The sequence below is a fragment of the Halichoerus grypus genome, chromosome 3 (genome assembly GCF_964656455.1).
Source record: "Halichoerus grypus chromosome 3, mHalGry1.hap1.1, whole genome shotgun sequence".
NCBI classification, from domain to species: Eukaryota; Metazoa; Chordata; class Mammalia; order Carnivora; family Phocidae; genus Halichoerus; species Halichoerus grypus.
The window spans coordinates 141,702,379-141,831,832 of NC_135714.1; the positions used below are offsets into that span (position 1 = coordinate 141,702,379).

The 129,454-nt window shown below is 42.1% G+C and overlaps 4 protein-coding genes and 2 pseudogenes across 8 annotated transcripts; 2 read left to right on the forward strand and 4 right to left on the reverse strand.

Moving 5' to 3' along the window:
* Positions 1 to 9,961: 9,961 nt before the first annotated feature.
* On the reverse strand, positions 9,962 to 17,789 carry LOC118548268 (glutathione S-transferase kappa 1 pseudogene; annotated as a pseudogene).
* Positions 17,790 to 19,748: 1,959 nt separating this feature from the next.
* Positions 19,749 to 21,161, reverse strand: TRIM60 (tripartite motif containing 60). Its single transcript, XM_036112107.2, has one exon. The coding sequence runs from the start codon at positions 21,159 to 21,161 to the stop codon at positions 19,749 to 19,751; it is 1,413 nt and encodes a 470-aa protein (XP_035968000.1).
* A 6,899-nt stretch (positions 21,162 to 28,060) lies between these two features.
* LOC144381306 (putative tripartite motif-containing protein 61) lies at positions 28,061 to 33,121 on the forward strand. The gene is made up of 4 exons (XM_078068247.1): positions 28,061 to 28,155; positions 29,646 to 29,787; positions 30,029 to 30,122; positions 32,910 to 33,121. Exons 1-4 carry the CDS (start codon positions 28,061 to 28,063, stop codon positions 33,119 to 33,121), a joined length of 543 nt encoding a protein of 180 aa, XP_077924373.1.
* A 20,429-nt stretch (positions 33,122 to 53,550) lies between these two features.
* LOC118548296 (tripartite motif-containing protein 75-like) lies at positions 53,551 to 54,960 on the forward strand. Its single transcript, XM_036112124.2, has one exon. It carries the CDS (start codon positions 53,551 to 53,553, stop codon positions 54,958 to 54,960), a length of 1,410 nt encoding a protein of 469 aa, XP_035968017.2.
* Positions 54,961 to 63,849: 8,889 nt separating this feature from the next.
* TMEM192 (transmembrane protein 192) lies at positions 63,850 to 104,633 on the reverse strand. 5 transcript variants are annotated; one of them, XM_078069413.1, is made up of 7 exons: positions 104,483 to 104,605; positions 97,444 to 97,590; positions 89,847 to 90,111; positions 85,133 to 85,267; positions 77,886 to 77,988; positions 77,474 to 77,553; positions 63,855 to 65,466 (listed from the first exon to the last, which is right to left on the reverse strand). In XM_078069413.1, exons 1-7 carry the CDS (start codon positions 104,507 to 104,509, stop codon positions 65,339 to 65,341), a joined length of 885 nt encoding a protein of 294 aa, XP_077925539.1. In that variant the 5' UTR covers positions 104,510 to 104,605; the 3' UTR covers positions 63,855 to 65,338. The 5 variants fall into 5 exon arrangements, with proteins under 5 accessions (XP_077925538.1, XP_077925539.1, XP_035968025.1 ...); XM_036112132.2 differs by lacking the exon at positions 63,855 to 65,466 and adding an exon at positions 70,990 to 75,882 and having other exon boundaries at positions 104,483 to 104,633; XM_078069412.1 differs by lacking the exon at positions 97,444 to 97,590 and having other exon boundaries at positions 63,850 to 65,466; positions 104,483 to 104,633.
* LOC144381435 (U4 spliceosomal RNA) lies at positions 89,588 to 89,695 on the reverse strand (annotated as a pseudogene).
* Positions 104,634 to 129,454: the final 24,821 nt, after the last annotated feature.

Genomic DNA, 129,454 nt, shown 5'->3' on the forward strand with positions numbered 1-129,454 from the left:
CAGAAAATGGGCTTTTGGTACCATAGCTTGATTTGTTTCACGTCATTCTTTTCAAGTAAATTTCCCCAACACCTCTCAATCCCCAAAGTCTTGTTGGCTTCGCTTAAATTCATCCTTGGAATTATGCTTTCAGTCTACTCTGAGAATCACCTTAAAAATCAGTTTGTTGCAGCCATTATGGAAAACAGTATGGACGTTCCTCAAAAAACTAAAACCCAAACTACTGTATGACCTAGCAACCCCACTTCTGGGTATTTATTTTTAAAAATTTAAATCAGGATCTCAGGAAGATGGTAGCATTCCTATGTTCATTGCAGCATCATTTGTAGTAACACCCAAGATGTAGAAATAACCATCAATGGATAGATGGGTAAGGAAAATGTGTGTACACACAGTGGAAATTATTGAGCCTTAAAGAAGAAGAAAAAAAAGAAGGAAATTCTGCCATCCTTGACAACAGGATGAACCATGAGGATGTCAAGCTAAGTGAAATAAGCCAGTTGCAAAAAAACAAGTATTACATGATCCCATATATAAGAAGTATCTAAAATAGACAAACTCATAAGAGCAGGGAGTAGAATGGTGGTTTCCAGGGGCTGGGAGGAGGGAGAAATGTGGAGTTGTTCCTCAATGAGTATAAAGCTTCAGCTATGCAAAGTGAGTAAGTTCTAGAGATCTGCCGTACGACGTTATGTCTACCTTACCAAAACGGTATTGTGCACCCAACAATTGGTTAAGAGGGTAGATCTCATGTTAAGTGTTCTTAGTACATTAAAGTAAAACCGTCATTTTTTCTGATATCAAATTTTTTGACTTCTGGCTTTTTACAAAATTAAACTTACTCTCGGCATACAGTCCAGCAAGCATACTCTTTGGTATTTTACCCAAAGGAGTTGAAAACTGACGTCCACACAAAAACCTGTACACACATGTTTACAGCAGCTTTATTCACAATTGCTAATGTTTGGAAGTAACCAAGATGTCCTTCAGTAGGTGCATGGGTAAATAAATTGTGATACATCTGGAGAATGGAATATTACTCAGTGCTAAGAAGAAGTGAGCTACCGAGCTATGAAAAGACACAGAGGAATCTTAAATGCATATTACTGAGTGAAGGCAGTCATTTCTGAGAAGGTTACATACTGTATGATTCCAAGTATGGGACATTCTGGAAAAGGGTACCAATAGACTGTGTATTACATATATATAGTACACCAATACTGTATATAATTAAGACCAGTGAGGTGCCTGGGTGGCTCAGTCAGTTGAGCATCTGACTCTTGATTTCATCTCAGGTCATGATCTCAGGGTTGTGAGATCGAGCCCTGCATAGGCTTCCATGCCCAGCAAGGAGTCTGCTCAAGATTCTTTCCCTCTCCCTCTCCCTCTCCCTCTGCCCCTCCTTCTGCTCTCTCTCTCTGAAGAAAATAAATAAATATTTTTAAAAACCTAAAATTAAAAAAAAAATAATACGTGAAGACCCGTAAGTAAAAATCAGGGACCAATATAAAATAAATTTAAATTAATTTTTATGCAGTATACAGTTGGCCCTTGAACAACATGGGTTTGAACTCGTGGGTCCACTTATACATGGATTTTTTTTTTTTTTTGAAGTATAGTTGACACATTAGTTTCAGGTTACAGCATAACGATTCGACAAGCCTACACATTATGCTATGCTTATGTATGTGAATTTTTTTTCAACAAATACAATAAGGCACTCTAAATGTATTTTCTCTTCCTTATGATTTTCTTAACATTTTCTCTAGCTTACTTTATTGTAAGAATATGGTATATAATACATGTAACCTACAAAATCTACATTAATCAATCTACTCTTTATATTGTCGGTAAGGCTTCTCATCAACAGTAGTCTACTGGTAAGTTTTAGGGGAGGCAAAGTTATATGTGGATTTTTTTTTATTCTTTCTTTAAGATTTTATTTATTTATTTGACAGAGAGAGACACAGCAAGAGAGGGAACACAAGCAGGGGGAGTGGGAGAGGGAGAAGCAGGCTTCCCGCCGAGCAGGGATGCGGGGCTCGATCCCAGGACCCTGGGATCATGACCTGAGCCGAAGGCAGACGCTTAACGATTGAGCCACCCAGATGCCCCTACATGTGGATTTTCAACTGCTCACGGGTCAGTGCCCCTATCCATATCTTTTTCAAGGGTCAACTGTATACAGATAAAAAGTACATATCAGTAAATTAAGCAGACACACACACACAAAGCAGTACTTAACATTTTACAAGAATACATCCATACTTCAAGAAAAATGAAACGCATCAAGTGGGTGCTCAGTGAGGGTGTGGAGAATAGAAGTTAGGACAGAGGAAGAGGAGAGAATTTAAACAACAACAACAACAACAAAAAAAAACCAAGAGGGGCACCTGGGTGGCTCAGTCGGTTAAACGCCTACCTTCCACTTAGGTCATGATCCCGGAGTCCCGGAATGGAGCCCCACATCACATGGGGCTCCCTGCTCAGTGGGGAGTCTGCTCCTCCCTCTGCCACTCACTCCTCTCTCTCAAATAAATAAACAAAATCTAAAAAACAAAAAACCAACAAGAGTGTGGCCTTGTGCAAAATGATGATAATGTAGTCTGAACTAAAGAGTAAGATTAAATTAGCTGCCTCCAGTTTCCCAATCAAGTTACCATTTTTAAGTGCATTATGTGTACCTCTTTCATTTTAAACACTGCTGTGGTATATGATGAGCCATAATTTAAACAGTCTGTTATTTTTTTTTTTTTATGATTTTATTTTTAAGTAATCTCTATGCCCAACATGGGACTCAAACTCATAACCTGGAGATCAAGAGATCATCACACTCCACTGACAGAGCCAGCCAGTTGCCTCTAAATAGTCTTTTTTTTTTTTTTTTTAAGATTTTACTTATTTATTTGACAGAGAGAGACACAGCGAAAGAGGGAACACAAGCAGGGGGAGTGGGAGGGGGAAGCAGGCTCCCCGCAGAGCAGGGAGCCCGATGCAGGACTCAATTCCAGGACCCTGGGATCATGACCTGAGCCGAAGGCAGACGCTTAACGACTGAGCCACCCAGGCGCCCCTAAATAGTCTGTTATTAATGGCAGCTTATGCAACCCTCTCTGTAGTATTTCTATAAATCTTAGAAATTGAATTACTGAGTCAAATGTCCTGAGAATTTCTATTGAGAAATATTGACAATTGCTGTATTAAGTCCGTCATGTTGCATGTACCCACAGTAAACTTTTAACTGCATGTACATTTTACTTCCATTTTTAAAAAGTGTAAAGAAGAAAGTCTGAACCCATAGCATTTCTACTGACAGTTTATGATTTTTCTCACAATTCTTGCCAACTGGATTTTTAGGATCTTTTTCGATTTTTGTTAATCTGATGGGAGAAATGTGCATTTGAATTAGTTGTTTTCCCTGATTGCCACTAAGTGTCAGTATCTGTCCACTCATTAATTTGTATTTCTTTGGGCATTGTCTGGAGAGCCCTCTTTTTATATCTTTAACTTCTCTCCCTAAGTATCATCCCTTCTTAGCACTATTTAAGACACCTTTGTGCTGATGGCTCAAAAATTTTCTGCAGCTTGTCCCGTTTCTGTACCATCAGTCTTCTGTATGCAACATCTAATGGAAGCATCCACTCGGATTTCTAATGCATCTCCAGATGCACAGGTCCAAAACAGAAATTCCTTCACGTGCTACAGCATGGATGAATCTCGAGGATGTCATGCTAAAGCAAAGGAAGTCAGTTACAGAAGAACAAATATTTTATGATTCCACTCATATGAAATATACAGTCAAAATTACAGAATCGTAGAAACAGAAAGTAGAAAGGTGGTTACCAAGGGCTAAGGGGAGGAAGGATGGGGAATTAGTGTTTATTGGATGTAGAGTTTCAATGTTGCAAAATGAAAAAACACTAGAGACCCATTGCACAACTATGTGAATATATTTACTACAACTGAACTGTACATTTTAAAATGTTTACAATGGTAAATTTAATGTTATGTGTTTTTTACCATAATAAAAATAAATTTAAAAAATTTAAAAATTTAAATATAGCTTAAAGTTGTTTCTTAAATACAAAAGTTATGTATTCTTTGAAAAAATCTAACAGAATTACAGTATTAAAAAGTGTTAATTATTTAATTAATTAATTAAATTGCCGATTTAGTTGCCAATACAATAAAAAATCCCAATATGAAAAATCCCAATCCTATACGAAAGAATATAAAAGGTGCTGTGGGAACGCAGAGGAGGGATTCTGTGACTTGGCAACTGTTAATGGCTTCTTGTTGAAGAAGCCATTAACAGTTGCCAACTCTCCTCTCAGGAGTTGCCCATCCTCATGAAGAAGAGACAGAACCTTCATTCTGTGGCTCATCTCTCTCCCATCTGCACTGTAGCTCCTTGCTGGTGGGAAATGTTCCGTTATCCTTGTGTTCCTGATGGCTGGTCAGAGTCCACGCATAGCGAGCACTCAACAAGTTTGTTGAACGAGTGAATGAGCTGTCGGTGAATAGGATGTCAGGTAGATGTTGTTCATATTAATGACAACATACTGACAGATATCCAGTCTGAAGGGGTAGGTTGTCATAGGGCAGTAGCTGGAAAAACGTGGTGCGGATGAGATTACCAAAGATATTACAAAATGCCAGAGTCACCCAGGAGGACTTATTTAATCTCTATGCCCAAGCCTTTCAGAGCAAAATCCTGATTCGGTCCACCTAGCGAGGTCTGCTCCTACAGCGCCTTTGGCACTATCCGGGCATCAGCCCCTCCCCCACCTTCCCAACACCTCTCCAAAGCCCCCACCTCCAAAAGGAGCAGGGGAAGGAGAGATGTTGCTCCCAGGAGCTCATCGGCTAGGTGTGAGGATAGAATGAGTTTGTGAATCCAGAAAACAGGCAAGGACTCACTCCGCAAACACCTTCTTTAAAGGGCAGAAGGAATTAAGAACTGCCTGAGAAGGATTAAAACTGCCTGGGAAAGAACAAGCGAAGGCAAGCCCTGCATCTGCCTGCTTGAGAAAGAGAAGATGAAGTCTCTTCAAAGTTCTCAATGGACCCAGAAATCAGACCGCTGATTAAATTAGGGGGGTTTCACTGGAGAAGTAGTAGGAAGTGGGAACATGGGACAGTGAGTCAAATCTTCCCCACCCTCCATGCCCGGCCCACGCCCCTGTGCAGAAGATGCAGAGAGGAAGATGGGAAACGTCATCAGGGGCCTGTCATTTCTCTGACACTGATTGCATCTGGAATCTGTCCAACAGGACAAGGAAAGGAAACTCCCTAGAGGATTATGAGGATAAAACGAAACAGATCCAGAGCTCAGCGGTAAACAGAGAGGTTGTGATGTGTGGTGTTCTGAGGATCGGCAAGATGCGACTGATTCACAGGAAAAGGAGATGCTGTCAGTGCTGTGTTGATTGTGGGGGAGGCACCACGCGGGCCTTGGAGATGTAACATCCCTCCGAGCAGGAAGCGGGTTGTGAGGCTCATTCCCAGGACCCTAAGATCATGACCCAAGTGGAAGGCAGATGCTTAACTGACTGAGCCACCCAGGCACCCCTAGACAATATTTTAAGTATATAAAAAAGTAGAGAACATAGTACAATAAACCCTGTGTATCTACCTATAAAATTATGTCCCAAATCCATCTGTCCCTCAATATTATGAAGGAAACCCCAGACCACATATTAGTTTCTGTATAAATCCTGCATTGTGGGGCACCTGGGTGGCTCAGTCGGTTAAGCGTCTGCCTTTGGCTCAGGTCATGATCCTGGGGTCCTGGGATCAAGCCCCACATTGGGCTCCCTGCTCAGTGGGGAGCCTGCTCCTCCCTCTGCCCCTCCCCTGCTTGAGCATGTGCTCTCTCTCTGTCAAATAAATAAATAAAATCTTTTAAAAAATAAATAAATCCTGCATTGTGATGTCTAATGGGCAGAGCCTCTTTTTACTAGCAAGGTCATAATGTCATTAATAATTAAGAGTTTTTTAAATAAGGAGATTTCCACTATCCCACCTGACTTATCAGTATTTTTGTTTGTTTCTTTTAGAGTATATGTATTTGCACCAGGAAAATAAATTAGGTAAATCTTTGTCACTGATATACATGCCTGTCATTATTTTTATATAGATACATTTTATCCCTTGCTATTTTATGTTGAAGAAATCGGGTTAGTTGTTCTGTCAAGTATCCCACAGTCTGAGATTCTCTCCATGGTCATCAAATTCCATCACTTCTTGAAGCTGTGTCTCTCTCCTGACGAAGAGGACTGAGAAGCCAAGATTAATTTGAGTCAAGGTGATCCAGAGCTAGGGGATCAGTGGTTGCTTCCTCCTGGCAGCTTCTTCTAGAGCTGAAGGAAGGGAAGCAGAAACAGGCTTGTGGGGTTCTGGCTTCCTGGGACCCTAGAAGACTTCAGGTTTTCTTCAGGAAAGTGAACACTGAGGAGACATCAGTTTCTCACCTTTCCTAGTTCCACTTGGATCACACTTACTAAAGGGAGTCTCCTCACCCAGAAACCCTGAGTACACAATGCACTTTGCAACCTCCCCGGCTGAGCTCCAAGCCGAGGCCCACTGCCCCGTCTGCCTGGATTCCCTGAGAGACCCAGTGACCACGGACTGTGGGCACAGCTTCTGTGGCTCCTGCATCCACCAGTGCCGGGAAGACCCACAGGACATCCTCCCCTGTCCCGGCGGCCTCCACCACCGTCCCGACAGGAACCTCAAGAGGGACATGCAGTTAGATCACATGACTGATCTTGTCGAGCGGCTTCCCGCCAGGAGGAGCAAGGAGGAGCCTGCAGGAGGAGGAAGCCCTGTGTGAGCGGCACAGTCAGGCTCTGGCCCTGGTCCGTGAGAAGGACCTGGAGCTGCTGTGTCCGCAGTGCAAGGTGTCCTGCGGCCACCGGGGCCACCCCCTGACGCCCGTGGAGCAAGCTGCAGCCGGCCACGGGAAGCAGCTCCAAAGCTACACCGAGCCCCTGCAGAAGCGGTTGAAGACGCTGAAATGAGGTGGGAAATCCAAGTTTCATAACACCCCTCACTGGTCTCTTCTTCCTGTTTTCTGGAGTCATTTAGGGACCTACTCTGGTGGCCTGCCTCCTCCTCTCATACAGCCTCATTATGTGAGGAATAAACCTTTTCACACTTATCTGGGTTGTGTGTGGGGAGGGGGCATTAACAGCATTGACATTTGAAAGAAAAATTTTTTAGGTAAGCTCTATGCCCAGCATGGGGCTCAAACTCACGACCCCGAAATCAAGAGATCAAGAGTCACATGCTCTACCAACTGAGCCAGCCAGGCGTCCCCTGAACCAAATTTTGGATGGGGGTCCAGCATAGCTATGCAAGCGGGTCCCAACAGTTGGTGTTGGGAGCAGGATCATGGAGACACGGAGCGCCATGACCAGCAACGTCTCCTCTGCCTTTGGCTGTAACCACTGGCTCTGCTGTTGGAGGCAGGCACGAACTTTCTTCTGTGCTGCATTTTCTGGGTTTTATTGAGGCCCACTTCTAGATTTAACTGTCCTGTGTCAGATGTTTTCATAATCATTGGCGTTTAGGGATAAAAGTAAGGATTGAGCTCTTCTGTAATGCGGCTCTGGGCCATGTGTCTCAGTCTCGACCCATCTGCAGGTCTTAGAATGAATTGCGTGTCTAGATTCTGGCATCAGCTGTGACCCGTGTAGTTTCAGGGGAAAGTCTCTAAGTGACTGATTGGTTGAATGTCTCACTAGCTATTGGCTCCTGTTCCGTAGCGCACTCCGGGTAAAGACGCTCCCTCCGTGCTATCCCGGATGCTGAGCGGTCACAGGTGTGGGGCCGGGGCGGTCACTATGTAAATAACCATCGTTATATGAAGATTTGAATTACTGAGCTCCATGCTCCCAAAGCAGATGGCTCACTAAGACTCTATAAAACGTTTTTGCTGCTTCTGCCACTGCTGCCTTTGTCTTAGTCAAAACAAAGATCCTAATCTTCAAGGTTACAAGGCAAAACACCCGAGGCACCCGCTGTGGCATAGGGAGGCACACTAGCCTTAATTAAACCCACGGTCCTTTTTTTTTTTAAGATTTTTATTTATTTATTTGAGATAAAGAGCAAGAAAGAGAGAGAGCAAGAGAGAGCGAGCGCAAGCTGGGGGGGGAGGGGTGGGCAGAGAGAGAGAGGGAGAAGCAGACTCCCTGCTGAGCAGAGAGCCCCGTGCAGGGCTCGATGTGTGGGGCTCGATCCCAGGACCCTGGGATCATGACCTGAGCCGAAGGCAGACGCTTAACGACGGAGCCACCCAGGCGCCCCTAAGCCCAGGGTCCTTAAACTCTAGAAGCCAAGCATAGCCATGGGGGACTTAAATTTTGATCATACAAATTTGAGGTTTTCTGAATGAGAAACTTATAAATATGAGCAGGGAAGAGAGGACTATCTCATGAAGTATATCCAATGTCCTCAAATGTCCAGTGTCCTCAAATCGAAAAAAAAAGAATAAAGGAGGCGGGGGGGGGGGGGGAATGGAGGGATATAGGGAGGAAAGAAGGAAAAAAGGAAGGACAAGAGGAAGGGAGGGAGGGAGGGAAAGAGGGAAGGAGAAAGAGATGGAAAGAGGGAAGGAAGGCAGGAAGGAAGAAAAAAGTGAGCTGAATTCATTGGAAGGGAAGAAAAACTGGAACAGAGGTCTGTAATTTGACCCACTTAGAAATTCAAAATTTACTAAAAGAATTCATACAACAAAAAAAGATTAAAGGGCGCTGATTGGCTTTTGGCCTCTACCACCTGGATGTAGTTTTAAGTTAGGCATCTGCCAAAATGTACCTTTTATAAAATTTTCATGAGCTTAATCAGTGCTGAGCTTCAAATTAGTCATACCCAAGGATCCCAATAATTTAATCAAGATGCCCCTTAAATCTTAGTAATGTTACTGAACATAAAATAGAGGTCGAAAGAGCTATGCCTCATCTTAACCATCAGAACTGCTATCCTGCCTAAATTCCCATGAGTGTAACATACATTGCCCTAAAATATCCTGAAAAGGCACGGTTCCTCTAAATTGATGTGTAATAAATTAAAATTAAATTAAGTCCTTGCCCCTTACAAATCAGCCCACCTTTGATGGGGCCCCTCTAAGAAAAGTCTCTAATATTTCTCTAAATTGGAATACATTAAACATTCCTATTAGTACCACCAGAGGCATCTTTACTATAGAGGTTTCGGCAACTTCCTCTCATGCTTCTTGGAGTTCTGGACCATGAAGGTGACCAGAGATTGGCCCTGAGCTCCTGACGCAAGACCTGCTTAGCTTTATGCCATTGCCATTAGCCACGTGCAGGGATCTCCCTGGAAACAGAGGCTCCTATAGTCCCTCAGTCTATAACCCTCCATACCCAACTGCTCAGTATGCCTTGGATTATCGGCTCAGCACCCCCACCAGGCTGGCATGGCTCCCAAGGCCTGCTTGCTACCGGATGGAGCCCAACTTGGAATCTCTGGCATGTCCTTCGGGGGGGGGGGGGCCTTCCCTCTTCTCAATCCTTAGCCATATGCTGTGGTGCTGAAGGAGGTCCCTGAATTCCTAGAACCCCTGGGTAGTTGGGAAGCTTCTTGGAATCACCTGAGTGAATAGCAGTGGGAGTTCCTATAGTGTATGGACCACTGTCATACATGATGAACTCAGTGGAGCTTTGATGCTTTTCATTTCTTTACCAGGACGGTCCTGATAAATGACAGGACCCAAGGGTCAGTATAATTTATGGAACTTCAGGCAGTCTCTTAGCACTGGGGGCCCTGACCAACAATCAGCCCAAAACACACATTTTTACAGACTCTAGGGACATTTCCTAAAGTTTTCCCCTTTAGGTAAGGAACTCTTACCTCACAGATACACAAAATATTAGTCATGGGTACACACATCTCTGCATATACTAAGGGCAGAATACAAGACTCACTGGAATACTCCTCATCCCCCGGAGTTCCAGACATTCCTAATCGTGTCTGAGGACTCATTCCACGTCTCCGAATACACAATGCTGGGCTCCTCGATATGGCATTTGATGGAACATTCACCTCCCAATGGGACAAAAAATGCCTGCCCCAAACAGAACATAATGGCTTATTTAAACAAGCTCAAATTCATTGAAATGAAATATGATACATCAAACCAACACATAAACATCAGGGGTGAACAATAAGAGAGAGTCTGATTCCATTTTATAAGTGTTTGCTGACAGCTTTTCACCCTCACTCCTCCCTCTTTCCCCTTGGCCCCACAACTCGGCACTCTGATATGAAAGCCCAGCTGCTCCCCCTTTTGGTGCAGGCCGGATGTTCAAACCATGCAAATCCATTCCTGGTCAGGGAACCCCACCCTGGCCCCACACCCCTACCACAATAAAAACTCCAAGCCATGGGCGCCTGGCTGGCTCAGTCGGTTAATCATCTGCCTTCGGCTCAGGTCAAGATTCTGGGTCCTAGGATGGAGCCCCGCATTGGGCTTCTTGCTCAGCGGGGAGCCTGCTTCTCCCTCTGCTTGCAGCTCCCCTTGCCTGTGTGCGTGCTCTCTCTCTCTCTCTATCTGATAAATTAAATAAATAAAATCTTTTTTAAAAAACAACTCCAAGCCAATCCCTTCTTCTTGCTCTCTGAAGCCCTGCTCTCCTACAGATGCCCCACTGTGTAAATTTTAAGTCTCTTCTTACATCTTAGTGCATGTCTGGCATCATCCGTCTCAAAATCAGAAAAAACTTCAAATGGAGGTCAATTATTCCCATGTGCAGTGGTCAAAACAATACTTGGAATATTGTATAATCACAATTCTTGGGATGTTCTGATCCCAGAAAGCATAGTGGATTTGTGTTTTCCAACTACTGAGAAATAGTTTTTGGACCCTTTTATTCCCCATAATTACCTATAATATTGTATTTATTATTTCCATTTCTCATGGGAAAGGTACAGTAATTTAGTATAATTTCTTTGCAATTCTAAAAGAAAAATCTTTACAAACCAAGAAAGGGGGGCGCCTGGGTGGCTCAGTCGTTAAGCGGCTGCCTTCGGCTCAGGTCATGATCCCAGCGTCCTGGGATCGAGCCCCGCATCGGGCTCCCTGCTCGGCGGAGAGCCTGCTTCTCCCTCTACCACTCCCCCTGCTTGTGTTCCCTCTCTCGCTGTCTCTCTCTCCATCAAATAAATAAATAAATAAAATCTAAAAAAAAAAAAAAAACCAAGAAAGGAATATACTACTGGTTCTCCACAAAAACTGATATTAATCAAATATATCTCAGGTTTTACACTGAAGAAGCAATGACTGCTAAAAGCAATAGATGAGGGGCGCCTGTGGTGGCTCAGTCGGTTAAGTAGCAGACTCTGGATTTCGGCTCAGGTCATGATCTCAGGGTCCTGGGATCGAGCCTCCATCTGGCTCCGTGCTCAGTGGGGAGTCTGCTTGAGAATTCTCTCTCTCCCTCTCCGTCAGCCCTTCCCCGTGCTCTTTCTCTCTCTAAAATAAATCAATAATATTTTTTTAAGAAAAGCAATAGACGAAATGGATCTATAATGTGGATATGAAAAAAACCCTCTAGACACAGCTAAGTGTAAAAAGCAAAGTGCAGAACACTGCATATAGCATGCTCATATTGTATAATTAACCAAAGCAACATAAAAAGGTATCTAGGCTTGTATATGTATATGAATAGGATTTTTCTGGGAGGTACAGTAAACACTCAGAAATGGTCATGCTGGAGAGGAATGAGGAGGCCTGGTAACCTGAGGGGTGAGAGCAACTTGCTTTTCAGTGTGTCCTAAGTTAACAAATTAACAAGTGAATTTTTTTTTTTTACAAAATCTATTTATAGTATTCTAATTCTTTTACATTTTCACAACAAATTAATCTAGTTAATGTTCCCTGGAAAATTGCTACAATCCAGGTGTTTGTTTTGCTCATTAAGGAAAACCTTTGTTTGAACAAAGAGCATTTTCTTTTTTTTTCTTAAAGATTTTATTTATTTGAGAGAGTGAGAGAGAGCATGAGAGAGAGTGAGCGCAAGTGGGGGAGGGGGTGTGGTGGAAGAGGCAGAGGGAGAGGGAGAAGCAGGCTCCCCACTGAGAGGGAGCCTGACTCTGGGCAAGATCCCAGGACCCAAGCCTCCAGGAAAGGTCTCCTTCCATGATGGATACCTGCTCTCCAGGTTTCTTTTTACTCACATCATAGATCTGTCTTATCTCTGTGGAGGCAGGACCTGGGGCTATTAGAATAACATGCAACCAGGATAAAAGGGTAAAAAGCCCAGCAATATAGTCTTCACAAGAGACCTGCTGGAAAAGCCCAAATACACAACCAGCAAGCAATTTCTGGGAGGCTGGGTGAAGGTGACCCTCAGCAAGTCCCAGGGCAGGCACCAGTAACGCCAAACCATCCCTCTGCCAGGAAAACCTTTATTTTATTCCTTGATTGGACACAGCCATCCACATGGAGGAAATCCTCAGTCCACATTGTCTTTGTTCTCTGGACTGTGAGTTCTCTGATGGTGGGGACGCCAAAAGGGATCTTTGCATCTAGGCTTCTAACTCAGTGCCTCCCATCTAGTGAGAGCTCATAAAAAGTCTGCTTGATGAATAATTAAGATGCCTACCTGGGATTTATGAGATCTGGAAGACCGGGGTTAGAAATGCAGATCTGTTGGGCACCTGGGTGGCTCAGTCGTTAAGCGTCTGCCTTAGGCTCAGGTCATGATCCCAGGGTCCTGGGATCGAGTCCTGCATCGGGCTCCTTAGTCAGTGAGAGCCTACTTCTCTCTCTGCCCCTCCCCGTGCTTGTGTTCCCTTTCTCACTGTTTCTCTCTCTGTCAAATAAATAAAATCTTGGGGAAAAAAAAAAAGAAAAAGAAATGCAGATCTGTTTTCAGCCTCTGTGTGAATGAATTTACCAGGAGCAATGGGCAGAACATATCAGAGTTCTCAGTCCAACCCAACCAAACTCAAGGTATTACAATTAAGCCCCTAGGGAAGCCGCGATCTGCTCCCACCTCTATGCTGTTCCTTTCAATATCAGTTCAGTGCAACAGAGGGTGTAACTGTTTGGTGGACTTTCTTCTGCCTGGGAACCCTGGGGGATGAAGAACCAAAGATACCAGTGGAGAAGAGAGCCATCGGAAGAAACCCGGGAATCAAGCCCAGTTGAGGGGCAAAGGAAGCCTAATCTGTTAAACAGATGAGAAGGTACAGTTGAGACTAGTCAGCAAGATTCAGATCCTGAGCGATCAAGAAACCTAAAAGCTGGAGGCGCCTGGGTGGCTCAGTCGGTTAAGCGTCTGCCTTGGGCTCAGGTCATGATCCCAGGGTCCTGGGATCAAGTTGTGCATCGGGTTCCTTGCTCAGCAGGGAGCCTGCTTCTCCATCTCCTCCCTGCTTGTGCTCTCTCACTCTCTCTCTCAAATAAATAAATAGAATCTTTTTTAAAAAAAATAAATAAAGAGCGCCTGGGTGGCTCAGTCATTAAGTGTCTACCTTCAGCTCAGGTCATGATCCCAGGATCCTGGGATCAAGCCCCACATCAGGCTCCCTGCTCCGCGGGAAGCCTGCTTCTCCCTCTCCCACTCCCCCTGCTTGTGTTCCCTCTCTTGCTGTGTCTCTCTCTGTCAAATAAATAAAATCTTGAAAAAGAAAAAAACAAGACTATTCTTACTGGATCTGAATACAGATAAAACATGCACATCATGAACACACATGACCAAAAATGACCAAACATCCACGTCTCCTGGCGAATATGAGTGACCGCTGATACTTCACCCATTACAGCTTCAGTCCCACATGATTTAAGGCTCCAATCATAGAATTACTCCTCTTCCTCACAACATCCTATCAGAGCAATGTCCTGTCCCCTTAAATCTTGCAAATCACCTAACACAACCCAAATCCTAAAATAAATCTTAACACCACCTCACTGAAGTTCTCCATGGGTTTCATGGTGTGAGTTTTTCCTCACCGAGGGTGATAAACCCAACCACTCAAATGCAAGTGTGTTCCAGGTCACTTTGGATCGAGTGTGTTGACGGGGATAGAGGAGAGGTAGACCTTGTGGGAAGAGAGGGCAGAGGCAGGCTTCCCTCATGCTAGTGGGACTGCGGGAGGTGGGCATGTGGTTAAAAAAAAGCTTCTGATGTGTCCAGAATCACTGCTCTCGAGCCATAGTTCCAGCTCTGATCTCTGTGCTGAGTTGCAGAGCTGGGACCAGGCGGAGGAAAAGGAGGGACTCACCTTAGGTGAAAAATTTAAGGGGGTGACAAAAAACTCAGTAACGAAGACAAACACTATTTTAAGGCAATATTTTTATTTTATTTAGCTTATTCCCCCTCTACTCCATGTATTTGCTATCAACTAAAAGGTAGCTGCCAAGGTTTGTTGAATTCAGATCCAAATTTTGCAAGAACAATTCATAGGTGATGCAATGTTGTCCAAAAAACATCAAATGAGTGTACACACAATGTCTAGTTGTTCTGCTTTAGTGATGCTATGATTGGTCAGTGGGTTAGGGTGGTGACAGCCTGACAGCTCAATTAGAGAGGCTGGAACCAGCTCAGTAAGGTGATGCTGAAAACGTCTTAACCACTGAAAGGAAACGAAGGTATCATCTGCAAAAACGTAATTGTCTTTTAGAAAACTCAAGAATCCAGGTAAAATCTTGAGGGTATTTTTATTTCTATGCTTTTATCTTTTAAAAGATCATTTATTTAAGAGAGATTGATTAAGAGAACTAGTGAAAGGAGGGGAAGAGGGAGAAGCAGACGTGGGACTTGCTTCCAGGATCCTGGGATCATGACCTGAGCCGAAGACAGACCGACTGAGCCACCCAGGCACCAGAGTTTAGCAACATTAGTGTAAAATATATGTGTGTAGTGTCTATCAATGTGTGAGCAACAAACAAAAAAATTTACAATGTTTAAAAAGTGAAACTTTTTTTTTTAAAGATTTTATTTATTTATTTGACACAGAGAGAGAGCAAGCGAGCACAGGCAGGGGGAGGGGCAGGCAGAGGGAGAGAGAGAAGCAGGCTCCCCAAGGAGCAGGGAGCCCGATGTGGGGCTCAATCCCAGGACTCCAGAATCATGACCTGAGCCGAAGGCAGTCGCTTAACCAACTGAGCCACCCAGGCGCCTCTAAAAAGTGAAACTTTTACCTCTGTTTATTGCAGCATTATTTACAGTAGCCAATAGGGAAGCAACCCAATTGTCCATCAATAAAGATGTGATATATATATTACACACATACAAGTGGAACATTACTCTGCTATTAAAAAAAAAAAAAAAAAAAAAGAGTATGAGATCTTGCCATTTGCAACAACATGGATGGACCTAGAGGGTATTATGCCAAGTGAAATAAGTCAGAGAAAGAAAAATACCATATTTCACTTTTATGTGGAATCTAAAAAACAAAAACGGAAAAATGAAAAAAAAAAAGCAGAAACAGACTCATACAGAGAATTGATGGTTGCCAGAGGGGAAGGGGTTAGGGGGATGGGCAAAATGGGTGAAGGGGAGTGGGAGATACAGGCTTCCAGTTATGCAATGAGTAAGGCACAAAAGGTACAGCACAGAGAATATAGTCAATGGTATTGGAATAGTGCTGTATGGTGACAGATGATAGCCACACTTGGGATGAGCACAGCGTAACATATAGACTTATCCAATCACTATGCTGTATACTTGAAACTAATGTAACATTGTGTATCAACATTGCCTATTCATCGTGTATTCATCAGCAACATTGTGTATTAAAAAAAGTGAAAATTTTACAATTGCATCAAAAATATTAAATAGCTAGGAATTAATTTAAAATGAATATGTATTGGGAAGAAATCAAGTATTTAGGGGAAGGTATTAAGGAATACCTTTATAAATGCAAAAAGACACCATAGGCATGCATGGGAACACTCAATATAGCAAACGTGCCAATTAAAATTATGGCTTCAGTGTAATCCCAATAAAATCCCCAAAGACATTATTTTAATGGCATTAAGATAAGCTGAAGAACAAAACGCCAAGAAGAATCAAGGCACTTCTGGAGAAGAGGAACAAAATTAAGACATATTTTACAAGGCATCAACATGGTAATTATTAAATAATTATGTCTTAGTAATTATGAAAGTGTTGTACTGGTCCAGGGATAGGCCAATAAAGGAACAGGGAAGAGAATGCAGACACAGAATCACAAACACATGGAAACTGGCTGTGTGATAAAGCTATGCAGATCAATGAGAAATGAATTTTTCAATAAATGGTCCTGGGACAACTGGCTATCCAGATGGACACTGGACTCCATTTACTGGTACACACAAAAATCAGTTCATTTAATTTAAATATCAAAGCCAACACAGGAGACTCTTTAAGAACCACTTCTGTGTGTGGGAATGACTCGTAAGGCTCCAAGTCTCATAAAACAAATAATATAAAGGAAAAGAAAGACAGGGATCTTAAAATTGCAATACTATACACACAAGTTTTTTTAAAGAAGAAAATAAATCATTTGTATATAACATGAAAAAATTGGCAGACTATTCACAAACTGTCAACCATGGGCAACAAAACATATATAAAGGAGCAATATTTTTGTTATGTTGCTAAGTATACAATCTTTTAGTAGAAAGAATATATTATTGAAATGTTAGACATCAGAAAAGTTTGATAAAATGTTGGGAATATTTTAAAGACTGGAGATTAAAGTATGATCAAAAGCAACTAAAAATGGTCGGCAAGTCAATATAATATGAAAAGCACCATAAAAAAGGTTAAAAGCAATTTCAACAATGAAAATATTAGCAACATAGGTTCACGGCCGTATATATGATGTATACATACATTATGTGGGTGCATTCGTGTTGATGTATATTTATACATGTAGTATGTACATATAGGTGAGTGTACAGATTACGAATGTACGATAGTAGACAAACAGAATATTGACATAAATATGAAAGATATCAATAAAGGGAATAATTAAGAAAACAAATAGAAAATAAACTTGAAGCTATTCATACATGTAATTTATTTGTTTCCTTCCTTCCTTGATGGCAGCAGGTTTATTCGGGGCTCTTGAAACGCACTTGTGAGCCATGGGAATTAAGAGCAGCCATGAGACTAGAGGCAGATGATGCATCACGCAGCACCCCCACCCCGTCACCCCCCCACACCCCCCCGGGACAGAGGGGAATCTTTATCAGACAGAGAAACCAGAGTCCTAGTGTCCCACAGTGGAGGAAGGTAAGCGAATAGCGTCTGCTTTTTAATTCTAATCGTTTTGCTCCCCCTGGCCATCCTTCAAGTCTGGCAGTCGTGGCTGGAGGCACGGGGCCCACCCACTTCTCTCCCAGCAGGTGTGCCAGCAACCGCACCTGGTCAGAGCCCAATAGCACATGGTTTGGCCGTCCAGATGGGCCATGGGGATGGGCAGCCCAAAGGCCCCAGGTTTGCAGGCGGCCTTGGAGGTCTCCTTGAGCTCGTTCTTCACCTTTAGTGTTGAGATCTTTTCTAGAAGTCCCTGGGCTCATTCTGTACACATGCTAGCGTTCTCTCAGCAGCCAGGATGCTCTGGGGCTCTGAGATGTCTTCATCCCGTGACCAGATGCTCATCCATAGCTCCCTGGACACTTTCTGCAGCATCTCTGGGCGCTCCAGGTAGACGGTGGTGAGGAATCGCAGGGCCAATAAACATCCTTTTTCAAGGATCACAGAGAAGAAATCTTCGGGGAACTGGATGGGAACCTGGACATGCTGTCCCAAAAGCCTAACGTCATTTCTCAGGTATTAGGCTTTGCAGGGAGGCAGAGCTGGCCGCCTATATCCTTCTCTGTAACATCTGCTCCTGCCATTCTTTGCAACATTCCACCACTGCTATTCCCTCATCCAAAGTTCTGCTCTGGTTCCATGTTCTCTAACACGCCTGCCCTGACCACCCAAGTTCAGGCAGCTAACTCTCCCCCACCGCCCACAGTACTGTCATGCCCTGGACATTATCTTTCCCTGTACCCATAGTGCTTTATTAGCTTCTAAGTTGCTATGTCAATTATTTATGCTTATTATTTGATTATCTTTTTTCTCCATTCTAGGAAGTATGTTGCTAAGGACAGGAATCTTAGTTTTTCTCACCTAGCACAGTGTCAGATTGAAGCTATCCATGATAGTTAATTTTATGTGTCACTTTGCTGGGCCTCAGTGCCAGATATGTCGCCAAACATTATTCTGGATGTTCCTCTGAGGGAGTTTTTGGGTAAGATTAACATTTAAATTGGTGGACTTTAAGCAGATTGCCCTCTAATGGGAGAGCCTCATTCAATCTATTGAAAGCGTGACTAGAACAGAAGTCTGACCTATCACGAGCCAAGAGGGAGTTCTACCAGGAGATGACCTTCAGACTTGAACTGCAGCATGCAATCTTCCCTGGATTTCTAGGTTGCTGGTTTTAAAACCTGCCATGCCAGTCTTCATAGATTTACCAGTCTTCACTACTGTTTGAGCTAACTGCTTAAGATAATCTTTCTCTAAAAATATACATCTTATTGGTTGTTTCTCTGAAGAATCCTGACAGATTATCTCACCAACCAGCAAAATAAATGGACAAAGCTCAGAACACTAGAAATAAAAAAGATCTTTAAAACATCCTAAGAGGGGCGCCTGGGTGGCTCAGTCGTTAAGCGTCAGCCTTCGGCTCAGGTCATGATCCTAGTGTCCTGGGATTGAGCCCCACATCGGGCTCCCTGCTCCGCGGGAAGCCTGCTTCTCCCTCTCCCACTCCCCCTGCTTGTGTTCCCTCTCTTGCTGTGTCTCTCTCTGTCAGATAAATAAATAAAATATTTAAAAAAAAAAAAATCCTAAGAAAATGGTACCCAAGTATCAAGAATCAGACTAGTATCAGACTTCCCAGAAACAATAGTATGTTTTGAAAATTAGGTAATATGACTTCCAATGTAGCCATGCATATTTGGCTTAACTGTCACCTCAGTATAGGTAGAACAAAATCATTTTGAAACATGCAAAATCCCCCCAATTTTAAAATATTTGGGGTAGGATGACACTCCAAATGAGAAGATAAAACAAGCAGAAGACATGGGATTAAACCAACAAGGAATTCAAGAACAGAGGACAATTCCCAGGACAGTGGGGACAGAGACAGCTATATACATACAGGGTAGCTTGTTCAGACTGGAACATGGGATCCAGAACCATGTTCACCAGGAAAAAAACTGTTAGATTATCTGTGATCTGTATAAATGTGTGTAGGGAAAGGGCCTTTAAAAGGCCAAAATCCTCAGTTATCTATAGTAATCTGTCAACTGTGTCAACTGGTAATAGACACATACAGTAAAGAGGAAATACGATATTAAGAATTATGGAAGTAAACAGAAACCACTAAAGGTAGATATATGGAAGGATGCCTGTTAAGACAACTTACTCAACTGTAAAGGAATGACTATAATTAAAAGACAACTTATAGGCAATTTCAACAGGAAATATTTTGTTGGATTTGTTAGGTAATATAATTCTCAAATACTTTAAGAAATTCAAAGCATCTGGGCATTGATACCCAAAACATCTATAAAATTGGCGTTACTACCATGTTTTTATAGTTGCTGAAAATGGAGGAGGAAAATCTATTCTGGTTTTCAGCAGTAAACCTTAAGAGTCCAGAATTACTGAGACTAAATTTACTGGCTAGGTTACCCCGAGACACTGAAACGATATTGTTTCCCAGGTACTTCATCATTCATCATCTGCTACTGAAGAGATTTTAAGAGGTTCAGAATCTACTCCAATATAGAAATAGGGACAAACGGCTTCTATAAAGGAATCATTAAAATTATAGAGAAGAGATCTATCATTCATATTGTAAAAGGAAACCTCACCCAACTCACAGTCCAGAAAAATGCCAATCTTACTGGGTCTTACTACAGGCAGAAGCTGGGTTCTCTTATGACCCAGAACAACATAAATGCTTTCAATACATCGCCCAATTGCCCAGAATCCACTGTCAGCTACCGGCCGATTCCGCCAATTCCCAGGAAAACAGTCTCGACACACCCCCAAGGTCCATTTAGGCTTGTTTCCCACTTCTACCTCCCAGTAATGCCGGCCAGAACTAAACCTCCTAGAACCCAGGACAGCAGGGCAGAGATAAAATCTCCTTGGGTTATAACAAAGGTGGGTTTTTTTGTTTCCATATCGCACACTTTTTCTATCCTCAGAGACAATAAGCTGAGGGTGTGCTGTTTCAAGGTCTAGAAGCACATCTGCTCGAAAGGACTTGATAATTCTGTCCAAGCCGGAATACTGTGGAGGAAGGCCAAATCCGTATTTCTTTAATTGGAATACAAAGAGCTCAGGATGTATTAGGTTTTGATACCTGTGGTAGATACCCTTAGCACAGGTCAGTAATTCCAGTTCTGACTGCACACACTTGCACTCTACCTCCTTCAGCAGATGTTTCAATGTGGAAAAGTGACCTGACAATGTTCTTCGGTTCTCATTTAGTTTTGTTAAAATGTCCCTCTCTTCATCTTCCATCTGCCTAAGAAGAGCCTCTTGCTGATTCTGTAGAAACAGTCTAATTTGCTCAAATTCGGAAATGATTTCTTCTCTCCTATCCTCTACCTTCTTTTTCAGGTCCGCTATTTTGCTGGCTTGAAGAGTTATCACTTTTTCAACTCGTTCCACATTGTCCTTCAAGGGCTCAATGCTATATTCTAGAATTTTCCTATGAAAAGAGGCAGCTTTCTTAATGGGGCAAATGTAGTGTTTCTGGTGTTGAACGGAGAAACTGCACTGGGTACATAAAACCTCTAGGTCCTTCCCACAAAAAAGGGTCAGAAACTGATTGTGCTTCTCACACATGGAATACTCCTCCTGCCTTTTCCTCTTGCTCCTTCTGACCTGCAGTCGTTTAGCAATTTCAGTCAAATTACTGAGCTGGCGGTTGCTCCTGAAGCTTTTGTTATGAAAGCAGAAACGGCAGACAGGACAGGGGAAGGTATCATCTAGATCCTTCCACATCATGCTGATGCAGGAGCGACAGAAGTTGTGCCCACAGTTTATAGTCACTGGGTCTTTCAAGTAATCCAGACAGACGGGGCAGCTAGACTCCTCTTGGAGATGCACCAGGCCTGTCACAAACTCCATTGAGCCGACAACAAAAGCGGTTAAGAATGCTCCCCCTGGCAAGGCCTGCCTTAAGCTCAAGACCCAGTGAGGAGGTATCCTCCCCCAGACCTCACAGCCTTAGGCTTCACTGGCCCAGCATGCTGACTGGCAGCCACTGAAGTCTTATTTCATGTCCTGCCCCTTAGCTTGAGGGCGAGAAGGATTCACTGTTTGCAGCTCTCATAGAGGAGCCCGCCTCAATTTTAAGATTAATGACTTTCTTCTTCGACAAAGTAGCCACAGGTCCAAGTAAGCAATCACTCCTGTGGATGAGAAAAGTTTTTAATTTTCAGAATCTCCCAGACTTACTATCATAATATAATAATTAATTTAGGCAAGAATCATCAATAACTGTAAAAACTATTCAGTGAAGTTTCCTGGGTAATAATATATTCACAAAATATCACTCTAACAATTATATTTTATTTATAGAGAGGAAAAATAAGTGCCTTTACAATGTAGAAATCTGAAGAATTCCTCCTGACTAATGAAAGGACGAACCGATGGCCTGCAATGAGGAAAACATCACTTACAGAGTATTTCTGCCCAAAAAAAAAAAAGAAAAAAAGAAATTTACCTAAATTTACTCACAAGGAAACAATCACTAAAATCTAAACCACAGGAACATTCAACAAGTCAATGGTCTTCAACTCTATGCCATGACACTGAAGAAAAAAAAAAAAAAAATGGGAAAACTTCTACATTAAGAGACTAAAACAACTAAGGGAAATTTGTGATCTTAGATTTCTAGAGTCTAGATAGGCAAATAAATTGCTCTAAAGTGGATAACACAGGGGCACCAAGGTGGCTCAGTTGGTTAAGCATCTGCCTTCGGCTCAGGTCATGATCTCAGGGTCCTGGGATCGAGCCCCACATCAGGCTCCCTGCTCAGTGAGGAGTCTGCTTCTCCCTCTCCCTCTGCCCCTCCCCCTGCTTGTGCTTGTGTGCTCTGTCAAATAAAATCTTCTAAAAAAAATAAAAAATAAAGTGGATAATATAGAATGGCAAAAATTTGAATATGCACTATTTATTAGATGATAGTAACATCAAAATTAAACTTCCCAGATTTGATAATTGCATCATAGCTACAGAAAATATCCTACTCTTAGGAAATATATGCTGAAGTATTTACAGAGGAAGGGGTCGTGATCTTTGAATGTTACTCTGAAATATTACTTAAAAAAAAAAAACTATACAAAAACCCCCAAAACAACTATACATACTTGTCTGACCAATATTAAATTCCTGGTTTTGATATAGTATCATTAAGAAACATGGGAATCTGGGGGCGCCTGGGTGGCTCAGATGGTTGAGCGTCTGCCTTCGGCTCAGGTCATGATCTCAGGGTCCTGGGATCGAGTCCCGCATCGGGCTCCCTGCTCCTTGGGAGCCTGCTTCTCCCTCTGCCTCTCTCTCTCATGAATAAATAAATAAAATCTTTAAAAAAAAAAAAGAAACATGGGAATCTGGATGACAGATACATGAGAACTCTCTGTACCATCTTTCCAAATTCCTGTGAATCTATTATTATTCCAAAGTATTAAAGTTTTAGAAAAATCACCTTCAGGCTCATCTAAATGTTTAAATCAAAGGGAAGTGCTGTAGTTCATTTTTTAGAGCACTGGGATCACAATTATTTATGTCCCTTGCTCTTTTTACTCATTGACTTCACTGTGTATTATTTGGGCAGGCTGGCACCTTTTAAGATATAGGACCTAGTACAGCAGCTTAACCTCGCCCAAGCTGCGTTCAGCTCTCAAGAGGATTATGGTGCCACCCTTCTTGCTCCCTTGCATCCATTGCCATTCAAGTAATAAAAACTTTCTTCAAATACACAACTCATAACATCTTTCTAGAGCTTAAAATCCTCCGGTTTCTTTTTTTTTTTAAGATTTTATTTACTTATTTGAGAGTGAGTGAGCAAGCATGAATGAGGGGAGGGGCAGAGGGAGAGGGAGAAGCAGACTCCCCGCTGAGCAGGGAGCCCCATACGGGACTTGATCCCAGGACCCTGGGATCATGACCTGAGCTGAAGGCAGACGCTTAACCGACTGAGCCACCCAGGCGTCCAGCCAAAAATTCTTTTAAAAAAGAAGTACAACGGGGACCTGGGTGGCTCAGTCGTTAAGCATCTGCCTTCGGCTCAGGTCGTGATCTCAGGGTCCTGGGATCGAGCCCCACATCGGGCTCCCTGCTCCACGGGAGCCTGCTTCTCCCTCTCCCACTCCCCCTGCTTATGTTCCCTCTCTCACTGTGTCTCTCTCTGTCAAAGAAATAAATAAAATCTTTTAAAAAAAAAAAAATAAATAAATATAAATAAATAAGAAGTACAGGGGTGCCTGGGTGGCTCAGTCTTTAAGCGTCTGCCTTCGGTTCAGGTCATGACCCCAGGGTCCTGGGATCAAGTCCCGTATGGGGCTCCCTGCTCAGCGGGGAGTCTGCTTCTCCCTCTGCCTGCCCTTCCACTTGCTTGTACTCTAACAAATAAATAAATAAAATCTTCAAAAATAAATTAATAAATAAAATAATTTTTGGCAGAAGGCGGTTGGAGGGGGAATCCTGTGTTTCTAAGGAGACTTACAGAGTATGAGGAGACCCAGTCGTGCACAAGCCTGTACCCCGAAATCAGGAGCCCAGAAGATGTTCAGGAAGCCCCTGCTCAGCTAAGCTCATGACGAAAGACCCTGTTTAGCCCTTTCTCCGGCCCTCCCTGCTTACCTGGAGTACGCCGCTCAGTAGTAGCTCAAGCGAGAGACCGTGCACTGAGTTCAGAGACAGGTTTCAGGTTAGCGACCCCAACACGCCCCTCAGTGCGTGAGTTGCTGTGTCAGAGGCGCACATTTGTTCCGTGCTGTGATTGGCTGTTTCACCGGAAGTGGGCGGGTGTGGGACCTGCACATGCTCAATGACCCTGTTTGGAGGGGGAGAGTGGGAAGAGAGCCTGAGGCTAGCAGGAGGTTGTAAGGCTCAGTGACTAAGGTCATTTAGTCCCAGTGTAATTTGGGTTATTAATATTTTTATTCCTGTGAGAAACTTGAGAGCCAAAGTAAGGTCAAACCATACTGCAGGCTGGTTTTTTAAATCTTCAACACCTCATCCTCCTTGCAGACAGTGAAGGAGTGGGTTCTGCACCATAACCATTTCACCTAGTGTGGGATTACAGGTTGTTGAAGGTGAGGGGGTAGTTAGCCTTGAAAGAACAATCCTCTTTGGATCAGTTTGCATCTCAGTGAGTGCTTGGGTGGGTCTGTCCCACCCTATAGATTATGCCCCAGCAACTCAGGCTCGCCCAGGTCTCTCCTTGAAGTGTCTTTTCCGGTGAGTCAGTTGGATAACTTGAGGATAAAATCTTGAAGGCTGAAGAATCAATAATTAAGATGCCTCTTAACTCTTATAACTTGTACCTGTGGGACTGAAAGAGGCTAATATTTGCAGAAGAAATAATAAAATTAATATATCACCTTTTAATTGAAATCGTAGGGCTGGATTCTCAGGAGAATAACCTACTGTTACGTGGTCATCATTCAGATGACCCAAATATATTTCTCATATATATTTGGTCTTTGCCCATGGTTTCTGGCTCACAGCCCCCAAAACCCTTGTAACTTCGTGGGTGATAAGAGGAATGGGAGCATCTTTTGTTGTAATATTTAGTTTCCTGTCCTCAGTTCCTTCAGTGTGTAAAGGTGAAATGGATGTTTTGTTATTCATAACAAGCCCCTTTCAACCACAGCTGTAAATGAGGTGACTTTTAGAAATTCCCTAAAGATCTTGGGGACATGGTTGCCAGGAGAAATGACCAAGAATGGAAGGTTGGAACTTTTAATCCCACCCTGATTTCTACAGAGGGGAGAGAGACTGGAGGGTGAATCAGTCACTGATGACCAATGATTTAATCAGCCATGCTTAAGTAATGAAGCCTCCATTAAAACCCAAAAGAGGGGGCACCTGGGTGGCTCAGTCAGTTAAGTGTCTGCCTTTGTCTCAGGTCATGATCCCAGGGTCCTGGGATCGAGCCCTGCGTCAGGCTCCCTGCTCAGGGAGGAGCCTGCTTCTCCCTCTCTCTCTCCGGCTCCCCCGCTTATGCTTTCTCACTTGTGTTGTCTCTCGAGCGTGCACTGTCTCTGTCTTTCTCTCTCAAATAAATAAATAAAAATCTTAAAAAACAAAACAAAGAAACAAAAAAGGAGGGGGGTTTGGAGAGCTTCCATGTTGGTGAGCCAGAGAGTTCCTTTGTACCACCATGCAGGGCCCCAGACTCCACAAGGACAGAAGCTCCTTTGGAATCTTGCCCTATGTTTTGTTTCATTTGGCTGTTGATTCGTATCTCTCAGTATCCTTTAAATATAATCCATTGAGTAAATGGAAGGTATTTTTAGCTAACAAATTGAAGAAAACATAATGGGGAAATAATAATGGAGAGGAGAGGACAGCCTACAGTCTTCCAAAAAACATTCCTTACATTTATATTTCCCATTTAGACATTTACCCAAGTTTGCAACACATTTTAAAATAGAATGAACTATATGTGAGGACATGGACAATCTCCTGGATAAAATATTCAAAGAAAAATTTACATAATACGCAGGATGCTCCCATTTCTTAAATACATACACACACTTGTACAATACATACTCTTATATGCGTAGGTTATTTGGAAGGTATGCACAAGAAGCTGCTCCAAGTAATGTCTAGATTCTAGGGAACTGACTAGAGCACACAAAATCACTATGTAAACCTTTTCACTCATGAATTGTTTTCATGACATTCAGAAGATCATTTAAAAAAAAATTTTAAGGGCGCCTGGGTGGCTCAGTCGTTAAGCGTCTGCCTTCAGCTCAGGTCATGATCCCAGGGTCCTGGGATCGAGCCCCGCATCAGGCTCCCTGCTCAGCGGGAAGCCTGCTTCTCCCTCTCCCACTCCCCCTGCTTGTGTTCCCTCTCTCGCTGTGTCTCTCTCTGTCAAATAAATAAATAAAATCTTTAAAAAAAAAAAAAATTTAAGATTTATTTATATGAGAGAGAGAGAAAGGGCATGAGGGAGAGAGAGAATCTGAAGCAGACTCCCCAATGAGCACAGAGCTGCTGTGGGGCTCAATGTCACAATCCTGAGATCACGACATGACCCGAAATCAACAGTGGGATGATCAACCAACTGTGCCACCCAGGCACCCCCCACCCCACCATTTTATTTTTAAAGAAGTTTCAAAGTGATATTTTTGGGTGCAGGCATTTGTGTTCCTAATTAAAGAAAATCTTTTCACTCTGTTATGTGCTCTCTTCAGGAGGTCTATAATGCTTGTTTGTTTTTTTTCCCCTCACTCTTTGTGTTGCTAGTAGGCATGCTGGTCATTGCCTAGACCAATTAATAAATTTGGGGTTGCAAAATGGTATTGGTCTTCTACCTTATTTTATTTTTATTTTAAGATTTATTTACTGGGGCACCTGGGTGGCTCAGTCAGTTAAGCGTCTGACTTGATTCTGGCTCAGGTCATGACTTCTGGGTCCTGGGATCGAGCCCCGCATCAGGCTCTCTGCTCAGCAGGTAATCTGCTTCTCCCTCTCCCTCTACCCCTCCCCCTGCTCATGCTCTCAGTCTCACGCTCTCTATATCTCAAACAAATAAATAAAATATTTTTTAAAAGATTTATTTATTTGAGAGAGAGAGACAGAGCACAAGCAGGGGAGGGGCAGAGGGGGAGACGGAGAGAGAGAATCTAAGCAGACTCTGCACTGAGTAGAGCCTGACTTGGGGTTGGATCCCATGACCCTGAGATCACAACCCGAGCCTAAACCAAGAGTCAGATGCTCAACCGAGTCGGGCCACCCAGGCGTCCCCCTTCTATATTATTTTAAATATTAGTGGAATATATCTTTGGTAGTAACTTTTCTTATTATTTGACCAACATGAAGTGCTGTTCATGTCAAAAAGGAAGAATAAATGCTTTACTGGGCACCCTTTTAAAGGGGAATATCGGGGTGCCTCGGTGGCTCAGTCGGTTAAGCATCTGCCTTTGGCTTGGGTCATAATCCCAGGGTCCTGGGATCGAGCCCTGCATCGGGCTCCCTGCCTGCGTCTCCCTCTCCCTCTGCCGCTCCCCCTGCTTGTGCTCTTCTTGCTCACTCTCTCTCTATCAAATAAATAAATAAAATATTTTTTAAAACAAAATAAAAAGGGACTATCTTGGGCTGGGGCACCTGGGTGGCGCAGTCAGTTAAGCAATCGACTCTTGGTTTCAGCTCAGGTCTCCATCTCAGGGTTGTGAAATCAAGCCAAGCAGGGCTCGGCACTCAGCCCAGAGTCTGTTTAAATTTCTCTCTTCCTCTCCCTCTCCTCCCCTCCCCCCCGCATTCTCTTTCTCTCTCTCTCTCTCTCTCTCTCTCTCTCTCTCTCTCAAATAAATAAATCTTTTTTAAAAGTGGGAGGGGGGATATCTTGTCCCTAGGAACAATATAGTGCTGGTAGTTTGGGTTCTTTCCTGACCAAGAAAACTCCCTAAAGACCTTCAATTCATTTGGGCCAGTGAATATAGAAAGATCAGTAATTATGTGGAGATCTGTGGCTCTTCTTGGAAGATTCCTCTGGAAATAAAGGAAAAGAGAACCAAACTTCAGGGACTATAGCTTCCTATGTACTGATTTCTAAAAGGAGGAAGACTGAGGAAATGAGCTTCTCATTTTGCCTTAGCTCCTGGAGAACCAGCAACCCCCCTGCCGCCCCGCTTTTGGAAATGTTTTCCAGTGTTATTGAGAAAAAATTGACGTACATCACTGTGTAAGTTTAAGGCATATGGCATGATGGATGGTTTGATTCACATATATTGTGAAATCAGTCCTTTCTTAAGATAGAAACCTCAGAAAGAAATCCTTCTAGCACAATGGCTTATAAAGCCAATATGGCCCAGCTCCAAGCTGAGACCCACTGCCCCATCTGCCTGGATTACCCGAGAGACCCAATGACCCTCTGCTGCAGGTACAATTTCTATGGCTCCTGCTTTTCCCAGTGCTGGAAAGATCTAGAAGACATTTTCCCCTGTTCCAGCTGCCTCCACCACTGCCCTGACAGGGACTTAAAGAGGAACACCCAGTTTTGTCTCATGAATGATATTGTAAGCAACTTCCCACCACGAGGAACAGGGGAAATGACAGGAAGAGAAACTGTAAGCAGAAAGTTAGGGTCCCTGGACAAAGAAAGAGGAGACATAGCTTTTGTGACATAAGAAAAGACCTTTAAGGCCCCCAGCCATTTTATTATCTACACCTGAATGGCTCTAGCATCCTTCTCGCAGAACTTCCTAGGATGGGTTGGAATTACAAAGAAATGCAAAAACCTCAGTAGTTAAGGATTTGAAGGGAACAAAGAAAATGCAAAAACGAATAGTCTCTACCAGGCCAGGAAATAGCCTAACCATATCGGACAAATAGAGCCATGGTAAAATTTCCAGGGCAGTTTCAAAAGTAAAGATTTACCTAACACACTTTCTTGAGTCATTTTTGCAAGCTTTAAACCCCTTTGAACACTCAAATACCAGACTAAGTGGAGCAGAGACTTGATGACGCTGACCCTTGCTGGCCCTTGTGACTTCGATCCACGAGGACCTGGCCTCTGTGAATTTAGGCTGACTTTTGCCCCAATTCTATACTGAACTCTCCTTGGCCAAGCCCCTTCATGAATACGCATGCACCCCTAGCTTAAAACTTCCCTAATCTTGTTGTTGGGGGAGACACTGCTTTGGGAAACGTCCCTGGTGTTCTCTTTTACTTGTTGCAAGGAAAACCTGTTCTTTTCCTATTCTTTGGCTTGTTTGTGTCTTTGGGCTCAACACTCACCAAGAGGTAAACCCAGTTTCCAATAACAAAACCCCTGTGTGAGAAGCACAGATTTTGGCCCTGTTCTGTGAGAAGGGTCAGGAGCTATTGTGTCCCCAAGGGCAGGGTCTCCTCTGACCTCTAGGATCACCCCCGGAGGCCCATTGAGCAAGCTGCAGCTGGTCAGGAGAGGCCGTTCAGAGGCTACATTAAGCCTCCAAAGAAGCAGGTGGAAAATGCTGAGAGGGGGTTCGAAATCCAAGTCTCAAAATCACTTGAATTAAGGTGGAAGGTGGAAAAGCAGAGGGGGGAATTGCACTCTGAATGTGGAGAACTTCAGCATTTACTGGGAGAGGAACAGGATATCCTTTTATAAAATTTATTTTTGATGGAAAAGAAGGATGTTGAACAAAAACTACTTGAAAACAAAGGCCATATTTCAGATCATATTTCTATCCTAAAAAAAAAAAAAAATGCTATGTGAAATAGCAAAGAAGTGTGTCCAGGCAGACTTGGATTTACTGATAAGTATTGAATATATGCATAACTGACATAAAAACCTAAAAAGCCCCAGGAGTCTTTTTATATCAATTAAAGAAAGAGATTTTTGTCCTGCAAAAAATTATCAGCACATTAAGATGGATTTAACTCTAGATCCGAAAACTGCCCACCCCAAACTTATTCCATCCGAAGACAAAACAAGTATAAAATATGGAAAGATACAAACTTGCCCTACAATCGCAAGACATTTAAAACTTTTTACCCCACTGTCCTGAATTTGAAGGGATTGATGCAGGTAAGCAGATAGAAAGAGGCACTGGTGGATTTTCCATAGGCTTGTGCAGACTCTTGCCCCAGAAATGCTTTTACCCCACCAACCAAAGGGTTACTGCTGGCAAGCTCAGCATTCAAGTGGGTCATGGAGTGCAGTCCAAAGCGTATGAACTGGCATTTTCTGAATTATGAGTTGGGAAAGATTTCATTTTATAGTATGAGTAATAGATCTTATAATTACATCTTCACTGGTACTTTCACAGAAACACTTTGGCCTTACTTCTATGTTGGACCTACCTCAAACTCTCTTACTACCTGTAAAATCACAGATGAGTAGTGAATTCCTTGGAACCCTGGGTATTGTTATATTTTCTTTCTATAATATGAAATGTCCTTAAGATAATGTATAATCTCTGTTAAGTTTCTGTAGGTTTTTTTTTTACACACAAAAATTAGTAGCATTTTTATTTTTATTTTTTAAATTAACATATACTGTATTATTTGTTTCAGGGCTACAGGTCTGTGATTCATCAGTCTTACACAATTCACAGCGCTCACCATGGCACATACCCTCCCCAGTGTCTATCACCCAGCCACCCCATCCCTCCCACCCCCCACCACTCCAGCAACCCTCAGTTTGTCTCCTGAGATTAAGAGTCTCTTATGGTTTGTCTTCTGTGTTTGTTTGTTTGTTTGTTTTAAGATTTTATTTATTTATTTGCCAGAGAGAGAGCGAGAGCACAAGCAGGGGGAGTGGCAGGCAGAGGGAGAAGCAGGGTCCCGGCTGAGCAAGTGGACTGATGTGGGGCTTGATCCCAGGAGCCTGGGATCATGACCTGAGCCAAAGGCAGATGCTTAACCCACTGAGCCACACAGATGTCCTGCAGTTTTGCACTTCCAAAAGTAAAGACTTCAAATTGAGCATGTTCTATTTACCATTCCTGTTTTATCGACACCAATAAATGTGTTTTATGATTTTACCTAATACTGTATATCTACATGCATCCTGTAAATTCACCAGTTTCATAAGTGTCTTGAAAGTCCATGTTTGACAATGAAAGAGATCTATTTAGACAGAAGTCTTCAGCTTTCTGTGTTGTTGCAGAAATGGGAATCAGGAGGAACTGAATATTTGGAAGCGTTTGGACCATTATTTAAAAACTCACCTTTTATAGAAGACTTCCAGAAAGAGATGAGGAAGGTGTAGTTCACGGAGTGGAAATTGAATCAGTAGTATGGTAGTGCTGGCTGGGATCCTCCAAAAAGGGCTGACAAAATTCTCTTTTCCCAATTAAGCAAGACAGAACTGGGTAGCTAAGCTTAATAACTAGGACATTTAGGACACCCAGAGTTGGGTGACTAATCTTCCCAACCAACTCATAGGTGTCAGGCTTACACCGTAGCAAAATTTATAAAATTCAACTAAAAGAAAAATTACAATGCTGTTTTTCTTCTGAAATGTACTCTTTTTTAAAATGGCATATTTTGGGGGCGCCTGGGTGGCTCAGTCAGTTAAGCAACTGCCTTCGGCTCAGGTCATGATCCCGGGGTCCTGGGATCCAGCCCCGCGTGGGGCTCCCTGCTCAGCGGGGAGTCTACTTCTCCCTCTCCCTATGCCCCTCCCCCACTCCTGTTCTCTCTCTTTCTCTCTCTAAAATAAGTATTTTTTTAAAAATAAATTCTTTTAAAAAATAAAAATAAATGGCATACATTTTAGTATTTAGTCTGCTTGTCTCATATTTCATACATGTGTATCCAGTGATTAACTCACAAAATGGCCAGACTGTATTGCATACATTGTATTACACCTGCAACATTTTAATCACGTCTTAAATTATGGAATTAGATGTGTGTATTGTTTTGCTATTCATTAACTCTGTTATTTTAGGTAAGCATAGGGCAAAAAGGTTATGAGAATTCATTTTATTTTTTTTGAGAACTCATTTTATTAAAATGTAGTTAATTTGTCTAGTAGTCATTATATTAATCATGTTTTTGAGGGTTTTTTTTAAGTTGTTTTTTTTTTTTTTTTTGACAGAGACACAGCGAGAGAGGGAACACAAGCAGGGGGAGTGGGAAAGGGAGAAGCAGGCTTCCTGTGAGCAGTGAGCCCGATGTGGAGCTCGATCCCAAGACCCCGGGACCATGACCTGAGCCAAAGGCAGATGTGTAACAACTGAGCCACCCAGGTGCCCCCAGCTTTTGAGATGTAATTGACTTACAGTCTGTATAAGTTCAAGGTCAGCATAATGACTTGACTTACGTATATTGCGAACTGATTACCACAGTAAGTTTACTTAATATAAATTGATGGGGTTTTGGAATATAGGTGAGGTTCAGTGGGGTGAGGTCCAGAGTCAATGACAAAGAAGGAATTCTTGAGACATCTTGGGAGCAGAATGGTGGCTTATGAAAGCACAGGGACAGGACCCATGGGCAGAAAGAGCTGCTGCCCCGGGGTTCTGAGGAGTGGCTGATTATATACTATGGGGTTGGGGGAGGTAAGGAAAAGGGAGCTTTCAAAAGGATTTTCATATGTTAAAGAAGACTTGCAGGATACCGGAGGCCTTGCCATTGTCAAGTTAAAGATGTTTTTCCCTCTAGCAAGGCATTAACATGAAGATAGTTGGGAGCTTCCTGGAGGAACATTACACTCTGCCCGCTGCAAGTACCTGTCAATGAGCTGCAGGTTATAAGGACTTTTAATTTTATCTACATTTCCTTCTGGAAGCTAGGTTATTGATAGAAATGCTTTGTTCTTGCAGAGTGCCTGAAGAATATCACATATATCCCATCTGGCGGGGTGGGGGAGGGGGGATGTCAGCTTCTTCTTTGTCCTCAGCTTGCCTTTTTTTTTTTTTTTTAAGATTTTGTTTAGGGCGCCTGGGTGGCTCAGTTGGTTAAGCGACTGCCTTCGGCTCAGGTCATGATCCTGGAGTCCCAGGATCGAGTCCCTCCCTCATCCAGCTCCCTGCTCAGCAGGGAGTCTGCTTCTCCCTCTGACCCTCCCCGCTCTCATGTGCGCTCTCTCTCTTTCATTCTTGCTCTCTCAAATAAATAAATAAATAAAATCTTTAAAAAAAAAAAAAAGAGGGACATGCAGTTAGGTCACATGACTGATCTTGTCGAGCGGCTTCCCGCCAGGAGGAGCAAGGAGGAGCCTGCGGGAGGAGGAAGCCCTGTGTGAGCGGCACAGTCAGGCTCTGGCCCTGGTCCGTGAGAAGGACCTGGAGCTGCTGTGTCCGCAGTGCAAGGTGTCCTGCGGCCACCGGGGCCACCCCCTGACGCCCGTGGAGCAAGCTGCAGCCGGCCACGGGAAGCAGCTCCAAAGCTACACCAAGCCCCTGCAGAAGTAGGTTGAAGACGCTGAAAAGGGGTTAAAAATGCAAGTCTCAAATTTATTTGAGTTGAGACGGAGGGTGGAAAATCAAAAACATAAACTGCACTCTGATTTTGAACAATTTAAGCGATTCTTGGGAAAGGAGCAGGGTGCAGTCCATATCAGGTTACTAATTGAAGAGAATCATGTTCAAGAAAAAATAATTGAAAGCAAAAACCAGATGTCAGACCACTACTCCACACTAAGGAGTCTGCTTAGTGAAATAACTAAGAAGTGTTTGCAGACAGACCTAGATTTGCTGACACGTATTGAAAGTGTCCACAACACGTATTAACACCTACAACCCCCAGCAGCCTTTTCATAAATTAAAGAAGGAGGTATGCAGTCTCCCCCCACAGTGTTTTGGCCTGCAGAAAACGATCAGCACATTTCAGGTAGATTTGACCCTAGATCCCGAAACTGCTCACCACACTCTTCTTATCTCAGGAGACAGGAAAACTGCAACATTTCAAATGATGAAACCAAGTCGTGCTCGTAATCCCCGAACATTTACTTTTTTTTTTTTTTTTTTTTTTAAGATTTTATTTATTTATTTGACAGAGAGCTAGAGACAGAGCACAGATAGGCAGAGTGGCAGGCAGAGGGAGAAGCAGGCTCTCTGCTGAGCAGGGAGCCAGACGTGGGGCTCGATCCCAGGACCCCAGGATCATGACCTGAGCTGAAGGCAGCCGCTTAACCGACTGAGCCACCCAGGCGCCCCCGAACATTTCCTTCTTACCCAGCTGTCCTGAGTCGTGAGGGATTTGACGCTGCAGGCACTTCTAGCAGGTAGAGGTAAGAGGCGCAGGGAAACGGTCCTCAGGTGTGTGTGAAGAATCCTTCCCCAGAAATGCTCTTCCATCCCCATCCCCAAACAATGGCTGCTGGCAAATTCAGTTCTGGACAAGTACATTTGGCACAGAGGATTCAGGAAACCTCAGACAGACTGGCATTTTTCTGGACTATGAGTTTGGAGAAGTTTCATTTTACAATTTGAGTAATAGATCACATTTATATACATTCAGTGAATTTTTTACAGAAAAACTTATGCCTTATTTCTCTATTGGACCTTCTTCAGAATCACTCTCAATAAGTATAGTCAAAGATGAATCCTGAACCACCTTGTAAACCATCCTATGTGGTCCATTTTCTTCCTATGTTAATAGAAAATGCTTGTAATAAAGAGTCTGAGCTCATTTTTGATGTTTGAAGCTGATGTCTTTTTTTAAAAAGATTTATTTTAGAGAGAAAGTGAGTGGGGCGTGGGGCAGAGAGAATCTCCAAGCAGACTCCCCGCTGAGCTCAGAGCCCAACTCGAGGCTTGATTCCATGACCCTGAGACCGTGACCTCATCCAAAACCAAGAGTCCAATGCTCAACCGACTGAACCACCCAGGTGCCCCTGAAACTGATGTCTTTTAACCCTCACCCTTCTGGTTCACCCTCTGCCCCACACCTGGGTAAGCTGTTAGGACAGACTAGGTGTTCCTTCATTGGACTTGGTGGTGTGGTTCTAACCAAGCAAGGCCCCACTGCAGAGGAACTCTTCCTGTGCCCCCCGCCTCTCCGCCGGGCCTCCCCTAAACCACCAAAAGACCCCTAGCTAATCGTCTTTCTCCCTTCTCTCAGGCCATTTTTGGATTGGCAGCCATCCTGCTGTCCACATAAAACCTCTCAGTAAGTGAGTAATAAACCATCTGATACTCTCTTGCTGTGATTGTGGTGTGGGAGCCAGGGCAAGCCACCCCAAAATATACCAAATGGCATATTGATTATTTCAAATTAAAGCTACTTAAAACACAGCCTATGCAAGAAGGATACTCAGACCTTCCTGTTCCCCTGAAAGCAGGAGATGAATCTCCTGTGTGAAAGATACCCTTTTTGTACCAGGAGATTAGGAGACATCATTATCACCAGAGATGGGAAATTTAGAACCGAGAGAGCTGTATAAAGTAACCCTTGTTACTTTTCACTAATTTTACTACAGTAGCCCAAATTCTGTTTAGAATTCCTTACGAACTGAAACTCCCAAGTATAAGTTTTCTTTGACCTGTCAACTCCTCACACATTTATTGTCTCTTTGTGTAAAATGTATAAAAAGAGCCTGCTTTGGTCATGTCTTTGGGTTTTAATTTTAATATCGGTCTTCCGTGCACACGTCATAAAACTTTGGGGTTTTTCTCCTGTTAATCTGTCTAAAGTCAGTTTAATTCTCCAGCTGGAAGACCCTGAGGGTAGAGAGGAATTTTTCCTTCCCTTTAGCGGCATCAGCAGTCTCAATACCAAAGCCAAATTTTGAGGGATGGGGTGGGGTTCTGCTTATGTGCAGTGACTGTTAACGGTATTTAGAATATTATATAACCCCAGGTTAATTCTTGGGAGACTCTGAACCCAGGAAGCATGGTGTATTTGCTATAGTTTTCCAACTACCATAAGACATCCCTTGTTTTCTAAAATTATAATATATTTGTGATTCCTCATTTTTCCTGGGAAAGGTATGGGAATGTATTACAATTGTTTTTGCGTTTCTAATATTTACAAATAAAAGTATTACACTACTGGTTCTTCAAAAAAAAAAAAAAAACAACCACAAATATATCCCATTTATCTTTACATTGAGGAGGCAGTGAATGTTTTAAAATGATAGAAGAAATTGACCTACATTTGGAAATATCAAAAATATCTCTAGATGTGCTTAAGTGTAAAAAAAGCAAAGGGCATAGCACGTTTGTATTGTAACATAAATGAAGAAACAAAAAATTCCTATGCTTATATATTTGTATATTAATATTACATTCCCCGAAAGATCCAGAAAAAACTTAAGAATCATAATGCTTAGCATCCTGATGACCTGGTCCGAGAAAGCAATTTGCTCTGTCTTATTCCTTGAATGGACAGTCATCCACATTGGGGAAGTCCATAAACCATATAGTTTCTGTTTCTCCATTCTCTGGACTGTCAGTTCTCTGACGGTGGGGACTCCAGAGGGGATCTTTGCATTCCGGTGAGAGCTCGTAAAAAGTCTCATGGATGAGTTATTAAATGAGATGCTAGCTGGGATTTAAGAGACCAGGGTTAGAAATGCACATCTGATAGTTTTCAGCCTCTGTGTGAATAAAGTCACCGAGAGCAATGGGTAGAACGTGTCAGAGTTTCCCGTCTATCCCAACTGAGAGGTTTTGCTGTTAAGCACCTTGGGAAACCTGGATCTGCTTCCATCTCCGTGTGGCTCCCAAGAATATCCGTGCAGCGTGACAGAGGGTGTAACTGTCTGTTGGAGCCCGTTCCGTCTGGGACCTGGGGATAAAGAACCAAATGTGTCAACTGAGAAGACAGTCAGGGAAAGAAACCTGGGAATCACCCACTTCTGAACCTGTTAGACTGAGAAGGTGCATTTGGAGACCAGTCAGCAAGATCAAGTTCTTGAGAGATCAAAAAAACTAAAGTTCAGATAGAAACTATTTCAATGTTGGACACCAGATTACTGATAACATTTAGAAATGCTTTCAGAGCAGTAGAAGAGGTAATGACAAATGGTTTCTTATTGAGAAAAGAGACCAAAAAAAAAAAAAAGGACTCTTTAAGTCTCTTGGTCCAGAAAATATATATGGGAATAATAATTTTTTTGAAGACAGTGTCATGAGTAATATATTCAGGTTTCTGCACTTCAAGATAAAACCATTGCATCTAGTTTCTCTACCATATCATAGATGAAAGAATTTACCACTCAAATTAGTAATAGCTAATATGTCATTTGTTCTTTGCATGTGCCAGGCAATGTTTTAAGTACCTGGCTCATATTAAATCACTTAATTGTCACTGCATTAATATTATAGCCATCTTACACCCAGCCCTGAACTCAGTCATCTTGTAAGTGGTAGATCCAACCCCAACAATCTGGTTAAAGAGCTTAGGTCTTTTTCCACCAAGTTATGTAGTTTCTTGATTTTTATTCCCCTTAAGAGTGAACCAGAAATAGTGTCTGTGCTTGTGTGAGGGTGTGCATGTGTGGATATATTTATCCTGTTTTGGAAAACAACAGGAATAGATTCACATATAAAGCATTGGTTTATTTTTCTGGTTAAGGGATAAACAAAGCAAGACACTTTGAAAATTGAGTAGTGTCAGAATATTTAAAAGGGCCATGTGCCTTTCTCTCTTCCTTTGTCAAAATCTTTTTGGGATTTCATCTACTCTAATGGCTTTACTTTGTATCGAGATTTCTACTCACTACCTCTAGCTAAGACCTGTCCCATAAATGTCAGGATTTCCAACTGCATACTGAACTTCTCTGCTTGGATTTCTTAATGAAATCCAATGTAATAGCCCAATGTGACCAATATTTAACTTCAATTTCTCCCTAAACCTACTCTTCTGTAGTGGTTCCCTACCTCAGGATGGCAGCTCAGATCACCCAAATGTCCAAATCATGAAACTGGAGCCTCCTTGCATTCTTTCACTCTCCATAGGCAATCAATTACCAGTTTGAATGTATCCACTTTGTAATCCATTGATGGCAGTCCAGCTCAGGGCTACAGCATCTTTCATCTGCACGACTACAGTCGCCTCCATCTGGCCTTCCAACATCCAAGTTTCATCACACCCTTAGGGAAAATGCCAGCAGAAATGCTAAGGAGGCCAATCCCTTAGGTTTGGAATAGGAATCCTCTGATCTTTGCTTGCGTCCTCTGCCACCCATCCTCCACAACATTCACACAGGCAGCAATCTAGAGTTCTTTCTGAGGCATTCGTATTCACCATTGGAGACACACATATGGCTTTTCTTAGTCCATTTTCCTTTGGGGCATCTTTGGTATCCTACTTCCTTTTCCAGTGCTTACATTTTCTTCAGACTGGAATCCAGGGAACTCAATAATTAAAAGCTTCACAAAGCTCTTTTCTTCTTCTTCTTCTTCATTTTTAAAACATTTTTATTTTTATTTTTTTTTTTTTTTAAGTAATCTTTATACCCAGCGTGGGGCTTGAACTCACAGCACCGAGATCAAGAGTCACATGTTCCACCGACTGAGCCAGCTAGGCGCCCCCACAAAACTCTTCTTTCTCTAGGCGGTATCCTCACTGTTAATGTACCCAGATATCTGATGGTCCGCCAATGGCTGTGTGTGTATGATAATATGTTCTACGTGTGCTTGAACTGCTTCAAACACTCTGACATTCACTTCCTTCATTCTAACAATGAAAAAGAATACCCCCTATCTAAAATGAGATCTAAACAAAAAGGGAGAGATTTATGGCCAGACCAACTGTCTTCAGTTGGCTTCAGGTCAGCTGGGAAATTAAATGTGTGAAGTGATTTGGGTGCTGGAGAGAAAAGGCATGGCAAGAACAGTGGTGTGTTGAGCAACCCCTGTGTGCCAAGGTCATTGTCACACAACAAGTAAGTGTTCTAACAGTGAATCAGGAGTTCATTTTCTCTTATTTGTTTACATTGTTTATGAGGGATTCATAAAATGGCATACAAATATTATAAAATAATTTAAAATCCAGTCATCGAAACTGTCTCCAGGGATTCTGGTGGATTTTTTAATGTTATCACTTAAAAATCAGAAATTAGGGGCGCCTGGGTGGCTCAGTTCTTAAGCATCTGCCTTCGGCTCAGGTCATGATCCCAGGGTCCTGGGATAGAGCCCCACGTCAGGCTCCCTGCTTGGCGGGAGGCCTGTTTCTCCCTCTCCCACTCCCCCTGCTTGTGTTCCCTCTTTCACTGTGTCTCTCTTTGTCAAATAAATAAAAAATAAAATCTTAAAAAAAAGATATGCCTGCAGTGTTAGATCCAAACCCAAGAAAAATATTGTATTAAAAAAAAAATCAGAAATTGACCTCTAATATAAAAGAATGTTAATAATGCTTAACATAGGGGTGCCCGGGTGGCTCAGTTGGTTAAGCGACTGCCTTCGGCTCAGGTCATGATCCTGGAGTCCCGGGATTGAGTCCCGCATCAGGCTCCCTGCTTAGCAGGGAGTCTGCTTCTCTCTCTGACCCTCATCCCTCTCATTCTCTCTCTCTCAAAAATAAATAAAATTAAAAAAAAAAATGCTTAACATATAAAGATGTTCTGATGATTAAGTAGAAATTTTAAAAACTCTTAGACTACAGAATTATTTCTTTCTTACCAACTTTTTTTTCTCTTTCTCAAAGATGCATTTGTGTATATTTATCAATGTCAAATTTAGGTAGGTATATCGGTAATTGGGCACCAGTTCTGATGAAGGTCAATTTTGCCTATCTACAGAAAATGTCCTCAGCAGGGAGTCTGCTTGTCCCTCTCCCTCTGCAACTCCCCCTGCTTGGGTTCTCTTGCTTAATCTCTCTCACTCTCTCTCTTAAATAAATACAATCTTAAAAAAAAAGAAAGAAAGAAAGGACATGGCAACATGTTTCACAACAGGTAAAAACTGGAAATAACCCTAATGTTGTGTTTAGATGCCATAAATAAATTGTGGTATATTCACATAATGAAACATTCATCAGTAATGATAAGACAATACTTTTCTTTTTTTTCAAGATTTTATTTATTTATTTGAGAGAGAGATAGTGAGAAAGAGCATGAGCGGCAGGCGGGTGGGGGTCTCCCGGTGGGGGGGAGCGGGGAGAGGGAGAAGCAGGCTCCCCGCTGAGCAGGGAACCCAAAGCAGGGCTTGATCCCAGGATCCTGGCATCATGGCCTGAGCCAAAGGCAGATGCTTAACTGACTGAGCCACCCACGCGCCCCAAGACAATACTTTTTTCTTTTTTTTTTTTTAAGATTTACTTATTTATTTGAGAGACAGAGAGAGAGAGCACACACTCAGGAGCAAGCAGGAGGAGGGGCAAAAGGGCAGAGGGAGAAAGAGAATCTTGAGCAGACTCTCCGCTCAGTGGGGAGCCCAACACAGGGCTTGATCTCACGACCCTTAGATCATGACCTGAGCTGAAATCAAGAGCTATACCCTTAACTGAGCCACCCAGATACTCCAAGACAATAATACCCTTTATGCAGCAACTTGGATGAATCTCACAGATGTAAGGTATGAAATAAAGCCAGGCATAAAATAATACAGACTGTATACAGGAAAAACTACTTCATGGTATTAGATATCAGCAGAATGCTTGTATTTGGTGAGGTGGGACAGACCAGTGATTGGAAGGAACGTGAGAAACCTTCCAGGGGTGCTGGTAATAATCTATATCTTAATCTCGGTGGTGGCTGTAGGATTACACGCTTATGCAAGTATGTGAGTTGAATAAAATTAAAAATAATAATAAAATCATAAACTACAAAAATAATAGAAGAATATTTTCAATTTGTTGGCAAATATTTCACATTTTTTCAGTTTTATTTCTCTTTTAGGAATTGTTGATTCATGGTTGTTAGTCCTCCACCTCTTTTTTGAGAAAGGGCTCAATTTGTATGCACCCTTTAGAACTGGAAAATATTAACATTTTTGTCATGTTTGTGGGAAATATGATTCCTTAGATTTTTCTTTTTCTTGTGAGTTTGTTGTAGGGGGTTTAACTTCTGAGATAAGACTTTTTTTTTTTAATTTTTTTATTTTCTTTTTTTTTTAGTTAACTTTACACTCAACATGGGGCTCAAACTTACAACCCTGAGATCAAGAGATGCATACTCTAGAGACTGAGCCAGCCAAGCGCCCTCCCTGAGATAAGACTTTTGATCATTTCCTTTGTGATTTTTTTTTTTCTCTTCAGAGATGATCAGGAAATGACATTTTAAGCCACCTCTAGGCCCTTAAGCCTCTGCCCACAGTCAAGTCCTCTCCCTCTCTGCTATCATATCTACCCTTTTCTTTCTTTTTTTTTTTTTTTAAGATTTTATTTATTTATTTGACAGAGAGAGAGAGAGCACAAGTAGGCAGAGCGGCAGGGAGAGGGAGAAGCAGGCTTCTCGCTGAGCAGGGAGCCCGACGCGGGGCTGGATCCCAGGACCCTGGGATCATGACCTGAGCCGAAGGCAGACGCTTAATGACTGAGCCCCCCAGGCGCCCCTCATATCCACTCTTTTCAATGAGAGAATGGCCAAATGTGATCTCCATCTTATCACAGTCTTCAGCTCTAGGTCTCTGAGATTCTCCTGAAGTGCAATTTCCCTCATGAGTGGCAGAGCTCCAGATGGGGAATGGCTTCTTTGCTGGACTGGAAGGGGTCTTTGGAAGAGAAGCCAGTCATTGGATAGTAACGTGTTTCTGCACAAAGCAGATAGAATGGAAACAGCAAATAAAGTGTTGGAGTGAGTACATGGGTATAGCTTTTAGAACTGGTTTCTTCTTGTTAAGATAGATAACTTGCTTCTCCCATAGAGTTGTTGTAATTTGAAACCCCCAACCTCCATCCACATCCCCCATAGTTAGGCTTCAGGGCTAGCCTTCCCTCTGCATTTCGGTGCCCTCAATCCAGCAATTGTGGCTCATTGGATTTCTCCTAAGCAGTGACAATAAACAGAGAAACAGTATTTGTCCTTTATGTCTAACCTTTATTTCTAGTAAAGATACACATGAAGATAAACCTTCTATTTTTCTACTAGGCTTACTATAAACAACAGGCCCTATCTATGACTGCTGTGATCATTGCTAGTCTCTAAGAAGCAACCACTTACCACTCTTCTGGTCTTTTTCTTTCCTTCCTTCCTTCCTTTTGTTCTCTTCCCTTCCTTTTTCCTTCCTTTCTTCCTTCCTTCCTTCCTTCCTTCCTTCCTTCCTGTTTAGAATCCAAATATACTAATAGTGTTACCTATGCATTGAGTTTGATGCATTATCTTGAAAAAATGAGTATTTAGGGCAATCCCATATAAGTCTCTGACCCTCCTGTATTAGTTATTTCCTTAAAAAATTATTTTTCTATCTTTATATTATTTTTGTATTTTGTATTAGTTTGCTAGGGCTGACATAACAAAAACCACAGCATGGGTGGCTTAAAAACAAATTTATTTTCTCACTTCTCTCAAGACTAAAATTCCAAGATCAAGGTATACAACAGATTTGGTTTCTCCTGAGAACTCTCTCCTTGTTTATAGATGAGAACTCTCATCATGTCCACATTTGGCCTTTTCTTCTATGTGTTCAGTCATCCCTAGTGTCTCCTCCTCTTATAAGGACACAAGTCATACCTGATTAAGGTTGCATTTTTATCACCCCATTTTACCTGAATTACCTCTTTCAAGGCCCTCTTTCTAATACACAGTCACATTCTAAGGTACTGGCGGTTAGAGCTTCAGTATATGCATTGGGGAGGAACACATAATTCAGTCCATAACATATTTGAAGACTGTTCAAATCTGAACTATGTAAGATATACTGATTACTTTTCTGTTCTGTGCGCATAGTATTTTCCCATAGTTAATCACTGTCTTGTGTATTTTCTTTTTTCTCCACTTCCTTGTGTTTATTTTATTCCTAAACTATATCCAAAATTGTCTAAACACCCCCTTAATTCATTCAAATACACCTGTCCTTCCAGCACTTGGATCTTGCAGGAGCCCCTTGGGGAGACTTTGACCTGCTCTGACCCAGAGAAGTTGCTCTGTGGGCTGCTGCCCAGATGTCATCCTGAGGATTCCTTTGGTGTCTTCCTTGAAGTGCTTTCCCTTTCCCAGCTTCCCAGGTGCTTTTCCTTCGGAGGTCAGTCCTCTGTCCTGGTGGATTATATTTTTCAGCAGCTTCCAGAGGAAGAAAGCGTGGGTGGGAAAGAAATGTTTGGAGTTCTTACATGAATGAAAGTCTTTAGTCTATCCCTATGTTTAATGAAAACTTTGTCAAGATTAATTTAGAAGAATAAGAGCAATTTTTACAGTAGAAAATCCTCTGGCAGGTATCACCTTAGCCAAAATGACCCCAGTTTTTGTTTCCTATAATGATGGTAATCAACAGCATGTGCTTTTTTTTTTTTTTAAAGATTTTATTTATTTATTTGACAGAGAGAGACACAGCTAGAGAGGGAACACAAGCAGGGGGGGTGGGAGAGGGAGAAGCAGGCCCCCCGCCGAGCAGGGAGCCCGATGCGGGGCTCGATCCCAGCACCCCGAGATCATGACCTGAGCCGAAGGCAGCCGCTTAACGACTGAGCCACCCAGGCGCCCCAGCATGTGCCTTTTGATATGATACACCAAATATTTAGCATCGCTTCTCTGCTAATCCTGCTAACAGGCAGACCTGAATGCAATCATGAGAGAACATCAGATAAACCTATCTGAAGGACAATCTACAAAATAGCTACCCTGTACTCTTCAAAGATATCAATGTTATGAAAAAGAGAGCCTCAAAACTCTTCCAGATCAAAAGAGACATGAAATACACTACTCCTTTTGGCTTTCTCCAGCATTATATTTAAGTTCCTTCAGTATTCCTACACTGATGTCTTATATGTATATAAATATACAAAGAAACACTCTTTAGTTTGTTTTTATATCAACAGGAGCAAGTTTGTGCAGCATTCTGCACGTTGTTTTTTTCACTAGAATGTATCTGGAGTTTTTTTTTCATATCCATCTATGTAGATCCATTTCATCTATTTTTTAAAGCTTTTATAGCCTCTTCCATGAAAAGCCTGAATGAGATGTATATTTATGGTAGGTTCTTTTTTTTTTTTTTAAGTCTGAGTAATTATTTTAGAATTGCAAAAGAATTTGTATTGATTTTCATACCTTCCTTATAAAATAGGCATAGCAAATACCACAAAACGGGTAATTTTCTAGAAATGGAGTGACAAGACTGTCTTTCGGCAGTTGAAAAAAAAATAACAAAAGCACGGTGGGGCACACCTAATGAGATGTGAACTGATGAAAGAAGGGATTGTTCCTTTCATTTCAAGGTTAACCATACCCCCTGACAACCCCTACCACCTAATCCATTCAGTGACCCCCACCTAGGTGAAGCTGCTACGGTGCAGAACTCTCCACTCCCTCACCTTTTGGGAGAAGAAGAAGTGGTGGTGAAGCTTTTAAAAAACCAGTCTCCAGGGAGTGTAGCTTAGTTTGACCCTCAGCTTGCTCAGAGGAGCACAAATACTGAGAATCTGAAAAGGCTGCCATTGGACCTTAGATACCCAACCTAAGCCAACAACACCCTGATAGCTGAGGCCGGGCCCATCCTCAATATCTCTTCCCGCTCTCTCCCTCCACGCAGGGTCATTGAGCATGCGCAGGTCGACTACCAGCCCCTTCCAGGGGAACAGCCAATCACCACGCAGAACACATCGGCGCCGGCGCCGCAGCCACGGGAGCCGGCCCCTCGGGGATGTGTCGGCGTCTCTGGCTTGCCCTGCCGCTGGTTCGCGCGTCCGGCGTGGTCTGCGTCCTGGGCGCCTGGCGGGCTCCGGGTAAGCCAAAAGGGCAGGAGAAGGGGCCATGCGGGGCCTTCCGTGAGGTTTGGCTGAGCAGGGGCTTCCTGAGTGTCTCCCCTTGTCCACGCTTGAGTCTCCTCAGGCCCTGCGAAAGCCTTTTTAAGAAATACTGATTCCTGGGCACCCCCCTCAGACCCATTAATGGAGGTGTTAGGACTGCGTTAACTGGACTTAAAGAGATTCTGTCTCTGGCCTGTTGGAGAAGTGGCGAGGAGATCTCGATGGCGTTATTGCTGGGGGTGTTAGGGGCAGATCTACCCCCTACAGTGCCAGCATCCTCCTGGCAGATTTACTCATCCTCTGGACCTCACAAGGGTTTTGCGGGTAGGGAATTACCATTCACGTTTTACGGATGTGAAATTTCGCTCAGATACGTTAGGTATCAACTAAGGTCACAGAAAGTCGAATCTTGGCTCTTGGTACCTACCACAGGATTATTTTTTAGCTTAATATTTATTCAGCCTACACTATGACATAGCCATAAGAATAAGAATAGGTAATACAATTTAGAGGGAAAACAAGGGAGAATTCAGATCATGAACCATATACTCCAGTGTCGTGTCATTAACCAAACGTTGATAAAAATAAATTAAAATCTCAGCTAAGCTGTGTGGTAAGAAAGATATGTGGAAACAAAAAATGGGAGTTAGCAGAGATGTTGGTGTCCTCTATCCTTATCCTAAAAGCTATTCCAATGCTTGAAATTGAACACTAATAGTATCATATTTGAGTTCGAAAAGCATAGAATTAGGGAGTTGATAGAGGGGATGGAATAAAGCGGGTAGTTATAGTAGTAGGCTCATGTTTGTAGCTTCAAATAAGAAAATGAAAACTTGTTTTCAGCCTCAGTCTGGAAGGTGAGTTAGGGAAGACAATTATGTGGGTGGGGAGGACCCATTAGGAACTTGGATTTGTGTGGGAACAGTCACGCACCTCTTTATTTTAAATGAAATACTCTTTTAAAAGCAATGTAATTGGGGGCGCCTGGGTGGCTCAGTTGGTTAAAAGCTTCCAACTCTTGGTTTTGGCTCAGGTCGTGATCTCATAGGTCGTGGGATCTGGGATCAAGCCCAGAGTCGTGGCCAGCCCCATGGTCAGCGGGCAGGTTGCTTGAAGATTCTCTCCCTCTGGCCCTCCCCCTACACACAAGCACTCTGTCTCTCAAATAACAAACAACTAAGATATTCTTCAGTAGGTGAGTGGATAAATAAACTGTGACACATCCAGAAAATGGAATATTATGCAGTGTCAAAAGGAAATAAATTACAAAGCTGTCACAGGATTTCTTCTCTGTGCCTGAGGTTCTTGGTCACATGGCTTCGAAGAATGAAGAGGTAGACCAGACGAAGAGTGGTGGGCAGCAAAGCAAAGTTTATTGAGCCATAGTAAAGTTTATTGATAGTACAAAGCTCCCAAAGAGGGAGGGGACTAGAAAGAGTTGCCAACTGGCGATTAGATCTAGGGGTTTTTATAGGCTTGGTGGGCTGTTTTTTTTTTTAAAGATTTTATTTATTTATTTGATAGAGAGAGACAGCCAGAGAGGGAACACAAGCAGGGGGAGTGGAAGAGGGAGAAGCAGGCTTCCCGCTGAGCAGGGAGCCCGACGCGGGGCTCGATCCCAGATCCCTGGGATCGTGACCTGAGCCGAAGGCAGACGCCCAACGACTGAGCCACCCAGGCGCCCCTTGGTGGGCTGTTTTAATCTGATTAACCACCCATGCGCCTGTCACCCAATCAGGTTTTTGTCATCTATCACGTGGGAAAGGGTGGCGGGCTCCTTCCAGGGTGGTGTAAAATCCTTTTAAGGGTGGTTTCCTATTAGGGTGGGGGCCCCTTGTCCCTGCCTGCCTTTCTTCCAACTATCCTTCATTAAGGACATGCAGAGACATGGAGGAACCTTAAATGCACAGCACTAAGTGAATGAAGCCAATCTGAAAAGGCTACATACTGTATCATTCCAACTATATCACACTCTGGAAAAGGCAAAACTGTGGAGACAGTAACAATTGCCAGGGGTTGGCATGAGGGTGGGAAGAAGAGAGCACAGAGGATTTTTCGGGCAGTGAAAATGCTCTGTATGCTATTATGCTGGATGGATACATATCATTATACATTTGTCCAAATACATAGAATGAACAACGTCAAGAGTGAACTCTAATGTAAACTATGGACCTTGGGTGATTATGGTAGGTCAACATAGGTTTATTAGTAATAACAAATGTACCGCAGGGGTGGGGGATGTTGATAATAGGGGAGGCTGTGTACATGTGGGGGCAGTGGGTATATGGGAAATCTCTGTACCTTCCTCAATTTGCTGTGAACCTAAAGCTGCTCTAAAATGTAAAGTCTAACTATAAAAACAAACAACAAAACAGAACAAAAGAAGTTTGGAAGAGAAATGTAATCATTGTATTCACAGGCCCTTGGCTTAGTTACTGGCTCACCATAGACCCTCAGTAAATCTTTGCCCAGAAGTAAATCCTGGCTCCCCTTTATCATCTGGTGCCTTGGGAAAGCTCCTCCACCGCCCCAAGCCTCAGCCTGCTCCTCAGGAAACACCCACATGGAGGTGGGGATGGGCAGTTTGGACGGTCCTTCCTCAGCTGTGAACCGCATGCACTAGGAACAGGCATCCGCAGGATAACTGGTCTCCCCGCCCTTCCCAGATCTGCGTTTCTCAGGACCCCGTTCCTCCCCCCTCCTCCCCTGCCCCAGTCTTCTCCCTCTTAGTCAATGGCAGCTCCTGTCTCTTCAGAGCTAGTGCAAAAACCCAGTGGCATCTCTGCTTTGTCTCCTTCTTTAATTCCCCACAGCCATTTTGTCAGCACATCCTGTGGTCTGTCTGCTGCACTCTGTCTTTGGATTCTGATCCACCCTCTCGGGGACACCGGGGGACCCCTTCTCTGGCTTGCCTGGTCTGGCCCGACCTCCCTGGCCTAACAGACTCCGAACATCAGACCTTCACCTGGCCTCCTGCCCCACCAAAGCCACGTCCCCCTTGCCTGGTCCTCTTACCAGTGCTGCACACCTACTAGCATTCTTGGCCTTCCAGCCAGCCGGTGTCCCTTTCTGCATCAGAACTCCCTTATGTCGCTCGCTTTGCCTGGAAGTGACTGTTCTGTCTCCTTAGCCCAGATCGCCGCTTCAGGGACTGGACTTCACTTGACCTTAGTCACTTCCCCAGGGGGGCCCTCGGTGGCCCCTGCGTGCTAGCGGGGGTGAGCCTGTCACCCACTGGCTAGCCTCCTGTTCTGGCATCTAACATTCAGCACGTCTAGTGAAATGGCTCAGGTCGTGCCTATCCTCGGACTCGATTACAAACTCCCTCGTGGACTAGAATCTCAGGGAAGGCAGAGACTGAGTTGACCCGAGTCGATTTGACCAGAGCCTTAGCATAGTATCTTGTACAGTCATTTTTGGGCAAAGGAACCTGTGAAATGATGCCACAAGAAAGAACCCCAGGTACTCAAGAAAACAATGACCTTTTGGAAGATCTTCCCACACTATGGCCACATATCTCTCTGGTCTCCATTCTCTCTTTCTTCCCCACACCCTGGGCACCTGAAATCACTGGACTTGGGCTGACCGGGGTTGTAGAAAAAGCAACTGTTTGGATTCAAATAGACGTTACAGGGATTGGAGTCCATTCTTACTCCTTACTTCAGGCTGTGTAAGCTGGTTGGGGTGAATAGTTTAACCTTCCTGACTGACAAGGATTCAGGGACACTGAGTAAATCTCTCATCTCCTTCCTGCCTTGTCAGGAAGCCGAAGGAAGAATGTAGAAAGATCTATTTATAAAATGCATCTATATATCAATACAAATAAAATACAACAAAATATTCTAAAACAATCCTTGGGTTGGGGAGGATTTTGACCCTTGAGCTTTTTTGGACAGGCACTCAAAAGAGGGGCTGGGTCAATCCTAGTATAGGGCCATAAGCTGTTAGAAGTCAAGTTAAAGTTTGGTCAAGCCTCTGAGTGCAGTTATTGGAATGGGAGTGTCCATGTAAATAGTTTCTGTAGTTCTCACCATACAGAAAAAAATGTCTTAAATATATATTTCAGAATATGATTATTTCTGGATAATAGAATTACTTCATTTTGTGTGTCTGTCTATGTTTAGGTATTTTTAAACTATGATGTTATTGTAGCAATAATATTAATATTACAAATAATTTCTTTTTATTTATGAAGCTCCTTACATCCTTATTTTTCCCATTTTTTAAATTTTATTTAAGATTTTTATTTATTTATTTGAGGGAGAGAGAGAGAGAGAGGGAGCACACAAGCAGGGGGAATGGCCAAGGGAGAAGCAGGCTCCCTGCTCAGACGTGGGGCTCAATCCCAGGACCCCGGGATCATGACCTGAGCCAAAGGCAGATGCTTAATTGACTGAGCCACCCAGGCACCCCTTTTCCCCATTATTTATTTATTTTTATTTATTTATTTTAAAAAATTTATTTATTTATTTGACAGAGAGAGAGAGCGCACAAGCAGGGGGAGCGGCAGGCAGAAGGAGAAGCAGACTCCCCACAGAGCAGGGAGCCTGATGCAGGACTCGACGATCCCGGGACCCCCGAGATCACGACCTGAGCCGAAGGCAGATGCTCAACCTACTGAGCCACCCAGGCACCCTATTTATTTGTTTTTTTAAGATTTTATTTATTTATTTGACAGAGAGAGACACAGCGAGAGCAGGAACACAAGCAGGGGGGAGTGGGAGAGGGAGAAGCAGGCTTCCCGCCGAGCAGGGAGCCTGATGCAGGACTCGATTCTAGGACCCTGGGGTCATGACCTGAGCCGAAGGCAGACGCTTAATGACTGAGCCACCCAGGTGCCCCCCATTATTTTTTAATTATAATAAATTTTATTTTTTTTAAAGATTTTATTTATTTATTTGAGAGAGAATAAGAGCGAGAGAGAGAGCACATGAAAGGGGGGAGGGTCAGAGGGAGAAGCAGACTCCCTGCTGATCAGGCATCCTGATGCGGGACTCGATCCTGGGACTCCAGAATCATGACCTGAGCTGAAGGCAGTCGCTTAACCAACTGAGCCACCCAGGCACCCCTAATTATAAGATATTTTAAATATATACATAAGTAAAGAGAATAGGATAATAAACCCCCATAAATCACTCATTCTCAATAGTCATCCACATGTGGCCAATCTTGTTTTATCTGCCGACTCTGGTCCTGCCTCTCCCTTCTTCACTTAGATAATTTTTAAATAATACATCATTTGAAGACATGATATCACTTCATCTGGGATCAAGCCCCACGTGGGGCTCCCAGATCAGCGGGGAGTCTGCTTCTCCCTCTGTTCCCCCCCCCCCACCGTGTTCTCTCTAGCGGGCTCTCTCTCAAATACATAAATAAAAAAATCTTTTAAAAAATAAAATAAAAATGAATGAATGGGGAGCCTGGGTGGTTCAGCCAGTTAAGCCTCGGAATCTTGGGCTCAGGTCATGATCTCAGGGCCCTGGGACGGAGCCCTATGGGGCTCTGGCCTCAGCAGGAGCAGGGAGTCTACATGAGTAGAGATTCTCTCTCCCTCTGCCCCTCCCCCCTTCTAAATACATAATAAATAAATACATACATACGTACATAAAATAAAGTGAAACTGACCTACGTGGTTATTATGAGGAAGACTCTAAAGTTCTTAGGCCAAAGACACTTAAGTGCTTATTATAATTACAGGAACCTCCCCCAGCCCCCCATCCACCCATCCCTTCCATCCTTCCTTTGTCCATGCCCCTCCCACTTATGGGAGGAACCGTGGTTGAGGGGTGGAGTCCTCTCAGCTGCTCCTTTCCACATATATTCGGATTTCCCCCCAGTCCCAGTGTGTGGCTTCCTGCGCAGAAGAAGGAACGTTAGTGGCGGCTCCAGGTAAGCCCGGAGATGGGAGAATGTGGGTGCAGGAGGCTGGAGCGGGAAGATCCGTGGCCCCCTGAGTTAAGTACTCAGTGCCTGCGAGAGAGCGCACCTGGAGAGAGCGCGCCTCGTCAGGAATGACAGACTTGGGTTTGGCTTATTTCAAAACACAACCCTTGTGTTATGGTTCCCCGTCTCTCAAACAACCTTGTACAGAATCACCCGAAATGGGACACCTGGGTGGCTCAGTCGTTAAGCGTCTGCCTTCGGCTCAGGTCATGATCCGGGGGTCCTGGGATCGAGCCCCGCATCGGGCTCCTTGATCGCCGGGGAGCCTGCTTCTCCCTCTACTGCCTGCCGCTCTCCCTGCTTGTGCTCTCTCTCTCTGACAAATAAAATCTTAAAAAAAAGAATCACCTGAAATGTTTGCGGAACGCACAGTAGCCAGGTCCCACCCTGTCCTAAAGGGGAATTAATATCTGTGTGTGACAAAGCCCGGAGAGGGGTGTGACGTTCAAAGTAAAATCTCCATACAGGACGTCTCGGTGAGAAGTGGTTTGTGGTGGGGAGAGTGGAGAGCCAAGAGCCATGGACCCCCGTACCCCTGATTCTCAACCCCTGCATGGCCTTGGTTTTTCTTAATTTAACCAGTCTGCTTTCTTACGGAGGGCAGACTAAGTCTCAAGAGAGGTTAGGTAGTTTACCCAAAGCCACAGAGCTTGTAAAGGGAGCACCAGGAATCTAATTCAACAAGTATTTAATGAGTTCCTGAGCTGGATGCTTAAGGGTCATTTAGGAGAAATAAGGATACAATCTTACTCTCTTGGTGGTTAGTGTGGAAGACAGCTTGACCTCAAGGAAAACCACAACACTGATTAAGGTTTCCAAAGGGGAGGTGTCTGATACTGAACCTTGAACTAGGATATTGAGGACAGACGGGATGTGTGAGATCTGAGGGAAGAAGAGGAACTAAGGAAGGAGACTAATGCATGGGCCAGACCTTTGCTGGACCTCAGGTCAGCAGTATGCCAATGTCGTGGGGCCAGAGGTTGGTCAACTTGGAGAAAGTGAAGGAAGAACTGGGACTGGAGCTACTTGGGGAGGGGGAGGGTGGCAGGTAAAGGGTCTGACCATGAGGGGTCTTGTGGACCCTGTGAAGGATTTGGGGAAACTGAGCATTTTCTAAATCCTGCACTTGGTGTAAGCAGGAATGGCAGGCACCTGGTCACATGGTCATCCTGAAGAGCCTACAATTCTGAAACTCAAACAGCTGTAAAACAAGTTTTTGATAAATTTGGTGCAAAATGTATTTGGCAGAACTTCACCTGGCATGAAGCTTTTTATAACCTATAAAGGATAGTTTTAATTATCTTACTTGGTTTGGGTTTGCCATCCCAAAATAGGCTCTTTCACAGCATAATGATTATTTCAAGCTAATTACTTTTGAAAGGCAGCAAATGCCGGGGAATCTTTGAAAATAGAATAGATGTTGCCCTTTTGTGAGGGAAATTTACATTCATCAGAGAAATATCCATTTGTAGGGGTTTCTTGCTCCGTATCAGGAAGAGGGGCAGGACTAAATCTTGAAACCCTTATCCAAAGAGTGCAGGGACTCAAATCGGCCTAACAACCTTGCCCTTGTTTACTGTTTTGCCTGATAACCTCCTCAAACTGCCCCCCCCACCCCCAGCATCTTTTGTCTAGCTGGGGGTTGTATTTAAGGTGGTGGCTTGGGCCATTTTGGGGAGTTACTCAGTTTTCCTAACTCCGTTGTGTACAGGATGTATACATACTAGAAAACTTACATTTTCCTGTGTTAGTGTGTCTTTTGATTAGAGCGGAGTCTCGGCCAAGAACCTAGGAGGATAGAGGGAAAATTAATATTTCCTCCCCTATACCTTAGGACCAAGGATGAAAAAAGCAAACCAAATTGGTATATGTGAATTCTGAGCCATCAGAAAAACTATTTCAAGCTTCAAAATTGAGGTTTCCTTAAGTTCTGTATTCTCATAAGACAGAAATTTATAGTGCTATTATAGTCCTTATTTACCTGATTATAAGAGTTTGGGATTGTAGGGGAGGAAAAATTTTCCCTTCTGTCCTTTTAGGTTCTGTGGCTAATCTAAGAATTGAGATAGAATAGATTAACAGGAAAAAAAACAATAATTACATATTTGTGCACAGGAATGTCACAAAGATAGACTGAAAAGACCACCAGACGATTGAGACTTACATACCATCCAGAACTCAGGAAAGAGCTAGGGGCCTGGGACTTCTGGTGTTGGGGGAGGCAATTCCTGGGAAGGTGAGTGGAAAAAAATCTGTGATACAAAGGTTGTCATGTTGCGCAGATAAATATCTCTTAGGTGAAAAAGTTCTCTCTGGTAATACCTCTCTTCTTGCTACAGGCCCCCTTATAAATTTCCTTTATAATTGTAGATTTCCCCCACAAATGGGGAAATTATTTTTTGAAGCCAGTTAAGATGGAGGTAAGGGGCCTTTCCTGATTCTGAGTCTTGGGGATTGCCTTCATCTCAAAATAATTCACATACCAATGGCATATTTTTGGGTGGCATGTTCTAAACCCCTTCAAGATGTAAAATGAATTCCACGTTAATGGATAGGTGACCAAGGCTGTGTCTTAATTTGGGTGTTTTACTTCTATCTGTCCCAGAGCTCATGCACTTTCCACAGCCCAAGTTGGGGTGAATGGGAGGTAGATGGGATGAGGAGATTGTGGTACCCCGAATGGGTAGGAATAGATGGAGCATAATAATAAAGGCATGGGAATAAAAGATTGGGGTTAGAAAAGGATAATCGGGCTAGAATGTGGTACTGGGTAAGACCACCTGAAACCCCAGAGTTTTTGGAAGTAATATCGTCTCTCCTCCAGTAATTAATGATGTGAGGAAACAATTGTTCTCCTGGGAGAGCTGCTTAGCTTGGCTTTCTTTTCTGTTTCCAGAGGCTGGAGAGTAGTTTTCCCACCGAGTTGTGACTGGCTGCAGGCTCTAGGAAGGGCTCCTCTTGGCAGCTGGAATTCAAAGGCCTGAAGCTTCACAGGACTTGAGCTGCCAGCAAAGTGAGGCCTGAGATTTTAGGGTGTATCCACTTCTCACTGTGGAGCCCACGCTCCTGAAGAAAACCCACCTCAGTGCAGTCCTGCATTTACAGCCCCATGGCAGTCCCGGCAGCCCTGGCAGGACTCCAGGCAGAAGCCAACTGTCCCATCTGTCTGGATTACCTCAGAGACCCCGTCACCACCGAATGTGGGCACAACTTCTGTCGCTGCTGCATCCAGCAGTCCTGGGCTGATCGCAAGGACAGGTTCCCGTGCCCCGTGTGCCGTCACACGTGCCAAGAGAGGCACTTGAGGAGCAACACCCAGCTGGGAAGGATGATTGACATTGCCAAGCTCCTCCACGTCACCAGGAGCAAGAAGAGGAGGCCGGAAGAGAGGCATTGGTGTGAGAAGCACAACCAGGTCCTGACCCTCTTCTGCGAGGAGGACCTCGAGGTGTTGTGTCCCAAGTGCACGCAGCCCCCTGGCCACCGGGGCCACCAGGTGAGGCCCCTGGAGGAGGCCGCCTCTCATCACAGGCAGAGACTCAGCCGTTACATCAGGCTCCTGAAGAAGCAGGTGGCAGACGTTCAGAAATTAATAAACATTCAAAGCAAAAAACCCTTAGAGCTGAAAGAGAAGGTGGAAAACCAAAGGCAGGAATTACTCTCTGAATTTGAGTGCCTGAAGCAATTTTTAGAACGTGATCAAGCAGCAGTTCTTTCAAGGTTAGCTGATGAAGAGAAGGACATGCAGCAGAAGCTCAGTGCAAACATAACCGCATTTTCAAACTACATCTCCACACTCAAAGGTCTACTGAGTAAAGTAGCAGAGAACAGTGTGCTGTCTGAATTGGAATTGCTGTCACAAATTAAAAATTTCTACAGGAGGTCTGAGGATGAGATCAGTCCATCAATTTTCTCAATCCAGTTAAGAAGAGAAGGCTGCAGCTTTCCTCCCCAGTATTCTGCTTTGCAGAAAATTATAAACAAATTTAGAGTAGACATTATCCTAGACCATGAGACGGCACACCCTAACTTGATTGTCTCGGAGGATAAGAAACGTGTGACATTTACGAAGAGAAAACAAAATGTTCCTCATTTTCCAAAAAGATTTACAGCCAATACAATCGTCCTGGGTTTTCCATATTTTTATTCTGGCAGGCATTACTGGGAGGTAGAAGTGGGAGACAAGTCTGAATGGGCTGTGGGGATTTGCAAAGACTCTCTTCCCACAAAAGCCAGGAGATCTCCCTTGGCCTGGCAGGGGTGCTGGATGATTCAGCGGCAGGAAGGTGGCTATGAGGCAGTGGGAGCTATACCAACCTTCCTGCGGTTAGACGCGAACCCCAGAGGCATTGGGATTTTCTTGGACTATGAGCTGGGTGAGATCTCATTTTATAACAGGACCGAAAAATCTCACATCTATACTTTTACTGACACTTTTACTAGACCTCTTAGGCCTTATTTCTATGTAGGACCTGATTCAAAACCTCTCCAGATCTGTACGGGAACAGATTATGAATGAAAACTCCCTGGATCATCTTAGTTTGTTCGTTCGTTTTAAAGAATGGAAGGTGGATAGGCTATTGTATTAATATGCCAGTAAAGCTAATCCTTCCACTGCCCCCAGTTTTTTCTTTCTCAGTTTCATCCAAGAAGAAAGTTTTATTTTGTTTAAGCAACTCGAGAACAGTGCTAGTGATGCCTCTCTCCAGGAATGTCCAGGGGTTTGCTGGGTGTGAGGGTGATTAAATTTGGCAGAAAGTGCAGGCGGAGTTTGCAAGGGATTAACCGAAACAGAACTGGTAAACTTGCCCTCAGCTCTGTGGAAGTTGTGCTATTAAAACATTATGCTCTTCCTGCCATGTACACATTGTGTACTAGACAGGAGCCGATTGTAACCTTGTTTTTCCCGAAGGGCACAATTGAAGGGGTTGGGGTGGGCATCGGAGAGAGCCTTTAACAAACCAGGGTTTGACAGCTTTTCCCTTTACCCCAAGGGGCCAGCTGCTCGTGGCACGCACCACATCTGCTTTCTTAGAAACCCTTTACATAGTTCTCATTTCATTCTAAATTCTTTGTTCTTATGCATTGTATTTTACAGCATGGTGACTTAGGCATTGTAGAGAATTGGAAAGTCTTACTAATAACAGACATTACAGTTAGGTACCGTGCCAGAGACTAAGAGATGAACCACCAGGTAGTAAAGGTTATTCAGGCACGATGGCATATCTATTTTTATTCAGCATTTTCTTACAAGTGTAAGTAACTTTTACTGAGCCCTAACAGTGTCCCAGGAGTTACCGTATTTTCAAAGCCAAAACTGAGTGGAAGGCTAGCTGTTAAAGATGCCCACGCATATTTAAACTCTGGAACACTGTACTAACTTCACCAGAAGGTTCTGCTCATTTTCTATGATGGACTTAAACTAGTTACAAGATGTAGATAATACTTAATTTTGCATGAAGATGAAATTTTACGTGTATGTGTATATGCTCCAAAGTTCACTTTCATATCTCTCCCTATTTTGAGTAGAACTTTATACCTTAGCCTCTTATTTCCATCATTTCCTCTTGTTTTTCTCTTCTACCAAAAATCTTTTATATTTTTGAAGAAAACAGATAATAATCAATGAATGTGTGGGTCATTGGAGCTTGATTTGAACAACTGAGAAAGACATTTGTGACTCGGGGAAATGGGAATATGGTGGCATGTTAAAGGTGTGCTAAAATTATGATTCAGGAAATGTTCTTAGAGATTCCTGGTGAAATACAATCGGTGCAATTTTGCTTTTATGATTTCCACTAGAGGACTCCAGCAAAAAAGGGGGAGGACACAGAGGGCAATAAATGAAGCCAAGTGTGACAAAATGCTGATAACCGTGGAATCTAGGTGATGGTGTATGGACATTCACTTTATGTACTCTTTTCTGTAACTTAATTTAAATAAAAAGAACAAGCAAAGGTTTTTCCCTTTATCTTTGCTCTGAGGTAAGGTTTCTGCTGTCTCTACTTGAAGTTTGAAAGGGTGCATTTGCAGGTGAATGAACATACTTACCTCTCCATTTTGTCTAAAATAGTTTTATACTGTTGATTTTGGGTAGTTTTGTCTAAAATAGTTTTATACTGTTGATTTTGGGTAGTTCCAAGTTTTGAGAAATGAGCTGTTAACTGAACTACAACTATTAACTGCCCATTTGCTTAGAGATGAGTGCAGATCAGATGACCTTTTTTTTTTTTTTTAAGATTTTATTTATTTATTTGACAGACACAGCGAAGAGAGGGAACACAAGCAGGGGGAGCAGGAGCGGGAGTGGGAGCGGGAGCAGGAGAGGGAGAAGCAGGCTTCCTGATGAGCAGGGAGCCTGCTTCGGGGCTCGATCCCCTGGGATCATGATCTGAGCCGAAGGCAGACGCTTAACCACTGAGCCACCCAGGTACCCCCGCCCTTTTTATTTAAGATGAGATGTCCTTTGAGCAGTTAAAGTCGGCTCCTTGTTGGCTTTATATGTTTTTTTTTTTTTACTGCAAACAAAAGATGCTTTGCCTCTTCTATTGTCTGTTGCCTAATTTTATATATATAAATTATGATGAACTCAGGATTACATTTTGCTTTCCTTTTGTTTTCAATTGGACAACTTTTTTTTTTTTAAAGAGTCGGGGAGAGAATCTTAAGCAGGCTCCACACCCAGCGTGGGGCTTGATCTCACAACTCTGTGATCATGACCTGAGCCAAAATCAAGAGTAGGACCTAACCAACTGAGTGACCCAGGCACCCCTGGACAACTATTTTTGGCAAATTCCCTGGTAGTACAACATGGTTACTCCAATAAATAATTGGCATATAGAAATTACTGGTGTAACCTTCTCCCCTACTCCCTTACCGATAACAGGCGCACACACGTTAACAGTGCTAACATTTTTGTGTAAAACTAGTGACTTCTTGGCATACATAAATCAGTATAAAGACCTTTTTGTGTGAACTAATTTGTAATAAGGCCAATATTAGGGACAAAGATTGGAAGAAAGCAGACCGAAAGGAGTCTTGCAAATATATTAGGATTTAAGCACAATGGGAAGCCACTGAGGGGCTTGAAGCAGGTAACTGAATGCAGTCAGATTTCAATCTTACTGGCTATATCACTGACATTCAGATTAGTGGTGTGAGCTGGAGATCTAAATTTAGGAGTTCTCAGTAAATGCTTAGAAACAAGCACTGGGAGTAGGTAAGAAAACTTGGAGAAAGGGGGCGCCTGGGTGGCTCAGTCATTAAGCGTCTGCCTTCGGCTCAGGTCATGATTCCAGGTCCTGGGATGGAGCCCCGCATCGGGCTCCCTGCTCGGCAGGAAGCCTGCTTCTCCCTCTCCCACTCCCCCTGCTTGTATTCCCTCTCTCGCTGTGTTTCTCTCTGTCAAATAAATAGATAAAATCTTTTAAAAAACCCCAAAAACTTGGAGAAAGGATATAGATTGAAAATGACAAAAATTCATAGGACTGGCTGAGAAGCCATCAGAAGCCTGAGGAGCAAGAATTAGGAAGATAGATGGAGGATAATTTTTCTTCCCCTAAGAGTGTAGAGTGTAGAGGGGTCCTGAGAGTAAAAACCACTACCTTAAAGTTTTAGAAGGAAAGAATGGAATAATAGACCACAAGAGGAATATTTGGTCTTGGACCTAGACAGGTAATTCCTTGAGTTAAAAAGGTAAAGAGGATGGGGTGCCTGGGTGGCTCAGCCGTTAAGCGTCTGCCTTCGGCTCAGGTCGTGATTCCGGCGCTGGGATCGAGCCCTCCATCGGCTCCGTCCTCTGCAGGAAGCCTGCTCTCCCTCTCCCACTCCTGCTGCTTGTGTTCCTGCTCTCGCTATCTCTGTCTCTGTCAAATAAATAAAATCTTTAAAAAAAAAATAAAGGGGAAGATGAAGAGGTGGGGGGTGGGAAAGGAATGGAATCTTCCCTTTTTTGGTAACTGCCTAGTTTTAAGTAGCCCATTGGCCAGGTCAGCCCATTGTGGCTATTTTGAGGTGGGTCACCTGATGGGCCTGCCTGTATTCAGCCAGTTGGGTCACTGTGGGCCATTTCTGCATTTCTGCCCAAGCCTGTTTGCCTAAAATCGGCCTCTACAGATGGGATGAGATTTGGGTCTATTAGAGGTTGAGGGATTTCCATCTGATAGGCTCTATTTTTTTTTTTTAACCTACATATTTACATTTTTATCTACATATTTATTTAGAAATCTTTTTCTTGGGGCGCCTGGGTGGCTCAGTCGGTTAAGCGTCTGCCTTAGGCTCAGGTCATGATCCCGGGGTCCTGGGATCGAGCCCCGCATCGGGCTTCCTGCTCGGCGGGAAGCCTGCTTCTCCCTCTCCCACTCGCCCTGCTTGTGTTTCCTCTCTCGCTATGTCTCTCTCCGTCAAATAAATAAATAAAATCTTTAAAAAAAAAAAATCTTTTTCTTGGTATAAATTAAGACATTTAAAATTTTGTGGGTTCTGGTTTCAGGTCATGCTTAGAAAGTTATGCCTATACCAAGATTGTAAATTTTGGTATCCAATATTTTCTTACATCTTTATATTAAGGTTAATTTTATATGTCAACTTGATTGGACATGGGGTGCCCAGATTAAACATTTCTGGGTTGACTGTGAGGGTGTGTCCAGAGGAGATTAGCATTTGAATCAGTGGATACTAGAAGATTGCCCTCCCCTATGTGGGTGAGCATCATCCAATCTGTTGAGGGCTTGAATAGAATAAAAAAGGCAGAGGAAGGAGGAATTCACTCTTTTTTTTTCCTGCTATTTGAACTGCCACACCTCTCCTCTACCCTTGGATTCAGACTGAATCACACCACTGGCTTTCCTAGGTTTCTGTTTGTAAATGGCCCATCACCAGACTTCTCAGCCTCCATGATCACAAGCCAGTTTCTCATATATGGCCTCTCTCTCTCTCTCTCTCTACATATATATATATATTTTTTGCTCTCTCTATGTAATATCTCCTCTCTATATAAAATATATTGATAATATATATCATACATAATATATACTATTTTAAAAAGCATCAAGTATATTAGGGATCTTCAGAGACACAGGAGATACCTCTCTTCTGTTAGATGTTAGATATCTATATAACAGAAGATATCTGCTTCTCTGAAGATCCTTAATATACTTGATGCTTTTTAAAATAGAACAATATAGGGGCGCCTGGGTGGCTCAGTTGGTTAAGCGACTGCCTTCGGCTCAGGTCATGATCCCTGGGTCCTGGGATCGAGTCCCGCATCGGGCTCCCTGCTTGGCAGGGAGTCTGCTTCTCCCTCTGACCCTCCCCCCTCTCATGTGCTCGCTCGCTCTCATTCTCTCTCTGTCAAATAAATAAAATCTTATAAAAAAATAAATAAATAGGGGCGCCTGGGTGGCTCAGTCGTTAAGCGTCTGCCTTTGGCTCAGGTCATGATCCTGGGGTCCTGGGATCGAGCCCCGCGTCGGGCTCCCTGCTCAGCGGGAACCCTGTTTCTCCCTCCCCCACTCCCCCTGCTTGTGTTCCCTCTCTGGCTGTGTCTCTCTCTGTCAAATAAATAAAATCTTAAAAAAAAAAAAATAAATAAAATAAATAAATAAATAAATAAAATAAAATAGAACAATATAATAAATATATGCCCCTTAAGAAAATTCAAGTATAATAGGAATATATAATTTAGTAAATGAAAGACTTAAGTTCACAATAGAACCCTTGTTACCATCTAACAGAATTTGGTATGTATCTTCCACCATTTTTATTTTATAAAAGTTATACATGCATATTCTTCAAAGCCAAAAAGTTCTCCACAACTTATAAAAAAACGCAATCTCTAGTGTCCCCAACTCCTCTCAGAGATAAGTACTTCCAGGTCTTCAGATTATCTTTTGGTATTTATCTCCATATTTCTTAATAACATTCTTCTATTGCTACTTGCTGTCTACCAACCTACCTCTCCATCCCAACCACATACATGCAGTCTTTTTTCTTTCAAATCTCCCATTTACTTTTATTATAACTTTTGTTAATAGTCAGTGTTTAAGTTATGACAGTGAATGCTCTGGTCACTTTTTTCTTCTCTGATCATTTTTCCTTTATTACTCACGATACTTTTTCTCAAGTTAATCTTCTTCCCTTTGAGCTTAGTGTGCTATGTATTATTTATTACTACTTGTTTTTTATTTTTTTAAAGATTTTATTTATTTATTTGACAGAGAGACCAGCGAGAGAGAGGGAACACAAGCAGGGGGAGTGGGAAGCAGGCTTCCCGCGGAGCAGGAAGCCCGATGCAGGGCTCGATCCCAGGACCCTGGGATCATGACCTGAGCTGAAGGCAGATGCTTAACGACTGAGCCACCCAGGCGCCCCTATTACTACTTGTTAATGCACATTCAAAGTGCTGATTCTCTATGTCTCTCAAACATTAAGGATGACATGCATTTTTTTTGCCCTGAACAAAGGCAAGGATGGTTTTGCCATTTATTGAAATGGGGAAGCTGGGTGGAGCAGGTTTGGGATAGGGGAAATCAGGCGTTCCCTGATTGAAAATACTGATTTTGAAATGTTTAAAAGATATCCAAGTGTCAACCATACAACTGGACCAGCAGTTCTGGAGTTCAGGAGAAAGACTGGCAATATAAATTTGGGGAATCATTTAGGCAATGACACTGGAGGAAATCAGAAAGGGAGTGTGTGTAGACAGAGATGAGAAGAGGGCCCAGGACTGAACCCGTGGGCTCTACAACCTTGAAAATCCAGGTAGAGAAACCGGATGTCAACCAGATTGCCTGCGGTAACGTATCTCTCTCCTGATTTCAACTAAAAACCTGGACGAAATATAAAAGCAATTATCTGAGGACTCCAAAAAGTAAATAGTAGCAGACAGACTGGGTTCATGGACACACTTGAAGAGCAACCTGTAAGGTGGTAGTGACTTTCCTGGGCCTTTTCCCTTTTTATTTCCCAGCTTTGATCTGAGTGAGATAATGAATCAAAGACAGCAAAAACTCAGGGAGCAATCCATCTTGTGAGAGGACCAGAAAAAAGGTCCCTGGGAATGTGATTTTTTTCTTTCTTTTTTTTTTTTTTCTCTCTCCTAGCTCTGCCCAGAAGCCAGACCTAACTCCAACTGGGGATCTGCACTCCCAGGCAATGGGGACCAGGAAAGAGGACCCTTACTTGCAAGGAGTGGTGTAGGATCCTCCTGTTACTTTCTTGCTTTGTTCATAGTGCAGGCCCATTTGTGCAGAATGGCACAATTGCATAGAAGTTAAATTTGCAAGAAAACCCCATCTATCTGGCCACAGGTCATTGGAAAAGGGAGTCAGAGAGTGGGGAGGAAAAGAGGAGAAAACCGGAGAAGGGAATTCCCTTTCTGTGACTATTTCCAGGCTCACCCCATAGCTGAGCATAAGGGAACAACCAAAGAAGCAAAGCAAATGCGTTGAGAAATGCACTACGATGTAAACCCCTACGAAGTCCCAGACAACTGAGGGGCTCACACAAGGGGCAGATAAAATATAAAAAGAATTAAGAATCAACACTAAGAAAGCAAGCAACCCAGTAAAAAATGGATAAATGTTTAGAACATTTTATCGAAGAACCCAAGCAGACGACCAATAAGACACGAAAAGATGCTCAAGATCAGAGCCACTGGTTAAATGAGAATAAAGAACACAGTAAGATACTATGATACACCTATTAGAATAGCTAAGATTTTTCAAAAGTGATAATGTCAAGCACTGGCAAGTATGCAGAGAAGCTGGAATTTTTATTATGGTGCTGCTAGGAATGCAAAATGATACAGTTATTTTGGAAAATAGCTTGGCAATTTCTTATAAAGTTAATGGTATACCTCCTATATTACTCGACAGTCCCACTCATAGGTATTTACCCAAATGAAGACATCACTTAAATGAAGTTCACACAAAAACATTAGTGCAAATGTTTAGCACAGATTTATTCATAGGAGCTTCAAAGCGGGAGCAACCCAAATGTCTCAACTGAGAAAAGGGTAAACTGGTATGCTCATGGAATACTATTTGGCAATAAAAAGAAATGAACTATTGATAATCATAACATGATGGATCTCAAATGTACTAGCTAAGTGAAAGAAGACAGACCTAACTGGCTACATACCATATGTTTCCATTCATATGACATTCTGGAAACGACAAAACTATACAGATAGAAAAAACAGGTCAATCCTTATCAGTGGTTAATAGTCAGGGGAGGGTTTAATTACAAAGGGAATAGAGAATTCGATATTTTGGGGGGAAGGGCTGATGAAGTTATTTATCTGGGTTGTTGTAGTAGTTTTCTATTGCTGCTGTCACATGAGTCACACCTCTGTGGCTTAAAACCACACAAACCTATTGTCTTCTAGTTTGGAAGTCCACAGTCCTAAAACCAAGCTGTGGGCAGGGCTGCATTCCTTCTGGAGGCTCTAGGAAAGAAAGGGATTATTTCCTCCCTGCCTTTTCCAGCTTCTTGAGGCCACCTGCCTCATGGTCCATTCCTCCCTCTGCGAGGCCAGCAGTGTAACATCACATCTCTGACTTCTGCTTCCTTTGTCACATCTTCACTGACTCTTATTCTCCTGCTCTCTTCTTTCCCTTACTATAAGGACCCTAGTGATTACACTGGACCAACACAAGCATTTTGAGATAACCTCTCCATCATTCATGATACTTCATTTCATTACACCTGCAAAGCCCCTTTTGCCATATAAGTTAACATACAGGTTCTTGGAATTAAGACATGAACATCTCTGGAGAGGGGCCATTATCTTGTCCACTACAGCCCACTCTCTGGCCCCCAAAGATTCCCATGTGTCCCACATGCAAAACACATTCACCCAGGGGTGTCTGGCTGGCTCAGTTGGTAGAGCATGTGACTCTTGATCTTGGGGTCTTGAGTTCAAGCCCCGCATTGGGTGTAGACTTTACTTACAAATTTAAAAAAAACAACAAAGAGGGATGGGTGGCTCAGTCGGTTAGGCAGCTGCCTTCGGCTCAGGTCATGATCCCAGGGTCCTGGAATCGAGTCCCGCATGGGGCTCCCTGCTCAGTGGGGAGCCTGCTTCTCCCTCTCCCTCTGCCACTCCCCCTGCTTGTGCTCTCTCTCTCTGACAATCTTTTTTTTTTTTTTTTTAAAGATTTTATTTATTTATTTGAGAGAGAGAATGAGATAGAGAGAGAGAGCATGAGAGGGGGAGGGTCAGAGAGAGAAGCAGACTCCCTGCCGAGCAGGGAGCCCGATGCGGGACTCGATCCAGGGACTCCAGGATCATGACCTGAGCCGAAGGCAGCCGCCCAACCAACTGAGCCACCCAGGCGCCCCTCTGACAAATAATCTTAAAAAAATCAACAACAAAGAGGAACCACCCCACCCCCACCTTCATCTCATCTCAACCTCCCCAGAGTTTCAACTTACTACTATTGTGGTATTGGTCATACAACTTTATCTGTACTTTTTTCAAAAGACACAGAACTTCATACCAACAGTGAATTTTGCTGTATATAAATGTGAAAACTGGGTCTAGAAAACGGGGAAACAGCAAAGGAGACTGAGAAGAAATCACCGGTAAGGTGAGAAGAAACTAAAAGTTTGTGGTGACCTGGAAGCTGAGTAAAGAAAGTATATCAGGGAGGCCATGATGAACTCAGATCCAGGACAGTGAAGGGTGAGTACTGATCGAGCAACATGGAAGCCCCTAGTCAACTACTTGACAACCGTAGTTTCTGGGGAGCAGTGGAAGCAAAAGCCAGACAGAATGTGGGTTCAAGAGAGAAGTGAAGAAGTAAAGACAGTTAATAAAGACCAGTGCCACTCAATTAGCCAGTCCTTGAACCATTAACAGATAGTTACTGGTCCTCTAGGAGATAAGGAGTATGCACTGGAATTTAAACCAACACACTGCTTCCAGTATTCAGAAATCTAGCTATGGAAAAAAAAAAGTCCTCTGCTTTTAATGCTTAGTGACAGAGTTGATTTACCTCCTGGCTCTCCAGCCTCCTCTTCTGATGGGCTGGTTGCAGGTGCCAGCAGCAGACCAGAGCCCGTACTTGGAGCAGAACTAGCAACACTCGGAGGTGTTTTGAGGCTTTACAGTAAAAAAAAAAAAAAATTGTTTCCTCCTCTATTCTTCAGTCATTCTGAGTTTATGCTTAACAAATTCTTTACTATCATTTTAGGGCGGTTCAGGGAGAAACAGTAGGAAATTTGTGTATTCCACACCATCTTTTCTTTCAAGTACCAGGTTTTCTTTGTATGTATAGCATGCACTATTACTTAAAAAGCAGTTGTACTAAATATACTGAGTTGTAACTTACATTTTTTATTTACTATATATTGAACATTTCTTTATTAATTAGAAAATAATAGTCACTGTAAAAATTTTGAATGGTACAGAAGTAGAATAAAAAGACAAAAATCCTTTACTTTTATTTTATTCTTCTTTAACTCTCCTACCTTTCATTCTCCCGTTCCCTAGTTACATACTCTTTACAGCGTGAACTATTAAGTTTGTTTTATATCCTTCTGGGCCTACTTCTGTCTTGATTCTCTCTCTCTCTATCGGACACACACACACACACACACACACACACACACACACACACAAATTTTTAACCTAAGTGGAATGTCAGAACATTATACAAATATGTTGAACAACATGCTTTTTTCACTTAACAATATATTAGAGGCATTATTTCATGTTCATATGTGTATATGCATATATTTTTCTTAATGTTGCTGAGTGTTTCGTGCCATGAATCTATCATAACTTCTTTAAGGATTGACCTACTGAATCTATTTCATTTCATGTACTCAATATGAAAATAATGAAGTAGGGGCACCTGGGTGGCTCAGTTGGTTAAGCATCCGCCTTTGGCTCAGGTCATGATCCTGGGGTCCTGGGATTGAGTCCCACATCGCGTTCCCCACTGAGCTGAGGGTTCTGCTTCTCCTTCTCCCTCTACTCCCCCCACCATGCTCTCTCTCCCAAATAAATAAATAAAATCTGTAAAAAAAGAAAAGAGAAAATAATGACGTAAACCTTCACTCATATAACTTTTCACACACGAATACTTTTGTAGGAAAGATGGTTGGGGTAAAAATTATTAGGTCAAGCTACCACTAAGAATGCTTTTCCACTTATTTGACCATTATTGATATATCCATTTGTGCACACTTATGCCAAAATTGGGTATGACTAATCTCACTCTTGCTACTCTACTTTTTAAATTTAAATTCAATTAATTAACATATAATGTATTATTAGTTTCAGAGGTTGAGTTCGGTGATTCATCAGTTGTGTATAATACCCAGTGCTCATTACATCACATGCCCTCCTTAATGTCCATCACCCCAGTAGCCCCAACCCTCAGTTTCTTTCCTAGAGTTAAGAGTCTCTCTTTTTTTTTTTTTTTTGGTGCAAAATGGTGGTTTATTAAAGCACAAGGACAGGACCCGGGGGCAGAAAAAGCTGCTGCACTGGGGTCTTCAGGAGTGGTGATTATATACTTGGGAGTTGGGGGAAGTAAGGAAAAGGGAGGTTTTCAAAAGAACTTTCATATGCTAGAGGACCTACAAGATACCAGAGGCCTTGCTATTGTCAAGGTAAGGTTGTTTTCCCCTCTAGCAAGGTATTAACATTAAGATAGTTGGGAGATTCTGGAAGAATGTCACACATATTCCCCTGGGCGGGGGTAGGGGGGTGGAGGTTGCAGGGTGTAAGCTTATGCTTTGTCTTCAGCTAGCCTTCTGCTCCCTCATCATTTCCCCCCTGAACAATTTTGATCCTTAAATCTTTAAGGTTGTTGAAAGTGGAAGGTCTCATCTTCTGTAACGTCTTCCTGCTGAATAGGGGTGTAGAGATGTCCCTACCTATGGGTCAGTATTGGTCACCCGGGGAACATATAGGGGAGTTATGAAAGGGGAGACAGCTGAATCCAACATGGTCAACATATATGAACCTCTAGTTAAGAGTCTCTTATGAGGGGCGCCTGGGTGGCTCAGTTGGTTGAGCGACTGCCTTCGGCTCAGGTCATGATCCTAGAGTCCTGGAATCGAGCCCCGCATCGGGCTCCCTGCTTGGCAGGGAGTCTGCTTCTCCCTCTGACCCTCCCCCTCTCATGTGCTCTCTCTCTCTCTCTCAAATAAATAAATAAAATCTTAAAAAAAAAAAAAAATAAGAGTCTCTTATGGTTTGTCTCCCTCTCTGGCAATATACCCTGTTTAACTTCTATTTCCCAAATAGGTAATAAGGTGGAACATTTTTTCACATGATTTTTGGCCACTATGTTTGATCTGTGAGCTGCATGTTCTTTGCTTTGCTTTTTTAAAATCTTAAATGTAGGGTCACCTGACGGTTCAGTTTGGTTAAGCAACGGAGTCTTGGTTTCGGTTCAGGTCGTGATCTCAGTGTCCTGGGATCAAGGTCCGCCCACCCTTCCCCCTCCCCCGCAAGGCCCCTCCCACGCTGAGTCTGCTAGTCCCTCTCCCTCTGCTCCTTACCCCACTCTCTCTCTCTAATAAATAAATAAATAAACAAATAATCTTTTTAAAAAATCTTAAATGTAATATTTGAATAGGTATAAAAATCAAGTTTCAAAATTCAAAAGATAGAAGGGATTATACAATGAAGTCTCACTCCCACTCATCTCCTAGCTACCCAGTTTCCCCCACCACAGGTTGGCAGAGGTGGACTGTAAGTTCCAACTCTCGGGACGCCTGGGTGGCTCAGTTGGTTAAGTGACTGCCTTCGGCTCAGGTCATGATCCCAGGGTCCTGGGATTGAGCCCTGTATCGGGCTCCCTGCTCGGCTGGGGGCTGCTTCTCCCGCTCCCTCTGCCGCCCCCCTGCTTGTGCTCTCCTGCTTTCTTGTTCTGTCAAATAAATAAATAAAATCTTAAAAAAATAAAAAAGTTCCAACTCTCTAAGTCATGTGATTGGTCTTCCAGACAACCAGCCCTTTTCCTTAGGGGATTTCCAAAAGTCACCTCAATACATAAAGTCAGGTGTGGTTGAAAGGGGCTTGTTATGAGTAACAAGACACTCCTTTCACTTTTATGGCTCTGGAACTATTCAGAAACCCGCTGAAAGACCAACCATTTTAACAAAAGATGTTCCTAGAGCTCTTAGGAAATTTCAAGGGTTTTAGGAGCTCTATGCCAAATATACATTTCCCTTTTATAAATCATAAACTGCAATCTGTGACATTAATTATAAATATATATTTTTAAAGATTTTATTTTTCAGAGAGAGAGAGAGGGAAGGCACACATGCAGAGTGAGCAGCAGACAAGGAGAAACAGGCTCCCCGCTGAGCAGGGAGCTCGATGTGGACTCAATCCCAGGACCCTGGGATCATGACCTGAGCCAAAGGCAGACGCTTAACCAACTGAGCCACCCAGGTGTCCCTGTAAATATTTTTTTATTCAGTTTTTTATTTGTCTTCTTTTGGTTTATTCATCTCATAAGAGTTTTTGCCAAGGGGAAATTTAAATTTTTTTTAAAATTTTTATTGTTATGTTAATCACCATACATCATTAGTTTTTGATGTAGTGTTCCATGATTCGTTGTTTGTGCATAACACCCAGTGCTCCATGCAGAACGTGCCCTCTTTAATACCCATCACCAGGCTAACCCATCCTCCCACTCCCCTCCCCTCTAGAACCCTCAGTTTGTTTTTCAGAGTCCATAGTCTCTCATGGTTCGTCTCCCCCTCTGATTCCCCCCTTCATTCTTCCCCTCCTGCTATCTTCTTTTTTTTTTTCTTAACATATATTGCATTATTTGTTTCAGAGGTACAGATCTGTGATTCAACAGTCTTGCACAATTCACAGCGCTCACCATAGCCCATACCCTCCCCAGTGTCTATCACCCAGCCACCCCATCCCTCCCACCCCCCCACCACTCCAGCAACCCTCAGTTTGTTTCCTGAGATTAAGAATTCCTCATATCAGTGAGGTCATATGATACATGTCTTTCTCAGATTGACTTATTTCGCTCAGCATAACACCCTCCGCAACTTCTTCCTAGAAACATCACCAAAGGCAAGGGAAGCAAGGGCAAAAATGAACTATTGGGATTTCATCAAGATAAAAAGCTTTTGCACAGCAAAAGAAACAGTCAACAAAACCAAAAGACAACCGACAGAATGGGAGAAGATATTTGCAAACGACATATCAGATAAAGGGCTAGTATCCAAAATCTATAAAGAGCTTCTTAACCTCAACACCCAAAGAAGAAATGATCCAATCAAGAAATGGGCAGAAGACATGAACAGACATTTTTCCAAAGAAGACATCCAAATGGCCAACAGACACATGAAAAAGTGCTCAACATCGCTCGGCATTAGGGAAATCCAAATCAAAACCTCAATGAGATACCACCTCACACCAGTCAGAATGGCTAAAATTAACAAGTCAGGAAATGACAGATGTTGGCGAGGATGCGGAGAAAGGGGAACCCTTCTACACTGTTGGTGGGAATGCAAGCTGGTGCAACCACTCTGGAAAACAGTATGGAGGTTCCTCAAAAAGTTGAAAATAGAGCTACCATATGATCCAGCAATTGCACTACTGGGTATTTACCCCAAAGATACAAATGTAAGGATCCGAAGGGGTACGTGCACCCTGATGTTTATAGCAGCAATGTCCACAATAGCCAAACTGTGGAAAGAGCCAAGATGTCCATCGACAGATGAATGGATAAAGAAGAGGTGGTATATATATACAATGGAATATTATGCAGCCATCAAAAGGAATGAGATCTTGCCATTTGCAACGACGTGGATGGAACTGGAAATTTAAATTTTTATGTAGTTAAATATATCAGGCTTTTTGCCAATCTTAGAAAAAGTTACCTCACTCTGAGATGATTTGAAAGACCTCTCCCATTATTTATGGTACTTTCATAGTTTCATTTCAAACAGTGAAATCTTTGAATCAGCTAGAATTTATTAGATATGAATTCTAAGGTAGAGATATAATAATCTGTTAAATAAAGGGGTAAACTGAAGCAAGCTCAAATTACCAGAAATTGAGTTTATCTGGGAATAGCAGAGGAACTGCAATTCAGGGAATGCATACTCTAGCAAGCTACAGGCAAGTTTGTTAAGGATTTGGGGCAGGCTGTATTTATGGGCAAGGAATACAGTGTGTGGGGGGGTATCCAGCTAGAGTTCAAACAATAAATTCATTGGCTTGAGGATGGGGAGAGATTCTTGGTGGATGTTCATTGGTTAGGAGGTAAGTCTATCTTCTGTAAATCACGCATTTATGGGAAATCACTCTCAGTTCTTAAATTCCATGCTTCTAAAGGCACATGTGAGGTTCTCCATTTCATATCTTCCAGTTCCATTTTAGATGGAAGGAAATCCTTTCACAAACCTGTGTTTTCCCTTGATGGTTTACCTCGTCTCAATACCATTTACTGAATGAGCTAACTTTTTGGTGGTGATTTGAAGTGTCACCTTTATATCCTAAATTCCCATATACACTTTGGTTTCTTTCTACATTTCCTTTTTTGGTACATTGATCTGATTATTTGTGGACAGTAGCTCATTGTTTTAATTATTATTGTTATTATAATATGGCTGATATCTTAGCACTAGTCCTCATAGATCGATTGAGTCACCCAGGTGCCCGTGTCATGCCTTTTCATTGTCTTACAGCTTTCAGTCATGTTCTTAAGTTTTCTTCAAAAAGATCTGGGTATTTAATTTTTTTTTTTTTTGGTTATTATAAACGCGGCCTTTTTTTGAATTGCATCTTCTAGTTGGTACTTGTTATATAAAGCAATAGATTTTTTAAAAAGATTTTATTTATTTATTTGTCAAAGAGAGAGAGAGAGAGCACAAAGCAGGGGGGAGCGGCAGGCAGAGGGAGAAGCAGGCTCCTCACTGAGCAAGGAGCCCAATGTGGGACTCAGTCCCAGGACCCTGGGATCATGACCTGAGCCAAAGGTAGATGCTTAACCATCAGCCACCCAGGCGTCCATAAAGCAATAGATTTGTACATATTAACTTTGCTCCCAGCCACCTTACTGAATTCTCTTATTTCTGTATTTTTTGTAATAGTTTTCCCAGTAGGTTCTTTGGAGATTTCTGCATCTTCAATCATATTTCTGCAAATAATGGTAATTTTAGCACTCCCTTTTCAAATTATATAGCTTCATATCCTTTTTCTTATATACATATTTTGTTAGAACCTACAGAAACAAGTGTGGATGTTTTTGTCCTATTTCTGATGTTATTCCATACATGTCTGATATTTCCTTTGTTTTCTGTTGTGTTCCTTTCAAATGAACATTTATGCAGGATAATGATTTTATTTTTTTCTTCTAAATCTTTGCTATTTCCAAAATTGGTATGATGACATTGTAGTCAGGAGAAATAAAGTGAATGAGGAAATTATATAATATTGTAGGTGATAAGTACAGTGGAAAACAATTCAAACAGGGTATAGGGGAAGAAAAAATTTCCTTTCTTCCCTTCTAGATTCTTTGGTGGTCTAATAATAAAATGGACATAAGACAGATTAACAAGAGAAAAACAAATTTAATTGCATACATACAAGAGCCCAATGAAAAGGTGAGACTCAAAGAAGTGACCAAAGCAGGAGGCCTTTAAGCCTTTTAGACAAAGAAACAACACATTTAGGAAAAACTGACAAGACAATGGGGTTTGGGCTTGGGGATAGTGAATTGGTAAAGAAGTAACAAGGTTTGTTTATATAGTTTCTAGCCCTAAATCCCATCTCTGGTCATATGGATGTCTCCTACCCTCCTGGGACAGGGAGGACACCTTTCACATGGGAAATTTATCATCTCCTCTCATGGAGACAGAGGCGGGTCAGAGAGTTCTTGCATTCGCTGTTTCTCAAGTATCTCTAATTCAAAATAATCAATAAGCCAAAGTGGCATATTTTAGGGTGACAGAATATAAACCCCTATAAGGGTAAGGGAGATAGAAAGTGCTGAGTGTGGGGAAAGCTGTAGTTTTAAACAGTGGTCCAGAGCAGGCCTCACTGAGAAAGTAACATTTAACAGAGACTTGAAGGATGAAGGGTATATGGGAATTGATCATTCCAAGTAGACGGAACAGCAACTGCAAAGGTCTGAGGTGGGTTTGGGCCTCACAATCCAAAAACCACAACGTAGCTGAAACAGTAAGCAACGGAAGAGTAGGAAGAGAGGAGTTAAGGGTGGGAGGTGGGGCAGATTTTCTAGAGCCCTGGAGGTCACTGTCAGGCTTTGTTTTTTTTTCGTTTTTTTGAAAGATTTTGTTTATTTGTCAGAGAGAGACACAGTGAGAGAGGAAACGCAAGCAGGGGGAGAAGGCAGAGGGAGAAGCAGGCTTCCCGCCAAGCAGGGAGCCCAACGCGGGGCTCAATCCCAGGACCCTGGGATCATGACCTGAGCCGGAGGCAGATGCTTAACGACTGAGCCACCCAGGTGCCCCTCAGGCTTTGGTTTTACTGAGATAGGGAGCCCTTAGAGTAACAACATCTGATGGATGTTTTAGAAGAACCTCTTTGCTATTGTATTAAATACTGATGTTTTGGGAGTGTGTGTGTGTGTGTGTGTGTGTGTGTGTGTGTGTGTGTGTGTGTGTGTGTAGGGGGTGGATTGTGGCAGTTAAAAGCTAAAAGACACTTAAGAGACTATTACAATAATCCATGTGAAGAAGATAGATTCTGGATCTGTTTTAAAGGAAAAGTCAGCAGGATTTGCTGAGAGACTGTATGTGGGCTGTGAGGAACCATCACCATGGAGACAGAGAACAGCTCTGGAGCACAGCCCTGCCTTGGACATGTTATGTTTGCGATGTCCTGGACATTAAAGTAGAGCTCTAGATGAGGCAGTTGGGTACATGAGTCTGGAGTTCAAGAAGACCTGGCTGGAGGTACACATTTGTGAGTTGCCAGCTTGTAGACTGTATTAAAGCCACAAGATTACCAAGAGAGTAAGTACTGATGGAGAAGAAAGAGGCCTAGGGATTGAGCTCTGGAGTGCAAGGAGAAGAAAAGGAACCTGCAAAGGACACAGAAGAAGAAGCCAATGAGGTTGGAAGACAACCAGGAGTTTGCAGGGTCTTGAAAGCCAAAATGAAGAAGATGAATCATGGAGGGAGTGCTCAGCTGAGTCTACGACTGCTGACAGGCTAAGGAAGAGGAGACCTAGGCACTCATCCCTAGCTCAAGCAACACAGAAGGGCATTCTTGGTAACCTTGAAAAGAACCGTTTCAGTGGAGTAGTAGGGTGAAAAGTGAGACTGAATTACAATGCAGAGAAGAATTAGAGACAGGCTTCCTTGGTTTACAAATGAAACCGTTTTCCTTAGGAAACCTAGGGCAAGTTTTGAGATTTTTGTGATTTGTGATTGTCATATATTCAAGGTTTGTTTCCTTAAAAATTTAAGACTTACAAAACCATCTCTGGTCAGGTTGTGAAGTCACTAAAATAAGTCTTTTCTGTAAAATGGATGGGGAAAGAAGAACATAAAGTTCATTTCATTTGCCATTTGATTTTCTGAATGGTTACAGTACACAGAAGGTAAATTTTCTCTATAAGTCACATTTAAAAAAAAAGATTTTATTTATTTATTTGAGAGAGAGATAGAAAGAGAGAGCACAAGCATGAGTGGAGGGTAGGGGCAGAGGGAGAGGGAGAAGCAAACTCTCTGCCGAGCAGGGAGCCCGATGCAAGGCTTGATCCAGGACTCTGAGATCATGACCTCATGACATGAAGGCGGCGCTTAACGGACTGAGCCACCCAGGCACCCCCTCTATAAGTTATATTAACATAAGAGTGCTCCATGAGGTCTGATTTACAGATGAATAATCAAACTCATCAAACCCAATGATCGGTTTACTTGTTTATTGTGTTAACTTCCACCTTCCCTCTACTCCCACCCTGATACCATCATTAGAATGTAGACTCCACGAGAACAGGAACCTTTTCTGTCTTATTGACCCCTGAGTTCCCAGCACCTAGAATATACACTCCGGCACATGGGCAGTAATGAAATGCTAAGTGTTAAATAAAATCAAACACATGTTATGGAGGCATTTTTGGCTGTAACAACTGGGGGGTATGCAGAGGTATCCTGGAGCCAGAAATACTAATTAAGCATCCTACAATTCACAGGAGAGCCGCTCACAACAAAGATAATCCAACCTGAAATGTCAGTAGTACCAAGGTTGGGGAATGCTGCCTTAGAGGAAAGAGGAGAAAGAATTAGCTTGATTCATGTAAGACTTGGGTTTGAGTCCCTGGAAGAAGAAAAGGGCCTCCAGCCCTTTTAATATACCCTTTGGGTGTCTTAAAATTCAGTCAAGACACTGCTGACTCTCAACACAAGAATACATCTAATGTGGCTTTTAGCGATGCACTGGTGGGAGCTTTTTCACTAGTGCTGCAGCAGAGGAAGTCTACGCTGCAGTGTCTGCAGAAGAACACAAAGCAATGAAATATTTCCAACAAATAGAAACTGAGGACTCTCCTTATATATAAAAGAATATTATGTTTGTTAAGAAAAAGAACATCCCAGGAGAAAAATAAGCAAAAGACCTGACCCATACACATTCCAAAAGACTGACAAAAGGCCAAAGAATATGGAGGAAAATGCTCAACTTCATTAGTAGTCAAAGAAATGCAATGTGAAACAATGATGCATTTTTTTTTTAATCCATCAGATGGGCTAGAATGAAATAGACTGATGACACCCACAGTGGGTGAGAGTACGGGACAGCAAGCAGTATTGGTACAATTCCTTGGCAGTGGGATTTCAAATGATTTTTTTCCTTCTATTTTTCAACATTGCTCTTCTAAAAAATGAGCTTTTAACTTCTAAGTCATGATGCTGTTGTCATCTGAAATAAAATCCCCAAATTATAGAAATACATATTACCCATATATGCATACAGACTTTTCAATAAAACGTTACTATGCCTGCCCTAGTTCAGGGCCAACTCTTTCTGCCACCTAGCTTTCCTCCACATTGCACTGTAATCGGATCCTCCTGAAAATAAAACGGACTCTGTCGCTTCCTTGCTTGAAACTCTTTAGTGGATCCCATTCCAGGGGATCCCTCACACAGGCAACATCAGGGCACCCTCCCAGATCTGACGCTCTCCAGCTCTCCTCCCTGTCCTCCCTCACACTTTTGGTTCAGACTCGACACAGTGCCTGTGACCTTTGTAGCTGCCTTGCTTTACTCTTTAATTTGCCTGGAATTCCTACAGCCCCTTCCCTGCCAGGGCACCCTGACCTGAAGTTCCTACAGTTCCTTGGGCTTACAGGCCATTATTTCACTTAGCACAGAGCCTAGAAATCCTAGTCCTCTTCCTCCTTACAAACCAGGCTCTTCTTAACTTTTGTATCTGCCGTGCTAGCACACCACCTGCCTGGCGAATAGAATGCTTAACATTTAAAGTGCTTTTTCATTACCGCGTTCTCCTAGTTCTGATACTTTGTTTCATTTTTCTTATTGTTTGATATGTTCATTATTGAGTTTAGAAAATTCTTTGTGGTTCTACAGACATACATTAGAATCTGAGTATCCTAACTTTTTAACTGTATCTTTCTCTGTAAGCCAAAGTTCATCCTATAAACCTTAGAAACTGACTATAGACCCCAATTGCATTTAAAACTAAATAAGAACCATCTCCCACTGGTGTTTTCCTTTTGAAAAGGAAAATAGCTGAAGGCTGTTGGGAGGAGGTCATCGAGAGGACATGACTGCTAGTTCATCCATGAGCTGGACTTGGGCCTTCAGAGGCTGCTCACCCCCTCCCCTGTCCTTGGAATGTATATTCTGCCCACCGTTCGCACAGTGGGAGCTGGTCCAAGGACATACCTTTGAGAGAGCAGAGTGCTGTTGAGAGATCTGGATGGTATATGTGACTGAACCCAGTTAAGCCCTCTTTTTTTTTTTTTAAGATTTTATTTATTTATTTGACAGAGAGAGACACAGCGAGAGCAGGAACACAAGCATGGGGAGTGGGAGAGGGAGAAGCAGGCTTCCCGCGGAGCAGGGAGCCCGATGCGGGGCTCGATCCCAGGACCCTGGGATCATGACCTGAGCCGAAGGCAGACGCTTAACGACTGAGCCACCCAGGCACCCCCAGTTAAGGCCTCTTTATAAACTTTCATGATTCTGGCAGGCGGATGCAGGGATCTGCTCACCCTGTAGGCACCCAAGACAAGCCTTGTAACAAGTAAGTTCCCTTGTTTATTAAAGCCCCTACCTACCAGTCTGGAGGGGTCTGCCTCTTTCTTTGTTCTCTCCCAGCCCTCCATGTACAAGGGCCAGTTTCAGATTATACCCAGGAAGCTCCTGAGGAGGCTGCAGACCAACAAAGGCAGTTTATAGCTTCTTCCAGAACACAGAGACAGATTTCCAGAGAAGGCAATGGCTTTGAGATAGACTTATTAAAAAGAAAGAAAGAAAAAAAGAAAAAAAAAGAAGGGAGAGAAGATAAGTCAGGAAACTTGGATACAATCTGAATTTTAAAAAATATAATTTTGGCTTTAGTTTGTGAACATTGTCATTTTGAGGCCTCAAGGAGATTCCCTACAGGTGACATACCAACACTTTTACCTTGGTAGAAAGCTTTTAGAATGTCCCATCAATGACTAGATCTAAAGGAAACTGGTGTTTGCCCTCCTAAGTACCTGGATGTGACCAAATCAATACATCCCCTGCCAAATAGTTGTGTATAGCTTACGGGTTTTCAAATGAGGTCTTGATTATTCGGCTAATGACCAACACACATGATCACAAATGTCCCCTCCCATCCTATTAAGCTTTCTAGGGCAGTATATAAAGGTGCTAATGCAAATGGATAAATTAAAGGGGCAAACTAGGAAAACTGGGGAAATAATGCCCTTTACTCATCAAAATGCTTCATTTCCCCTGGAGAATTAGATATGATTAATATCTATATGCAAGTTTATATGACACCTTATTCTCATAATTTAAAAGTATACTCCAAGGGGGGCCTGGCTGGCTCAGTTGGAAGAGCCTGTGACTCTTGATCTCTGGGTTCTGAGTTCAAGCCTCACATTGGGTGTAGAGATTACTTAAATAAATAAAACTTAAGAAAGTGTAATTCAAGGCTAAAAAAGGTTCTTTTTAGACCAATGTAAAGCCACAGAACATACCTTTCTTGATCTAATCAAGGTATAGTCAATACTGAAACACATGGCAACTTTTTGAAGAAGGATTAAAATAAAGGGAACGTTCTCAAGTTTTCTCCAAAGTATTTCAGCTGTTGCCAGTGGAAGGTGCTGCTGATGTAACGAGCAACACTGGTCAGTCTAACACTGGTCCAAGTAATCTTGATTATCTTATTTCTGGAGAATGGAAAACTGTAGGAGTTTGCATAGTAAATCACCTAGTGAGACTGGTCTTACAAAGAGGAAATTCTCCATAAGAGCTACATGGGCCAAACTGTAATCCCATACCACACAAGCATGTCCAGTACATGAGGAGGCTCTGCAGGGGAAAACAACATTAACCATAAAAACTACTGACTTCTGTCATCACTTTAAGAGTGGAAAGAACTTATTTGATCAAACCCTTGTTTCAACCGGATCATCATGTCAGATTTCCTCCCTATAAATAGCCAAATTATTACCGGGTTCTAATGTTGGGCAAGAAGATGTTTAAACTATACCTTTGATCTTAGGATAAACCAGACAGTTAAACAACTTCAAAATGTGCAAACACATGTGTTTTCCTCGAGTTATCCGGGCTCTACGAAGTACCTTTCAAGTGACCCACAAGTCCCACCTACTAAACAGCCACACAGGTGAGAGCGAAATTCAGGCTTCCAACAAAAACTGTCAAATGTTATCTGGCCAAAACTGCCATTCCCGAGGACAGCTTGTCAGGTCATCCAGTCAGTCTTAGATTCCTCTGCATTCCTCTGCAACTGCTGTCCTGACCTTGAGCCTCTCACGCGCGACTAGGCGGAGAGTCGAGGTCAGAGGAAGTGAAAGTCAACAAGCGCTTACTCAGCAGGGCATTGTGTCGCTTCAGGTAGGCGATTATGTCTCCTTGCTTTTCAACGATGTCTTCTAGGCTTGAAATAGTCCTGCGAAGAATCAACATATTCACCAATACTCATTCCTCTCTTTGCAAATGGGTCCCCTCCCAGTTTTCAGTACAGCATACTGTAGTTGTGACTTTTTCTTAAGATGTTGTAAGCCAAGGTAATATTCCAAAATGAGATTCTTTCATTAGACTTGGTTTTATCCAGCTGAATGGGAGTAAGCAAATCAAACTTAATTCTAAAGGCACATATGCATAATCATAAACTCCAAGCGTAAGAATGTTTTCTAGATATCCGGGGCGGGGGGGGGGGGGGGGGGGGAGGAACCTTATAATTCTCTTTCTGTAGTCTTTCATTCCCCACCCAAAGCTTACCTGAATCCAGTCTCCGAGGTAATATTGCTGGGGTAAGCATAGATTTTTTCCTCTTCAAGTACATCAGGCTGTGGTTTGGCTTTATTAAATTTTCGAATTTTCACTAAAATAATAAAGTCATTATTGTCAGGTTATCTAATTATGAAAAAACTTTTACTTCCATTTTTTCAAATTATATTAATTGGCTATGCTTTTCAAGTAAGTTAATGCGGATAAAAATGCTTCATAAAGTGAATGAACAGGTTTGAATATTGAGGCACTCAAGCCTTTGAAAGTCTATGTGCCAGGCCTGAACTAAACACTGGGAACACAGAGAGTATCATTATTGTTGATGATAATAACAGCTATGATTTTTTTGTGAATTTAAAACACAGAAGAAGGCACAGGTGAACTCTTGTGCATGGACGGCCTCATCCAGTTCTCAGAATCACCCCCTGAAGTAGATGCCCTTATTACGCATACTTTCTACAATAAAGTGAAGCCCAGGGGAGTTAAATACGTAGCCGGGTTTCCAATCCAGGAATCATGACTTTGAAGCCTCCATTGTTGATACTACCCTATAAAAAGCGCTACTGGTCCAGGGAAAAATATAGATGATAACTCTACATTCCAAGACAATATGAAAAGAACCAAAATCAAAGCTTGCACAAGGAGCTGTGACAGCCCTGGAAAGCAGCCCCTTAACTAAGCAGGAGTGGGATGGGAGGGAAAATCCTGGAGAAGGAGGATGGTAGGGCGTTGAGTCCAGCCTTGAGGGAAACACGAGAACTAATCGCACAAACTAGGGGAAGAGAGAAGGATGTTTTAGGTACAGGAAGAGCCTGAACAAATACTTAGGACCTTGAGGAATGGTGTGGGTGTGAGCGCGCGCGCGTGCGTGCGTGTGTGTGTGTGTGTGTGTATGAGGGGGTGGAAAGGTAGGCAGGGAAGACGTGAGTGACTGGTGTTGCCATGTCAAGGCATTTAGATTTTGTCCTGAGGGTAAATGGGAGTCACTAGCTCACCATCATCCCTGAAGGGCAGGGCTGAGTAGGGCCAGCTCATGGAGAGCCTTTCATGCCACACCAAGATTTCAGATTTTCTTCCTTAGGCCTTTAGGAAAACTCTGAACAGGGAAGTTGTTAATGATCAGAGTTATCTCTGAATACAATTACACTGGCAGGAGGAAGGAATACGAATTAAGAGGACAGAGGAAGGGAGACCAGTAACGTGCCTGCTGGAATCATCCACGCAGGATGTGAGGAGCGTCTGATCGAGGCAGTGGAATGACAGAGGAGAGGAGACAGATGTGGGAGGCAGGCAGACTGAACACGACTGATAACTGAGGGAGGGAGAGTGAGGTGGAAGGAAGAATCCAGGACGACAAAAAGGTCAGATTGAGCAAGAGCTGCGGGCTGGCACTGTTAGCTGAGCTAGGGGAGGAGGGACAGGATGGGGGAAGGTTTGGAAGAAGAGAAGGATGTCCAGGTCCCTTCTGTCTTGCTACACTGCAACGCCCGGATGGAAATGATCACCAAGCAGGTGACTATAAAGGTTTGGGTGGCTCTGTTCATCTGAGGGCTGCCCCCTAGTGTGTAGATGCGTAACTTTTAGTATGTAGAGAAAAAGGACGTGGGAACGCTGAAACCTGCCAGTATTAAAGAGGTGGGGAAAAATCTGTTAAAAGGGAATGGAAATGAATCTCCAGAGAGGAAGGAGGAGAACCGGGAAAGAGCAGTCAGTGTTCACTGCCAGAAAGGTGAAGACATGGAGAGGACCCAGGGGATGTGGCAGTTTGAAGGCCACTGATGAACTTGGCCGTTTGTGGGGATAAGTGATGTTATGGACTGAACTCTGTTCCCCGAAAATTGACATGTTGAAGCCTCATCCCTGATGTGACTGTCCTTGGGGATAGGGCCTTCGGTGAGGTAATCAGCATTAAATGAAGTACTAAGGGTGGGGCCCTGATCTGACAAGAGATACCAGGATGTGCTTGCACAGAGCACAAGGCCGCGTGAAGACACAGCCAGAAGGCAGCTCGAGAAGAGAGGCCTCCAGAGAAACCAAGCTTGACCACACCTTGACCTTGGACTGGCAGCCTCCAGAACTGTGAGAAAATGAATCTGTGTGGTTTTAGTCACCCAGTCCAGGTACTGCACTGTGGCGGCCGCAGCAGATGACTGCAATTGGGGGGGGGGGGGGGCGTGGCAAAGAGGCAGAGAGCAGACACAGTGAAGGCCGCTGTTCCCCACCTCTCAGGGGTGACAACAGGCCAGGACAATTCGCACCTCTGGATAATCGTTAACTGGGCTGGGGCTTTGCCCTGCCTGAATAATAACTCTGGGACGGGGCTGGAATGAGTAGTCAGTTTCCACCAGAGTGGCTACAAGGGGGGAGAAAGCCAGGCTGGAGGCTGGGACTGTCAACCGGGACTGAACACGAGAACTGTATGCGCCGGGCCTCATGATGAGGGGGAGGGGAAACGGGTTAGACTCCGGCACCACATTTTTTAAAAGCTCCACATGCCATTCTTTCCCTTTTTATAACAACTTTTCAGATATAATTCACGTATCATGCATTCACCCGTCTAAAGTATACAATTCAATGGTTCAGTATTTCAAATTGTGCAACCACCTCCACAGTCGATTTTGGAACATGTTCATCACCCCAGAAAGGAACCCGGTATCCATCAGCGGTCATTCTTCATTTGCCTCCTGCCCCCAACCCCAGCTCTAGGCAACCGCTAATCTATTTCCTCTCTCTATACGTGTGCCTGTTCTGGGCATTTCGTATCCACGGACTCATACAATAGACCGTCTGTAATGGCTGCTTCCACTTAGCATAACGTTTTCAAGGCTCATCCACATTGTAGCACATATCAGTACATCAGTCCATGTATTCATTCCTTTTTAGGACTGAAAAATATTCTATCGTATCGATCAAACACATTTTGTTTATCTCTTCATCAGTTTATCCTGACATCAATTAGATGGTTTCCCTTTGGGCTATTATAAACAGCGCTTCCTTGAACAATCGTGTACATGTTTTCGTGGCGATGTCTTGGATATATACGCGGAGTCACGTGACACTCTCTGTTTCTCCTTTTGTGGAACTGCCAGGCTCCACATATGATTCTAATGTGCGCTCTCAGCTGAGAACTGGGCTCAAGAAGCTGAAGTGAAGAGGTTGAAAGTGAGAAAGGTGGGAGATGTGCAGAGGGTCCGGCAGGAAGGAACAGGAGGAAGCAGACAGTATGATGCCAAAAGAACCAAGCGTGCCCTGCACCTAGATGCCCTTGACTTTCAGGTATGGCAAGAAAGTGGGAAATGAGAAGCACCTTACGGCTTTGAATGGCACAGGCACAAAACCTGAGGTGCTACAGCTCACAGGTTAGAGGTCACAGACTGAGAGCCTCGGGGCTCCCTCAGGGAGAGCGCTCGACAAAGGAGACTATGGGGCCCCAGTGAGGCAGGCAGGAAACCAGGAAAGCCAGAGGCCCGGAGCAAGTGAGGGGTACACTGCCAGGAGGTAAGCTGAGTCCAAAGTCATCCAGTAAAGATGAAGGCCGAGAATCGAGACTTATGCGACAGCTGCCAGTGAATCCGAGTTGTTCGATGTTCACATCGTAGTTCTCGGAAATGGGATCTTCCCCATAATAACTCCTGAACAAAGGAAGAAGCTTGGAACAAGTGTAAGTTTCTTGAACCGGGGGACAGGAAATAAGGGCTATACTGTATTAAAGTAAAAGTCAGGGGACAGAAATAAAAGACACCACAGTCTGACAAAATAGAAAGGTCTCCGTGGTCTTTAAAACAGAGCAGCATTTTACAGGCCACACGTCAGGCAGCAACACCAGTTCCAACCACTCCTTCCATCACGAGCCAAGGACAGCGGGCAGCACACTAGGACATCAAAACACTAAAAACGACAGGTGCACTTGTTCACCACTTACATTTTCTTTCTGTCTATACTGAACCTCTTACAGCTTCAGAGCCGTGATACCGGCTGATACAAGGCTGGTAACTGAGCGCCATTACTTGACTCTCTTGCTTATTTTTTTAAATGAATGGAGAGCTAATCAAATTTAGTATCTCAAAACTGTTTCAGGCTTTATTTTCCTAGTAAAGCAAATTAGTGTTCAATGAGAAGGGTCCATCTTGGTTTCTAGAGATTAACTACTTAAAATGCAAATAAACTAGTCAAGGTTAGGTTAGGATTAGTACATCAAAGAATCACGTCCTCGAGTCACTATCAATGTTACCAAACCCACCATCTTTTAAAATCATTTCACTATAGAGAAACAAGAAAAATCCATACATCAGGAAACCAACCTTAAATTTTCTATGACACTGAACAAAAGCAACATTGTCTCTAGATGCTACTCCCTAAATCTCTCCTGTCAGAACCTATAGTACATTTAAAGGAACATTATAATTTAATAAGTTAAGCTTACTCTTGAGGATGTGGAGATTAGACAGTCATACTTGAATCTTCTGAAGAAATTCAATATTTGCAGAAACCCTAAGTTTATAATTATAATTATTATAAACCTGTCCTATGTAAACCATCTATTTACTTTGTGAATCTGAATACCAATTATCAGGTTTTCTTACAGTAGGAAGCATATTCATTTGAGATTTAACAACACAGTTTTTAATGGTGTTTTTATTCAGATAAAAATTTTAAAATTAATGTAAATAAAGATGAAATATGCTACTAAGTCTTTGAGTATAGAATAAAGCAATTCTTTTTAATTAGGAAGACAATATACTAAAATAAGTGGAAAAGAGTAAAATGAAAGAAAACCCTTTTTATTTAAGTTTAGGTGTCATGTAACTATTTGTGTCCAACTGTAAAAATGAGTTCCTGTCAGGATTCTTGCAATACCTGTTTCCTTTGCCTCTTATACACTCTCAGGGTTTTGTCTTTTTGTTTCTAACATTAGCTGTCTTATTTATATATATATATATTTTTAAAGATTTTTATTTATTTGACAGAGAGAGACACAGCGAGAGAGGGAACACAAGCAGGGGGAGTGGGAGAGGGAGAAGCAGGCTTCCCTCTGAGCAGGGAGCCCGATGTGGGGCTCGATCCCAGGAGCCTGGGATCATGACCTGAGCCAAAGGCAGCCGCTTAACGACTGAGCCACCCAGGTGCCCCAAGCTGTCTTATTTATAATTAATTATAAATGCTACAGCAAATCCTTTAAAAAGTACAGTAAGTCCTAGAGAAATAAATCTTGGACTACATTTTAACAGTATTAATTTCCCCTTATTTACATGATGACATTCACATGATCTTCAGAATATTGTCACCTCCTTCTATGTCACAGAGCATTCTATAGGTATTACAGAAAATACTACAAGAAGGCTTGCACCCCTTGTAGTAAATGAAAGTTGTAGAGTACTAAAATAACAGGCTAAGTGAATTCTATATTCAGATCTCAACTATGACCTCATTTACAGCATTTGACAGACATGTTGTAGATTGGAACTGATCTCAATCAAGGTTAATTCAATATTCATTTGTCATATGGATCACTTTATGGAAATAGCAAGCTGTTTCTTATATACTGAAAAATTAACCTTACTTTAAAACTAGTCTCATTCTTTTCTAGGAAGTTAAGTGGGTGATATACATTTATTTTTTTAAAGTGAGGTACAAAATGTAATCCTCTCCATAATTTGGCTCATCGTTAGCTGATAACTATAGAAAAATTTACAAAGATCAATCAATAATGTGACATTCAGGGCGCCTGGGTGGCTCAGTTGGTTAAGCGACTGCCTTCGGCTCAGGTCATGATCCTGGAGTCCCTGGATCGAGTCCCGCATCGGGCTCCCTGCTCGGCAGGGAGCCTGCTTCTCCCTCTGACCCTCACCCCTCTCATGTGCTCTCTCTCTCTCTCTCATTCTCTCTGTCTCAAATAAATAAATAAAATCTTTAAAAAAAAAAAAAAATAATGTGACATTCACATTTACAAACTAGTCACCCCGTCCATATTCTAAACACTCTTCTGTAGGCCTAAGGAGATGCACAGACAAAAAAAAAAAATCAGTAAAATGAAACATAAGCTGAGACCCATGTGACTTTGTCCTTCATAACAAAAAGAAATGACCTCTTTCAAAATGGATACACAAGATACTTTATTGTCACAAAATAACTGTTATGCAGTGCCAGAAAATTAGCTACTATTTTGGACAGGTTTTACTGCATGTCAATATTGCAACAGGAATGAAATCTAGATTTTTCCAGGGCTTGAATTTTTTTCTGTTAAAGTATCCTTCCATCTATTTTTCATGTTAACATATCTAAAGTTTACTTTATTTTTATTTTTTTTTTAAGATTTTATTTATTCACTTGAGACACAGAGATACAGAGAGAGAGAGAGAGAGCATGAGCAGGGGGAGAGGCAGAGGGAGAGGGAGAAGCAGGCCTCCCACCGAGCCAGGAGCCTGATGTGGGGCTCGATCCTAGGACCCCGGGATCAGGACCCGAGCTGAAGGCAGACGCTTAACCATCTGAGCCACCCAGGCGCCCCTAAAGCTTACTTTATTTTTTGAAAAGATTGTTTATCTTAGAGGGAGAGAGAGATTCCTCAAGCAGACTCCCCGCTGAGCACAGAGCCTGATGTGGGGCTCGATCCCAGGATCCTGAGATCATGACCTGACCCGAATTCAAAAATCAGCCACTTAACCAACTGAGCCACCCAGGTGCCCCTCTAAAGTAAAGCTTACTTTAATTTTACCAATGAGAGTTCTGAGAGAGAGAGACAGAGAGACAGACAGAGAGAGACAGACCAACAGACCAACCCTCAGACAGCTCTAAATTTAGAAAATGAGTTCATAAATGGTTTATCCTAAAGCAAGTCCGGGATAAATGCAGTTTTGCATGCATTATTTATTTATTTACTTATTTTGTATTTCGTCATTTCAAATTTAAATGCCAGACTTACATCTCAGTTGCCTTTGAAGAAGCAGATGTTTGTGGGCCTTTTTAATTTTTTTGTTTTTTTTTAATGATAAGGTGTCACTTGACTTGACAAAAATTAGTTGATGACACAAATTTAGGAGCATCACTCACTGGTATCTTGCTGTTGGTTTGAAACTGAGGAAGTTTGGATGTGGTCAGTAATGAAAGGTACAGGGGCTAAACAGGCTCGCAGCTGCTAAAGAAGCCTTGCCACGAAGATAATGGCCACGCTTCCCATTATCAGGGATGAAACAAGCAGTCAGAGGTCTTTAGCCCAACAGTCTCCTTATAATTCTCACCTGTGTAAACGAGCAGACACGTCAGGGAACAGATGAGTTCCAGGGCCAGGATGGCCAGGATGAGGTCAAGATACAACCTGCTGGGCTCCGGGAAGGAGTGCTGCACGCACAGCACGAGGAGGAGAGCCGTGCTGCCTGAGGAGGAGAAAGAAGCGCGGGGTTAGCAGAGGCCCGTGGGGGCCCACACGGCAGGGGCAGGCGCGCACCCAGGCCCTTCTCTACTGAGCAGCGAAGGAAGCTAAGGTAAAAACCCCAACCTGCTGCTCTCTTGAGGGAAAAACCCCAACACGTCTAAGAGTTAATGGTGCCTCCAAAATACAATTACGTAAGAATCTGGATTTTCTTAAAAACTAAGAAATGATTTTTTGCTCTATAAAATGATTAACAATGGCATTGTGTGGAGTACCATGTGCGTTTAAAAAGGGATGCAGGGGCTCCTGGGCGGCTCAGTCGGTTAAGCGTTCGACTCTTTTTTTTTTTTTAAAGATTTTATTTATTTATTTATTTATTAGAGAGAGAGAGCATGAGAGCGGGGAGGGTCAGAGGGAGAAGCAGACTCCCCGCCAAGCAGGGAGCCCGATGTGGGACTCGATCCCGAGATTCCAGGATCATGACCTGAGCCGAAGGCAGTCGCCCAACCAACTGAGCCACCCAGGCGCCCAAGCGTTCGACTCTTGATTTTGGCTCAGGTCATGATCTCAGGGTCATGGGATCGAGCCCCTTCTCGGGCTTCACGCTCAGCATGGAGTCTGCTCGTCCTTCTCCCTCTGCTCCTCCCCCTGCTCTCTCTCTCTCTCTCTCAAATAAATAAACAAATAGGGATGCAGTTTTTAGAAATTTGCATTATCCCAGTTCTTCAGACTCCAGAGGTACTTGAGGACCCTCATGGCCCATTTTGGTCACATAATGTAACAACAGAGAACTGCACGGAGGTTAAGAATGTTGCAGTTATGGGGACCGCCTGGGTGGACATCTGGGACACGCTGCTGACTGTGGACAAATGACCTGACACCTCTGCTCCTCAACTTGTCTGAAAAATGGGAATGGCAGTACCTTCCTCACGGTGCTCTTGTGAGGAATAAATGAGTTAATATGTGAAAAATACTTAGAATGGTGCTTGGCAACTATTTGATAAATATGAACTGCCCCCCCACACACACACACTTAGCCTATCTATTATTTGGTTTTGAAGACCATTAGCCTTGTTCTGTACTTTTATTTTGAAAAATACAGCATAGAAGAAAAATAAAATTCTGGAGCAAAGAGGCTGGGTCTTGCCATCGTGTAGGGTATGACTGAGTCTGTCACAGGGACCTGCTTGGAGGAAGGGTTGTACGGCGGTGTGCCTGGGATTGTGAAAGATTACACGAAGCAAAAATTATTATTATTATGTAAAGATTTTATGTATTTATTTGTCAGAGAGAGAGAGAAAGAGCACAAGTGGGGGAATGGCAGGCAGAGGGAGAAGCAGGCTCCCCGCTGAGCAAGGAGCCCGATGTGGGGCTCGATCCCAGGACCCTGGGATCATGACCTGAGCTGAAGGCAGATGCTTAACTGACTGAGCCACCCAGGTGCCCCGAAACCAAAATTATTATAATAATGCTGATGATACCTACCATTTATTGAATACCTACTAGGCACTGTTAGTTCACTTCTCCCTACAACAGAGTTTGTGTGAGAAATACTATTTCCCCAATTTTATACAGAGAAGATGTCAGGCTAAAGCTAATCACTATCTGACAATACTATCACCTGCCATTGAAACAATGGTTACACTCATCTGATTAGCTGGACGTTCTATGTCTTCATGGATTTACCTTTTTATTCTTCATATAAGAAAAAAATACTTAAAGAAAATAGAAACAAGGTTAATACCTGCCCTAATCTCTTTGGTTTTCTGGGTCCTTATATGAGCAACATAAAAGTGATGCCATCTGTGATTAAAATAAGGGTCCAATTGCTTAGAAACATTAAGTGTCATATGTCAGCAAGAATTTCAAAGTGAGGGCGCTGGGGTGGCTCAGTCGTTAAGTGTCTGCCTTCGGCTCAGGTCATGATCCCAGAGTCCCGGGATCGAGCCCCGCATTGGGCCCCCTGCTCGGCCAGGAGCCTGCTTCTCCCTCTCCCACTCCCCCTGCTTGTGTTCCTGCTTTGGCTGTCTCTCTCTCTCTGTCAAATAAATAAATAAAATATTAAAAAAGAAAAAAAAAATTTCAAAGTGAGCGGAAAGGTAAAGATCAGACAATCCCTTGGTGGGCCTCAAAAATACTATTTCCAGGGGCATCTGGGTGGCTCAGTCGTTGAGCGTCTGCCTTCAGCTCAGGTCGTGATCCCAGGGTCCTGAGATTGAGCCCCGCATCGGGCTCCCTGCTCCGCGGGAGGCCTGCTTCTCCCTCTCCCACTCCCCCTGCTTGTGTTCCCTCTCTCGCTGTGTCTCTCTCTCTGTCAAATAAATAAATAAAATTTAAAAAAAAAATACTATTTCCAGACCGCTCACTTGAGAGACTGAACATTATTTTGGTCATAATGCATATAAGGTCTTTAAGTTAAAAATGGGTTTTGGTGGGGGCGCCTGGGTGGCTCAGTCCTTAAGTGTCTGCCTTCGGCTCAGGTCATGATTCCAGGTCCTGGGATCGAGCCCTGCATCGGGCTCCCTGCTCCGCGGGAAGCCTGCTTCTCCCTCTCCCACTCCCACTGCTTGTATTCCCTCTCTTGCTGTGTCTCTCTGTGAAATAAATAAATAAAATCTTAAAAAAAAAAAGGGTTTTGGCTTTTATCTTTGTGGGTGGGAGGAAAGGTTATAGTGACATCTCCTGGCCAAAAACAAGTACTACACAACAGCCGCTGAACATACAAGCCAAGGTCTTCCTCAGGGAGCAGTAAAAATGTCCCCCCTTTCGTGAAGAGTCAAAATCAGCCATCTCTATAAAATGCTTCTCTGTTATCGCAGGGCCCTGCAGCTTCCACTGAGAACATCACTGAGCGGATGAACTCGCAGCTTGCCCTTTAAATTCTGTAAAGCTGTTTTTCTGGGAAAAAAATTAATTTCAAATCTGGTTTCAAAATGTCTAAAAGTACTTATTCCGGACTCAAACTGAAAAAGAGGGTCTTTTAAAAAGGTAGGAACTTTGAACACCAAGGCAAAAATACCTAAAGAAGTTCAATTTAATTCCATTCAGCCTTTAAAATGTTTGCAACAATAAACAAAGTGGGTACTAATGCAGCTAAGTCCTGTACGGACTTTCTGACCTTGCCTTCATAAAGTGTTTTTCAAGTTTTCCATTTTGGATAATGCATTTTATTATATCACAGTCTCTCACTGAAAGAAAAACACTGAACTTCATTTAAAGTAAAGCAATTTCTTCCTCTTATCCTCCAAGTATCAAATAGCAACAGCATTTGTATCGTCTTGAGAGGATTAAGATGGCTCATACCAAAGTGGGGGGTCTACATTACACACAGAGGCAGATACGTGGACAACATGTTCACAATGACGGGGGGCAGAAAATGCCACCCCAAAATACACTTTCTAGGCGTAAGGATTATTTTAAGCTGATTATTATTATTATTATTATTTTTTAAAGATTTTATTTATTTATTTGACAAAGAGAGAGACACAGCGAGAGAGGGAACACAAGCAGGGGGAGTGGGAGAGGGAGAAGCAGGCCTCCCGCGGAGCAGGGAGCCCGATGCGGGGCTCGATCCCAGGACCTGGAATCATGACCTGAGCCGAAGGCAGACGCTTAACGACTGAGCCACCCAGGCGCCCCTTAAGCTGATTATTTTTAAGAAACAGCGGACACAGGTGGAGCTCTGAAAGCTGAGTAGAATTTACCCTTTTGTAAGAGACAGGTACAAGGGAAAACTACAGGCCTGTCCTCTCTGTCCAGGAAGAGAAGGAAGATTGTAAATTTCTAGAAACAATTATCCACAGAGAAGGCACAGACTTAAATCTGCGTAACAATCTCACCGTTGTTTACAGAGCTTTCCTGGTAACCTCCCGTAACTCCTCCAACCGCCTCACCACATCTCTAGTCTCTTGGGCTAGAGATGGTATTTAAGGTGGTGGCGTGGCCCATTTTGGAGAGTTACTCAGTTTTCTTGGGTCTCTCCCATGTACACAGGAGGTATGCATGTTACTAAACTTCTTTTTATTTTTCTCGTTAAGTTTTTATTACAGTGCAGTCTCAGCCAAAAATCTACCTAGAAGGGTAGATGGACATTTTTTTCCCCTCCCCTATGATAACAAACACACATGTCAAAGGAATATTAAGACTATATTGGGGCGCCTGGGTGGCTCAGTCAGTTAAGCGTCTGCCTTTGGCTCAGGTCATGATCCCAGGGTCCTGGGATCAAGTCCCGCATTGGGCTCCCTGCTCAGCGGGGAGACTGCTTCTCCCTCTCCATCTTCCCATGCCCTGCTGTGTTCTCTCTCTCTCTCTCAAATAAATAAAATCTTTAAAAAAAAAGAAAATTAAGACTATATTATTGGGAAAAGTTTTCAATTAGCAATCAGTGCACCTCGGGTAAACCTCATTGGCTACGATACTGTCCCTTCAAGCCATTAAGGTGATCCAAATTTTAGTGGCCACAACACACATCACTCTGACAAACATGAGAGAATGTATTTGATTATAAAGTCAAACCTCACATTTTCTTTCTGCTGGCATTTCTGCCACGCAAGCAAGCCACAGACAAGCTGAGCCAGACTCACCGGTTGAGTGTATCATCAGTGCAAGTCCTTTAAGATGCCTTGTGGATAGGTAGATCGTGTTATAGCCTCGGTTTCTGACTCTGTTGTGGTGGTACTGGATGTAGCGTTCAAGAAGGAAATGCAGAATCCACAAAATAACTTTTCCAAGGATTATGACTGTCTGAACTTTCAATGGGTTGATATAGTTTCCTGGGCACTTGTCCTCAATTGGATTAGGGTAAGAGCAAAGTACACCTGTTAAAAATGCTAAAATGACAAATACAACCTGGCGGAAAGGAAAGCAGTAGGATTAATATTCAATATTTGGAATTAAAAAATGATCACCATCCCAGCACATACTCATACCTATGACTTTTGCTATCCTATTTTTATAAATGAATTTAAAAACAACTTTTTTTGCCATTTTACAAACGTTTTAAACAGAAAATTTGGAGAAAACTTTGCAGAAAATTTGGAAACAAATCACAAATAAGAAAAGTCACCCTAAATCCCATCTAACAGAGATGAGTACTTAATGTTAAACAATTTCTTGCCCACTTCTTTTATTGAAGAGTAAAAACAGTTAATTTAGTGCTTCAGAGGTAACTAATAAAAATCACGGTTTAAAAAACTTTATTTCTAGTTTCAGTTTTAAGAGAACAAAAATAACCATCCAGTTGGATTGACAAAAAATTAAAAGACTGGTGCCATAATACAGGCAAACAGACATTCTCATATATTGCTACTGGTCTGGGAATAGATGTGGAAAAAGAATTTGGAAGCATCTTGACTCAGTAATCCTGTCTTAAGGACTCTACCCATCAGAAGTAAAAGCACCAGTATAGAGGGTTCTATGGATATGAATATTTACTGCAGGATTCTCTATATTTGCAAAAAACTGAAAATTGCCCCAAGGATATGTGTTCATTCCTAGCAGAATGCCTGAATAAATTACGATACATCTACTTGTGGGGCACCTGGGTGGCTCAGTCGTTAAGCGTCTGCCTTCGGCTCCGGTCATGGTCCCAGGGTCCTGGGATCGAGCCCCACATTGGGCTCCCTATTCCGCAGGAAGCCTGCGTCTCCCTCTCCCACTCCCCCTGCTTGTGTTCCCTCTCTCCCTGTCTCCCTCTGTCAAATAAATAAATAAAATCTTAAAAAAAAAAATTTTTTTTTAAAAAGATAGATCTACTTGTATAACAGAATATTATTTGGCTATAAAAGAATTAACTAAATCTCCCTGTAATTTGGATGGATGTCTGTATGTTAAGATTAAAAGAAGTTGTAGAGTAGTAGTTCAAAGTGTGGTTTACAGACCAGCACAATGAGCATCACAAGGGAACTAGTTAGAAAGGCAAATTCTCAGATCCCACCCCAAACCAGCAGAATCAAAAATCTCTGGGGGTGTCACCGAGCTATCTAGTTTAATAAGCCTGCCAGGGAGTCTGTCGCATGCTGAAGTACGAGAAACACCTCTGCAGAATAATAAATACAGATTATCCCATTGGGGGATGGGGAGAGGAAATGGGGGAAATCCCTTTATATATGTACTAATCTTTTTGTGTATATATACATATATATGTATGCATATATATGTATACAAAATATATGTATGATATATATAAAGGTATAATATATGCCCAGCACAGAGCCCAACACGGGGCTGAACTCAGGACCCTGAGATTAAGACCTGAGCTGAGATCAACAGTTGGTCACTTAACTGAGTCACCCAGGTGCCCCTCTTTTTGTATATATTTGTACGAATTGAATGAAAGGCACTGAGATACACCCATTTATTAACTTGGGGAGAAGGGCTGAAGCAGAGAAAAGGGAAGATACGATTTTATCTTTGTACACTTTGGTAATGTTTTACTTGTAACAATAAGGAAGTTATTTTGTAATTTAAAAAATCAAATAAAGAAAAATATAGCATTAGTATTCATCACAAAACATTCAATAGCAGGCAATCCTAGCATATAATAAATCTATTTAAAATATATGTGATTTGTCTGAGCAATTTGCCAAGAGCAGTCATATTTGCTATGGCAACTCAAGATGCCTATTAGCATAAAGGAAAATTTGAAAGGTCAACAAATTCCTTATACTGGAAAACACTGTACATTGAACCAAACTGATCCATTTTATATAAAGTAGCATACAGATATTTTTCTTGTTTTTTTAAGTTTTTACTTAAATTTCAGTTAACATATAAGGTAATATTAGTTTCAGGTGTACAATATAGTAATTCAACAATTCCATACACCACCCGGTGCTCATCACAAGTGCACTCCTTAATCCCCCTCACCTAGTTCACGCATCCTCGCCCCCTCCCCGGGAACCATCAGTTTGTTCTCTATAATTAAGAGTCTCTTTCTTGGTTTGTCTCTCTCTCTTTTTTCCCCTTTGCTCATTTGTTTTCTTGCTTAAATTCCACATGCGTGAAATCACATTGGCATTTGTCCTTCTCTATTTTGCTTAGCATAATACTCTCTAGCTCCATCCATGTCGTTGCAAATGACAAGATTTCATTCTTTTTTATGGCTGGGTCATATTCCCAGCCATAAAATATTCTCTTTTTTATCCATTTAACAACTGAGGGACACTTGGGCTGTTTTCATAATTTGGTTATTGTAAATAATGCTGCAATAAACATCAGGGTACATGTATCCCTTTGAATTAGTGTTTTTGTATTCTTTGGGTAAACACCCAGTAGTGCAATTGCTGGATCATAGGGTAGTTCTATTTTTAACTTTTTGAGGAACCTCCATACTGTTTTCCACAGTGGCTACACCAGTTTGCATTCCTACCAACAATGTAGGTGGGTTCCTTTTTCTCCGCATCCTCGCCAACAGCTGTTGTTTCCTGTTACTGATTTTAGCCATTCTGATAGGTGTGAGGTGACAGGTCACTGTAGTTCCGATTTGTATTTCCCTGATAAGTGATGCGAGGCATATTTTCATGTGTCTGTTGGTCATCTGGATGTTTTCTTTGGAGAAATGTCTGTTCATGTCTTCCTGCCCATTTTTTTAATTGGATTTTTTGGGGGGGTGTTGAGTTTTCTAAGTTCTTTATGTATTTTGGATACTAACCCTTTATCAGGTATGTCACTGGCAAATATCTTCTCCCATTCTGTAGGTTGCCTTTTAGTTTTGTTGTTTCTTTTGCTGTGCAGAAGTGTTTTATTTTGATGTAGTCTCAATAGTTTAACTTCTGTTTCTCTTGCCTCAGAAGACTTATCTAGAAAAAAGTTGCTATGGCCGATGGCAGAGAAATTACTGCCTGTGCTCTCTTCAGAGTTTTATGGTTTCAGGTCTCACATTTAGGTCTTTCATCCACTTTGAGTTTATTTTTGTGTATGGTGAAAGAGAATGACGCAGTTTCATTCTTTTGTATGTTGCTGTCCAGTTTTCCCAACACCATTTGTTGAAGAGACTGTCTTTTTCCCATTCAATATTCTTTCCTGCTTTGTCGAAGATTAATTGACCATATAATTGCGGGTTCATTTCTGGGTTTTCTATTCTGTTCCACTGATCTCTGTGTCTATTTTTGTGCCAGTACCATACTGTCTTGTTCACTACAGCTTTGTAATAGAGCTTGAAGTCCGGTATTGTGATGCCTCCTGCTTTGCTTTGCTTTTTCAAGATTGCTCTGGCTATTCGGGGTCTTCTGTGGTTCCATACAAATTCTACGATTGTTTGTTCCAGCTCTGTGAAAAATGCTGTTGGTATTTTGATAGGGATTGCATTAAATGTGTAGTTTGCTTTGGGTAGTATAGACACTTTAACAGTATTTGTTCTTCCAATCCATGAGCATGGAATGCCTTTCCATTTCTTTATGTCATCTTCCAATTTTTCATCAGTGTTTTATAGTTTTCAGAGTATAGGTCTTTCACCTCTTTGGTTAGGTTTAGTCCTAGGTATCTTATGGGTTTTGGTGCAATTGTAAATGGCATTGATTCCTTGATTTCTCTTTCTGCGGCTTCATAATTGGTGTATAGAAATGCAACAGATTTCTGCACATTGATTTTGTATCCTATCGAATTCGTTTATTTTGGTGGAGTTTTTCAGGTTTTCTACATAGAGTATCATGTCATGTGCAAATAGTGAAAGTTTTACTTCTTCCTTGCTGATTTGGATGCCTCTTCTTTCTTTTTGTTGTCTGATTGCTGAGGCTAGGACTTCCAGTACTATGTTGAATAAAAGTGGTGAGAGTGGACATCCTTATCTTGTTCTTGGCCGTAAAGAAAACCTCAGGTTTTTCCCATTTAGGATGATGTTAACTGTGGGTTTTTCAGATGGCCTTTATTATGTTGAAGTATGTTTCTTCTAGGCCTATTTTGTTGAGGGTTTTTTTAATCACGAATCGATGTTATACTCTGTCAAATGTTTTTTCTGATCTATTGAAATGATTATATGGTTCTTATTCTTTTTTTAAAAATTAATGTGATGTATCATGTTGATTGATTTAGGAGTATTGAACCACCTCTGCAACCCAGGACTGAATCCCACTTGATCGTGGTGAAGTTTTTTTGTTTTTTTTTTTTAAGATTTTATTTATTTATTTGACAGAGAGACACAGCGAGAGAGGGAACACAAGCAGGGGGAGTGGGAGAAGGAGAAGCGGGCTTCCCGCCGAGCAGGGAGCCTGATGCGGGGCTCGATCCCAGGACCCTGGGATCATGACCTGAGCCGAAGGCAGACGCTTAACGACTGAGCCACCTAGGCGCCCCGGTGAAGGACTTTTTAAATGTATTGTTGGATTTGGTTTGCTAGTATTTTGTTGAGGATTTTTGCATCTATGTTCATTAGAGATATTGGACTGTAGTTCTTTGTTGTGGTGTCTTTATCTGGTTTGGGTATCAGGGTAATGCTGGTATTTTTCTTTTTTCTTTTTTTTTAAAGAAATATATATATATATTATTTATTTATTTATTTATCTTTAAAGATTTTATTTATTTGACAGAACACAAGCAGAGGGAGAGGGAGAAGCAAGCTCCCCCCACTGAGCAGGGAGCCCGATGCGGGACTCGATCCCAGGACCCTGAGATCATGACTTGAGCCAAAGGCAGCTGCTTAACCGACTGAGTCACCCAGGCGTCCCTTTTTCTTGTTTTTTAACACAAGATTTTCTTAGTCCTAAAATTAGGGCAATCGATCCCATAGTATCATAGGCAGGCAATTTAATATAAAAAGGTTTTTCAAAGTCATATGTGTGTATGTTTGTGTGTATGCGGGGGGTATAAGTACATATAGAGTATGTTACACAAATTAAAGAAATGTTATTAAAAAAAAAAGTAAGAAGAAAAACAGGCCATAATCCAGGGACCAGGAGGCCACCTCTTCAGCTGATAATCTGGGGATCGGGAAGCCGTGGGGGACCCACGCCACACTTACTACAACTACACAAGGAAACAGGATGCACCTCTCTCCTCAGGGCATTCAGTTCTGAATTCAAGTCTATACAGTGTGCGTTACTGGAGCAGCTGCTGAACGAGTCAATGAACCACATTTATTCTCCTCATGAACATGTGGGATTGCTAAGAATATGCGCTCTTGCTTTTTCACATTGTAGCAAAGAATAACTACATCCCCTAGTGCTTCAGATCTCAATAACCAAAATGGAGATGACTAACAGACTAGCTGCAGAGCCATCAATAAGCCTACACCAAGACCATTCACACATAGGTTTTTTGTTTGTTTTTCCATTTAGGGGTTTCTTTTTGTATGTGATGTTGAATTTACTGACTTATTTATTTTTATTGCTATAACTGACCTATAACATTGTGTAAGTTTAAGGAGTACAACTTGGCTTTTTGTTTGTGTTTTTTGTTGTTGTTAACTTTTTATCTTATTTTAGTAATCTCTACACCCAATGTGGGGCTCAAACCCACCACCCTGAGATCAAGAGTCACACCCTTCTCCAACTGAGCCAGCCAGAGGCCCCTACAACTTGTTGATTTGATACATTTATATATTGCAATATAATTACCTTCCCAGCATTAGCTAACACCTCTATCACTTCACATAATTACGGCTTCCTTTTTGTGGTAAGAACAATTAAGATATCTAATTTCTTGGCAACACTGAAGTTTATAATACATACAATATGGTTGACTGTAGTCACTATCATTTATCTCTAGGACTGATTTATCTACTAGTTGCAACACATGTGTTTTTAAAAATCCCCAGACATTTGGGGAGCCTGGGTGGCTCAGTCGGTTGAGCATCCAACTCTTGATTTCAGCTCAGGTCATGGTCTCAGGGTCGTGGGATCAAGCCTCGTGTCGGGCTACACACTGAGGATGGAGCCTGCTTAGGACTCTTTCTCCCTCTTCCGCTGTCCCCCGTCCCCACTCATGCTCTCTCTCAAAAAAAAAGTCCCCAGACATTTATAATTTTATCATAGTTTAAAATACGGTGCAACAATACGTATTGTTCTGCTGCAACTTGATTTCTCTGCTTGACATTATTTCCTAAGTGTAGATAAATTGGTAAATTTCTGTGTCAACATACAAAGATTTATCTACATCTTTTTTTTGTTTTAGTAACTGAAAAAGTAATACATGCATATGGCAAAAAAAAAAAAACCTCAAATAGTACAAAAGGCAAATACTAAAAATCTATCAGCTGTGCCTTCTACTGAGGCCCTCAGTCCTCTACCTCAGTGGGAACTAGTATTAAAAGGAACTTGTGAATGCTTCTAGAAATCTTCTGTTTATACACAGGAATATACATGTACACCAGCCCTCTCAATTATCTTTTATTTTTTTTTAAAATTTTATCTGTTTGAGAGAGAGAGAGAGCAAGCACGAGCAGGGGGAGGGGGAGTTTATTGGCCTTAAAAACAGACTGAAAGGAGTCTTTCTAGTCAATAATATGGAGAAATCCATGGAGAAGGATAGAAAATTAAGAATTCTCTTTTTGGATATTTTAAGTGTGAGATGCCCTTTAGACATCTCAGACGCTTAACCGACTGAGCCACCCAGCCACCCTGCAATCACCTTTTAAAATGTGCAAATAGGAACATTCTGCGCAATCCTGAACGTATACCTGTGTTTGTGAACACTCAACAATGTAAGTGTGAAGACTGGTCTAAATCAATAGATACATATCCACCCTGTTTCATTTTCAACAGGTGCAGAGCATTCCTTCATATGGATGGGACATCAGTGTCATCTGAATGGTGGTTGTTGCAATATCTTGATATTACAGACAACATTACTATTATCAACAATATCCTTGGGGTGCCTGGGTGGCTCAGTCGGTTAAGCGTCTGCCTTTGGCTCAGGTCATGACCCCAGGGTCCTGGGATCGAGCCCCGCATCAGGCTCCCTGCTCAGCGGGGAGCCTGCTTCTCCCTCTCCCACTCCCCCTGCTTGTGTTCCCTCTCTCGATGTCTCTCTGTCAAATAAATAAATAAAATCTTAAAAAAAAAAAAATACAATATCCTTACATGTGTGCAAATATATCGACAGTAAATTCTTTGACGTAGAGAGATAAGTAAAAAAGTATGCACATTTTAAATGTTGATAGATGTGGCCAAACTGCCCTCTGCAGAGCTTATATATATTTTTAAGAACATTACCTCTGTATGGATTACTTTGTCCCAGCCAACTTACATGTATTAATAAGAGAAGATTTGCTATGATGACTGTAGGAAGAGGATGGAATCTGGGTCTAAACTGGGCATGTAATGAATGATGTGGGAGATGCTGGGTGTCCAGAAGGGGGTCATCTTCAATACTTTGGGTGAGATCCAAGGAACCCTGAGGTACAGAAAAACAGAAGCAAACTATAATCACCACTTTGTAGATTATGTTTCTAAGACAAATCTATTAAACTCTAAAGCATTAAAAACCATTACACAAGTTAGAGGCAAGAAAAATACACTCCCTACCTGAAGCCAATTTAAAAATATCATAAACTTCTAGGTAACTACTGTATACAAATTGGTGAAAACAAGTATTAAAATGGGTAGAGGAAATCTTACTTCAGTTATCTTCAAATGAGGTAATATATAATGAGATTAAGGCAAACAATTTTTTCTTTAAGTTCTCAAAACTTAGATTTGATTTATCTAACATTAGATTATTGATGAAATAATTACATATGGTTGCAATTCTTAAACTACATCTTGATGTTTGGAAAGTTGGTGGAGGCTTTATTAAACTTTCAGTTATGATAGAAATGTTTTAGAGAAGGAAACAGAACACCCTGATAGATCCTCAAGGAGACTTTAGTTTATAGATACAGGTTCTCAATGAAAACAACCAGTTGCAAAGTCCCTGACGTAGCTGATGGGGTTGAGCTGAAACCTAAAAATTCAGTTTGTCTTACTTAAAGGTATTGTCTCGACAGGAACAGTACTATCAGGTCTCTGGTACGTATAACCATCTCTTAATCTCAGACCCTTGCTGAAAACTATTATATATAAGGTACTAGAAGATAAAAAAATACAAAATGTAATCCAAAAGATTACATTTTCATTGGGGAGGCTAGGGATAAAGGCATACAGGATGAAATAATATTATAAGTGAGCTAACTGGACAAAAATAATATGGAAATAAAGATTTCATCAGAAAAAGGGAAGCCTGAGAATAGCATTTGGAAAGAGAGGATAAAACCTCTTTGGAAGGGGTAGAGTGAGACAAATGGTATAGGGATGGTTTCTGGGCACCAGATTACAAAGATAAAAAATAATAATCTGGAGCCTAACTCAGATCTGGGGCGGCCTTCTCAGTCTCCAAACTCAGGCTTTCAGTGCTGCTCTACAATTTTTTTTTCATTCAATGCCTACATATAGCTTCCTGTTTAGTTTGCCGTAACTTACGGTATGATTCTGATTATTTCTGTTCTTTTCAAGACTCCTCTGCCTCTAGCTCTCTCTCAGGCAGCAGATGTCCCAGTCTCCACGGCGCTTCCCTTGGCTACCATCTGTGCATCCTTCCAGGCCCCGCGGGGGCAGTTCCCACAGGTAGCCTCCCTGGGCATCCAAGCATCTGGATCATGCCACACCTCCAGGCCTTTCCACACATTTGGTGCTCATACTATCATACTATCCTGTGATGGTCTTATTTCTTACCTATCCTCCCCAGTAGATTTCATGAGACTCACAAACTCCCCATCATTTATTTGTCTTTGTAATCCTAGCACCCAATAGTGACTCAGGGTTGGCACCCAGGGAACAGATGATGAACGAATGACGGTTCCAAACCTATCTCGGTAGTGTTCCTAACTCAGTTAGGGTTTCATCAAAGACCTGGGCTAATCAGGAGAGATTCTCGGGAGCTGTGGGGAGAATCAGCTCTGACCAGACAGAAAGGCAGTAAGTACTGTGGTTACAGGCAAGCTCCTAGGGCAAACTGCCTGGGTTCAGACACAAGTTCTCCTGCTTCCTAGCGGTGAGCAAGTAACTTCATCTCCATGCCTGTTTCGGCATCTCAGGAAACAGAGTTCTAATAGCACCTGTTTCATAGCTTTGGTGGGAAGATTAAATAAGTTACTATTCATAAAAGTGCCAGAACACTGCCTGGTACAGACATGGCAGTCAGTAAGTTTTAGCCCTATTGTCTCGAACACTTGTCTTCCCTTGCTCCCCACATAAAATGCCTTACCACTCTGACTCCTCGATCTGTTCCTGCCTCTCTATTCTCACTCTTCAGCCCAGGCCCCATCACTTCTCATGGCCTCCCCCCTCCAGTCTCCAGACCTTAGCAACCTCTTACTGCAGTCGGATGCCTTCTAACATGAACATTCACGTTTCTCTCCCCCAAAACTTGAGTCCCTCCCCATTAGCCTCGGGACAAAGTTCAAATTCTTAGTCTGGTGCTCTGTTTTACAATCCATTCCCAAGCTACTTTTTGGGACTTGCCTCTCGTTATTTCTCTCTTCTTCCTGATGCTGACTGCTGATGCGCCCGTCTCTCACAGACCTCTCAGTCCCTGTGCCTTACTTCCTTCTGCCCACATGTCAGTGCTTGTCTTAGCAAAAACACTGGCTTCTCTGATGCCTCAACACTGTTCCTACTGCTCTTTGCATCCAACACTGCACTTTTCATGTCCCCAAGTTTGACTTGGGTCTATTTTATATCTCCCGTATGTCTTTTTACCCTTTGGAATATACAGAAAGTGGTTGTAATTTTTTAATGTTCCTGTCTGCTATTTCTAGCGTGTCATTTCTGAATCAGTTTCAACTGACTTATATGTCATACTTTCCTGCCTTTTGCATGCTTGATAATTTTTTTCAACTTCATCGAGATACAGTCGACGGGGGCGCCTGGGTGGCTCAGTCGTTAAGCGTCTGCCTTCGGCTCAGGTCATGATCCCAGGGTCCTGGGATCGAGCCCCGCATCGGGCTCCCTGCTCGGCGGAAAGCCTGCTTCTCCCTCTCCCACTCCCCCTGCTTGTGTTCCCTCTCTCGCTGTCTCTCTCTTTGTCAAATAAATAAATAAATAAATAAATCTTTAAAAAAAAAAAAAAAACCAAACAAACCGGGGCGCCTGGGTGGCTCAGATGGTTAAGCGTCTGCCTTCAGCTCAGGTCATGATCCTGGGGTCCTGGGATCGAGCCCCACGTCCGGCTCCTGGCTCAGCGGGGAGCCTGCTTCTCCCTCTGCCTCTCCCCCTGCTCGTGCTTTTTCTCTCTCTGTATCTCTGTGTCTCGAATGAATAAATAAAATCTTAAAAAAAAAAAAAACTAATAATGTAATGCATGGTGATTAACATAACATAATAAAAGAAAAAAAAAAGATAGTCGACATATAGCTTTGTGTAAGTTTAAAGTGCACCATGAGTTAATTTGATACACACCTTTACCATGTCACATAATCATCAATGCCTGGTAATTTTGGATTGGATGCAAGACTTCCTGATTTATCTCTCTTTGGGTGCTGGACAGTTTTGCATTCTTATAAATATTCTTGAGCTTTTTTTCTGGAATGCACTTAAGTTACTTGGAAACAGTGTGATCTTTTTGGTCTTGCTTTTAAGACTTATTATTAGGTGGGACCACAGCCATGTTTAGCCTAAGGCTAATTTCTCCCCCACTATGAAGGTAAGACTTCTGTGAGCACCTCGTACCCTGTGAATTATGGAGTTTCCAGTCGGGCTGGTGGACTAGGCACTATGCCCAGCCCTGTGTGAGCACTAAGTACTGCCTCCTCTAATCATTTCAGGTGGTTCCTTTCCAGGCCATGGGCAACATCCTCACAGGCCCGGTCGGACCAAGCAGGACTCTGCTGACTCCGAGGGGGACTCTGCACATTTTCACTTCTCCCTCTGTGCCTCTCTCCTCTCCAGGTACTGCCATGTGAACTCCAGTTGCCTCAGTCTCCCCAGACTCTCAGCTCCATCTCCTCAACTCAGGGAGCCTGCTGACCTCTGCCGGGGCACCCTTTCCTGTCACAGCCCGCAGACTCTCTCAGGGTGGTCAGCTGGGGGGCAACCATCTGACTGTCTCCCTGCTCTCAGAAAGCACTGTCCTTCACTGCCCGATGTTCAACAGCTCAGAAAGTGTTGTTTCATATACTGTATGTAGTTTTTGGTTACTTCAGGCAGAAGGATGAATCCAGTCCCTGCTACACGGTGCCAGCTAGGAACAGAAGTCCCTACCGCACTCTCACACGTGTCTCTGTTACAACCTCCAATACTAACCACAAGGTAACAAAGTGGTTGGAAGAGTGTACTTCACAAGGGCAGAGACTGTTCTGTATATTCCTTATACCTTTAGCACCAACACAGAGTAGGTGCTCAATGTGTGTGTGGAGTGAATGAAAGACCGCCCAACTTCTTGTGGGGCCTGAGAATCTAAACAAAGCTGGCCTTGAAACCTTAACTGTAAGACTACTGTCAATTTGTCTCCCATTTACCTCCCTTCCATGCACCCCTCCCCTAGCCTAAATGACCTTTCTGGAGTGCCCCACAAATATCCTTCTTATATTTTTCAGAATCCACACAAGACTTAAGTTCTCTATAAAACTTGTCCTGCCGGGGCGCCTGGGTGATTCAGTCGGTTAAGCGGTTAAGCGTCAGACTCTTGATTGCGCCTCAGGTCACGATCTCAGGGTTGAGATGAAGCCCCAGTCCGCTCCGTGCTGGGTGTGGAGCCAGCTTAAGATTCTCCCTCTCTCCCCCACCCTCTCTAAAAAACAAAAACAAAACCAAAAAAACCAACTTGTCCTGCCAACTATTTTCTTTCTACTTTAAAACTGCTATAAAATGTACTGCTCATAATATTAATTTGGAATAGTTTTTTTTTTTTTTTTAAGATTTTATTTATTTACTTGAGAGAGGAAGCAAGAGTGAGCAAGAGTGACCAAGAGAGCATGTGCAGGGGTGGAGGGGCAGAGGGAGAGGGAGAAACAGACTCCCCGCTGAGCAGGAAGCTCCATGTGGGGCTCGATCCCAGGACCCTGGGACCATGACCTGAGCCGAAGGCAGACGCTTAACCCACTGAGCCACCAAGGCACCCCTAATTTGGAATATTTCTTATGCTATCTTGTTTTTTTCCTTTTTAATGTACATACCTTTTATTTCTCCTGACTACACTGAAGGGGTTGGAGACTGTAATATGGTTTCTTCTCTATGTCACTTATTAGCTGTTCAGTAAATACAGTGTATTTGGTGGCTGCATCAAATACACTGTCCAGTATATTCCATAGGAAATGTAGTATAACCATACAAACAACGCCTCATCACTCTCAGATGGCAACTCACCATCTCCATGTGAAAGGTAAAAGACAACTCCTGAATCCAAATAATTTCTTCACTTACACTGTTAATAACTACATCAAAGCTGTACAAGATATCCGTAGTTTTGCCCACATGGATCTCTTTCCTCTTCTTTTGTGACAATAAATCCATCTCCTCTGGAGACTCACTGTCTACCTCTGCATTAAGTCTCAATGGGAACATCCTTCAATACTTTTCACCCTCCTCTGACAAGGTGGAACCTCTGGCCTCTCGTGGAACCTCAGTGGGCTGGACAATTCAATTCTTTCTGTGAGTAACAAACCAAAGGGAGACCATTCCAGGGCAGACTCTGAAAGGACCCCTGTCACTTAGATCCCTTGAGCTGCCCTTGTTTGGACTCCTTTCAGAGGTGTAGGTGTTCATCCACCCTGTATCATTTCAAAGAAATTCCTTTCTTCCTTAAATCAGCTAGAGTTGGTTTCACAGCTTGCAAACAATGAACTCTAACTGAAAAGCCTTTGCCTCTGTTAGCTCTTTTAAGCATCTAGGTCTACGGCATACACCATATATTTAGGTTTTTACTGAATGGTAGAAATCATATCCACAAAGTACCCAATACAGGCAACTTGCTCGGATCTAAAGTGATTTAGGTATGTAACTGTTGGTGAAACATTAATCTCCAATTGTTTGGTGGAACAGATTTCTAGAATTGTACTCATCCTAAAGGTAAAAGCTACAGATTCAAGAACCTGGAGCAACTTAGCATCAACCAAGAAGCATTTACTGCACACATTTTCCTAAGAGTTTCTCATTTTCCTCAGATTTTCCCCCATACACTTCAGCTTATGAATCTCACCCTTAAGAATTCAGAAACAATGATTTTTTTTCTTCAAATGTATATGAATGTCAAATCTACTTTCATGTCTTACAGGTAGTTTTCCATTTTCTCAACTGAAAAAAAATGGAAAGTTTTAGTCTTATCATTAGAAATTGTTTGGTTCTTAGTTAAGATACTTTAACTGGGGTTGCTACTTACACCAAAATCTAAGGTCTTGTAGGGCTGGGACTGTTAATGTGTCTTGCCTGATGCCCCTAATTCAGTGACAGGATCACAGCAATATTCCTATTAATGTATTAATCCAAATTAGTGCTTTAACGTTAACTATCAACTTGCATTTCTCAAGGGTAAATTTTATTACCTGTCGATGAGGCAAACCAGTTAATTCTGGGCACAATTACAAGTTTCCCCTAAAAATGTTTTAATACGCTAAAGCAAAGATTTCACTCTGTACTATATAGATTGTAAACTAGGCCTTTGTTTTTGTTTTGTTTTTAGCAATCTGGTTTGGATCCATTAAGTAAGGCGATTTAAAAATCCTTCCATGCCTATCACGCTTAAATTCAAAGTATCACGACACTGTTTTTCTCCAATGCGGGCTTCTAGGCAATGACAGCGACAGGTCCGCCCGTGGGACGCCGGCGGCCGGTCTGCATGTCGCAGCTGCTCCGGATCCAAAGCCCTCTAAAGCCACGACGAGGGAGACTGGCCCCCTGCGCCCCCGGACGTGTGAGCGGAGCCAAGCGGCCCGGCTCAGAGAAGCGCCCCGAGTGAGGGCTGTCAGGCCAGACGCGCATCACGTGAAGCTCCCAGTTCCGGGATCAAAGACGCGCGCCGCACGTGAACTGGGCGCCCGCCAGGGACCCCCGCATCCGCGCACCCACCGCCCAGCAGCCCACCCGGCCTCCACCCGGGAAAATAAGCCCAGAGCCGGCGCGTCGCGGACCCCACTGCCTCCTGGGTATCTTGTCCCAGGACCCCGCGCCCCTGGCCAGCCCCGCGCAGGAAGCGCCGCCTCCGGCCGCGGCCGCACCGGTTAAGGGTGGCTTCCCCCGGCAGTCTCCGCCCCGCGCGCCCAGCAAGGGAAGAAAGGGGTTCCGGGGCCAGCCTCCCTCCACTTCCGCGCACTCACGTCCTCCATCCTGCCCCTCGAAGCCATTTCCCGGAGCCTGAGGCCGAAGCCCCGGCCGGCCAGGCAGGCCTTTCCACCTGCTCCCCGCGCCGCCGGCCCAGGAAAATTGCCAACCTCCAGGACTTAGCCTCCCCCACTTCAGACACACCCCTCCTGCTCCCGCCCCGCCTCCGGCTGGCCCCGAACCCCGCCTCCTCACTCCCGATTGGCCTAGGTGTGGGGGCGTGTCCCACCCTGAAACCCGGTCCGTGGGCCGCAAGGACTGCACCCGCCTCCTGGTTTCCGGGGATTCCAGCAATCTCCGCTCAGGTCTGCTATTGGCCAGAGACTTGGGCGTTAAATGTTGCGTTCCGAATCCAAGAATTTAACTATTTTTGCCGCCACTTGCTTCTTTTTAAAACATTAACTTTTTCCGGTCTTCCTTAGTTTTTGTTTGCAAGCACGGCTCCATGCATAAGTAGAACCAGCTATAGAATCCTAGCGCTGCCATTTATAACTCGAAACTCCACCAGTAGAGTGATACGCCGAACAGAATAAAGATTCTAATTTACATGACATATTTACAGATTGCACTAATGGGAAATGAAGTACTTCGGAATTTTTAGGGCTTTTGTTTCTTTTTAATGTAATAAATAAAACAAAACTTTTCTGAAAATCCATGATCGTTGTAAAAATGTAAAGAAAGTAAAAAAAAAATTTTTTTAATAAAGATTTTATTTATTTATTTGACAGAGAGAGAAAGCCAGAGAGGGAATACAAGCAGGGGAAGTGGGAGAGGGAGAAGCAGGCTTCCCGCTGAGCAGGGAGCTCGATGTGGGGCTCCATCCCAGGACCCTGGCATCATGACCCCAGCGAAGCAGACGCTCAAGGACTGAACCACCCAGGCGCCCCAAAGTAAAAAATTTTAACATCAGTTCCCTGATCTAACCCTGCTACTACTGAGCATATACACATTTCATGCTTTCTAAATCTTTTTTTTTTTTAAGATTTTATTTATTTGCGAGAGAGAGAATGAGAGACAGAGAGCATGAGAGGGAGGAAGGTCAGAGGGAGAAGCAGACTCCCTGCTGAGCAGGGAGCCCGATGTGGGACTCGACCCCGGGACTCCAGGATCATGACCTGAGCCAAAGGCAGTCGCTTAACCAATTGAGCCACCCAGGCGCCTGCACATTTCATGCTTTCTAATGCTTATTTGTGCATTGTGCATGGTGTAATCCTGTTTGTGCCATTGATGAAATTATCCAAAAATCGGCCAAGGAAAAGATGATATAAGACTCCACCTGATCTTTAAAATCTCAGGAAATTTAAAAATTTCCTGAGATTCTATAAACTATTTTTCAAGAGCCTTTTCTAGGCATTCATTTCCCTTCAACATTTTATCTTGAAATTTTTCAAAACCTAGGGGAATGTTGAAAGACTAGTACAGTGAACATCCATGTGACCCTCACATCGATTCATCAGTTCCTATTATGCCACAGTTGCTCTGTGTGTGTGTGTGTGTGTGTGTGCCTGCGCGTGTGCGTGCACGCAAATATTCACCTACATGTTTTTAAGCGAACCATTTGAAAATAGAGGACATTATGAAACTTCATTCCAAATACTTCATTGACTGAAAGTAAGGACATTTTTCTCCTTAAGCACAATATATCACAACTAAGAAACCAATAGTAGCTCCAATCCATGGCAAAAATTTTCCAAAATTTCCCCAAAATATTTTTTTAATTTTTAAAATCTTTTTAAAAGACTTATTTATTTTATTTTATTATTTTTAAAAGATTTTATTTATTTATTTGACAGAGAGAGAGAGACAGCGAGAGAGGGAATACAAGCTGGGGGAGTGGGAGAGGGCGGCTGAGCAAGGAGCCTGATGTGGGGCTCAATCCCAGGACCCTGGGATCATGACCTGAGCCGAAGACAGACGCTTAACTGACTGAGCCACCCAGGTGCCCCAAGACTTATTTATTTTAGGGAGCGAGAGAGAGAGTGAGCACAAGCAGGGGGAGGGGCTGAGGGAGAGCGAGAGAGACTCTCAAGGTGATTCCCCTCGCTTCTCTTCCTGTGGCTTCATCTTAGGAGGTGGAGATCATGACCTGAGCCAAAATCAAGAGTTGGAAGCTCAACCAACTGAGCCACCCAGGTGCTCCTCAAGATATCTTTTTTAGTTGTTCTTTTTCATCATCCAAAATTCAATCAAGGTTCACACATTGCATTTAGTTACTATGTCAAGAGGTATACTTTATTATTTTTTAAAATATTTTATTTACTTATTTGACAGAGAGCACACAAGCAGGGGGAGCAGCAGAGGGAGAGGGAGAAACAGGCTCCCTGCTGAGCTAGGAGCCTGATGTGGGGTTCAATCCCAGGACCCCGGGATCATGACCCAAGCTGAAGGCAGATGCCTAACCGACTGAGCCACCCAGGTGCGCTGGTACACTTTAATAAATACATTATACTGGTTAAGACCAAGGCTCTGGAATTAGTCATGAAGATTTGAATTCTGCATCTTACTAGGGGTATGATCTTGGGCACCTTACTTAAATTTTCTAGGAGTCAGTTTCCTCATCTGTAAAAATGGAACTGTTACTAGATCCAATTTTGGAGGGATTTTTTATTAAATGAAATAATGCATTTAATGCTCTTGGCACAGTGTTTTCTCTGGGCACTCAAAATGTTAGTCACTTTTTTGTGTAAGTCAGGTTTATTGAAGCATTATTAACATATATAGTCACTGTTTTAATAGTACATTAAAATATTACATTATTCAAATAGTTCAGTAAATCTTTTTTTCTGGAGGTTGAAATTTTTCAAAATAAAAATAATGGTGGGGGGGGAAGATGATGGTGCACTTGGTCTGCTAAAAGGCTTTAGGGTAGGAATAATCTGATTACCCTCTATAAACCAGAAGGGAGCAATGGTGTCAGGAAATAGAATTCTGAACTGTGCAAAATTTTATAGGAGTGGGTTGGTAGAGGAGAGAGGTTGTCAGGCTAGGAGCTGCGCTTCAGTAGGAGGCTGTGACCTCCAGAGATTAGAAAGAGCGGGAGAAAAGGTTGCCCTATGGAAAGGCAAGGGTGACTATTTAGAAGGAAGAAAAAGATTTATCTTTGCCTCAGCATTTTCTTTAGGCCTAGCCATGAAATCATAGTTATGTTTGCTACGTCTAGGTAAAAAGTTAGAAATAAAGAAAAATATATGATTGCCACTAAAAGTCATTGATATTCATACTCAGGGAATATAAATGGAAACAATCAATGGGTTAGGTTCAGGAATACAGATCTGTGGAACTCTCTCCAAAAATTCCAAGAGGAATTTTTGTAGAACTCAGGCAGAGATGATACGTATGGGGAATGAAAACTTAGTCATCATTAGGAAAGATTATTAACATGTCCATATAATGTTCTAGTGTTGGTCAAAGCAATTCAAATAAGCAAAGCCCTGTAAAGAAATTATATTTATAAAGGTATGTGACATTTCACTGCTGCATGATTGAAATATTTTTAGTGTAAGTTCTTGCGTTTGTTCACCTTGAGGAATAAGAAGACAGAAAGAACCCATTTCTCTGCCAAACAGTTCACCTTTACATTTGGGTCTGAAGCTCTATCTTTCCTATAAGTGTTATCACCATCAACATTATTTCGAGTACAGTGCTTAGCCCTATCACAGATATTGAAATGTTAATATCTCATTGTTTTTTTTTAACATCAGTATAAGATGTGTCCTTAATTCACTTTATAATGTTACTAATACCACTTCCATTACTCATCCTACCATAGTATCATCTATCATGTAAACAGTAGGTGCTTAATTAATATTTATTATTGATTTTAAAGTGAGATCTCATTAGCTACTAATACTGATTTTAACTTGGCTTTTAAATCAAATTTTAGATTGAGTCAATCCTAGCTAGACTTTTCTACAATTCTCTTAAGCTTATCTGTACCTCTGTCAGAAATGCACTTATCCCAAACTCTGGCTTTGGATAATGTTTTGTAGCTAAGTCTCTCTTAGATACCCAGAGAGATGCTGCTGACAATTTCCCTTTCAATGAACAGACAGAAAAGTAAGTCAACAGTAATTTTAGTATATCAAATTAGTTTGGCTTATATACTTTTCCTAGAAATTTTTTTTCTAGAAAGAAATTTAAGGATATTGTGAGCAATTGGAAATATTCTACGGTTTCCATTTATTAGTTCCATAAATATTTGGGCCTTTGAGAGCACCAGGTCCCTCAAATAAAATCCAATTGTAACCAAACACTTCATATTTGGATGAAAAAGTGTATTAGATGTCCTCAGAACTTATGAAATTTCAGACTTGTTACCCATCACCTCCTCCCACATTATTGGTTTGTATTCTCCTAAAGCCCTTGTACTGACATTTAAAAACACACTTGTTTCTGAAGGCAGAAAAATTTATTTTAGTTTCACTGACTAATTCGGGAGTGGGAGAACAAATTTGCTAAAACTTCCAAAAATAATTTATCTTTGGATAGATACCAAATATGTGAAGTTTTAGACCAAAAAAAATTGTTTTCTTTTAAAGTTTTAGAAAAACAGGGGCTCTTGGTGGCTCAGTCAGTTAAGCGTCTGCCTTCAGCTGAGGTCATGATCTCGGGGTCCTGGGATCGAGCCCTGCATCGGGCTCCCTTGCTCAGCGGGAAATCTGCTTCTCCTTCTCCCTCTGCCCCTCCCCCCCCATGCTCTCTCGCTCTCTCTCTCAAATAAATAAAATCTTTTAAAAAATAAAGTTTTAGAAAAACATTTATGGAAACTTAGGATGAAAATGAATTTTGTAACCTTCATGAAAATCAAGGCTCCTACTTAGTAATTCTTGAGCTAATCTCATCTGATCTCTGCTCTCTTCTGATTCTACTCTAATTCTAAGTGCCAGATTCTGTAATCCAGCCAAGTTAGGTTTCAGCATTTTCATGGGAGGATTTCCTTATTTCAGAATAACTAGAAGATGGGGCTTTAAGTTTTTTTCAGTGATGTCTCATTTAATTAAGTTCTAGACATGTAAGAAGTAAAATTTTTGTTTTAAAGTACAATTCATAATTCTGTGTGCTGAAGTTTGAAGCACATTTGAAAGTGTCCCCCGGGGACGTCTGGGTGGCTCAGTCATTAAGCGTCTGCCTTCGGCTCAGGTCATGATCCTGGGGTCCTGGGATTGAGCCCCACATCGGGCTCCCTGCTCAGCGGGAAGCCTGCTTCTCCCTCTCTCACCCCCCCTGCTTGTGTTCCCTCTCTCGCTCTGTCTCTCTCTGTCAAATAAATAAATAAAATATTTAAAAAAAAAAAAAGGAAAGTGTCCCCCAATAACTTATAAAATAATTATGTTGATTTTCCAATATTTAGAAAACCTTATAACTTCCAATTGTCTGAAGTTGTTTGAACCAAGGTGAAATAAGCTAGGATATACAATGATTTGTTGTTTATAACACCTTTGTTAATATAAGACGTGCATTTATTCTTTAAAGTAAATGAAAATCAAGTTACTTAAAGTGTTAAAAAGGAGACAAAACAAAAGACAAAAACAAATAATATGTAAATTTGTACATGGGTGTGTGTATGCCCTGCCTTTCCTTAAGAAGCATCCTAGGTGCAGTGTTTATATGGACATGACAATGTACAAAATTTTCAAAAATTTTTATTTGAAAACGACATACTGTTTTGGTCCTTATGATAGTCCTCAGAGCTGGGGTTGTGTAATATTACTACTTGCATTTTACAGTTGAGAAAATTGGTAAGAGAATTTAAATGACTTGTCTAAGGTCACTTGTTAATAATAGAGAAAATTGGAGTTTGATTTTATGTTCGCTACTCACTTATTCATTTATTCATTCATCAATAAATACTTATTAAAGGCCTCCAATATGGGACACTGGCAGGCCCTGTAGGAAACTAAAAAAATCAGTAGATTCTATGTTTCCTTTTCTATTCCTTGCTTCCTGGCTAGTCTTTGTAAATGCTGATCTCGGATTTGCGTAGCCTCTTGTCTTTAGAATGAACCTCCACATGGACTGAGTAAATTATACTCACAAGTTCCCATTGGGCTTCAGCTTTCTCCTAACTATGCTCTATTACTATGTTCTGGTCTCCAGCGTCAGTCCAATTCTCTGGTATCTCCTGTCAACCCTTTCCCATTTCCTTTTCTATTCTTAGACCCAACAGTTGAAAGGGATTCCTGGACATTCTGATGTGGGTTTGAAGTAGGGCAGGACCAAAAACAAACTTTTGGAGAATGAAGAAATAATTTCTTTATGGACAAAGTGGCAACTGAGTTGGCTTTCACAGAGAAAACTAGAAAGGGAGGATTACTTGGACCGAAGGCCATGAGTAAAGAAGCTATAGTCTTGTAACTGAGCTGAGCAGTAGCTCCCTAATTTGGCTCTGATTCAGTTCTGAGAGATAAGCAGTCTTCACTCTCTTTTAGGAAACTTACTCTCAGAGACTGTCTTTGCCTATATAACCCTTGTGGGAGTAAAAAGGTCCTACTGCCTTTTCTTTTTTTTTTAAGATTTTATTTATTTATTTGAGAGAGAGAGAGAGCACGAGTGGAGAGGGAGGGGCAGAGGGAGAAGCAGGCTCCCCACTAAGCAAGGAGCCCGATGCGGGGCTCTATCCCAGGACCCTGGGATCATGACCTGAGCTGAAGGCAGATACTTAACCAACTGAGCCATTGAGGTACCCCTGCCCTACTCCTTTTTCAACTTGAACTTTGTATTTCTTTTATAAGTATTCCCCAGTTGATGGATTATTTAGTGAATGATGTTGGGGAAAGCAGCTAGCCATTTGGAAGAAAATAAAGCTGGATCACTCCAATATTTCTTAAGCCAATATAAATTCCTAATAGTTCAAAGACTTAAGCATAAAGATAAATTAAAAGTTCTAAAGAAAAACATATTTTAACATAGTCTACAAGAAAAGAAAGAATTTCCATGCATGACCCTAAACCCAGAAGCACTAAAGAAAAAAGTGCAATAAATTTGACTACATAAAAATTTTCAAACTTCTGTATGAGAAAGAAGAAGACAACTTAAAATTAAAATAGAAATGCCAAATGCCAAGTAACTGGAAACAACCCAAATATTTATTGTTTGTGGAATAGTTAAGTAAATTATGTATCCATACTTAGATATTATCCAACAATTTTTATTTTTATTTTAAAGTTTTTATTTAAGTCCCAGTTAGTTACAGTGTGATATTAGTTTCAGATGTACAACATAGTGATTCAACACTTCCATACATCAACTTGTGCTCATCACAAGTGCACTCCTTAATCCCCATCAACTATTTCACCCATCCCCACACCCACCTTCCCTCTTCTAACCATCAGTTTGTTCTCTATAGTTAAGAGTCTGTTTCTTGGTTTACCTCTTTTTTTCCCCTTTGCTTATTTGTCTTGTTTCTTAAATTCTACATATGAGTGAGATCATATGATGATTGTCTTTCTCTGATTGACTTATTTAGTTTAGCATAATACCCTCTAATTCCATCCAAGCCATTGCAAATGGCAAGATTTAACTTTTTTGATGGCTGAGTAATATTCCATTGTATATATTTACCACATCTTCTTTATCTATTCATCTGTTGATGAATATCTGGGCTCTTTCGATAGTTTGGCTATTGTGGACATAGCTGCTATAAACACTGGGGTGAAGGTGCCCCTTTGGTATTGTCCAACAATTTTTAAAATGAGGTAGATCTATATATGTTGGCAAAAAGAGGCTTTGTAATATAGTGTGTCATAAAAGTAGGTTGCAAAATAATAGTCATGCTATATATTTTTTAATTTTTTATTATTATTAAACTATAATGTATTATTTATTTATTTATTTATTTAAAAGATTTTATTTATTTGAGAGAGAGAGCACATGAGAGGGGGGAGAGTCAGAGGGAGAAGCAGACTCCCTGCTGAGCAGGGAGCCCGATGCGGGACTCGATCCTGGAACTCCAGGATCATGACCTGAGCTGAAGGCAGTCGCCCAACCAACTGAGCCACCCAGGTGCCCTATAATGTATTATTTATTTCAGGGGTACAGATCTGTGATTCATCAGTCTTATACAATACACAGCACTCACTACAACACACACCCTCTCCAATGTCCATCACCCAGCCACCCCATGCTATATTTTTTAATGAAAAAGGAATACACATATAATGCCAAAAAAAGAAATATTTTGATATGCAAATATATGCTATGAAAGTATACAGAACTAGAGAAATTAGGCAAGAAAAAGAAAAAAAAGGGCATTTAAACTGGAAAGAAAAAAATAAAACTACCTCTATTCTTAGAAGACATGATGTTATATCTAGAAAACTTTAAAGAATCCACAAAAATACTGTTAGAATTATAAAGCAAATTCATGGAAGTTTCAGGATACAAAGTCAACTCAAAAAATGAGTTGCATTTCTATATACTAGCAACAAACACTACAAAAAAAAGAGTTAAGAAAAATAATTCCATTTACAACAGCATCAGAAAGAATAAAACACTTAGGAATATTTATTTATTTATTTATTTATTTATTTATTTATTTATTTATAGAAAGAGAGTGCACACAGAGGGAGGGGCAGAGGGAGAGGAAGAGTCTTAAGCAGGCTCCACACTGAGTGTAGAGTCTGATGCAGAGCTTGATCTCGTGACCCTGAGATCATGACCAGAGCTGAAACCAAGACAAAACACGTAGGAAGAAATTTAACCAAGGAGGTTCAAGACTTGTACACTGAAAACTAAGAAATACTGCTGAAAAAAATTAAAGGCCTAAATAAATGGAAAGACATGCCATGTTCATAGAATTAATATTGCAAGAATTAATATTGTTAAGATCACAATACTATCCAAAGTGATATATAGATTCAATGCAATCACTAGGAAAATCTTAATTATATTTTTTTCAGAAGTGGAACCCATTTTAAAAATCACATGGACTTTCAAGGGACCCAGCATAGCCAAAATAGAAAAGCAAATTTGGAAGACTCACACTTCCTATTTCAAAACGTTCTACAGAGCTATAGTAATCAAAACAGTGTGGTACTAGCATAAAGTTAGACGTACAGACCAGTGGAATAGAACTGATATCTGAGAAATAAACCCACACATCTATGGTCAATTGATTTTCAACAAGGATGCCAAGATCATTCATGGGGGAAAGATGGTTTCTTTAACACATTGTGCTGGAAAAACTGAATATCCACACCATAAAAAAAATTGCACAAAATGGATTAAAGATATAAATTTAAGGGGTGCCTGGGTGGCTCAGTCAGTTAAGTGTCTGCCTTCGGCTCAGGTCATGATCCTGGAGTCCCAGGATTGAGCCCCACATCGGGCTCCCTGCTCAGCAGAGAGCCTGCTTCTCCCTCTGCCCCACTCATGCACTCTCTCTCTCTTCTCTCAAATAAATAAATAAATAAGATTTTTAAGATTTTTTTTTATAAAGATTTTATTTATTTATTTAATTGACAGAGAGAGAGAGAGACAGCATGAGGGGGAACACAAGTAGGGGGAGTGGGAGAGGGAGAAGCAGGCTTCTGGCTGAGCAGGGAGCCCGATGCGGGGCTTGATCCCAGGACCCCAGGATCATGACCTGAGCCGAAGGCAGTCGCTTAACCAACTGAGCCACCCAGGTACCCCAATAAATAAGATTTTTAAAAAGATATAAATTTAAGAGCTAATGCTATAAAATGGTTAAAATATAAAAGCAAATTTGTATGACCTTGGTTGAATTTAGCAATGGTTTTAAAATATGACACCAAAAGTAAAAATAGATAAATTGGACTGCCTTAAAATTAAAAACTTTTGTGTATCAAAATATGCTATCAAGAAAGTGAAAAGATAATCCACAGAATGAGGAGATATTTGTGAGTCCTATATCTGAGAAGGGATATAGAAAGAACTCCTACAACTCAAAAGCAGTAATAACACCAACACCAACAATAATAACAAAACCAAGCTACCCAATTAAAATAAGGGGCAAAGAACTTGAACAAGCATTTTTTCCAAATAAGATCTCTAAATGGCCAATAAGCACATGAAAAGACGCTCAACATCATTAGTCATTAAGGAAATGCAAGTCAAACTACAATGAGATAGTACTTCACACCTACTAAAATGACTATACTTAGAAAAAAGGAAGATAACAAACGTTGGTGATGATGCAGAAAAATTAGAACTCTTGTACATTGCTGATGGGAATTAAGTGATGCAGCCAAAATAGTTTGGCAGTTCTTCAAAATGCTAAACATAAAGTTACCGTAAGAGAATTTCACTCCTAGATGTATAGCCAAAGAAACTGAAAGCAGTGGCTGGGTGATAGACATTGGGGAGGATATGTGCTATGGTGAGCGCTGTGAATTGTGCAAGACTGTTGAATCACAGACCTGTACCTCTGAAACAAATAATACATTATATGTTAAAAAAAAAAAAGAAGAAGAAGAAGATAGCAGGAGGGGAAGAATGAAGGGGGGAAAATCGGAGGGGGAGATGAACCATGAGAGACTATGGACTCTGAGAAACAAACTGAGGGTTCTAGAGGGGAGGGGGGTGGGAGGATGGGTTAGCCTGGTGATGGGTATTAAAGAGGGCACGTACTGCATGGAGCACTGGGTGTTATATGCAAACAATGAATCATGGAACACTACATCAAAAACTAATGATGTAATGTACGGTGGTTAACATAACATAATAAAAAAATAAAATTAAAAAAAAAAGAAACTGAAAGCAGGCACTCACGCAGGTACTTGTACATTCATGTCCATTACAGCATCGTTCACAATAGACAGAAGGTGGAAACAACCTGAGTGTCCACCAACAGATGAATGGAGAAACAAAATGTAGTGTATACATACAATGGAATATTATCCAGCCATAAAAAGGATTGAATGGAGCACTGGGTGTTATACGCAAACAATGAATCATGGAACACTACATCAAAAAAAAAAATTAATTAACCAAAAAAAAAGGAATGAAGTTCTGATACTTGCTACAATGTGGATGAACCTTGAAAATATTTTGCTAAGTAAAATAAGTGAGATCCAAAAGAACAAATATTATTTGATTCCACATCTATGAAATATCTAGAAGAAACTGGAAGTAGATTAGAGGTTACCGGGGACTGGGGAAAGGCAGGAGTGGGAATTATTCTGTAATGGCTAAAGATTTCTGTTTGGGATGATGAAAATTTTTGGAAATAAATAGTGGTGATTGTTGCATAATATTATAAATGTAATTAATGCCACTGAATTGTACACTTAAAAAATGGTTAACATGGCAAATGATATGTTATAAATATTTTACCACAATAAAAATAATAGTTTTTTTTTTTTAATTTTATTTATTTGACACAGAGAGAGACAGCCAGAAAGGGAACACAAGCAGGGGGAGCGGGAGAGGGAGAAGCAGGCTTCCCGCAGAGCAGGGAGCCTGATACGGGGCTTGATCCCAGGACCCTGGGAACAGGACCTGAGCCGAAGGCAGATGCTTAATGACTGAGCCACCCAGGAGCCCCTAAAAATAATAGTTTTTAAAAAGTCTGCAATACACACAAAAAATTGTTTACTGTGTAATTATGAATCATTGCATGATCCTAACTCTAATTCACATGATAAAGGGCAAATTTTTTATTCTGCAAAAAGCACTTCAAGTTAATTGTTAAACAAAAAAGTTTAAAAAAATGGGCAAATGATAAGAACAAGTAGTTCACAGAAATAGAAATGCAAACAGAGTTAAGTATGTTCAGCTTCACTCATAATTTTTTTTTTTTTAAGATTTTATTTATTTATCTGACAGAGAGAGAGAGAGAACAAGTAGGCAGAGAGACAGGCAGAGGGAGAGGGAGAAGCAGGCTCCCCGCTGAGCAGGGAGCCCGATGCGGGGCTCGATCCCAGGACCCTGGGATCATGACCTGAGCCGAAGGCAGCCGCTTAACCGGCTGAGCCACCCAGGCGCCCCCACTCATAATTTTTAAAATGCAAATTAAAGCAACCAAAGATGCCATTTTATTTATCAGATTGACAAAGATGAAAAATATTGGTGAGAATGTGGGAAACATTTGCACACTGTTAGAAACCTTGTGAATTACTGCGACATTTTGAGAACAATTTGGCCAAGTGTGTTGAACTTACCAAATCAACATTTATCCAAGTTTTAAATATTTATCCTAAAAAAATTAAAAATAAAATAAACATTTATCCTTTGACTGTAGTTAAACTTTTCCTATAGTTATGCTAGAAAAAATAAGAAAGATATTTATTTATGGACATTTGTTGCAACATTGTTTCTGGAACATCCTCTATTAAAAACAGTAACAATCTAAATATCCAGCAATAGAGGACTAGTTAGGGTGGGAGGATGAGTTAGCCTGGTGATGGGTATTAAAGAGGGCACGCTCTGCATGGAGCACTGGGTGTTATATGCAAACAATGAATCATGGAACGCTACATCAAAAACTAATGATGTATGGGGATTAACATAACAATAAAAAATTAAAAAAATAATAAAAATAGAGGACTAGTTAAATACATTACTGTACTGATGAAACTTGCCATTAAAAAGTATAGGAGTAGGGGCGCCTGGGTGGCTCAGTTGGTTAAGCGACTGCCTTCGGCTCAGGTCATGATCCTGGAGTCCCGGGATCGAGTCCCGCATCAGGCTCCCTGCTCGGCGGGGAGCCTGCTTTGCCCTCTGACGCTGCCCCCCTCTCATGCTCTCTCTCTCCATCTCATTCTCTCTCTCAAAAAAATAAATAAAATCTTTAAAAAAAAAGTATAGGAGTAGATCTATATGCATTGATAAATATGTGCTGCAGAATGATATATTAAGTAAAAAAGAATTCAATTTGCAATTATATATAAGTATTTCCAACTTGAGACAAAATAGCTATTCATATATTTGCCTTTGTATACTTATGAAAATGTTCTATAAGAATATACAAGAATCATTCAGTTACCTCTGTGGAGTAGGACTGAGGATGTAGAGAAATGTTTTGTTTCCAGTTTAAATTTTTCTGCACTCTGAAATTTTTACTATGTATGACTTTTCAAAAACTTAAGTTCTAAATTTTTAAACAGGTAATTCATGCCTAACATGAGCATCTTTGTGTGTATATTTCTCCAGATGTTTTTCTGTATACTTTTATAGCATATATTTGCTTATTAAAACATTTGTTTTTGGGGGTACCTGGGTGGCTTAGTTGGTTAAGCATCTGACTCTTGATCTCAGCTCAGGTCTTACTCTCAGGGTTGTGAGTTCAAGCCCAGTGTTGGACTCCACAATGGGCATGGAGCCTACTTAAAACAAAACAAAACAACAACAAAAACAAACCACACACACACATACACACACACACAAACATATTTGGTTTTTCTAGTCCATACATTTTTTCCAAGAATAAAATTATATTTTAACTATTTTTTCCTACATTATATAACTGGGTTGTTGTTTTTATAACGTATATAGATCTACTTCATTTTTAAAAATTGCTGAGTAGTGTTTTAGTTATGAATACCATTGTCTATTAACCAGTCATTAAATAATGGATATTTAGTTTGCTTTCAGGTATTTGTTATTTCAAAAAATGCTGTAAATGAACATTCTTCTACTTCTTTTTGTATGTACACCTGTGCCACGGGTATATTTCTCCAACAGGTATGATATTTTTCCAATTAAAAATAGTTTAGAAAAGACTCATGCTTTGGAAAATAAGTAGAAAAATTTCTTTTAGACAAAAATATCCAACAATATAAATAGGATATATATTTAAAAGATTAAGGTGTCTTTTTGTGTGTCATTGCAAAGTAGCCAAGAGAAATAAAATGGGAGAAAAATGAGTTAAAAACCCGCCTCATAGTCCATATGTCTGAAACAGTGTCAGTTTTTGAATTTTATATATTATGTATATATGTATATATAAAGATTTATTTATTTGAGAGAGAGAGTGTGCATGGGCATGCAAGTCAGGGGAGGGGCAGAGAGAGAATCTTCAAGCGGACTCTGTGCTGAGCACAGAGCCCATGGGGGAGGGGCGGGGGGGGGGAGCTGGATCTCAGGACGCATGAGATCATGACCTGAGCTGAAACCAAGAGTCATCTCTGGTTTATCGGAAATAATGTCTATCCACTCAACACACTCTCAGGAGGTGGCAACATGTCACTCCCCCTTCCTTCCCTAACACAACCTTTCTCCAGCCACTTAAAAGTAATAACCCTGAATTTTTTTTTAAAGTATCATTTTCTTTCTTCTCACATTTTTAATTGACCTTTATCCTTTAGTGAGTGAGAAAGGAACAAATTTTAAGCCAGGTATTCAGACGTTAGAGGGCTAAAAAGAAGACAAAAATCTTTCTCATCTCTTTAGATACTAGTACATATCATTTTTCTGACTCCCAATATTATTTATTTATTTATTTATTTAGAGCATGCATGCGCAGGGGGTACGGTCAGAGGGAGAGGGAGAGAGAGAATCTTAACCAAAAGTTGGACACTTAACCAACTGAGCTACCCAGGTGCCCCTATTTTACTTATTTAAGTAACCTCTATGGCCAACATGGGGCTTAAACTCACAACCCCAAGATCAAGAATCACATCCTCTACCAACTGAGACAGTCAGGCGCTCCTGTCTGACTCCCAATAATAATTATTTCCTGTAATCACTAAAAGTTTCATAGTTATGCCTTACTCCCCCCACCCCCACCCCTACTAAGCCTCAGACATCCTATGGCAGAATCCATCACACACAGCCCAGGACTAAATATGCAACAGATGGTGGCCGAACTGACCTCACTCAAGGAGAAACGAGGGGCAAGGCGTAAAAATAATATCCAAAAGAATGTAGGGAGTGGGAGAAATAGAGCAAGGAGGATGGGCCAGAAGGAGAGATGTGGAAAGGAGGAGCAGAGATGAGAGGACCAGTAGAAGAAGAGAAAGGAGTGCCTGTAGGGATGAAGAGAAGAAGTATGGAAAGGCATTGAACCGGGGAGTCACCCATGCTCTTCATTAATTAGATCAATATATGGATAATAAGATCTATGTGAAACACCCAAAGGGCTGGTGGGGGAACCGGGTAGGTAAATAGTGTCGGGTGTCTGAGGCAGAGCAGTGGGAACCCCAAACACACACTCAAACATTACATGCTGACAGTGAGCAGCAAACTGATGCCAGGCAGTAAGCAAAAGGCTATGTGGGTGGAAGGATCCTTGGCCAGGCATCCTGGCACATTGTTGGGCTACCAACAGCAGTGAATTTCTCGTTTGGCCAGGTTTGCTGTGGATCCTGCCGTAACCTTTACTCCCAGGATGCCCCTGCACCTGGGGCAGATTCACTGGCCAGAGTATAAGCATTAAACCCCAAAGGCATTGTCAGAATCTCTTAAATAGCCTGGGGGCGGGTGGGAGGGGTAGGAGAGAGAGGCGCAGCTATTTCTCAGACCACTGCCCTACAGCGCACCTCAAGCCTGAGATAATGAACAAAATGTTTTCATCTCAAATTTTAGAGCCTGAAACAAAGTGTCTACAGGGCATGTTTTCTTTGATCACAAATTACATGTAACATACACATCTCTGCCTTCCACCCCTACATGCTTAGAAGTCATCTTACTGTTCTAAGGAGTCCTCTTATTCTGAGCACCCTTTCCCATGTCAGCCTGCCCCTCCTCCCCTGGGCAATGTGGTGTGGAGAGAGAGCCTTCGAGCCCGAAAACTCCGTTTGAATTCCACCTCTACAGTGGACCCCCGTGAGTCTCATTTTCCTTATCTACAGGATGGACAAAGTGACAGGAGTAAAGCACATGTTGAATCTGTACATGGGACTTGGTGCATATGAGGAACTCAAGACATTTTTGCTTCCTTCTCGTCTCCTTCCCTATCCCCTGCAATTCTCCATATCTAAATTGCTGGGGAGGAGGGGTCAGTGCACATCGTTCTCTCTGTGGGTATCCAGCACAGCACTGCATGCAATTAAGTACTTAATAAATGCTTTTTGATTAAGTTCAGCAGCATCATAGCGGGTGAGAAACACTTTGCGCAATCACCCTGATTAGATGTTTTTCCTTGGCAGAAATTCAGATGGCACCAATGATAAATTCAGAGTGTTGTTTTGGCAAATCGCATAATGATACTTCATTTCTCCCCGAGATGGGATGATCATTCTCACACCTGTCTCACAACTCTGTTTCTCTGTCATTGGACAGTCGCTGTCTAGAAGTTGAGGGCCTGCCTTCTGGTCAATAACGTAATTACCAAACATGGAGGCAAAGAGATTGGGAAGATGGGGACTAGTCAGAGAGACTGAGGAAGTGGTTTATCTCTTGTTACCGTCACCCACCCCTCCAAAGTCAGGAAGAGATGTAGCTTTCAAAAGGAACCCAGATAGTGGTGCCTGGGTGGCTCAGTCGTTAAACGTCTGCCTTCGGCTCAGGTCATGATCCCAGAGTCCTGGGATCAAGCCCCTCATCGGGCTCCCTGCTCGGTGGGAAGCCTGCTTCTCCCTCTCCTACTCGCCCTGCTTGTGTTCCCTCTCTCGATGTCTCTCTCTCTGTCAAATAAATAAATAAAATCTTAAAAAAAAAAAAAAGGAACCCAGATATTAGCTGGGGTCTCCTTGCCCTTCTGCCTTCACTGATCACTACAGGAAACCAATTTACACCAGGTGCTTGTGGATTCTATGGGATTTTCTGAGGATTTGGGGAAGGTAGGGCTTTCTGCTGTCCTGGTTCAGTCCTTTTCCTCTTTTCTGCTTTTTCCTCCTTTTCAGGAGCAAAAAATATTTTTTCTTGCTTCATGCATATCCACTTAGCTTACATCTTGCGTTGCCTGAGCAGGACCTTGATGCCCTATCCTCCTCTCCAAGTAGCTTATCAAAGAATTTCTTCCCAACAAACTTAGAGCTCTCCCTGGGATAGATTCTGTGGTATGAAATTTCCATTTCATCACCCCTTCCTCCTTCCTTTTCTGCTCCACACCACATCCCCTACACTGCTCTGGAGCTGCTCCCCAGGAGTAAGCAATAAGGTTGGGGCAGGATGATATGTGCATCCCAATGCTTTTAGGACGGCAAACTATCCAGAAACTTTAAGAAACTGACTTGCTTCATAATAGCTAAAAAAATATGGTTGTAAACTTTTCTTTTTTTCTTTTTTTTTGTAGTTAGAAAAGGGAGATGTATTTTAGAAGCCTTTTCAGATGATTGGGTCATTCCTTTTTGATACTATACCAAAACAAGTGGAAGTTTCTTTTTTATTTTTTAATTTAATTTTATTATGTTATGTTAGTCACCATACATTACATCATTAGTTTTTGATGTAGTGTTTCCATGATTCATTGTTTGCGTATAACACCCAGTGCTCCGTGCAGAACGTGCCCTCTTTAATACCCGTCACCAGGCTAACCCATCCCCCCAACCCCTCCCCTCTAGAACCTTCAGTTTGTTTTTCAGAGTCCATAGATTCTCATGGTTCGTCTCCCCCTCCGATTTCCCCCCCTTCATTTTTCCGTTCCTACTATCTTCTTCTTCTTCTTCTTCTTCTTTTTTTTTTTAACATATAATGTATTATTTGTTTCAGAGGTACAGGTCTGTGATTCATCAGTCTTACACAATTCACAGCGCTTTTCAAACCACACTTTAATTAGAGGTGCAGTTCTCAACCAGCCCACAGAGCAGCACTGTGCCTCTATTTGTAAGGTGGAGACCACGGAGTATAATCTTCCTCAGCAAATGGGACTGGCGAGGCACTTAAAGTGTTTCTGGCTAAGCTCTTAAAGATAGACTTTTGGGGGCATCTGGGTGGCTCAGTCGGTTAAGGGTCTGCCTTCGGCTCAGGTCATGACCCCAGGATCCTGGGATAGAGACCCTCATTGGGCTCCCTGCTCAGCGGGGAACCTGCTTCTCCCTCTGCCTGCCCCTCCCCCTGCTCTCTCTCTCTTTATCAAACACGCACCCGCACTCCCTCTTTCTCTCAAATAAATAAATAATCTTAAAAAAAAGATAGGTATTTGTTTCCTTTTAGTGACATGCATGAAGAGGCTCTTAAGTGGATACTGAAAAAGTAAAGTGAACTATTATTTGAATAGCACTTAGTATGCACCAAGCATTGTGTTAGGAGGTTGACATTCCTGAATATCTGAAGATGGAATTTTAAAGTGTAAGACTTTACTCATGGGCCTCAGCTATGATCATCATCACCAAGGCCAGCCTCTTACTATATTAAACTGTGGCAGATGATACTCTCTTCTTTGTGCAGGCTGCAGGAGCAGGAAGCCAGATAATATAACCAAATTTCTCTGACTGTAGGAGAAGAGACATTCTGGGTGTCTTCATTTTCCTTTCTCAAGAAGGAAAGCAGGGAGGGCGCCTGGGTGGCTCAGTCAGTTAAGCGTCTGCCTTCGGCTCAAGTCACGATCCCAGGATCCTGGGATCGAGTCTCGTATCGGGCTCCCCGCTCAGCGGGAAGCCTGCTTCTCCCTCTGCCTGATGCTCCCCCATCTTGTGCTCTCTCTCTCTCTGACAAATAAATAAATAAAATCTTTAAAAAAAAAAAAAGGAAAACGGGAAAGGAGATGAATATTTACTAAATATCCAATATATAAGAGGTATTAGGTTGTTATTTATAAAGATTATCTCATTAAAGCTCATAACCTTATGAGGTAAGTATGCTCATTTTTCAGAAAAGGAAACGAAGGCCCAGATTAGCCATATTACTTGACCAAAGTCACACAGCTACATCAAAGTATAAATTAAAGCGTATGTGACACCAAAGTCATACCCACACTACACATACACATAAAACAACAGTAAAGGGAAGGCAAATGTTTCTAATGAGAGAAAATGTTTTCAATTTTCTGAAGTTATTTTAAAATTATAATATTAGGTGGGGCGCCTGGGTGGCTCAGATGGTTAAGCGGCTGCCTTCAGCTCAGGTCATGATCCCAGGGTCCTGGGATCGAGCCCCACATCGGGCTCTGGCTCAGCGGGGAGCCTGCTTCTCCCTCTCCCTCTGCCTCTCTCCCTGCTCATGCTCTCTCTCTCTGTATCTCTGTGTCTCAAATGAATAAATAAAATCTTTAAAAAAAATAAATAAAATTATAATATTAGGAAATAGTAAGTTTGCTGTGTTGTCTAGAAATCAATGTTACACATTCTTTTCTTTAAAACCATTTTCTTTAATGTTGCCTTTATAGAAATCTTAAATGATTGAGGATTTTAAACTAAATGCAAAACAATATAAAACTGTTTCATTGTGGGGCTCCTGGGTGTTTCATTGGGTCGGGCACCAGACTCTTGGTTTCAGTTCAGGTCATGATCTCAGGGTCATGAGGTCAAGCCCTGCATCGGGCTCTGTGGTCAGCATGGAGTCTGCTGGAGATTCTCTCCCTCTCCCTCTGCCCCTCCCCCTGCTTTCTCTCTCTCTCTCAAATAAATTTATAAATAAAATCTTTTAAAAAACCTGTTTAATTGCAGATTTTGAGTTCCCATTCATTCTGTAATTTTCCAGCAGATATTATATTCAAATGGACTCTGTAAATTTTAGGGATCCTCATTTTTTTGCTTGAGAGAAAGATTAAATAACCTTTACATACTAACATAGCAGCACACTGAAGATAAAAGAATCATTTTATTTGATTCTCTGCTTTGGGTTGTCTTAGCCCATCAAGAGAAAGTTAAGGAGGGGATGAAAGTTGTTTCCTAGCAAGAGAATCTATTAGAATATTTATTTTTTCCCCACTATTTTCATGCTACTTCTGGGTACCTGAAGGACTTGGGGGTATCTGATGACTGTTGCAGGCAACCTTAGCACTTTTGGTGACTTTTTCAAGTACACACCCCCATTAGCTAAATAACAGTGATGAAATCAACCAAAAGCAAAGTTGCTTGGAATGTAGGTATTGTAAATATTCTCTTTTGCTTCAGCTGTTTATAAACAACTTTTAAGATTTCCTACCTTCTGTTTCTGAAAGGGGAAGAAAAGGGAAGTGATTTGCAAATGTTTGAAACTTGGTGTTTAGATTGAGATTTTGGTTTAATCTCACATTTCTGTAGTATCTTTGGTCTGGAAAAGAAGGCTTAGCTCATTACAGTTATTCCAATTCATCGGGAGCATTTTCTTTTTCTTTTTTTTTAATTTTATTTTTTAATTTAAATTCAATTAATTAACATATCATGTATTATTGGTTTCAGAGGTAGAGATCTGTGATTCATCAGTCTTATAATACCCAGTGCTCATTACATCACATGCCCTCCTTAATGTCCATCACCCAGTTACCCCATACCCCCACCCCCTCCACTCCAGCAAACCTCAGTTTGTTTCCTATGATTAAGACTCTTTTTTTTTTAAAAAAAGATTTTATTTATTTATTTGACAGAGAGAGACACCGTGAGAGAGGGAACACAAGCAGGGGGAATGGGAGAGGGAGAAGCAGGCTTCCCGCTGAGCAGGGAGCCCAATGTGGGGCTCGATCCCAGGACTCTGGGATCATGACCTGAGCCGAAGGCAGACGCTTAACGACTGAACCACCCAGGCACCCCTGATTAAGACTCTCTTATGGCTTGTCTGCCTCTCTGATTTCGTCTTGTTTTATGTTCTCTTCTCTTCCCCGATGACCCTCTGTTTTGTTTCTTCAAATCCACATAGGAGTGAGATCATATGATAATTATCTTTCTCTGGTTGACTTATTTTGCTTAGCATAATACCCTCTAGTTCCATTCACATTGTTGCAAATGCCAAGATTTCATTTTTCTGATGGCTGAGTAGTATTCCACATTGGGAGCATTTTCTTTTTTTCTTTTTCCTTTTTTTTTTTTTTGATTGCACACATATATTTAACAATAAAATTTTACAAAGGATGTTAAGAGCACTTTTCTTTGTATTTTACAGAAGGACCAGAAACATGTGGACTTTCTATTGATATCCATACCATAACACAGCCAAATCTAATTCCTAGATAGACACATTACAATTTGTTCAGACTTTAAAGGCTTAATGGCAATGATGAGGGGGAAGAAAAAGAATTTATTTTACATAACTGAATGAAAAATAATTCAAGAAATAGCAAATAAAATTTAATATGGTCTCATGCACCCTGAAGGAGGTGGTGCCCGATTTGGAGGGGAGCATTTTCTAATAGGATTGGAGAAAAAGGGATGATTTGTTTTCATGAAACAAATATTTTTGGGCTCTTATTTTTGCAAGGCATATTGTTAGATGCTACATGAGGAAATGTATTAGTTTGCTGACAAAGTACCACAGACTGGGTGGTTTAAACAATAGAAACTTATTGTCTCACAGTTCTGGAGAAATTCATGATGTTGGCGGGGTTGATATCTCTGAGGCCTTTCTCCTTAAGGTAGATGACTTAGATGGCTGTCTTCTCCCCTGTCTTCATATGATCTTTCTTTTGTGCACATACGTCTCTGTGTCCAAATTTTCTCTTCTTATAAGGACACCAGTTATATTGGATTAATTACCTTTTTAAAAAATATATATATTTTATTTATTTGAGAGAGGGAAAGAGAGCGAGAGAGAGAAAGCACAAGTGGGGGGAGGGGCAGAGGGAGAGGGAGAAGCAGACTCCCTGCTGAGCAGGGAGCCTTTCCCTGGGCTCATCCCAGGACCTTGGTATCATGACCTGAGCTGAAGGCAGATGCTTAACTGACTGAGCCACCCAGCACCTCTACTTACTTTTTTAAAAAAGAACTTATCTTTAAATACAATTACATTCTGAGGTATTGAGAGCTAGGACTTAAACATATGTATTTTGGGGGGCACATGATTCAGCCCATTACAGGAAGAGAGTGGGAAAGAAAAAATACAGAATTTCCAATCTAGTGAGATGCAAAGAAATAAACAGAAGATGATGATTCAGTGTGATAAATACTATAACAGAAAGAAATACAATGGTTTGGAAGGGAGTCTTCTAGTGGAAAGAGATATCCAAACTAACACTTGAAGTATGAGTAAGGACTGGCCAGGCAAAGGGTAGTTACAGGATGGCGGTGGTGGAGGCGGAGGTTGTCAGGGGAATGTTGGGGGGAAGGAGAATGTTCTAGGCTGAGGGAACAGCCCACAAATGGCTCAGAAGGAAGGGAAAGAATGGAGCACTGGGTGTTATACGCAAACAATGAATCATGGAACACTACATCAAAAACTAATGATGTAATGTAGGGTGATTAACATAACATAATAAAAAAAAAAGAATAGGCAGTTTGAAGAACTACAAGTAGTAGTGTGGCTGGAGAAAAAGAATAAAAGCTATAGTGTTAACAGAGTGTTTGTTACATGCTAGGCACTATGCCAAGGAGTTTGCACACATTACCTCAGTTTATACTCACAACAGTTTTATGAAGGAGATACTATTCTTATTCTGATGTTACAGGTAAGAAACTGAAGCACAGAGAGGTCTCGTAAATTGCTCAAAGTCACACATCTAAGTGAGTGACAGAACAGCCAATTAGTTTAACTTTAGAGATAGCATGTTGGATTTCCAGTGCAGGGGCGGGGTGGGGGGGTGGTGGTGGTGAGGCTGTGTGTCATTGGAAAAACAGCAGAGGGAAAATGAGTGAAGGGGGGAGATTTGAGAGGAGGTTGAAGAGAGCTAAAAAAGGAACTTGGTGGTAGGTGCCGGATCAGTAAGGAACTTGTCACCCAAGTAAGGAGTTGAGATTTTATTCTACAGGTGTTGGGGACCTGCTGGAGGACTTAAAACAAGTGAATAGATTTCACATAGAAAGATCATTCTGGATTTTCTGTGATAAACGGCTTTTGTATATGTGTGCATGGGGGATTGGGATGTGGATGGGGTATGGCAGGAAGCCTGACAGTGTATTCAGGGAAATCAGATAAGAGTCTAGCAGAAATCCAAGTGAGATCATTGGTGGCTGATCAAATTGGGGATGGAGCACTCTTGGTTGGATAGGGGTAGGAGTGGGTAAAAGGGAGGTAAAAGGATACTCAGGTATCTGACTGGAGCCATTGCTGGTGTCGGCCATGAAGAGAGAGATCACAAGAAGAGAAATAATTTGGGAGATAGTGGAGTGTTTGAACTCCTTGAACGTAGGAACGTAGGAAAGGTGCCTGAGAGATTATGCTAGACTATTACACTGGTGGCTTCAATGGGCCATACCATTCCTGTGTAGTCCCTTCCCACATTGACTCTTAGCTTAGATATGTGATTTGTTTTGGCCAATGGTACATTAACAAGTACAATGCAAACAGAAGCTTTATAAATATTTGTATATTGGGGCTTCTGCTCTTGGAATACTTCCATTTGAAACATTAAGCCACAACATAAAGAGGTCCAGCTATCTTGCTAGAAAGAAAGCAGAAAGAGAGCCATCTGATCAGCCCCCAAGCTGTTCTAGCCATTCCATCTGAGGTGTCAGGCATGTGAGTGGAGCTATTTTGGATTTTCAGCCCCATTCAAGCCTCCAGATGGCTGCATCCAACACTGCATGGAGAAGAGCCACCGAGTGAAGTCCAGCCCAAGTTGCAGACTTGTGAGCAAATAGTTGTCATTTTAAGCCACTGAATTTTAGGTTGATGCAACAGATAACTGAAATGGAGATCTATATGGGGATTATGCTTCTGGTATAGCATAGCAAACTAATGCATCAACTTTCCTGCAGACAACTATAAACTCTGGAAAAAAAATATAAAAAACAACTACCTGTCAAGAGTGGACAAAAGCAGTAGGTTTTTGTATAAGAGTTGAAACTTGAAGGAAGAGACTGTGTCAGCTTGAGTTTCCTATTTATTTACAGCTTTTCCCTGAGTTCGGGCCATAGTCATTTCAGGGCACAGAGCAGCTGAAACACCAATAGAAAGCTAGCCATCTTTCTGATATGAAGAATAAGTCTGGGGCCAATAGGGGGCACACAAAGCATGAGGGAGGAATCCCAAAAAGGGAAGAGCTAGAGAAAGGAGCCCCAACTTTTGCGTATAAATTTTGCCCAAGACTCACGTTGACTCCCAAACTATGCAAGGTGTCAGACTGCAAGCAGTGCAGCTAAAGATAAAAGAACAGAACAGAACTGAGACTGGAGCTGCCACCCCCCACAGGTGAGATGAAGTTTGCAGCTTGAGTCTAACCAAATTCATTACCTGCTACAACAAGACTGGCAACATTGTTAAGAGAAATATAGTAAAATCCAGCGTCTCTACAACATTCTACAACAATCTCCAGGATACATTCTAAAATTAGTTGACATACAAAGAACCAGAAAAATGTCAGTCACTCTGAAGAGAAAGGCAAACCAGAGAGGTCAGCTCTGAGATGACTCAGATGTTGGAATTAACTTTAAAGCAGCCATTAACCTAGATCTGGATGGGATAAGGTAAGGTAGAAGGAAGTCGGTGAGAAAGAGGGACAAAGACATAGTCAGACAAGCTCTTCCTTTCCTTTGATTGTTCTTTCACTCTGGGCAAGGGTAAGTATTTTGGCAAGGGTGGTGTGTATTTTCTCGAAAAAGCCCCTATTAATAGAAAAGTTACTGTCTCAAGGAAAAGGAAAATGGATGAAATTTGAACTGATATTGTGCATTGGGAGGAGGGGAAATGCAAAACAACAGCAGGATATGGAATCTGAAGAACCAAACTGTAGCCTAGTTTAAACCATCAATTGATTATATAATCTTAGGCATATCATTTAACCTTTTTTGAGCCTCAGATTTTCTTACTTGCAAAATGGGGATATTAATAACACTTGCTCCAAAAGATTGTTGTACAGATCAACTAGATAAATACAATGTATGTTTATTTTGTAAAGTATTTTATGTTAGATATGTTAAATACAGCACTCTAAATTTAGTGGAAGAAATAATAAGATAAGGGTTTTTATTTTGAAGAACATTTGGGAATAACAACAATAACATTAAAATAAAATAAGGGGCACCTGGGTGGCTCAGTCAGTTAAGCATCCAACTCTTGGTTTCGGCTCAGGTCATGCTCTCGGGGTCACGGGATGGAGCCCTGTGTCAGGCTCCACGTTC

What these genes read in the sequence shown, in the direction of transcription:
- TMEM192 (XM_078069413.1), bottom strand. Translation starts at nt 104,509, where the DNA reads ATGGCTTCGAGGGGCAGGATGGAGGAC. An exon ending in GTGTCTGCTCGTTTACACAG is followed by an intron (nt 77,989 to 85,132) that starts GTGAGAATTATA and finishes TTATTATTTTAG; the next exon opens with TGAAAATTCGAAAATTTAAT. An exon ending in GCGACACAATGCCCTGCTGA is followed by an intron (nt 65,467 to 77,473) that starts GTAAGCGCTTGT and finishes CTTTTTTTACAG; the next exon opens with ATTTTATTTATTTATTTGGG.
- LOC144381306 (XM_078068247.1), top strand. Translation starts at nt 28,061, where the DNA reads ATGGCTTATAAAGCCAATATGGCCCAGCTCCAAGCTGAGACCCACTGC. An exon ending in CCAATGACCCTCTGCTGCAG is followed by an intron (nt 28,156 to 29,645) that starts GTACAATTTCTA and finishes ATTTAACTCTAG; the next exon opens with ATCCGAAAACTGCCCACCCC. An exon ending in TGAATTCCTTGGAACCCTGG is followed by an intron (nt 30,123 to 32,909) that starts GTATTGTTATAT and finishes GCTTCCCGCCAG; the next exon opens with GAGGAGCAAGGAGGAGCCTG.
- TRIM60 (XM_036112107.2), bottom strand. Translation starts at nt 21,161, where the DNA reads ATGGAGTTTGTGACAGGCCTGGTGCATCTCCAAGAGGAGTCTAGCTGC.
- LOC118548296 (XM_036112124.2), top strand. Translation starts at nt 53,551, where the DNA reads ATGGCAGTCCCGGCAGCCCTGGCAGGACTCCAGGCAGAAGCCAACTGT.